At 42.6% G+C, this 128,146-nt stretch overlaps 1 protein-coding gene across 6 annotated transcripts; it reads left to right on the forward strand.

Moving 5' to 3' along the window:
- The first annotated feature begins 54,892 nt into the window (after positions 1 to 54,892).
- LOC134572879 (V-set and immunoglobulin domain-containing protein 4-like) lies at positions 54,893 to 100,678 on the forward strand. 6 transcript variants are annotated; one of them, XM_063432158.1, is made up of 10 exons: positions 54,893 to 55,015; positions 64,730 to 65,083; positions 82,774 to 82,881; positions 86,195 to 86,260; positions 88,234 to 88,299; positions 90,145 to 90,264; positions 96,613 to 96,717; positions 97,346 to 97,367; positions 98,353 to 99,221; positions 100,242 to 100,678. In XM_063432158.1, the coding sequence occupies exons 1-9, from the start codon at positions 54,970 to 54,972 to the stop codon at positions 98,543 to 98,545; spliced, it is 1,080 nt and encodes a 359-aa protein (XP_063288228.1). In that variant the 5' UTR covers positions 54,893 to 54,969; the 3' UTR covers positions 98,546 to 99,221; positions 100,242 to 100,678. The 6 variants fall into 6 exon arrangements, with proteins under 6 accessions (XP_063288228.1, XP_063288231.1, XP_063288229.1 ...); XM_063432161.1 differs by having other exon boundaries at positions 82,774 to 82,839; XM_063432159.1 differs by having other exon boundaries at positions 82,777 to 82,881.
- The last annotated feature ends 27,468 nt before the right edge of the window (positions 100,679 to 128,146 follow it).

Consider the following 128,146-nt stretch of genomic DNA (forward strand, 5'->3'; position numbering starts at 1 on the left):
CTATTTCAGTATTAATTCTTTATTTCAAACACATAATTATGCATTAAGATTCTGCATTATATTAAAAACCCTTATAGTCCACTATAAAGGGTTAAAACCCTAAAAGGATTAACACCTGGGGTTAATTCCGATTACTCTAACGTCACATCTTCCCTATTGGCTCCTTGTACTATGACGTTTTTGAACTTACCTATCAGAATGATTAACCATCCTTTAAAACTCCGGTTACTCCCCACACATCGGTTCCCCTCTGATGAGTAGTGGGCAAAACGCGCGCGTCAGGGGCACTCGGGGGTCCTGAGCTATTAGATCAATTGCCAATTGCGATCATAATTCCTCTATCTTAGTAGAGCATATCTAGCTCGGCTCCCGAGCACTTAGAAACTGAAATGGCTTATTCTAGACACTATGGGCGGTATTTACGATTTGTAGCGATTTTGTTCTTTCGACATGTTGAACAATCAGCAAGCTCATAACTGTCCCCATAGCCATTATCATTTCATTTTCTACACAGAGATTACTTTGCAGCACTTAACTGTTTATTAATGTTATACAGCGCACTTTAGATACTTTTTATAAGGGTAGTCAGTGTGTATTTTGTTGCTATAAAACTGTTGCACTGTTTTTGAACGGACATTTCACAATGCAACATTGAGACTTTTTCGATATGACTGATACATTAGCAGCTATTGAATTGTAACCACTGTGGATTGCAAAAATTTGGTTTTGCAAACTCATCTGGGAATAGGTTTCTGAAAACTTTAGAACAGAACCTCCCATGTTTGAAATACAGTTATTCTTTCTAAATCCTTATTATGGCTACTTAACCTTTGAACTCTAGCATTCATAGTACTATATTTAAAAACTTTTTGGACTTATTTAATTTTTTAAGTCCTTATTTATGGATATTTAACCACTCAGGATTCTAGCATTCATAGTACTGTATTTAAAACGTTTTGGACTTATTCAACCTTTTAAGTCCTTACTTATGGTCATTTAACCACTTAATACTTAGACTATGACTGCATAATTCATCTTTAGGACTCCCTCAGTTTTGGAAGTCCTCATTTAAGGTTATTTAACCCTTTGAGAACTGATACTATAGGATTAATACATTGGTACATTTATATATTGACGAATAATATTAGACATAATACATTCTAGTAATTTGATATTACTTTTTTATTTATCCTTTCTCATTACTAATTTTTTTAAATAATATCATTAAAAGTTAAATTTTATTAAACAGAACACTCATTCTTCGTTGTTTATCACTTGTGTGTACGGGTTAACCCCTTTAAGAGTGTTCTTTTGGCTTCTTCTCTTTCTCTGATTTGATAGATACATGATGTGCATTGTGATTATATACATCAAAGCACTATCACTTTAACTATCAATTTAATTAACCTTTTTTTTTGACAATCAATTTTTATTGATATTTTTCGTTTTTGTTATGTCGGCGCATGGTTGGGTACAGAAACAAAGAGGGGAAGTGGTGCATATAGAATTCGTTACAGGTGACAACTTATGTCTTGAGATGACAAACTGGTCAAGAGTGTGACAACCAAACATTGACATTGGAACATGAGAGCATAGTAGGGAGAGCAGCGGCATAGCTAATACATTTTATTGTGACCAAGGGTCAGGTGAGTGGTACAGCTGCCTTCTAAGAGTGCCCCTTAATTAACATTTTTAATTGTGGTTTTTATCACACTAATTTTCATTATATATATTCACAATGCTCTTACAACAGATTGATTCAATACACTTTAGTTAATTTAGCTCTAACACTATTTAATTTGATCTTTACACTGATGAGTGAGTGAGTATTTTCTCTTATAGGGAACATTCTGAATCCACACTGCTCACAAATGTCCTCAAAGCTGATGAAGTGAATAACCTTTAATGTTCAATCTCCCAAAGTTGGGTTACCCTGCTCTTCAGTTTAATAACCAAGGTGTCATCATCTCTCTCACCTCTCTGTTCAAGGTTGTTTCAAAACTTATAAAAGTATTCTTCAATCACTCAGTGAATACAATTAATTTTGGACCATGCTACTCTTGTATCTGCTGTTTTCAAATGCCTTTTATTTATGTAGTGGTTATGTCCTGTTTAGCCGAGTCCTCCCTTCCTAGTAAATCATTTGCTTTACTAATAAAACAAATGATATTTTCAATAGATTGACTGTAACTTTAAGATGACTTGTCTTGGAAGCTTATAGAGTTAATTCAGGAAATAACCACAAGGTAGTAATACAAAGTGTTATTGTGCAGTAAGAAAAGGAAAGCCACTGTATTACTTCCTAAAATGTTTGTTTTTAATACTTTCTAACAAACTACCATTCTTTTGCACTAAAATAAGAGAACGAAGTTGATTAATGAACCAGTGTATAAACATGGTGGGGATTTTTTGCCTTTATATAATAAACATTGAAAAATTCCATTGCTAAAGTCAAATCTTCCTTAAAAAATAATAATAAAAATAAACATATATTTTCAGTTTCCTGGTCGTTTCTTTATTGGTAGAAAAAAAAATTCTGTCAGAAGTTTATAGAAAGTGTATATCACACAAATCAATGTCAAACAAATGTTTTGAAAATGGGCAATGTACAAAACAGGTGACCAAATAAAGAAAATAATATTAAATCTTTACTCCAACCTTTATGACCACTTCTGCTTTTTCAAGTGATCATGATGGTAGTAGTCTAGATGTGCAGTGTGTCAGCTTGAAACATAATAAGTCTAAATTGTGTGCTCTGTTCCGGGCTGCCTAATGTCAGTTCTGTGCAATCTGTGAGATCTATAATAATTGTTTAGTGAATAAGCGAGTGCGCTGGCTTTTGTATTTTGTGTATTTTGGCCCCAGCAGCACCCTATAATGTATGCATGTTCAGGTGAATGCAGCCCTCTTGGTTTCATTTATATATTTGGGAGTCCAGCCCAACTCCTTGGTTTTGCACCCCTCTCTGTCACAGGTGCCTCATTCCAGGACCCTATTTAGCCTTGACTTGCAGAGAGTTCCAGTCTGTGGGCTAGAGTTCACTCTCACCACTGGACCACCAGGGAAGGATGGCAGCACCCTCCATGGCAGCACAACACCCTCCTCAATGGATACCTGGCTCCCCCCTCCTCCCCTCCCAGGCTAAAGGTAAGAAGGGAGGGGGGGGGATATAACATTTTATTATTATTATTAATAATAAAAAAAATTTAAATTTAAAAAAAATCACACTCAAACTAACAGCCCCCTCACACACACAGCACCCCCAGACAAACGCAGCAGCCCGAAACACACAGCACCCCCAGACACACACAGCACCCCCAGACACACACAGCACCCCCAGACAAACACAGCACCCCGAAACACACATCACCCCCAGACACACACAGCACCTCCAGGACACACACAGCACCCCCAGACACACACAGCACCCCCAGACACACACAGCACCCAGACACACACACAGCAAGCCCCAGACACACACAGCACCCCCATACACACACAGCACCCCCATACACACACAGCAACCAAACACACACAGCGCACCCAGACACACAGCGCACCCCCAGACACACACAGCACCCTCAGACACACAGCACACATCACCTTCAGACACACACAGCACCCTCACTCACACACAGCACCCTCAGACAGACAGCACCCTCGCTCACACACACAGCACACACACACACACACACACACATATATATATATATAATATATAAAATAACCCTCAGTGAGTTAACAGACAAAGAAAATTAGAAACCTAGAATGTGATAAAAACACGGCAGATAAAAACACCCTCACACACAGCACTCCTCTTACATACACACACACTGTGCCTCTCACACATACAATACGTCCATATATATATATATATATATATATATATATATATATATATATATACACATACACACACACTACAGCACCCCTCACACTGCACCACTACACACATTTCGCTCTAGATACACGCTAGATCCCTTACCCTATATGCACTCTTAATCCTCTATACACACACACACACAATCTCCTATACACACTCTGGGTCCTTTACATACTAGATCTCCTACACACACACTGCACCACCTGCACACACACACTACTTTCCTTGTCAGCAAACACATACAACATTCTCTAAACACACCCTCTCTACAACCCCTACACACATTACGTCACCTATAACACTATGCCCCCTATACACACACTCTCTACAGCCCCTAGCCACACATATTACACCACAAACACGAATGAAATTGACCTATTTACACAATACCACACCACACTCTACACACACGCAATCCCACAAGCAGGCTCCAAACACATGCACCATACACTTTCCTGGCCCTTTTGTCCTCTGGTATCCCACTTGTGGAGACACTAGAGACAATTTAAAAGCAAACACAGCGCAAGCATGTTATTAAATTTGCTTGCGCTGCGCAGAACAAATTCAGGGCCTTTTTCTAATGCCAGAGCTCTTCAGCGGGGCTCTGTGCATTAAACCAACTTGCTCACTTTGAGAGGGGGCGTGCTTGTTATTAGTGATGACAAAACACACCCTCTCTGGCCCCGCCCCCTTCTTAGGGGGCCGCTCTGATTGAAAAATGCCCGGGCCTAATTTTTTTTCCCAGTCCGGCCCTGATCTCCAGGATTGGTTAAGTAGCACTTTGTTATAGCAGATTCTTATCAGTATACGATATAGGATTTACCAAAGATGACAGAACCACATTGAGGGTCCCTCACTAACCTTTATGTCTCATCTGCAGAGATGAGAGCAGTAAGAATAAAACATAGGTAAAATAAAAGAGGATGCTTAATAAGGGGTAAAGAGGGATAAAAAAAAACTGTGAGCACTCTGACAGAAGCAGAGGTAGAACACTATAAAGCAATCAGACAATTTCTACTAAAAATGCCTCTAAATTGCAGAAATTTGTAGAGGACCTTCTAGAGAAGAGTAATACAAAACAGTACAGGATTATTCGGGGATAATGTAAATATAAAAGAAAAAAAAAATGTAATACATAAAACTCATAAAAAGACATAAAAACATATAAAAAACAAAGTGCACATACAACAACAGCAACAAGCATTATACATTTTAGTAGCCAAAAGTTTATGTAGCAGAATACAAGGATAAAAAGTCCAAATTAAGATTAAAGGTAATAGGTTTATACCCACATATGATTCAGGGAAGCAATAAGTAAAGAAACTGGGATACACCTCTTCTGTTAGGAACCTTGTGGTAGTACGGCACATCCATGATAACTATCTGTTTTAACTGCTTATAAGTCCCAATTGAAATATAAAAGAGGGAATCTTATTGAATATGAATAACATTTTGTATATGAATGAATTGTATGTGAATCACATATTACACTGTATCCTGATTTATCTAACAAAAATAAAGCCAAACTGGAGAAGCCATTTGTGAAAAAACGCTTCCATAGAAATTAGGGGGCTGGCAGGTGCTGGTAATGAAATGTCTTTGATTAATTGATCCTCAGCACGTGTGACTACCTCTATAAAAGCCACATTTTTAAGAGTTTGCTGGTCTGGAGTATTCAGATGTGTGTAAACACAATGCCAATGTCAGGGCTCCGCGGGCAGCGGTGAGGGGAGGCTGCAATCCGCTCGCAGCACTCACCCTCGGTCCGTCGCTGCCCGCGGTCCCCCCTCCTCTTACCGTTCGGCGAGCGGCGTCCTCTCCTCTTGACACGCCGCTCGCGTCCTCTCCTTCTCCTCCCCCCAGCGGCAGCATGTCTAACGCTGCACGCTGGGAGCCGGCACCCATATCAGTAGGCCGAGGGTCACTCACGTGACCCGGCGTTAAAGTGACAGTACAAAAATCACAGTGGGGGGTATAGATACCCCCCACGTGTGTTTGTTAATTCTGATTGGAAGTTATCCAATCAGAATTAAGGCTAGGATATTTATACTTACCTTTCCTGCCTCTCAGTGCCCTGTTGTGGTCTTTGCTTTATGTATTGATACTGAATGTGCGCTTTCTGGTTACGTACTCTCTGGCTTGTTATACTGACTTTGTGACTTTCTCCTACCCTTTGACCTCGGCTTGTTTCTCGTTATTCTGTTTTCTGGTTCCCCTTACTCGGCTTATCTCCTGACTATTCTGTGTGTGCTTAGCCCGGCCACTCTAAGGTCCGGTACTGCACACTTTCTGTGTGTGTGTCTGTGTGTGTGTTAGCGTGTTGGGTTCCCCGAATCGGGACAGCCAAGGAGGAAAGACATCAGCAATGATCTTAGCGAAGCAATTGTTGATCCCCACCAAACTGGTAAGAGTTATAAGATTATTTGCAAACAATTTAAAGTGAGAAAGATTATTAAAAACTGGAGCACCTTTAAGACATTTTTCAATCTTCCCAGGAGTGGACGTCCCAGCAAATTCACTCCAAAGTGAGACCACACAATTCTCAGAGAAACTTTAAAAAAAAAAAAAAAAGACTACTGGCCTCAGTTAGCATTTTTAATGTTAAAGTTCATGACGGTGCAATTATAAAAAGACTGAACAAGTATGGCTTGTTTGGAAGGGTTACCAGGAGACAGCCTCTTCTCTCTAAAAAAGGGCAGCACAGCTTAGGTTTGAAAAGTTGAATCTGAACAAACCACAACAAATGTGGAACAAGGTTCTTTGGACAGATGAGACCAAAGTGGAGATGTTTGGTCATAATGCACAGCACCACCTTTACCGAAAACCAAACACAGCAAATCAGCACAAACACTTCATATCAACTGTCAAGCATGGTAGATGAGGGGAGGAGGAGTGATGGTGTGGACTTAAGTAAATAAATGTATTATTTACACTCGGTTAGCTGGGAAAATATCATCTAGTGGCTGTAGACTGATATATGAGCTATATTAGGTTTAGGATTAAGTTTATGTTTAGAATTATATTTAGGATTAGAGTCCAGATTAGGGTTAAAGTTAGGATTGAAACCAGAAAGGGATCCCTCTGCTAAAATCAACAAGGATATTAATTTGCTGCCATTGGCAAAGGGAATGTTTTTATTAATAGGTTAAGGTGGTAGCAAGTGGATTTTAGCTATAACAGGCCTTGCATGATATTCGCTGTCTTTGGGTATAGGACCCTTTTATGGGCCTACTTATGCTATCCCCCATCACAATTCTCCGCCCATATGATCTGCCATATGAGCCAACGCCAGTGACAAAAACAATGAACAGGGGCCCCTTACACAGATCATGCTCTGGGTCCCCAGGACCTGACTGTGAGTATGCCTACAAGGCCCGCCCATAAGTTCACCTACATGGCCCACACATGTGTTTGCTCACAGGGAGAGGAGTGTATGTGTGTAGGGGATGTGTTATGTGTTATTGTAGAGGATGTAATGTGTGTGTGTGTTCTTATAGAATATAATGTATAGGGATACCAGTTTGTGTAAGGGGTGTAGTGGGTGTGTATAGGGAATGCAGTGTGTTTTTGTGTGTAAAAAATGCATTGTGTGTGTGTGTGATGCATTGTGTGAATCTGTGTTTGTATGTGTAAAAGAGGCAAGGCTTGTTTTGTCAGGGTATTTATATCGGCAGACATTTTGTGCTATGATAGAAATAAAAATATATATTGTCAGAGTCACTCTGAACAGAGCAGACTCCATTTTGTTATTTTCAGCTAACAAAAGACACAAGATTTCTATCCCTTCTGTAAAACTAACCACTTTGCCAGAGCTAAAGGAATGCTTAGTATATACAAACCTGTTGATAAGAAATGAGAACGGGGGATGGACAGACTGTCTAAATGCTAATGGAATACAATAAATTCTAAACCCAGACATTTGTGACAGAGAAGATTAAATAATTTAATTTTACTTTCGATATTGTATAATGTCCCATTGTAATTCAGAGGTCATATTAAGTTTCTAACTGTCATATTAGAAATTATAGCATAATTTGCCAGACACATAGTCTGAAGAAAGCCCAAAGAAACTCTTTGAACTGACAGAAACTTAAATTATAAATAACCATAAAGATAAGCTAAATGACGTCAAAATAGCCACCAGGAAAAGTTAACTCTTTCCTGGATAGGAATGTTTAGTGGGACGAGACTGCCCTCTATAGACCAAATACTTAAATTGCTATCTGGAAGGTAACCACACCTCCAGTTTTCTATTGGTCTATCACCTAGTGAATTTTCCCTTTAAAAAGTTAAGACAAAGGGAAGAGAAAAAAAATGCAAAGGAAGCAAAGAAGCAAAGAGGTGAGCAGTCTGGGGCAATGCAGAGAAATCCATGACAGATATCCACTCCAGGGCATTCAGAATTTCTTACACACCATCACACATCCATTCAGTTCCTGAGACTACCTACTCATATGATGAGAAAATCTACCTAACTGGTAATTATACTGGTTTCATTTAATTAATTAATTAATCTAAATTAATTACATTTTCTAATAGCATGATATATGACTGGATAAATCACGATCAGATTTCGATATTTAGAAATCTTAGTTACTAAAGAATATATAATTAAGCATTCTATTCTGCAGATGGAAAATAATAATTATGTATTTATGTGATTTATCACATGTTAGCATATCGGGATATTTATCCAGGTGTATTGATTTGCTCTAAAATAAGATAAAATATCTGTTTAGGCAAGTTAAAAATTCTGCTTATAGAGCATGGTAGATTACTCTTATTGGATGGTTCCAGGAAATTACTAATGAGCTGGTTTAAATTTTATTTATTTTAAAATTACATGAGAATACATAATTACCTAGAAGGTCTAGCCAGCATTGAAAGGGTTATTCTAACTGTTGGCTAAGTTTTATGGCCTTAAGTTGCAAGCTCTGTGTCTGTGTGTAAGTTTCACTTTAGTTTCTCTGTGAAGTACTATCATAAATCATTGTCAACCATTGATGTGTATTGCCATTAATTGCATACCATGTTATACTGAATATTCCTTGATTATTGTCATGCATGTTACTTATTATTATTTAAATTGTCACAATAAATTGTATCTATTTTTATATCAAATTGTGATTTTATTTATATGGAATACATTTCACTTACACAATAACGATCTTTGGGATCTGAGAATTGAAATAGTGGGCAATTCTCAACTGTTTACTATTATTATCCCATAAATATCCCCACAGTTTCTGTGTATGTAATGTAATGCAGTGTGTACTCCTATAAGGGGTGTATTAAGAGAAGCTGTGTGTTTGTGTGTGTGTGTGTGTGTAAGGGATGCATTGTGTGCTTCTGCGTATGTGTGCAAGGGCTGCATTGTGTGTGTGTGTTTGTGAGGTATGCATTGTGTGTGTAAGGGATGCATTGTGTGTGTGTGTGTGTGTGTGTGTGTGTGTGTGTAATGGATGTGTGGTGTTTTTCTGTGTGTGGGTAGGATAGGAGCTGAGAGGGGAGTAGCTCTTTATTTTTATTATTATATTTATTTTGTTAATATACTTTTTTTGTATATTTTTTTCTTTAAGCTTTGCATCTTACACTCCTCTTTAGTGTATCTCTTACAAACTCTGTGTGTGTCTCTTATCCCCTCACTTTGTATGTCTCCTACATCCTCCCAACCTCTTTGTGTGACTTACTCCCCCAAGCCCCTTTTTGTCTTACTCTTCCGAGCTGCTTGATGTGTCTCTTTTCCCCCCGGCCCCTCTGTGTGTCTCCCTCACAAGCGACTCTGTGTCGCTCTCTCCTGAGCCCCTCTGTGTGTCTCTCTTTCTACCTTACCAGCCTTTCTGTGCTTCTCTTTCACCCCTTCCTCAGCCTTTCTGTGTGTCATACACTCCCCTCTTCCCTTAATGATCTCTTCCACTTCCCCTGTCCCTTAGTGGTCTCAACTCCACTTCTCCCCTTGTCCCTTAGAGGTCTCCCATCCTGTCCCTAAGAACTCTCCCCTCCCCTCCTGTCCCCTAGTGTTGTCCCCTTTCCTCCTGTCCCTTAGTGCTCTCCCCTGCCCTCCAGTCCCTTAGTGATTTCCCCTCCTGTCCCTTAGTGTTGTCCCCTTCCCTCCTGTCCCTTAGTGCTTTCCCCTCCCCTGCTGTCCCTTAGTCCCTCCCATCCCCTCCTGTCCCTTAGGGCTCTCCCCTGCCCTCCTGTCCCTTAGTGCTCTCCCCTCCCCTCCTGTCCCTTAGTGCTCTCCCCTCCCCTCCTGTCCCTTAGTGCTCTCCTCTGCCCCCTGTCCCTTAGTGCTCTCCCCTGCCCCCTGTCCCTTAGTGCTCTCCTCTGCCCCCTGTCCCTTAGTGCTCTCCTCTGCCCCCTGTCCCTTAGTGCTCTCCCCTGCCCCTCCTCCCTATAGTGCTCTCCCTCCCCCTGTCCCTTAATGTTCTCCTCCCTCCCCCATCTTTCCCTTAGTGGTCTCTCCTCCCTTCCCCAAGTGTCCCTTAGTGGACAATCCTCCCCCCACACCCAGTGTCCCTTAGTAGACTCTCCTCCTCCCCCCCCCCTGTGTCCCTTAGTGGTCTCTCATCCTATCCCTCCTCCCTGTGTCTTTTAGTGGTCTCTCCCACCCCTGCCCTGTTGTGCCTCCTACCTCTGTGTAGCAGGCGGGTGGCACGGACCACGGGACAGGAGCTTTTGTTTCCTGTACCCAGCTGGATTGACTGAGAGAGCACTTCCTTTAAGTCCAGCCAGGTACAGGAAGCTCCTGTACTGTGGTCTGCGCCGCCCGACCACGCTGAGTGACTGGCAGGAGGGAGCGCTCTAGTCGCCTATAGGATGTGCCAGCCCTGGCCACAGTAGTCTAAAGAAAGCTGCTCCATTATGACATGTGTTACTGGATCTCGATTTTTGTTTTTTATGTTTAAAAAATACAACAGAGGTTCTTATATGTTGTTTGCTGGTTAAGTACGTAATGCATTTGTTTTTGTAGTGAAACAGTCTCCACTTATCTGTTTTTCCTGTTTTGAAATTAAATATTTGGGTGTTGAGTTCCTCAGTAAGCTAAGAGGCTTCAGATAAGCAATATACAGAAAACAATGTGTAATTACAATATCAGAGTGCCTTTGTCTGAATTTGCAGAAGTTGAATATTATATTTATCATGTTCTCTCACACCATTTATGTCCACACATAGGGAGTTTAAAACTAAATAGTTGGGAACTTGCAATTAAATTGAAAAACAAAATTATAAATATATACAGAAACAATGGTGGAGCTGAGTGCAAAACTTCAGCAACATACTTTCAGGGAAATATAAACAAATTATAGTTTGTTATAGTTATCTCACAAATAGTGATGTCCCGAACGGTTCGCTGGTGAATAGTTCCTGGCGAACATCGCATGTTCGCGTTCGCCAAGGATGGCGAACATATGCGATGTTCGGTCCGCCCCCTATTTGTCATCATTGAGTAAACTTTGACCCTGTACCTCACAGTCAGCAGACACATTCCAGCCAATCAGCAGCAGACCCTCCCTCCCAGATCCTCCCACCTCCTGGACAGCATCCATTTTAGATTCATTCGGAAGCTGCATACAATTTTTTTTTTTTACATTCTTTATTTTTGTAGTGCATGGAGGTATAACAAATGAGCATGTGGTACCCGAACGGCATTCCTCATGCTTTTCAAGTAACAATTGTAACAATAGGGTATATGTTAATACGTGCACATTTTATATGTTAAATTATTATGAGGTTTGTCAGTCAGATTCAACAACTTGGTAGTGTTTAGACAGGCTTAGACAATTTAAGAACATCTTTGAATTTAAAAAGTAGTGATGTACCGAACTGTCCGCCGGCGAACAGTTCCCGGCGAACTTAGCGTGTTCGCGTTCGCCGCGGCGGGTGGACACATGCGCAGTTCGATCCGCCCCCTATTCGTCATCATTGGGCAAACTTTGACCCTGTGCCTCTCGGTCAGCAGACACATTCCAGTCAATCAGCAGCACTCCCTCCCTTCCACACCCTCCAACCTCCCTCCCAGCATCCATTTTCGATTCATTCTGAAGCTGCATGCTTAGTGAGAGGAGGGAAAGTTTAGCTGCTGCTGATTAGATAGGGAAATTGATAGCTAGGCTAGGGTATTCAGTGTCCACTACAATCCTGAAGGACTCATCTGATCTCTGCTGTAAGGACAGCACCCCAAAAAGCCCTTTTTAGGACTAGAATTTCAGGCTGCTTTTTTTTTTTTTCTGTGTAATGTAATTGCAGGTGCCTGCCTGCCAGCTTCTGTGTGAGGTTCACATTGGATACTGTGCCCACTTGCCCAGTGCCACCACTCATATCTGTTTTTACAATAGGTTAAGCTTTAGATTTAAAATAAATAATTTTTTTTCACTGTAATAGAAGAGCAGTTGCCTGCCTGCCAGCTTCTGTGTCAGGTTGGATGCCTTGCCCATTTGCACAGTCAGTGCCACCACTCATATCTGCTTTTACAATAGGTTAAGCTTTAGATTTAAAATAAATAATTTGTTTTCACTGTAATAGAAGAGCAGTTGCCTGCCTGCCAGCTTCTGTGTGAGGTTCACATTGGATACTGTGCCCACTTGCCCAGTGCCACCACTCATATCTGTTTTTACAATAGCTTAAGCTTTAGATTTAAAATAAATAATTTTTTTTCACTGTAATAGAAGAGCAGTTAGTTGTCTGCAAGCGTCTGGTTGTCAGGCCTACTTCAGCGTGTGCTCTGCAGACCTGTGCCAGCGTGCTTTGACAGTTGCCAATCATATTTGGTGTCTCTTTAGCGTGCTTTTACAAAGAAAGAAGGTTTCCAGTGTAAGCTAATAGCAGCCAGTCAGTGTCCTTCAAGCGGCTCTGTCAGGCCTTCCTTCAGCATGTGCCCTGCACAACCCTGCCAGCGTACTTTGACAGTTGCCACTCATATCTGGTAGCTCTTTAGCGTGCTATTACAAAGAAAAAAGGTTTCCAGTGTAAGCTAATAGCAGCCAGTCAGTGTCCTTCAAGCGGCTCTGTCAGTCCTTCCTTCAGCGTGTGCTCTCCAGAACTGTTCCAGTGCACATTGCCAATCATATCTGGTGTCTCTATAGCGTGCTTTTAAAACCAAAATTTGTTTTTCACTGTTATAGATTGAATAGCAGTTACTTGTCTTCAAGCGGGTGTGTCAGGCCTACAGTGTGTGCTCTGCAGAGCTGTCACAGTTCACATTGCCAATCATATCTGGTCTCACAGTAGCTTGCACGCATAGTACCACTAATCCCCCAAAAAATGACAGGCAGAGGCAGGCCACCCCGCAGGGGCCGTCGTGGTCGTGGTGCTGTGATTCCCTTTTGCCCTAGAATAATGCCCAGTTTTCAGAAGCCACGTACCCTGAACTTGAAAAGTTATGAGGACATAGTTGACTGGCTAACACAGGACACCCAATCTTGTACAGCCTCCGCTCAGAACCTTGACACACCATCCTCCTCCAGCTTAGCTTCAGGCACCTCTCAAGATACCACTCACCCGCCTGCCGCCACCACCAAAACTAGCACCACAGCCGCTTTACTTGGTATGTCAGAGGAGTTATTCACACACCCGTTTGAAGAAATGAGTGATGCGCAACCATTATTGCTGGAGGATGTAGATAACAGGGATATGTCTCAGGCAGGCAGCATTAAACACATGGAGGTATGGTGTGATGATGATGATGTTGTACCCGCTGCTGCTTCCTTTTCTGAGTTGTCAGATACAAGCGAAGCGGTTGATGATGACGATGCGTCCATGGATGTCACGTGGGTGCCCGCTCGGCAAGAAGAAGAACAGGGCGAAAGTTCAGATGGGGAGACAGAGAGGAGGAGGAGACGAGTTGGAAGCAGGGGGGGGGTTGTCGCAAGGAGCTAGTGGCACAGTCAGACAGCATGCATCGGCACCCGGGGTCAGCCCGACAGCACGCCAATCAACGCATGCTGTGTCCACCACCAGAATGCCGTCATTGCAGAGCTCAGCAGTGTGGCATTTTTTTTGTGTGTCTGCCTCTGACAACAGCGATGCCATTTGCAACCTGTGCCAAAGGAAACTGAGTCGTGGGAGGTCCAACACCCACCTAGGTACAACTGCTTTGCGTAGGCACATGATCTCACATCACAAACGCCTATGGGATTGACACATGAGTACAAGCAGCATGCCTACTCTAAGCCGCCATCCTCCTCCTGGTCCAGCATCTTCAGCCACGTCAACCACTGCTGTCCTCCTTGCCCCCTCTCAACCATCCGCCACTCCGTCTCCCGCCTTGAGCAGTTCCCGCTCATCTGCCCACAGTCATGTGTCTGTTAAGGACATGTTTGAGCGTAAGAAGCCAATGTCACCAAGTCACCCCCTTGCCCAGCGTCTGACAGCTGGCTTGTCCGAACTATTAGCCCGCCAGCTTTTACCATACAATCTGGTTGAGTCTGAGGCGTTCAAAAAATTTGTAGCTATTGGGACACCGCAGTGGAAGGTACCCGGCCGGAATTTCTTTTCACAAAAGGCAATCCCCAACTTGTACTCGATTGTGCAAAAGGAAGTCATGGCATGTCTGGCACACAGTGTTGGGGCAAGGGTCCATCTGACCACTGATACCTGGTCTGCAAAGCATGGTCAGGGCAGGTATATCACCTACACTGCGCATTGGGTAAACCTGCTGACGGCTGACAATCAAGGAATGCGTGGCATTGCAGAGGAGTTGGTGACACCGCCACGAATTGCAGGCAGTCCTGCTGCCACCTCCTCTACTCCTCCTACTCCATCCTCTTCCATAACCTCCTCTTCCATAACCTCCTTCCATAAAGTCCTCTTGTGCTGCTGCGTCTTGCTCCACATTAACGGCACCCCCCAGCTCCCCAGGTACTATTCCACATCCCGGATACGGCAGTGTCACGCCTTCTTGGGTTTGACTTGCTTGAAAGCAGAGAGTCACACCGGACAAGCATTCCTGTCCGCCCTGAACGCACAGGTGGAAAAGTGGCTGACTCCGCAGCAACTGGATATCGGAAAAGTGGTGTGTGACAACGGAAAAAATTTGATAGCGGCATTGAAGTTGGGCAAGTTGACACATGTGCCGTGCATGGCACATGTGTATAATCTGATCGTACAATGCTTTGTGCATAAGTACACAGGCTTACAGGACGTCCTGAAGCAGGCCAGGAAGGTGTGTGGCCATTTCAGGCGTTCCTACACGGCCATGGCTCACTTTGCCGATATCCAGCGGCGAAACAACATGCCAGTGAGGCGCTTTATTTGCGACAGCCCTACACGTTGGAATTCAACACTCCTAATGTTCGACCGCCTGCTCCAACAAGAAAAAGCTGTTAATGAATATTTGTATGACCGGGGTGCTAGGACAGCCTCTGGGGAGCTGGGATTTTTTTTGCCACGTTACTGGACGCTCATGCGCAATGCCTGTAGGCTCATGCGTCCTTTTGAGGAGGTGACAAACCTAGTCAGTCGCAACGAAGGCACCATCAGCGACATCATACCATTTGTTTTCTTCCTGGAGCGTGCCCTGCGAAGAGTGCTGGATCAGGCTGTAGATGAGCGTGAAGAGGAAGAGGAAGAGTTGTGGTCACCATCACCACCAGAAACAGCCTTATCAGCATCGCTTGCTGGACCTGCGGCAACGCTGGAAGAGGATTGTGAGGAAGAGGAGTCAGAGGAGGAATGTAGCTTTGAGGAGGAGGAGCAAGACCAAACACAACAGGCATCCCAGGGTGCTCGTTGTCACCTATCTGGTACCCGTGGTGTTGTACGTGGCTGGGGGGAAGAACATACCTTCAATGACATCAGTGAGGAGGAGGAACGGGAAATGAGTAGCTCGGCATCCAACCTTGTGCAAATGGGGTCTTTCATGCTGTCCTGCCTGTTGAGGGACCCTCATATAAAAAGGCTGAAGGAGAACAACCTGTGCTGGGTGTCCACGCTACTAGACCCCCGGTATAAGCAGAAAGTGGCGGAAATGTTACCGAATTACAACAAGTCGGAAAGGATGCAGCATTTGCAAAATAAATTAAAAAGTATGCTTTACACAGCGTATAAGGGTGATGTCACAGCACAACGGGAATCTAACAGGGGGAGAGGTGGAAGTCATCCTCCTCCTCCCACGACCACGCCGGCAAGGACAGAACGCTTTAAAGACGTGTTGTTGATGGAGGACATGCGGACCTTTTTAAGTCCTATGCATCGCCACAGCCCTTCGGGATCCACCCTCAGAGAGCGACTCGACCGACAGGTAGCAGACTACCTCGCCTTAACTGCAGATATCGACACTCTGAGGAGCGATGAACCCCTTGACTACTGGGTGTGCAGGCTTGACCTGTGGCCTGAGCTATCCCAATTTGCGATAGAACTTCTGGCCTGCCCCGCTTCAAGTGTCCTGTCAGAAAGGACCTTCAGTGCAGCAGGAGGTATTGTCACTGAGAAGAGAAGTCGCCTAGGTCAAAAAAGTCTAGATTAGCTCACCTTTATTAAGATGAATGAGGGATGGATCCCGAAGGGACTGACACTGGGCGATACATTCGATTAAAAAAGGCCTGATGAGATGAGCTGCCTTGGGCTAAAAATGGTCCACACGCTGCTGTATTTTAGCTCTGAATGACGTTTGACTTGCGTGACTTATCCGCCACCAACTAGGGTTCAAGCCGCCATGTTTTAGGGCACTTTCTGCCTGTGAAACAAACATCAATTTTTCTGGCCGCTGCTACAGCAGCGGCTGCAACAATACCAAATTTTTCAGGCATGTGTACATGCCTAATTTTTAGGCCCACTGGTGCAGCACTGTGGCTTCAAAAACCAAACCAAAAAAAATCCTCCAAGATGGCACCAATATACCAGTGGTCTAAGCATCTTCCCGCCTTGGCCTAAAAAGGGGAGGTGATTCAACAATTAAATATCGCTGCCATTTACACGTCCACTGATAGGAGACGCGGAAGGTATTAAACTGATATGAACAATACTAAACTCACCACTCCTATCTGGTGGCACATTAGCTTGCCCGCGCAGTGCCCCAAATTTCAAGTAAGAGGACCGACCAAGCATCTTCTTCCATCTCCCTGTTACATAAATCAATGCCATATCCATAGAAATTGTACATAATATCCAGGAGAGTTTTACAGGGCCAAATCTTGTCGCCTGTTATTTATTTAATTTTTTTGTGGTGAGGCTTTACAGGACAGAGTGCTTCTCCACGGGACATGTTAACTCACGGGCAGCTGGCTCATCAAGGAACCAGAGCAGCTTGAACGAGGTGACCTTGCTCGGGTCCCAGGTGTGCGGTTCCTAAAATGGCTGCCATATACACGTCCACTGATAGGAGACGAGGAAGGTATTAAACTGATATGAACAATACTCCACTCCTATCAGTAGGTCCGTCCCATTGTGATTTATGCCCCCCACCCACCGTGCAGGGATGGGGGCCGGGGGGGAGTAAAGTAGGCCCCCCCATTGTGATTTATGGCCCCCACCCACCGCGCAGGGGTGGGGGCCGAGGGGGGGGGGACAGTAGGTCCCCCCATTGTGATTTATGGCCCCCACCCACCGCGCAGGGGTTGGGGAGGTCAGTAGCTCCCCCCAGTGTGTATCATGGGCTTTAAGGACAGGTGTCAATCCATACCTGCCAAGTGACCCTATGTAGGGGGAACAGTCCCTATTCTGCTCTGTGTCAGTGTGTATCATGGTCTCTGTGGACGGGGAACAGTTTCTATTCTGCTCTGTGTCAGTGTGTATCATGGTCTCTGTGGACAGGGAACAGTCTCTATTCTGCTCTGTGTCAGTGTGTATCAGGGGTTTTGAGGACAGGTGTCAATCCATATCTGCCAAGTGACCCTATGTAGGAGGAACAGTCCCTATTCTGCTCTGTGTCAGTGTGTATCAGGGGTTTTGAGGACAGGTGTCAATCCATATCTGCCAAGTGACCCTATGTAGGGGGAACAGTCTCTATTCTGCTCTGTGTCAGTGTGTATCAGGGGCTTTGAGGACAGGTGTCAATCCATACCTGCCAAGTGACCCTATGTAGGGGGAACAGTCTCTATTCTGGTCTGTGTCAGTGTGTATCATGGTCTCTGTGGACGGGGAACAGTCTCTATTCTGCTCTGTGTCAGTGTGTATCATGGTCCCTGTGGACAGGGAACAGTCTCTATTCTGCTCTGTGTCAGTGTGTATCAGGGGCTTTGAGGACAGGTGTCAATCCATATCTGCCAAGTGACCCTATGTAGGAGGAACAGTCCCTATTCTGCTCTGTGTCAGTGTGCATCAGGGGTTTTGAGGACAGGTGTCAATCCATATCTGCCAAGTGACCCTATGTAGGGGGAACAGTCCCTATTATGCTCTGTGTCAGTGTGTATCAGGGATCATTAGGATAGGTGTCAATCCATATCTGCCAAGTCACCCTATGTAGGGGGAACAGTCCCTATTCTGCTCTGTGTGAGGAGGAGGAACTGGAAATGAGTAGCTCGGCATCCAACCTTGTGCAAATGGGGTCTTTCATGCTGTCGTGCCTGTTGAGGGACCCTCGTATAAAAAGGCTGAAGGAGAACAACCTGTGCTGGGTGTCCACGCTACTAGACCCCCGGTCTCTATTCTGCTCTGTGTCAGTGTGTATCAGGGGTTTTGAGGACAGGTGTCAATCCATATCTGCCAAGTGACCCTATGTAGGAGGAACATTCCCTATTCTGCTCTGTGTCAGTGTGTATCAGGGGTTTTGAGGACAGGTGTCAATCCATATCTGCCAAGTGACCCTATGTAGGGGGAACAGTCCCTATTCTGCTCTGTGTCAGTGTGTATCAGGGGTTTTGAGGACAGGTGTCAATCCATATCTGCCAAGTGACCCTATGTAGGGGGAACAGTCTCTATTCTGCTCTGTGTCAGTGTGTATCAGGGATCATTAGGATAGGTGTCAATCCATATCTGCCAAGTGACCCTATGTAGGGGGAACAGTCCCTATTCTGCTCTGTGTCAGTGTGTATCAGGGATTTGACTATCTTTATTCAGATTCAAAAATTACAATTCCAGGAAAAATGTAACAAACATTTACAAGAACATGTTATGCACATCATAGAAACAACATGAACCTCTTTAAAGCCACAAACTTAAGACAAAAAATACGTACACACAATGTGTAAGGGTTTGAACAGTGGCGTACGTACCGCGGTCGCAGGGGTCGCAGCTGCGACCGGGCCCGGCACTCCAGGGGGCCCGGCCGCCCTGCAGACCCCCGCGACCGGGTAGCAGCTGCCACGCTTTGCGGCCCCGGCCCGTGCCGCAAACCGCCGGGGCCGCATGTTAAGGGGTTCATCGGGTGGCCCATGATGTCAGGGCCACCCGATGGACATGGATTGTAAGGGGGCCCGGTCTGCGCTGGGCACTTCAAGAGCGCGACCGGGCCCCCTGTGATTACATCATCACGGCTGGGAGGAAGTGACCGCACGTCACTCCTCCCAGCATACTGAGAGCCCGCGCGGGAGGAAACCGAAAGGAGGAGGGAGTCAGAGTGGGAACTCTGACTCCCATCAGGCTGAGCCACCACTGGACCCCAGGGAAAGTCACACATGGTAGGAAACATTTTGTGTCTCTGTATGTCTTTTTGTCTGTGTGTATGTGTGTCTGTGTCTCTGTATGTGTGTGTGTCTGTGTCTGTGTCTCTGTATGTGTGTATGTATGTGTGTGTCTGTGTCTCTGTATGTGTGTGTGTCTGTGTCTGTGTCTCTGTATGTGTGTATGTATGTGTGTGTCTGTGTCTCTGTATGTCTGTGTCTCTGTATGTGTGTGTGTCTGTGTCTCTGTATGTGTGTATGTATGTGTGTGTCTGTGTCTCTGTATGTGTGTATGTCTGTGTCTCTGTATGTGTGTATGTCTGTCTGTGTCTCTGTATGTATGTGTGTGTCTGTGTCTCTGTATGTGTGTATGTGTCTGTCTCTGTATGTATGTGTGTCTGTCTCTGTGTGTGTGTATCCATATGTATGTCTGTGTGTGTGTATCCGTATGTATGTCTTTGTGTGTGTCTGTCTGTGTCTCTGTGTGTATGTATGTCTGTGTCTTTGTCTCTGTGTGTGTGTGTGTGTGTGTGTGTGTATCTGTACGTATGTCTGTGTATGTATGTTTGTGTCTCTGTATGTGTGTATGTGTGTGTCTGTCTCTGTATGTGTGTATCTGTATGTATGTCTGTGTGTGTCTGTGTCTCTGTATGTGTGTGTGTCTCTGTATGTGTCTGTGTGTGTCTCTGTATGTATGTGTCTGCGTGTGTGTCTCTGTATGTATGTGTCTGCATGTGTGTATGTATGTATGTGTCTGTCGGGGGTGTGTATGTGTTTGTGTCTGTATGTATGTGTTGTGGGGGGCACAGTCAGGGGGAGTGGGTCAGGGTAGGGGGGGCCCACGGATCAGTTTCGCACCGGGGCCCCATGGAGTGTGTGTACGCCACTGGGTTTGAAAGAATATTCTGAATCCTTACATGTTTACTTTATCGTTTGTTTGATTTTTATGAACCATATATAAGCTACAAGCAGCGTGAAAACTATAAAAACTCAAGTGGCCATGCTGATCAAATTAAATAGTATGCTTTACACAGCGTATAAGGGTGATGTCACAGCACAACGGGAATCTAACAGGGGAAGAGGTGAAAGTCATCCTCCCCCTCCCACGACCCCGCCATATCTGCCAAGTGACCCTACGTAGGGGTAACAGTCTCTATTCTGCTCTGTGTCAGTGTGTATCATGGTCTCTGAGGACGGGGAACAGTCTCTATTCTGCTCTGTCAGTGTGTATCAGGGACTTTGAGGACAGGTGTCAATGTTAGGTGATTTCTGCCCTTTATGGATTAAAAGCAGACTCTGCATCAACTGTGTAATTTTCCATGGGAGTTTTGCCATGGATCCCCCTCCGGCATGCCACAGTCCAGGTGTTAGTCCCCTTGAAACAACTTTTCCATCACTTTTGTGGCCAGAAAGAGTCCCTGTTGGTTTTAAAATTCGCCTGCCCATTGAAGTCAATGGCGGTTCGCGCGGTTCGCCGGTTCGCGAACATTTGCGGAAGTTCACGTTCGCCGTTCGCGAACCGAAAATTTCGGGTTCGCGACAACACTATTAAACAGGCTTAAGCTTACGTCTTAGTGAATACGTTATATTAAGCAGTGCATGAGTATATATAGATCTACATTTAGATAATTTAAGAACATCTTTGAATTTAAAGCGGCACTGTCATGCCGAATCCCATTTTTTTTAAACCCCCCCTATCGCCTCCACTACATCCAATTGACCCCTTAGTCACCCCCAAATGCCCCTAAGCCCCCCAGATTACCTATTTATTAATCTGTTTTTTCTGCCCCGATCTATATTCAGGGCGCTGCCATCTTTGTGTGGGTAGGTGAAGTCCCTGTGGCCTTCCCCCACCCTGCAGAGCTCAGTCTGCGTGGAGCCCTCCATGGGTGAAGATGGATTAATTTTTTGAGCGTCGGGTGTTCTCTTTTTCGTCTGGAATTTTTTTTGCGCTCGGGTTTTTTATTTTCAAGTTCGACGGGTATGATGGCTTTTTATTTGGCCTTTTTTGGTGCTGAAAAATGAAGATTTTAGAAAAAAGAAGACGTTGAATTTTACTTTACAGGGTAGTAATTTTATTCCCCCCTCACTATTTTTTAGGGTGAGGGGGGTAGGTAGGGGCTTTTTTATTTGGGTGGGAGGGTGGGTGACTAGGGGCTTGGGGACCCCTAGTCTACTTTGATGGGGGGGAATGTTCATTTAGGGCCCCCCTCTTATTGTAACTTAGGGCCCCCACCCGCCACGCAGGGGTGGGGGGCGAGGGGGAGGACAGTAGGTACCCCCCCCATTATTCTTTTATAGGGCCCCCACCCGCAGCTCAGGAGCCATGTTACTCTGTATATAGAGGGAGCCATGTTTACACGGTACATATACACTGTATATAGAGGGGAGCCATGCTACTCTGTATAAAGAGGGAGCCATGTTACTTTGTATATAGAGGGGAGCCATGTTACTCTGTATATAGAGAGAGCCATGTTACTTTGTATATAGAGGGAGCAATGTTTACACTGTATAAAGAGGGGAGCCATGTTACTCTGTATATAGAGGGAGCCATGTTTACACTGTATATAGAGAGGAGCCATGTTACTCTGTATATTGTGGGAGCCATGTTTACACGGTATATAGAGAGGAGCCATGTTACTCTGTATATAGAGGGGAGCCATGTTACTCTGTATATAGAGGGAGCCATGTTACTCTGTATATAGAGGGAGCCATGTTACTATCTGAGGTGGTTAACTATGATTGGCCCTGGCATGTTTGTTAGTCTGGCCTGCATGGTTGTCTGGCATGAATAAAAGAAGCATGTTTCAACTATATTAGTAGTTAAACTAGTTTGCACTAAAACATGGAAGACATCCTAGTATGAATCGTGATCAACCGCTCTCAGAGACTATGCATTGCGACATGTATATGATGTGGAAAGGTTAACTGTTATGACTGTCGATAGACGAAGTGGCTTTAGCTGCACCTTAAGGATCACCAGTCCGTGGGTGCTGTATCTCTGCGACTGCTATTCAGGAGCCATAGATTGCCGGGTATTGTTGCCAATGCTATTCAGGAGCCATAGATTGCCAGGTATTGTTGCCAATGATATTCGGTGGGTGAGTCCTGTAGCCTCCTGGTGGGCTAGAGTCCATTAATCCCGGTGCTGGCCCTCCAAAGTCATGGTACTGCCCAGTCATCCTATGCCCATTCGGGGCCTGGGTCTGAGGCTGGTGCATGGAGCAGCACTGCAGTGCATGGTAAGGATGCCGGTCCGGTCCGGTCTCGTACCTGCAGAAGGGGCTGTAGCATCCTGTGAGGGGTTTGTAGTCCGACAGGGCTCTGGGTTGGCCCCGGTGTTTTCGGCTGCTGGGCTCGGTCAGTCCGTCTCGCGGGTCCAGCCCGGTGCCTCTCGTCTCTCCGCGTGTGCCTCAGAGGCCTTTTGACATCTGACAGCTGGCTTGTCTGAACTCTTAGCCCGCCAGCTTTTACCATACAAGCTGGTGGAGTATGAGGCATTCCGAAAATTTGTGAGAGGCAACGCAGAGAGAGGAGTCTGAAGAAGGAGTCAGAGGAGGAAGGTGGCTTTGAGGAGGTGGAAGACCAAACACAGCAGGCGTCCCAGGGGGCTTGTTGTCACCTTTCGGGGACCCTTAGTGTTGTATGTGGCTGGGTGGAGGAAGAGACCTTCAATGACATCAGTGAGGACAAGGAACGGGACATGGCTAGCTTGGTGTCCAACCTTGTGCAAATGGGGAGTTTGCGGTTGTGCAAATGGACTGTTTGCGGTTGTTTGCGGTGCGTTAAACGGGGAGTTTGGTCTGTCACTGTGAAGCGGGCGTAACCCTTACACTACCTGATCGATACACCATCATACCTGATGTTTTAAAGCATGTTATTCCAAACAATTTAGGAATGTTAGGTGATTTATGCCCTTTATGGATTAAAACCAGACTCTGCATCAACTATGTAATTTTCCATGGGAGTTTTGCCATGGATCCCCCTCCGGCATGCCACAGTCCAGGTGTTAGTCCCCTTGAAACAACTTTTCCATCACTATTGTGGCCAGAAAGAGTCCCTGTGGGTTTTAAAATTCACCTGCCTATTGAAGTCTATGGCGGTTCGCCGGGTTCGCCCGTTCGCGAACATTTGCGGAAGTTCGCGTTCGCCGTTCGCGAACGGAAAATTTCATGTTCGCGACATCACTACTCACAAATCACATGTTTTACTGTTTAAGAATGATAATAAAAACAAAATATATTTTAACCCCTTCAGGATGGAGTCAATAGTACACGTTCTGATCAAAACAAAATGTAAACAAAAACTGGAATTTGCGCTATATGTCTGTTCAACCGTAATTCACCTCTTTCATATTAAATGCACCCACACTTATTATATATAATTTTGTTCAGGAGAAACAGGGATTTCATTTCATATCAAATATTTATATATGAAACATAATTTATTATGAATGAAAAAAAAAACGGAGAAATTTTCGTTTTTTTTTTTAAATTGTAGTTCCGCCTCGCATTTTAGCTGTAAATGTCATAATACGGTTTTACTGCAAAAAAATGCACAGATTTGTAATCAGTGATGTCTCAGGAGTACAACAGTACCCCCCATTAACAGGATTTATGGTGTTTTGGAAAGTTACATGGTTAAATATACAACGTTCCATTTTCAAATTGAAATTTGCCAGATTAGTAATGTTACATTTGAGACGGTGTGGTAGCCCAGGAATGAGAATTACCCCCATAATGGCATACCATTTGAAAAAGTAGACAAGCCAAGGTATTGAAAGTGGGGTATGTTTAGTCTTTCTTAGTAGCCACTTAGTCACAAACACTGGTCAAAGTTAGCGTTCATATTTGTTTTTGTGTGAAAAAAGCAAAAAACTAATATTTGGCCAGTGTTTGTGACTAAGTGGCTACTAAGAAAGACTGGACATACCCCACTTGCAATACCTCGGTTTGTCTACTTTTGCGAATGGTATGCCATCATGGGGGTAATTCTCATTCCTGGGCTACCATACGCTCTCAAAGGCAACATAACCAATCTGGCAAATTTCAATGTCAAAAAAATTAAATGCAAGCCTTATATGTGACTCTCTAACTTTCCAAAACACCATAAAACTTGTTCATGGGGGGTACTGTTATTCTCAGGAGACTTCACTAAATACAAATATTAGTGTTTTAAAACAGTAAAACATATTACAACAATAATATAGTCCATAAAAGTGCAGTTTGTTTGTAAAAAATGCAAAAAACTTCACTTTTACTTAACATATCATCATTGTAATACAATTTACCAGTTTGAAACACTAATATTTGAGTTCAGCGAAGTCTCCAGAGTAAAACAGTACCCCCTATGTACAGGTTTTATGGTGTCTTGGAGAGTTACAGGGTCAAATATAGTGCTTGCGAATTAAATTCTTTGCACTTTCTCCCTGTGTTGTCAGGCATGTCAATCAAATTTTAATTAATAAAATCACATAATTATGTTAAAAGATTATTTAAATATACACTTAGAATTTTAATATATATGCATATATATATATATATATATATATATATATATATATATGTAAAATCCAAAGTAATCCTGCACTCACGCTTAAAGTATCCCAAAAGATCCGGGTGCTAGCATGCCATGGCTAGTGTTATATATCCATCCAAAAAGGCAGGAGCACTCACTTGTTAAAAATCCAAATTTTATTGTAACATCTTTAAAAAAAGATCAACGTTTCAGTCCTGCACAGAGGACTTTCATCAGGATCAAAGATAGACGAAATACAGACAATTATTGCTTATATACACAGAAATATCAAGATAAATGACTTACCCCCAAGTAAAGTGCAGTGTGTGATCGGCGTCCTGCCATTCCCAGTGCGCATGCGCGAATATGCTCCGCCCCCAAAATGACGTCATTACGTGTTGACATCCAAACCGTCTCCATGGTAACGCGAATAGCTATTTGTTCACCATGGAGACAACCACAATATCGGCGAAGCGGGCAATAAGTATATAAACTATTCGGATCAACACTGAGGACAGTGTGATCCAATGAACGAACTAAGTGAAATTTAGTCATAATGTAAGTGAAATACTAGTGTAAACAGTGACATTGAAGTACCATTACATTATTTCTAAAAGAGCTGGTGGTACTCATTTAAAGTGACAAGATGCATGTTGGAAAAGTGCATGATTGGAAAAAGTGCATGATTGCTGTATATAATGAGTCTCAATGATTAAATAATGTGACTAGTGCCAAAACAAAGTGCTGGTGCAAAAACCTTATGAGTAAAGATACTGAGTGCCAAAATGAAAAAATTAATCACTATTAAGTAAAGAAAAAGAACAGTGATCATACTGGAAATTCTAAAAAATTGAGAGATAATCAACTGTTACTGTGTATAAATCACTTATAACAACATTCACTGCATACACATATTAAAATTATTAAAAAGTCCAGGTCACTCGGCTGCCAGAAACAAACATTGTTGCTATTATAGACCATAAACAGGTAAGCGGATATTGGCTCCTATACAATAAATCTGTGGTCTATATTTACATATACTTTAATCAAAAAGGTATCCTATATTGACATTTTAAACGTAATGTAATAATGGCTAAAGCAAAGTATAATAAAACCGGGACTGATTAAAATCTTGCAGGGCAGAGCATTACTGATATAAACATCAGAAAGTAACTATAGGCAGACTATAGTGCATCAAAAATAGGAAAAAGAGGCAAAAAGAAAAGAGAGAAAAACACTTGATTACAAAAAAGAATGAAAAGAAATGAGGCTAATTATGCCTGAACAGACATATTGCGCAAATTAAAGTTTTTGTTTAAGTGGATTAATCTCATAAGAGCAAGCATTAGGCTGCTAGAGTAGGACCTGCCAAGAATGGGGTACTTTTATGCAGTTGGCAGGCTTATGCAATGTATGATCATATAATGTAACCAAACCCCCATTATTTTTTACCTAGGTGAGGTGTTTTTAAATAGTATTATTTAGGATTTAAAATCACTGTTTAGTTGATAAGCGAGTGCACTGGTTTGTATATTTTGTATTTTGGTCCCAGTAGCACCCTGTAATATATGCATGTTTAGGTGAGTGCAGCCCTCCTGACTTTGTTTATAATTGTGGGGGTCTAGGCCAACCCCTGGGTTTTGCACCCCTCCCTGTCACAGGTGTCTCATTCCAGGATCCTATTTAGCCTTGACTTGCAGAGAGTCCCAGTAAGGAAGCATTTCCCAAGTAAGTGGATTCATCTCATAAGAGCAAGCATTAGGCTGCTAGAGTAGGACCTGCCAAGAATGGGGTACTTTGATGCAGTTGGCAGGCTTATGAAATGTATGATCATATAATGTAACCAAACCCTCATTATTTTTTTACCTAGGTGAGGTGTTTTTAAATAGTACTATTTAGGATTTAAAATCACTGTTTAGTTGATAAGCGAGTGCACTGGTTTGTATATTTAGTATTTTGGTCCCAGTAGCACCCTGTAATATCTGCATCTTTAGGTGAGTGCAGCCCTCCTGACTTTGTTTATATATCATGATGGCTAATTATGCCTGAACAGACATATAGCGCAAATTCAAGTTTTTGTTTAAGTGGATTAATCTCATAAGAGCATGCATTAGGCTGCTAGAGTAGGACGTTCATGGTCCTTAACAAGGCATCGCTTGATATGATGTTAATCATCATAAAGGATGTGAAGGAAGATTTGGTTGATATTAATAAAAAAAAAAAATAATGGAATGTGAAACAGAACATGCCATACTGCTGTTATCATCGGAGGGACAGAAACTACAACAGAAGCTTAAAGACGATTTACTGAAGTATAAAAATGAACTTATCAAGTTTAAGAAACAGAAGTTTGAAAGGGTCCAACAGGACTATCAGGACCAGAGTCTATAGATGTCTGTCTGGTAATAGTACAAATAGACCAAGAAGACAGCGTAAAAGGATAATCAAGCCAAGAATTGTCACTATTGACACTACATCAGGTGAATCTGCTTCTGACAATGAGGTACGTGAATCCACGCCACAATCTCCTCTTTTTTTTTAGGAGCTACAGAGGTGGGCGCCTCCACCAGAAGTCAGGTAAAAGGAACCGGAGAACTAGAAGGAGCCGCAAAAATAAAAGCAATGCCGAAGGGCAAACCAGCCCAAAAGAAATAATCCCCATCTTCAATTTATCTCACAGACCATTGATTCAAGAAGAAATTGACTTGTTAAAGGGAATTTCCAGTGCCAGGAAAACAATCCGTTTTCCTGGCAATGGAGGTTCCCTCTCCCACCCACCCCCCAATCTCCAGTTACTGAAGGGGTAAAAACCCCTTCAGTCACTTACCTCAGGCAGCGACATGTCCCACGTCGCTGCCTGCTCCTCCCCCGCCGCTCCACCTTCTTCCTCCGTCAGCCGGTAGGCGAGACTGATCCCGTCCACCGGCCGAGGAGACCTAATGCGCATTAGCGCACCCCATAGGAAAGCATTGAAAATGAATTTCAATGCTTCCCTATGGGGAATAGAGCGACGCTGGAGGTCCTCACACAGCGTGAGGATGTCCAGCGACGCTCTAGAACAGATAATCTGTGCTAGAGACCAGGAAGTTCCCTCTAGTGGCTGTCTTGTAGACAGCCACTAGGGGAGGACTTAAGCCTGCAAGGTAATTATTACAGTTTATAAAAAACTGCAATAATTACACTTGCAGGGTTAAGGGTAGTGGGAGTTGGCACCCAGACCACTCCAATGGGCAGAAGTGGTCTGGGTGCCTGGAGTGTCCCTTTAAGTCGAGGGCTATCATTTGTGCCTACAACTGGCGCCAATAAACTTCAATGGGATGTAGAATGGTTTAAATTTGGCAGGAACTTGCGACTGAAAGAATTTTTCAATCTCAGAGTGATTAGGAATAACTCTAAACAGGATGTGAAAGAGAAGCAGTTGAATGAGATGACGGAAAGGTTTGTAGAACGTGGGTACCAGCGCTCTATTCTGGATAAAGCACTCATAGAGGCCAAGTTGCCTAGAGCACAGACAAAGACCGTGTAGGTCGAAACGTTGCGATGGAGTGGGTTCAATAAAATTGCCTGATTTGTACCTTGGAGTGCCTCGACTTTTCTATTTTGTTATTCAGCATTTTGGTCTCTGGTACTGAGACTGTCTGAGTTGCACCCAGCTACATACTGCTTAAAGGGATGGAGTGCAGTTCCACACCCTACCATAACTAGAGCACAGAAGGAGTCATCGGTAACCCAAAGGATGGTTTTTCCTACTAACCATCAATCATCCCCACAAATTTCTTCAGCTATCAGAAAAAACTGGAGGATATTAGCAGCAGACGACACCCTCCCAAAAGTCTTTCCGGAACCACCCTTGATCTGTTACAAAAGGAACAGAAACCTTAAAGAGTAAAAGACCCCATTTGGAGCTATACGGAGAAGAGTACTACAGTGAACCGGGGTAGTATACGCTGTTTAGGCTGCGTTACATGTGGCCATATGACCCCATCAAGAACTTTTACGCATCCTCACACTAATAAGAAGTATTCTATTAAGAGCACTATCACCTGTAAAACCACACCTGTTGAATACAAACTCACGTGCCCATGTGGTCTTGTGTACATTGGGAAGACCGAAACGGCGCTATGTGAGAGAATCAGAGGACATTGATCCAGCATTAGACTGGCATATAGGGATGGGACATCTGATCAGCACTTTCTGGAGCAGAAGCATACGTTGGAGTCACTTAAGTTCATTGCTATAGACCACGTCCCCACATCAAGAAGAGCAGGGGATCGGGGCAAGATCCTACTGAATAGGGAGATGTTTTGGATATTTGAACTTGATACGGTATCTCCAAGGGGTCTGAATGAAACCATTTCTTTTCATTCTTTTTTGTAATCAAGTGTTTTTCTCTCTTTTCTTTTTGCCTCTTTTTCCTATTTTTGATGCACTATAGTCTGCCTATAGTTACTTTCTGATGTTTATATCAGTAATGCTCTGCCCTGCAAGATTTTAATCAGTCCCGGTTTTATTATACTTTGCTTTAGCCATTATTACATTACGTTTAAAATGTCAATATAGGATACCTTTTTGATTAAAGTATATGTAAATATAGACCACAGATTTATTGTATAGGAGCCAATATCCGCTTACCTGTTTATGGTCTATAATAGCAACAATGTTTGTTTCTGGCAGCCGAGTGACCTGGACTTTTTAATAATTTTAATGTGTATGTAGTGAATGTTTGTTATAAGTGATTTATACACAGTAACAGTTGATTATCTCTCAATTTTTTAGAATTTCCAGTATGATCACTGTTCTTTTTCTTTACTTAATAGTGATTAATTTTTTCATTTTGGCACTCAGTATCTTTACTCATAAGGTTTTTGCACCAGCACTTTGTTTTGGCACTAGTCACATTATTTAATCATTGAGACTCATTATATACAGCAATCATGCACTTTTTCCAATCATGCACTTTTCCAACATGCATCTTGTCACTTTAAATGAGTACCACCAGCTCTTTTAGAAATAATGTAATGGTACTTCAATGTCACTGTTTACACTAGTATTTCACTTACATTATGACTAAATTTCACTTAGTTCGTTCATTGGATCACACTGTCCTCAGTGTTGATCCGAATAGTTTATATACTTATTGCCCGCTTCGCCGATATTGTGGTTGTCTCCATGGTGAACAAATAGCTATTCGCGTTACCATGGAGACGGTTTGGATGTCAACACGTAATGACGTCATTTTGGGGGCGGAGCATATTCGCACATGCGCACTGGGAATGGCAGGACGCCGATCACACACTGCACTTTACTTGGGGGTAAGTCATTTATCTTGATATTTCTGTGTATATAAGCAATAATTGTCTGTATTTCGTCTATCTTTGATCCTGATGAAAGTCCTCTGTGCAGGACTGAAACGTTGATCGTTTTTTAAAGATGTTACAATAAAATTTGGATTTTTAACAAGTGAGTGCTCCTGCCTTTTTGGATGGATATATATATATATATATATATTTGCGGTTATTTGTATTTTATATATAGATAGATATAGAATTTTGTTACCAATATATATATATTAATAACAAAATACAGTTAGAATGAAATTACATATGATATGAATATATAATTTATATTAAATTTTGTTTAAATATTTTATTTATTTATTATTGTAATTATACGTGTGTGTGTATATATATATATATATATATTATATATATACATATATATTATATATGTAACATCATTCTAAGTGTATTTTAATAATATATAAATATTAAAATACACTTTGTATGACATTACATATATATATATATATATATATATATATATATATATATATACTTTTAATTTAATTCTAAACATGTTTAGTTATTTTTTTTTTTTTTTACACTACCTACCAGCAGGGGGACTGTCTGATATTTCCAGCTATAGGGGGCCATGTGATCGCTCTTTGAGAGCGATCACATGGCCCCCGGGGGCCTCATTTGCCGGGGAGGGCTCCCTGGGCTGTGAGGCAGCCCTCCAGAAGAGGATCGCGGCGGAGGTGAGTACGCCGGACCTCCTGGGGGCTTAAGCCGTTAAGGCGTTATATGCCGCCACAACGGCTTTAAAGCCCTTTAAAGCCGGGACGGCATAGAACGCCGTAATGGCGTTAAGGGGTTAAGGGAGTTATTTATCTTCTCCATATAGATTATAAAATAATTACATTTCAAGAACATGCAAAAATAATTGTGGAAAGACTGAAATATCCAACATACATTTTTTTTATTTCTATACCTTTATTGAATATGTATGTATGCATGTATGTGCCCATGGAAATGGGGATGACCTAATAAGGTTATTGGAATTGCCAACAAGCATTTTGTATCTATAACATTTGTAATGCTTGCACAGCCACTTTGGTGCTATATACAGAATGTGTTATATAAGTAAAACAGGGAGAAATATTTTATTTGATTCATGAGAATGTGGTTCTAATATCAGGACTGATAATGGATTGCTATATTTTGCAAAGTCTGAACATACACATGGGTACTCCATTATTAGAGCTGAATGGACACCTGGATGTTCGGGTCAGACTGGTTCGGTCGAACTTTGAAAAAAAGTCCGGGTTCGTGATCGAACTTGACCCCAAACCCTAACCCCATTGAAGTCAATGGGGACCCGAACTTTTGGGCACAAAAATGCCTCAAAAATCTCCTGGAAAGGGCTAGAGGACTGCAAAAGGAAGTAAAATGGGGGTAAGAGTAGGACAAGTGTCCTGCAAACAACTGTGGATAGGGAAATCACTTAAAATAACATAAAAATTAAAAATACAGCTGAGCCATAAAATAGCACTAGATGGAATCTTTGATTTTAGCTTTTGAAGAACATATATCAAAATCTAAAGCGTCCTTCCTCTAATGTTTCTTCCTCTTAATACAGAGATATTGCCTGTACTGATTAGGATGAATCCTGTTTTCCAAAAATTGCCATCATGATCAGGTTCTAAATCAGTGGATAGAAGCTGATACCTTTATAGTTGGTGAGGCAATTGGGGGATTGCGTGGTTATCTGAATCGTGATGTCTCTGGACATATTTATGCCTTTGTGGTCCAGGTGTTTCCTTATATTTGTCATTTCTGTAATCAGAATGTGGGATTATTTTGTTTGCGTCCCTTTTACATTAATGGTGGAAATAATTATTTCCTTGTGATGGAGAATCTTAATAACCAAAAACACCAGGCCAGCATTATCATTATTCAATCCCAGGTCACCCTATGTCCTCCAGACACACAGCACATTTCAGCATGACAATGCTTTGCCATCGGAGCACCAGTCCAAGTAGAGCAGGAATTAAGGATCAGGATGTGTATGAGAGACATCTCACAGAGAGGTGAAATTGTGGTGCTGGCAAGTGCTGCATCCGTGCCTGACTTGAAAATGGATTTGTCTCACTACACTCACTACCTCAGTTCCTAGCACTACTCTGCAGGCAAGATCGTGGTGTCCTCCGTTTCCCCCACCCAGCCACTTTCAAGGTAGAAGTCTTTCAGTGGGTATCTCCATTCTGGGCAGAAGGTTTACATAGAAACATAGAATGTGACGGCAGATAAGAACCATTCGGCCCATCTAGTCTGCCCAATTTTCTAAATACTTTCATTAGTCCCTGGCCTTATCTTATAGTTAGGCTAGCCTTATGCCTATCCCACGCATGCTTAAACTCCTTTACTGTGTTAACCTCTACCACTTCAGCTGGAAGGCTATTCCATGCATCCACTACCCTCTCAGTAAAAAACAGATTGGGTATACCCTTTTAAATAGAAAACTTTACACACCGCTTGGTGAATAAAAACGTATAGGATAACTTTACCTATATGTATCTCCCACAGTGTAGGAAATAAAGGACTCCTCCTAGTCCTCACAAAAATACAGACAAAATAGATATCTACAGAGGGGAGAATAAAAACAACTCATAGAGTAGTATATCAAAACCAGTGAATTTTATGCTTTCAAGGTTGCACTCACATAAGTTGATTGATTGCAGGCATGTCGAAAAGTATAAAGATGGTATTGAAATGGTATGAACTCCTCAGACTCCAGAAAAGGGCATGTGGGAAACAGAAAATACACAATAATAAGTGCAGACTATAAAGACCAATGTTTGCGCTGAATTAAATGGCACTTACAAACTAGAAGTGTTGTTCAGGCATATAGAGGTCTCAGAAGATTGTTGCTCCAGACATAGAAAATGGCTTCTTGATGATATAAGCAAATTTATTGGATACAACAAAAGAATTAAAATAAACAAATAAAAATCCCACAGGGGCCCAACCCTACGCGTTTCGTCCGGTGATCCGGACTTCCTCAGGGGTATCGCAGTTAAGTCCTTAAAGTGGAGTCAGTCTGATGCCTTTTCTTTCGTCGCGTCTTTTAAACCATACTTGCCGCTTCTATTTTGGCCAGCCGGCCAAGCCGGCGTTGTAAACCGCGGCTGTAAATCATCACTCCGAGATTGGATGACGTCACGCGTTGTCTGTACGAATGAACGTGAGCGTTTCATTCTTGCGTTCCATTCGGATGAGGGCTCGTACAGCGCTTATGTGTTATGAGTTCATTCATACCTCTCCAAAATGTTTGTAGTTGGATATAATGTTGCAAAAAAATTAAACATATAAAAAATATTACAAAACAAACAAATTTAAAGATTCAATATATTCTTTTAGACATGCACTGCTTTACATTCCAAGAGAAAATGTGAGTGATATATTAATAATTTGACTCTTAAAGCTATTAAAAATTATTTCTCTTACAGGAAACTTCTAAAATAATATTAGATTACAAAAAGCATAATAAAAATAGCAATAGCAATAATATTAGTAGATGATAATACATAAAAGACCATAAATGACCAAATTCAAATGGAGAATCAATAGTAATTTAAATAAAGAACAATATTAAAAAACATTTTCAATTCATAAAATCTATATTAAAAAGCAAACTAAATTGAATTCAACGTTTAGGCCTCTAGGTTGTAAGGTTTTTAGTCTATGGATCCAGAACCCTTCTCTTTTCCTTAGTTTTAGCATAATATCCCCCCCCTCTTTCATCTAAAACAACTTGTTCTATGGCTATAAAATAAAGGTTATTAGTAAAGGATGGACAAGAATTGCAGTGTGTGGGAACTGAGTGGGTAGTAATTTGTTTACGTACATTGTTATAATGCTCCAGACATCTAACTTTCGCTTTTCTACCCGTCTTCCCCAAATACTGTGCACCGCAACCGCAAGTTATGAGATACACAACATGCGAGGAGGAACATGATAGATGGCCATAAATCTTAAAAACCTCGCCTGTTTGATTACTTTTAAATTCTTTAAATGTCTTATACGTGTGACCACACGCCTTACAGTTGCCACAGGTCTGAAATCCTATGTTAGGCCTCTTGATACAGTTCTTATTCCTAAAAGTGCTGGGTGCTAGAATATTCTTAAAATTATTCCCCCTTTTAAAAATAGTTTTAGGATAATTTGGAATCTTATGTTTAAGGAAATCATCCTCTAAAAGGAGTTTCCAATGTTTCTTTAAAATTCGTTGTATGTTAAAAGCTTTTGAGTTATATTTAGTGTTAAAAGCATAAAGAAACAAAGACAATTGTAAGGCTCTGGGTGTGTATCAGTCTATTCTCACTCCAGAAAGAGATTGAGAAACAACTTATGCACCCCAGTGTCCTATGTACCGCCAGGAGACTCCAGGGATCTCAGAACGGGGCTTAACCCCAATATAGCAAAAAACAGCAGACAAAAGAAAAAAGATCTAAATGGTCTTCAGATATAAATAATCCTCAGGCCCTTCCCATCGCCTGGAAGTCTGAGTAGTAGTGTGTTGTGGATCATAAACTGGCTACAGCAAATGGGGGAAAAAAGTGAATAGAGACCAAAACAATAGTAAAGAAAAACAACTATATACAATAATGTTCAAAGCACTAATACTCCTATGCCAACCGAAGGGATAATGTAGCCGGGGTAAATAGTAATTGTCTATAACCAATCCTAAATGACAGCTTTAATCAAACAAATAATACTAGAAGGAAGAGGTACAATTACTAGTGCAGAACCCCTGACATAAAATTAGTTCTCTTCGGTGTCTAGAGAATACCTGTGTATAGAAGCACCCTCCAAGTATATTCTATATGTCTGTACACAATAGGTGTAACAACCCTTAAGATTAGGGTTACACCAAAATTTAGGTACATCTAAGATCAAGCAACTTGGTGGGTGCTGAGCATATTCAACAGGAAACTGCCTCACATAAGAGGTCACAGAGAGAGATGGGAGCAGTACAGAGTAAAAGAGGTCAGTCTATAGCAGGCTGACAATTTAAGTTATAAAGCCTCTCTCCCTGGTAAACTAACTAGATAGGCATATAGGTATAGAAAGATAAATAAAGTTGTAGAAAACAAAAGTTACGTATTAAGAGTGCAAGACATGGTGCCGAAAGTGCCCAGTGTGCATAAAATATGCAAAAACGCCCAACGCGCGTTTCGGTGCCTTAGGAGATGCACCTTCGTCAGGGGACAACTTACAAATGATAACCGAGGTCTCTTAAATACTCTGAGTGCCAGAAAAAACCCAAGTACCTGCATCCAATAAGAAAACGGAGTGACCCGCATGTGTGGTAGATTGTCATCAGACCGATAGCGTCCATCACGTAACCACGTGGTGTGCGTGTGGGCGGGGTCAGATGACGCAAGGGGAGCCCGAGATACAAGACTCAATGGAGTGCACAGGCGTCACGTCTGAGCTCCGCCAATGATTCAACAGTGGGCGGAGACCACACCATGAGGGATAGATTATGTATCTTCAAACGTCAATCAAAGTCATGTGGGCGGATTGAGCTCGGAACGGGCTAATAGCTTAAAACCCCGAACATGTATCAAACATTAAAATGATACAGATTCTCAGGCATTGACCTCAAGCCACTTAATGAATGAATATAGTTATGATTATAGTACCTTGTGTATGAATTTTATGATACTATAAATCCAACTATTGGTCTGAAAATATACATTGATATGCCACAAGATGCAAAAAAATGTATTCAATTCTTTTACTACTCTTTATTTACTATTTTTTGCCTGTTGCACTTGTATATTTTGTATATAGTATGTGTTGTTGTGTGTATATTATTATGTTTATTGTTTATTATTTATTATTCTTTATTTCTTTATTTATCATCTTTTTTTGATACCTTACCCAACCTTTTCCTACATCCATTTGAAGATGAAATATTTACCAAACCATGGGGATACTCTGACAGATATGGACATAGGCATTAGCTGCTTCAAACACTGTACATAGCTTTATTTATGCATAAATACACTCCAACATATCATAGATCCTTTTCTCCTTTATAGACATTGTGATCCTCACTTGGAGTGGATCTTTTTTGCATCTTGTGGCATATCAATGTATATTTTCAGACCAATAGTTGGATTTATAGTATCATAAAATTCATACACAAGGTACTATAATCATAACCATATTCATTCATTCATTTATTTAGTGGCGTGAGGTCAATGCCTGAGAATCTGTATCATTTTAATGTTTGATACATGTTCGGGGTTTTAAGCTATTAGCCCGTTCCGAGCTCAATCCGCCCACATGACTTTGATTGACGTTTGAAGATACATAATCTATCCCTCATGGTGTGGTCTCCGCCCACTGTTGAATTATTGGCGGAGCTCAGACGTGACGCCTGTGCACTCCATTGAGCCGTGTATCTCGGGCTCCCCTTGCGTCATCTGACCCTGCCCACACGCACACCACGTGGTTACGTGATGGACTCTATCGGTCTGATGACAATCTACCACACATGCGGGTCACTCCCCCGTTTTCTTATTGGATGCAGGTACTTGGGTTTTTTCTGGCACTCAGAGTATTTAAGAGACTTGGTTATCATTTGTAAGTTGGCCCCTGACGAAGATGCATCTCCTAAGGCACCGAAACGCGCGTTTTTGCATATTTTATGCACACTGGGCACTTCGGCACCATGTCTTGCGCTCTTAATACGTAACTTTTTTGTTTTCTACAACTTTATTTATCTTTCTTTACCTCTATGCCTATCTAGTTAGTTTACCAGGGAGAGAGGCTTTATAACTTAAATTGTCAGCCTGCTATAGACTGACCTCTTTTACTCTGCACTGCTCCTATCTCTCCCTGTGACCCCTTATGTGGGGCAGTTTCCTGTTGAATATGCTCAGCACCCACCAAGTTGCTTGATCTTAGATGTACCTAAATTTTGGTGTAACCCTAATCTTAAGGGTTGTTACACCTATTGTGTACAGACATATAGAATATATTTGGAGGGTGCTTCTATACACAGGTATTCTCTAGACACCGAAGAGAACTAATTTTATGTCAGGGGTTCTGCACTAGTAATTGTACCTCTTCCTTCTAGTATTATTTGTTTGATTAAAGCTGTCATTTAGGATTGGTTATAGACAATTACTATTTACCACGGCTACATTATCCCTTCGGTTGGCATAGGAGTATTAGTGCTTTGAACATTATTGTATATAGTTGTTTTTCTTTACTATTGTTTTGGTCTCTATTCACTTTTTTCCCATTTGCTGTAGCCAGTTTATGATCCACAACACACTACTACTCAGACTTCCAGGCGATGGGAAGGGCCTGAGGATTATTTATATCTGAAGACCATTTATATCTTTTTTTCTTTTGTCTGCTGTTTAGTGTTAAAAGCATATTCGAAACTTGAGTTCCCTTTTTCGTGTTTACTGTATTGGAGCAAAGTATCCCTTTCTTTACTACCTACTTTTTGTAGCGTTACTCACCTTTCCCAGGGGCCGGCCGTGGTCCTCTCTTCAAGCCGCGCGCGGTCCTGCGGCTGCACGAGCCGCGCGCGGCTCATCCGACGCTTCAGGCAGGAAGGCGGGCAGTGACCGCGAGATGCGGTCACATGTCCCGCCTGAATCTAAGAGCGCGCCGCGAGTCTCGGGCGCGCTCTTAAAGAGACAGTGGGAGCCTAAATTGCCAAAAGGCTCCCATTGGCCCCTGTCATCCCACACACCCCATACACTTACCTTTTGGGGGTGTGGAAGTGACAGGAGCCAATCACATTAGTTTTGAACCTATTTATACTTACCCTTTTCCCTTAGTTCCTTGCCCTATCGTGGTTTCTGCTACAGTTCCCTTTAGTGCTTGTTGTGTTCAGTTGTGCTTCTCCGTATTTGACCTTGGCTTTGTATTCTGACTTCGTTTTCGCTTTATCCTTGTCTGTACTGTTTGCCGGCTTGCTGATTCCTGTGTACCAGACCCCGGCTAGTTCTCGTTTTCGCTGTCTCTTTGTGCCCTTGACCTCGGATCGTTCCTGACTCTGTACTTCTCCTATTACGTCGAGTCCGGCCACTCTAAGGTCCGGTAGACGTATCTCTCCTCTGTGCTGTCTTCTGTTTGGCTGGATCCTGCGTGTAGGGGTATATACTCGTTACATTACGATAGGGCCATGGACCCCGCAGATTTAGCTCAACAGATGGCGTCCCATTAGGCTAGATTTGTAGAGCAGGATCACCGTATGGATCAAATAGCTCAGGCTCTCCAGACGCTCTTAGCTAGGACCATTCCAGCAACCGCACCTAACCCTCCTACACCCCTGCTTCCTGAAGTATCGACTGTGCCTAATGCTACGGCCCATTTAACACCTCCTCCTAGGTATGGAGGGGATTCTAAGACATGCAGAGGGTTCATTAACCAAATAGAGTTTCATTTTGAGATGTATCCACGTTCATTTCCCACAGAGAGGTCTAAAGTTGGGTTCTTTATGCACCAACTTACCGACAAAGCACTTGAATGGGCAAACCCTATTTGGGAGGCTAATGGACCTATGGTGCATGACTTTCACAGTTTCCTTACAGCTTTTCGCAGAACTTTTGACACTATGAAAAGGTCTAAGAATGCCGCAAGAGCATTAATGAGGGTTAAACAGGGTTCTAGGTCTGTGGCTGATTACGCTATTCAGTTTCGTACCCTTGCCTCACAGGTAGATTGGACCAACAATGGGTTAACTACTGCCTTCATGGAAGGCTTATCAGACTCTATATTGGATGAGGTAGCAGCTAAGGAGCTTCCTGTTGCCTTAGAGGACCTTATTGACTACCTCATCGATATAGATAATAGAATTCGTGACAGGCTCTATACCAAGAACAGGAATAGACGTTTTGTTACACCTATTCACCCCAGAGTTAATACACCGGAGAGTGTAAAAGTATCTGAAGAGGAACCCATGCAATTAGGGGTTGCCAGACTCTCTGATAATGAAAAATTACATAGGAGAAGGGAGGGACTCTGCCTATATTGTGGTAAGAGAGACCATATGGTAAAGGAGTGTCCTTTGCTCCCGGAAAACTCTTGCACCTAAGACCTTATAGGGGACTGGCCTTGGGTGTGCTTTCTAAGTCTCCTACATTGCCTCCTAACCGACTGCTTCTCCCTGTTTCTTTACATATGGGAGAGAGTTGTATAGTTGAAAATATATACGCCCTGGTTGACTCTGGAGCAGCTGAGAATTTTATAGACTCTGGTTTTGTAAAGAAAAACAACATTCCCATCAAGGAAAAGGAGATACCCTTGGCCGTTGAGGCCATAGATGGTAGACCATTGATATCTCCAGTTGTTACTCATGAGACTGCACCGTTACACATGTACACAGGGGTTTTACACTATGAAACCATTCAGTTCCAGGTCATCACCTCTCCCTCTTCACAGTTAGTGTTAGGGTATCCATGGTTACATGCCCACAATCCCATTTTTGACTGGGAGACAGGGCAGATAAAATCATGGAGTGAGGCCTGCCATGAATCGTGTACTATTGAAGTTACGCCTGTGAATTCTATTAATGTTCCTACCACTCCTCCTTTGTCTACGGCTATACCCTCTCAGTATTTAACTTTAAAGACTGTCTTTGATAAAAGAGAGGCTGACAAATTACCGCCTCACAGACCCTACGATTGTGCTATTGACTTGTTGCCTGGCACTATACCTCCAAAGGGCAGGGTGTACCCCTTATCGGTTCAAGAAAACCGTGTCATGGAGGAATATATTAAAGAATCATTAGATAAGGGATTTATTAGGAGATCCTCTTCTCCGGCTGGAGCGGGGTTCTTCTTTGTATCGAAGAAAGAAGGTGATTTAAGACCTTGCATTGATTATAGAGGTCTTAATAAAATCACCATCAAAAATGCTTACCCTATACCATTAATAACAGAATTGTTTGACAGGCTCAAACATGCTACGGTATTCACCAAATTAGATCTTAGAGGAGCATACAATTTGATACGTATAAAAAAGGACCACGAATGGAAGACAGCCTTCAACACTAGGTCAGGTCATTATGAGTATACCGTCATGCAATTTGGGCTTTGCAATGCCCCAGCAGTATTCCAAGAGTTTATTAATGATGTCTTGAGAGACTTCACTCATTCGTTATTGTGTACTTAGACGACATTTTAATATATTCTACAGACTTACACACTCATCACAGACATGTTACGACCGTTCTGAAGACCCTTCTTGCTAATGGTCTTTATTGTAAATTAGAAAAATGTCTATTCGACCAATCCGAAGTCCAGTTTTTGGGCTATGTGATTTCCGCTAAGGGTTTTCGTATGGATCCCCGGAAGCTCGCTGCTGTCATAGAATGGCCTCTGCCGCAAGGTCTAAAAGCCATCCAGCGTTTTCTGGGTTTCTCTAATTATTATAGACGTTTTATCAAAGGTTTTTCGTCTATTGTAGCACCTATTACTCGTATGACAAAAAAAGATGGCAATACTCGTGTCTGGTCTACCGAGGCACTTCAAGCTTTTGACTTCCTTAAGACTACGTTCGCCTCTGCACCCATTTTACAGCATCCTGTCCCCTCATTGCCCTATATACTTGAAGTTGATGCTTCAGATATCGGGGTAGGTGCTGTTTTATCTCAAAGAGTCTCCTGAAAAGCCATTGCCTCCTTGTGGCTTCTTTTCTAAACAAATGTCCAAAGCAGAGAAGAATTATGATGTGGGTAATCGCGAACTCCTTGCTATCATTTTAGCACTCAAAGAATGGAGACATTTGTTAGAAGGCACTAAGGATCCCATCCTCATATTTACGGATCATAAGAACCTGTCCTACCTTAGCGAAGCTAAAAGATTGTCTTCCAGGCAGGCTAGGTGGTCACTGTTCTTGTCCCATTTCAATTATATAATCACCTATAGGCCAGGTGATCGGAACACTAAAGCGGACGCTCTGTCCAGACAGTTTGAAACTATTGACAAACAGGAGATTGATATTACTCCTGTCATTCCCCCAGACAGGATAATAGCTACTACTGTATTATCTATTTCCTCGTCCCTATTGCAGGCCATACAAGCGAAACAAAGCATGGCACCCAGCGAGAGGCCTAATGATAAATTGTTCGTTGACGTTCCCGAGAGACGGGATATTCTGTCACTATATCACGATACTAAGACTGCTGGACATCCTGGTATTTCCAAAACAGTGTCAGCTGTTTCTCGGTATTTTTGGTGGGATTCCTTACGAAAGGATGTCACTGACTATATAAGTGCTTGTACTACTTGTGCCTGTATGAAATCCTCTCGTAGAGTCCCTTGTGGGCTGTTGCATCCGTTACCTGTTCCCGAGAGACCTTGGTCCAACCTATCTATGGATTTTATTGTTGAATTACCCCCTTCGAATGGTAACACAGTCATCCTGATGATAGTTGACCGGTTTTCCAAAATGGCTCACTTTGTGTCTCTTCGCAAGTTGCCCACATCCAAGGAACTGGCCCTTATCTTCGCTAGAGAAGTATTTCGGTTACATGGCATTCACTTATCTATTGTGTCCGATAGGGGTAGCCAATTTATTTCCAGGTTCTGGAAGGCCTTTTGTACAGAAATGGGTATTTCTCTCTCGTTTTCTTCCGCTTACCATCCCCAGTCTAATGGAGCTGCTGAACGGGCCAACCAGTCTCTGGAGCAGTACCTCCGTTGTTTTGTGTCTCACCATCAGGACAATTGGTCTGACCTGCTTCCTTGGGCTGAATTTGCTCGGAATAACGCCACTCATGATTCTTCCGGCCAAAGCCCTTTTTACGTCGTCTATGGCCAGCATCCCGTTGTTCTTCCGGCTTCATTCTCCTCACAGGGCATGCCAGTTCTGGATGAACATTTGGCTGGTTTGCGTAATACTTGGGAGCAGGTTCAGCGTTCTTTGGTTGACTCTGCTGCTCGCCAGAAGGCTCAGGCTGACAAGCATCGCAGAGCGGCTCCTTCCTATGTTGTGGGGGACAGAGTTTTGCTTTCCACGCGGAATATTCGTCTCCGGGTGCCTTCTATGAAATTGGCTCCCCGCTTCATTGGTCCTTATCGTATTATACATAAGGTTAATCCCGTTTCTTATGCCTTGGGTCTGCCTAAGAATCTGCGCATACCTAATGTTTTTCACACCTCGTTGTTGAAGCCTTACGTGCGCAACCGCTATACCCGGCATACTCCCCCTCCTGTCTCTGTGGAGGGTCATGAGGAGTTCGAAGTGTCTGCTGTTATTGACTCTCGTTTCCTTAGGGGTCGGCTTCAGTACTTGGTACATTGGAAGGGTTATGGGCCTGAGGAGCGCAGTTGGATTTCTGCTGATGCTGTTCATGCTCCCCGCCTTGTGCGTTCTTTCCATTCACGTTTTCCTGCCCGACCTAGTCCTGCCCGCCCGGAGGGCGTGTCCTCGGGGGGGGGGGGTACTGTAGCGTTACTCACCTTTCCCAGGGGCCGGCCGCGGTCCTCTCTTCAAGCCGCGCGCGGTCCTGCGGCTGCACGAGCCGCGCGCGGCTCATCCGACGCTTCAGGCAGGAAGGCGGGCAGTGACCGCGAGATGCGGTCACATGTCCCGCCTGAATCTAAGAGCGCGCCGCGAGTCTCGGGCGCGCTCTTAAAGAGACAGTGGGAGCCTAAATTGCCAAAAGGCTCCCATTGGCCCCTGTCATCCCACACACCCCATACACTTACCTTTTGGGGGTGTGGAAGTGACAGGAGCCAATCACATTAGTTTTGAACCTATTTATACTTGCCCTTTTCCCTTAGTTCCTTGCCCTATCGTGGTTTCTGCTACAGTTCCCTTTAGTGCTTGTTGTGTTCAGTTGTGCTTCTCCGTATTTGACCTTGGCTTTGTATTCTGACTTCGTTTTCGCTTTATCCTTGTCTGTACTGTTTGCCGGCTTGCTGATTCCTGTGTACCAGACCCCGGCTAGTTCTCGTTTTCGCTGTCTCTTTGTGCCCTTGACCTCGGATCATTCCTGACTCTGTACTTCTCCTATTACGTCGAGTCCGGCCACTCTAAGGTCCGGTAGACCTATCTCTCCTCTGTGCTGTCTTCTGTTCGGCTGGATCCTGCGTGTAGGGGTATATACTCGTTACACTTTTTCAATTTCTTCATTTAGGAATTTTTCACAGTAGCCTTTCTCTAAAAATCTTTCTTTTAAAATGTCCGTTGGTTTAAAATACATATTCTTGTCTGTGCAGTTTCTCCTTATACGGGTAAATTGACTCCTTGGAACTCCAGTTAACCACTTAGGGTGGTGACTGCTGTTTTTATCTATATAGATGTTTGTGTCGGTACTTTAAAAAAAGTTTTTTTTTTAATCAGAGTCTTCAATATATAAAGTAAGATCCAAAAAATCAATGGCTTTTTTTCCAAAGTTAGGGGTGAATCTTAGGGCCATATTATTAATATTGATATAATCTATAAAATTTCTTAATAAAAGATCCGACCCCTGCCAAATAATTAAAATGTCATCAATGTACCTTCGCCATAGCACCAAGTTCGCGCCAAAAGGATTGTTATCCCATATAGTTGTTTTTTCCCAGTTATCCATGAAAATATTGGCATAACTTGGCGTGAACTTGGTGCCCATGGTGGTTCCATTGATTTGGAGATAAAACTTTTCATTAAAACTAAGAAAATTATGAGTTAAAATAAATTTGATTGATTGTAATAAAAATTCGCCAAAGTTTGGGTCGATCTCCTCATCCTGAATGAGGTTTAGTCTGACCGCTTCAATTCCCTTGGAATGCTCAATAATCGTGTAAAGCGAAGTTACATCTAAGGTTACCCACATAAAATTGTCCCGCCAGCTTATAGATCTTAATTCTTGTATAAGGTGCTTAGTATCTTTTAAATAAGACTGTGCATTTTGTTCATATTTCTGTGAAAAGAAATCGATAAATTCAGAAAGTCTTGAGGTAAGTGAATCAATTCCACTAATTATTGGTCTTCCTGGTGGGGCCTTTTTACATTTATGGATCTTTGGCAGAAAATAAAACGTGGGTACCCTAGGTGATTCCAAAAACAAAAATCTTAAAATATTCTCATCAATTAGATTGTTCTCCATTGCTATTTCTAAAATTCCCCTTAAAATCTTATTCAATTTAATGTTAGGGTTTATTGTTAATTTAACATAGGTTGATTGGTCCTTCAAGAGTCTATCAGACTCTTTCAAATAGTATTCCATTGACATAATAACGACGACTCCGCCTTTATCGGCATTTTTGATTATTATATCTTTTCTATCTTTTAACTGTTTTAGGTTTTTGGATTCATTTTTTGTCAAATTACCCCATTTTGTTTTCTTATTATTATTCTGTTTTTTACATAATATTTTGAAATCTTTATTAATCATTTTTATAAATGCCTCAATTTGGGAACCTTTGTCGTTTGGAAAGAAAGTAGATTTGGCTTTTAAATTTCTTAATCGGATCTTTTCTTAAATCATTACTTATAATGGAAGGGTCTTCAAATTCTTTTTTTTTAATGAAGAACCTCTTAAGACATAGTTTCCTAATAAATTTCTGTGTGTCTATATATAATTCAAATGAGTTAGGTGGTTCACTAGGGGCGAATTTTAGACCTTTATGTAAAAGGGAGATTTCTTCAAAAGAGAGGGAGAAATTCGATATATTAAAAATGCCCAATCCTCCCACTTATTCTCCTCCTTTTCCCTGGGGTATTGGGGCTCTCTAGTGGGGCGTATCTGTTGTTTAGACTGAGGGTTTGTGATCTCGGTTGAAAACTCCGTTATTTCCCCTCTTCTAAGGTCTCGCCCCTTCCCTAAAAAATCCCTTGAATTATTCCCACCATTGGTAGAGGGAAATGGGGTGGGTATGTTACCTGTTTGTGAGGTGTCTTGTGACTTGCGTCTCTCTCTACTTTCTCTCGGTATTCGGTGTCGGGGTGTCTCAGTGTAATTATTTTTATGCAAATGGTTTTCTCTAAGAGAATATGAATCTCTTTGACCTCTATTCTCTGGTCTTCTATTGTAATTGTGTTTGTTAGAAAATGTTCCATTCTTTTTATATGGAGGCCTATTATTCATTTTATTCCTAATGTTAAATTTTATAGATTATATCAATACTAATAATATGGCCCTAAGATTCACCCCTAACTTTTGAAAAAAAAAAAGCCATTGATTTTTTGGATCTTACTTTATATATTGAAGACTCTCTGATTAAAACGAATACAAATAGCTATATAGATAAAAACAGCAGTCACCACCCTAAGTGGTTAACTGGAGTTCCAAGGAGTCAATTTACCCGGATAAGGAGAAACTGCACAGACAAGAATATGTATTTTAAACAAACAGACATTTTAAAAAGAGTCAAATGGGTCTGGTATGCCTAGTGCAACACACAGGGATGAGGGAGTCTGACTTAAAGTGAAGAGCTCAAAAACTGGATATAGGCAGAAATTTCACCGAAAACTGTCTGAAATGTGAAGTATTGTGATTAACACTGTAAATCCCGTGTCATGGATCCAGGAGCTGGTTCACTTAAAAAAGGCTTTGTTAAAATTCAGGATGACACCCACGAAACGCGTTAGACCACAAAGAAGTAAGCGGGGTACGGACGCAGACCAGAGATCCAGCTGCAGTATTCTTCCATCCAACGTAGAGTGTTCCGAGATCTGGGGGACCCGCCGGCCAACAGCGTGCATCATCCAGAGTGAGGTCTGGGACGCACGCCAACCTCACAAACAGCCGGCAGAGAGAGCAACAAACTATCCATATCCATCCTAATCGGTCCTCACTACGAAAACGGAACAACCTACACAGATGTGCTGGTAACAATCTTGCATAACGTCCCTGACTTATATTTATTCATTTTTATGCAGTTTTTATATATTTTTATTCTACCACTTTGAATGCCCCGATATAGGCGCCTTTTTTCTAATAAATTTCGAATTATTTTTAAACTTCATCTGGAATTCATTGGACTTTATTGAATTGTATCAATTTTATGAAATACAGTCATGTACATTATATTTCTACCTTATAATATATATCCGTACTTCAAAGTACACCATTTGGTATATATTCTATTCACTCAAGGATCATAAATTTAAAGACACAGACACCCTATATATATTTTTGTGCCATCTCGCATCAGTGTTACACTGATTTTTCACATCATAGGAAACAGTCTCCTATACTTGAAGGTGATTTTAATTTCCTGTTTGCTAGAAGTATAATATTTGGCGTGTACCTAATCTTATCCTGTTCGAAACAGATTTAAAGGTATACACACCATATATACAGACATTTAAAAAAGATTTTTAGAGAAAGGCTACTGTGAAAAATTCCTAAATGAAGAAATTGAAAAAGTAGGTAGTAAAGAAAGGGATACTTTGCTCCAATACAGTAAACACGAAAAAGGGAACTCAAGTTTCGAATATGCTTTTAACACTAAATATAACTCAAAAGCTTTTTGACATACAACGAATTTTAAAGAAACATTGGAAACTCATTTTAGAGGATGATTTCCTTAAACATAAGATTCCAAATTATCCTAAAACTATTTTTAAAAGGGGGAATAATTTTAAGAATATTCTAGCACCCAGCACTTTTAGGAATAAGAACTGTATCAAGAGGCCTAACATAGGATTTCAGACCTGTGGCAACTGTAAGGCGTGTGGTCACACGTATAAGACATTTAAAGAATTTAAAAGTAATCAAACAGGCGAGGTTTTTAAGATTTATGGCCATCTATCATGTTCCTCCTCGCATGTTGTGTATCTCATAACTTGCGGTTGCGGTGCACAGTATTTGGGGAAGACGGGTAGAAAAGCGAAAGTTAGATGTCTGGAGCATTATAACAATGTACGTAAACAAATTACTACCCACTCAGTTCCCACACACTGCAATTCTTGTCCATCCTTTACTAATAACCTTTATTTTATAGCCATAGAACAAGTTGTTTTAGATGAAAGAGGGGGGTTATTATGCTAAAACTAAGGAAAAGAGAAGGGTTCTGGATCCATAGACTAAAAACCTTACAACCTAGAGGCCTAAACGTTGAATTCAATTTAGTTTGCTTTTTAATATAGATTTTATGAATTAAAAATGGTTTTTAATATTGTTCTTTATTTAAATTACTATTGATTCTCCATTTGAATTTGGTCATTTATGGTCTTTTATGTATTATCATCTACTAATGTTGCTATTGCTATTTTTATTATGCTTTTTGTAATCTAATATTATTTTAGAAGTTTCCTGTAAGAGAAATAATTTTTAATAGCTTTAAGAGTCAAATTATTAATATATCACTCACATTTTCTCTTGGCATGTAAAGCAGTGCATGTCTAAAAGAATATATTGAATCTTTAAATTTGTTTTGTAATATTTTTTATATGTTTAATTTTTTTGCAACATTGTATCCAACTACAAACATTTCGGAGAGGTATGAATGAACTCAATGACACATGAGCGCTGTATGAGCCCTCATCCGAATGGAACGCAAGAATGAAACGCTCACGTTCATTCGTACAGACAACGCGTGACGTCATCCAATCTCGGAGTGATGATTTACAGCCGCGGTTTACAACGCCGGATTGGCCGGCTGGCCAAAAAAGAAGCGGCAAGTATGGTTTAAAAGACGCAACGAAAGAAAAGGCATCGGACTGACTCCACTTTGAGGACTTAACTGCGATACCCCTGAGGAAGTCCGGATCACCGGACGAAACGCGTAGGGTTGGGCCCCTGTGGGATTTTTATTTGTTTATTTTAATTCTTTTGTTGTATCCAATAAATTTGCTTACATCATCAAGAAGCCATTTTCTATGTCTGGAGCAACAATCTTCTGAGACTTCTATATGCCTGAACAACACTTCTAGTTTGTAAGTGCCATTTAATTCAGCGCAAACATTGGTCTTTATAGTCTGCACTTATTATTGTGTATTTTCTGTTTCCCACATGCCCTTTTCTGGAGTCTGAGGAGTTCATACCATTTCAATACCATCTTTATACTTTTCGACATGCCTGCAATCAATCAACTTATGTGAGTGCAACCTTGAAAGCATAAAATTCACTGGTTTTGATATACTACTCTATGAGTTGTTTTTATTCTCCCCTCTGTAGATATCTATTTTGTTTGTACCCTCTCGGTAAAGTAATACTTCCTGATATTATTTTTAAACCTTTGTCCCTCTAATTTAAGACTATGTCCTCTTGTGGTAGTTTTTCTTCTTTTAAATATAGTATCCTCCTTTACTGTGTTGATTTCCTTTATGTATTTAAATGTTTCTATCATAGACATGTATATGTTTCTATCTTAACATGTATAGCTGTCTCGTCTTTCCTCCAAGCTATACATGTTAAGATCCTTTAACCTTTCCTGGTAAGTTTTTTATCCTGCAATCCATGAACCAGTTTAGTAGCCCTTCTTTGAACTCTCTCTAAGGTATCAATATCCTTCTGAAGATAGGGTCTCCAGTACTGCGTACAATACTCCAAGTGAGGTCTCACCAGTGTTCTGTACAATGGCATGAGCACTTCCCTCTTTCTACTGCTAATGCCTCTCCCTATACAACCAATCATGTCTTTATGGACCTTGATATGTGCACTGGAGCACAGTCATGCTGGAATATAAAAGGGTCTTCCCCCAAACTGTATCCACAAAGTTGGAAGCATAGCATAGTCCAAAATGCCTTATTATGCTGATGCATTAATATTTCCTTTCTCTGGCAGTAAGAGGCCTAGTAAAACACGTGGAAAAACAGCCCCATACCATTCTGCTTGCATTTCCTGCTGCTCTATTACATTGTATGCCTACCTTTAAGTCATCAGAAATAATCACCCCTAAATCCCTTTACTCAGATGTTGAGGTTAGGACTCTATCAAATATGCCCTTGGGTTTTTATGTCCAAGATGCATTATCTTGCACTTATCCACATTAAATGTCAGTTGCCACAACTCTGACCATTTTTCTAGTTTACCTAAATCATTTTCCATTTGGCTTATCCCTCCTGGAACAGCAACCCTGTTACATATCTTAGTATCATCAGCAAAAAAACATACCTTACCATCAAGACCTTCTGCAATATCACTAAAAAAATATTAAAGAGAATGGGTCCAAGTACAGATCCCTGAGGTACCCCACTGGTGACACGCCCAAGCTTCGAATATACTCCATTGACTACAACCCTCTGTTGCCTGTCACTCAGCCACTGCCTTACCCATTCAACAATTTTGGAATCCAAACTCAAAGATTGCAGTTTATTGATAAGCCTTCTATGTGCAACAGTGTCAAAAGCCTTACTGAAATCTAGGTAAGCAATGTCTACTGCACCACCCTGATCTATAATTTTAGTTACCCAATCAAAAAAATCAATAAGATTCGTTTGGCATGATCTCCCTGAAGTAAATCCATGTTGTCTCTGATCTTGAAACCCATGTGTTTTTAGATGTTCAACAATCCTATCCTTTAACATGGTTTCCATCACTTTCCCCACTACTGAAGTAAGGCTTACTGGCCTATAGTTGCCCGTCTCCTCCCTATTACCTTTCTTGTGAATGGGCACAACATTTGCCAACTTCCAATCTTCTGGGACTACTCCTGTTATCAATGATTGGTTAAATAAATATGTTAATGGTTTTGCTAGTACACCACTAAGCTCTTTTAATAGATTTGGGTGTATTCCATCAGGTCCCATTGACTTATTTGTCTTTACTTTTGACAGTTGAAATAGAACCTCTTCCTCTGTAAACTCACGTGTAATAAATTACTAATTTATCCTTTTTCTTAACTGAGGTCCCTTTCCTTCATTTTCATCTGTAAATACCGAACAAAAATATTCATTGAGGCAGTCGGCTAGACCTTTATCCTCATCTACATACATTCCTTCTTTTGTTTTTAATCTAACTAATCCTTGTTTTACTTTTCTTTTCTCATTTATGTATCTAAAAAAAGATTTGTCCCCCTTTTTTACTGACTGTGCTATTTTATCTTCTGTGTGTGATTTGGAAGCTCTCATAACTTGCTTAGACTCTTTCTGCCTAATCTTATAGATCATTCTGTCTTCCTCACTCTGTTTTTTTTTATAATTACTAAATGCTAACTTTTAGTTTTTTACTATTTTGGCCACATCTGCGGAGTACCACAGTGGTTTCTTGAATTTTTTGCTTTTACTGACAAGCCTAATGCAATTTTCTGTTGCCTTCAGTAGTGCAACTTTTAAATAATCCCATTTCTCTTGGACTCCATTTAAGTTGCTCCAGTCTGATAATGACTCCTTTACACATATTCTAATTTTAGAAAAGTCTGTTTTTCTAAAGTCTAAAACTTTTGTTTTTGTGTGGTGTGACTCAGTCACTGTTCTTATATTAAACCACACTGACTGATGATCACTGAATCCTAAACTATCACCTACAGTAATATCTGATACCAAATCTCCATTTGTTAACACTAAATCTAGTATGGCCTCTTTACGAGTTGGCTCCTCAATGACTTGTTTTAGAGACAATCCCAGTAGGGAGTTTAGAATATGTGTGCTCCTGGCACAAGCAGCTATTTTTGTTTTCCAATTCACATCAGGAAGATTAAAGTCACCCATGATAACTTCCCCCCTCATTGTCATTTTAGCTATTTCCTCAACTAGTAGATTATCTAACTCTTCAATTTGTCCTGGGGGCCTATAAATCACACCTACACGAGTTACTGTGTGATTACCAAATTCTAACGTAACCCAAACGGACTCTATGTTCGCCTCACTAACTTTTATTAGGCTAGATTTTATGCTATCCTTCACATACATGGCCACCCTCCCCCTTTCCTGCCTTCCCTGTCTTTTCTATATAAAGAGTATATGTCCCAGTCATTTTTCTCATTATACCATGTCTCAGTAACAGCGACTAAATCTACACTATCAGTTGCCATTATTGCCACAAGTTCATGGATCTTATTCCCTAAACTGCGAGCATTTGTAGACATGACTCTAAGCTTATCATTTTTTAACATACTTGCTACAGGCACCTTCTGTCCTTGTTTTGGGGGACAATTGGATTGATGTTTTATCACCCTTTTGCCCCCACCCCCCCTCCTAGTTTAAATACATCCTAGCAAAACCTCTGAACTGCTCAATGCAAACCATCTTTTTTGTACAGTTTATTTCCATTCCAAACAGAGCTACCATGAGAAATAAAGCCAAATCCTTGCTCCCGACACCATTTACCAATCCACAAGTTAAAGTCCCTAATACGCATTCTGAGTATTATGCACAGGCAGAACTTCAGAGAATGACAGTGTGGAAGCAACCTGCCATATATCATTGGCAAAAACACTAAAAACGTCCTTAACCTCTGAAACCTCATTGCAAGCCAAGTCATTTGTCCTAGATGGACAAGTACATCCAATTTGCCTTCCTGCTGTGCTCGCTTAACAATATTACAGATGCGTCTCCGGTCTCTGTGAGCAGTAGCTCCGGGAAGACACCTCACAAGACCACCATTGTCCATCTCCACACCTCTTATGATGGAATCCCCTAACAACAACTGCTTTCTATTAGGCCTCACCATAGTCTCCAAGCCTCTTTCCCCAACACCACTAGCCTCAGTGCCTCACTCCACAACACCACTAGCCTCAGTGCCTCACTCCACATCACCACTAGCCTCAGTGCCTCACTCCACATCACCACTAGCCTCAGTGCCTCACTCCACAACACCACTAGCCTCAGTGCCTCACTCCACAACACCACTAGCCTCAGTGCCTCACTCCACAACACCACTAGCCTCAGTGCCTCACTCCACAACACCACTAGCCTCAGTGCCTCTCTCCACAACACCACTAGCCTCAGTGCCTCTCTCCACAACACCACTAGCCTCAGTGCCTCTCTCCACAACACCACTAGCCTCAGTGCCTCTCTCCACAACACCACTAGCCTCAGTGCCTCTCTCCACAACACCACTAGCCTCAGTGCCTCTCTCCACAACACCACTAGCCTCAGTGCCTCTCTCCACAACACCACTAGCCTCAGTGCCTCTCTCCACAACACCACTAGCCTCAGTGCCTCTCTCCACAACACCACTAGCCTCAGTGCCTCTCTCCACAACACCACTAGCCTCAGTGCCTCTCTCCACAACACCACTAGCCTCAGTGCCTCTCTCCACAACACCACTAGCCTCAGTGCCTCTCTCCACAACACCACTAGCCTCAGTGCCTCTCTCCACAACACCACTAGCCTCAGTGCCTCTCTCCACAACACCACTAGCCTCAGTGCCTCTCTCCACAACACCACTAGCCTCAGTGCCTCTCTCCACAACACCACTAGCCTCAGTGCCTCTCTCCACAACACAACACCACTAGCCTCAGTGCCTCTCTCCACAACACAACACCACTAGCCTCAGTGCCTCTCTCCACAACACAACACCACTAGCCTCAGTGCCTCTCTCCACAACACAACACCACTAGCCTCAGTGCCTCTCTCCACAACACAACACCACTAGCCTCAGTGCCTCTCTCCACAACACAACACCACTAGCCTCAGTGCCTCTCTCCACAACACCACACCACTAGCCTCAGTGCCTCTCTCCACAACACCACTAGCCTCAGGGCCTGTCTCCATTTCACCATTACACTCTGAAAGTGCAGAAAATGAATTGTGTAGAGCAACAGACTGTGCAATATGCCTTTTATCCACAACTCTAAGTCTACCAGATCCTACAGTGATCCATCTGCCATTCCTAGTATGTCTCTGCGGCAGTGGCTTTGTAGCAGTTCCAGCCTGAGTTTGTTTACCAGATAAATCTCAGTCTTCAAAAATACAATCTCCTGCCGCAAGATAGAGAACTGTCTACAGATTAGACAACAACCAAACCTCCAAAAAGTGGAACGTGAAACAAATGCATAGCAACTATTACATTGAACTAAGTCTGCCATTCCAATGAGGTGAATAATTTAAATCAAACAAATCTTAACTTTTTTATTTATCCTCCTGAATACCTCAGATTACCTCCAGTTTATCTCCAGAATATCTCCAACCACACTTAGAAGCAACACTTAGATGAAGCAACCAAGCTATATTTAGTTCTCTGAGTGGTTATAGGCATGGTAGGTGCCAGTGGGACTGCCTCTGTAGCAACAAGGCAATTGGTTGATTTGGACCAGATGTCGGCAAACAGTCCATCTAATTTCTCCAGTGCAGAAGAGAGCAGGTCTGTAGCCGCAGGTCTGCACGTTCGTCCACCATTGTGCAAACAGGGGGATTAATGTTTCTGGTGATGGGCAGTTGGAACTTCGCCACCACAGCACGAATAGGAAGTACCGGGATATCCCTCACCGGCAGGGGGAAAAAGAGAATGAAGGGGAGACCTCAGAAGTATTAGGAAGTAGGATGTTAAGGGATCGGCTGCCTCCCTCTCACCAACTGTGAGTAGGCCTCTTGTAGGCTGTGGGTTTGCCCCCGGTAAGCCGCCGATCTCGGTCAGGGACACTGATAAAACAGCCACTGCGAACTTCACTAGTTCCCAGGATGTTTTAGCAGTCGCTTTTTAGGGTGTAAGTCAGCTTGTAGCGCAATTTTAGAGCATTTATTGTGCAACTGGTTAGCATGGGTGTTTGGCTCCGCCTCCAATAGTTTTTTTTTTTTTTTTTTTTTAACACTGGGGTCTATCCAGCCTTCTTCTTCTTACCTTGACAGGGAGAGCTGAAGTGAATCCTCATCCCTGGTGACCAGTGGGGAGCTGAAGAGGTCTCTCTTCCCGGACTGTCCAGCTACCTGTAGTTCTGTACTGTTGCCGGTTCTGTGATGATGTCATATCCTGGTTCTAGTAGCAGTACATAGTGTGCGATGGACTTGGAAAAGCAGTGTAGAAATTTCCCAGCAGTCGCCTTGGTGCACACCGCTCCGCAAGAATCTTCAGCAGATCGTAGGAGCAGGCATCTATCATGCAGCACTCCCGCAAGCATGGTGCCTGCAGGTAGGTGGCCATTCAGAAGGGAAGAGAAACCAGCCCTGCCACTGGAGGGAAGGGCTAAAGTGATGGGCCCCCTTCCTCAACCAGGACGAAGTGCCCGACGGCTCAGTCCGCCCCTTAATGGCACCACCCTAATGAGGGGCTCCTGGGTCGGACCACCCCTCCTCACCGCCTTCTTAGTATGCCACTGATTAGCATGCCCACCTTCTTACCAAGTGTGAGGGCAAGGGGTTATGCTAAGTCTCCATTGTTCATTTTAATTGGGGGGACTTCCCAGTAACAGTTGGCAATGTTTAGCTTTACAAAACTTTGTGATTTAATGTGTGCTTTCTTGTTAAATTGTTAACAGAAACTTTTCCAAGCAGAGGCAAAGCCATAATGTGTATAGATACTGACACTTTTAAAGCAAAGGAAATGCAAACTGGGAGGAAAGGGGGTGATTTGCCCAATCCTAATCCACTCTATGGACTCCAATGGATTCTCATGCCTGAAATTATCCATAAAGGGCAAACGAGCACATACTAAAAGAGAAGCACAATGTTCTATTTATTTCTTTGCTTACCTCATCATTACAAAGTGTGGCAATCCCACTCACACTGATTATTTTGGTATTCCTGTGCCTTCTAGTTAAAAGGGAAGTGAACAAAATAAGCAACAAACATTATTCCAAATCATATGGAAGATGACACTAAAAAGGAAGTGCATTTCTGCTTTCGTCCTGTTACAGAGTTTTCACACTCAGAGAGAAAGTGTCACTGGATAGTAGCAGGAATGGATTTTCTTATTGTTTTTGGCATATTCCTTGCGGGGAAAACTGGTAAGTAATTTTTTTTTTTCACTTTTATTAAAGAAAAATAACATAAATCACTGTCAATGAATTTAAAATTTTAGACTAAAGTAACTGAGCTATTAGAATAACTATTTTCCTCCAATTCAGCTATTTTGGCCTTAAATTAAATTGTTTTAGTGCCATTATTTTACTGTACAGTAATCATCTTGATCTTGACTTGGCTTTGCTTCACACAAAGATTATTTCCTGCTCCTATTGTTATGTATATACTTTATTCTGTTGGTCTCTCTCTCTAGAATTTAAAAAATAAATCTGATCATTGCAAGAGACCATCGACCAAGGGTGATGATAATAATTGGTTTATTTTTTACACTGGTGAAATGAGCCCTGAGTCTGATGTTGCAGCACCTTTTAATCTTTATATTTTTGGATTGCAGTCTTGGTGGACTCACAACTCACAAGGCCCTTAGCCTCCATGTGTCTCAGTGGGGTTGCGTGTGTAGGTTTGTGTAGGTTGTTTGTGATGTTGTCATGTATGTCAACATGTTGTATTTGAATTAATAGTTTGTCGTTTTTTGCCTGTTGTACAGCACTGCAGAATATGTTGGTGTTATACAAGTAATTGTAGTAATTGTGTGTGTTTAAGGAAGGTGGATGCAGTATTGCATGTGTGGGAATGCTGCTTGTGGGATTGCATGCATACAGTGACTCTCCTTGTGGGTTTGCGTAGATATGGCTGTTTGCAGTGTAGTATGTGAGTGGATAGGGGTGGTTGTGTTGCAGTGTGTGTGGATAGAGACTGTTGCTTCTAGGGCATACTGGGGCTGTAGTGTGTGTGTTTGGATAACAGAGGCTCTATTGTGTGTTGGGGATATTGAGGCTGTAGTGTGTGTTTGTGTGGAGGATAGAGGCTGGAGAATGTGCGTGGACAGATATAGGCTGCACAGAGAGAGAGACTCTACTTGGTGGATGGGGCATAGGGACTCAAGTAGGTGCACTGGGGCATGGAGATACTAGTAGGTGCATGGGCACATAGGGGCTGTGCAGGAGGGCATATTAGCTTTTTTGGGTGCAGCTGGGCACAGAGGATTAAATAGTAGCTTATAGTCATAGTGGATGAAATGGGAGTGGGGGATAGGGTCCACAGAAAGTGCAATGAGAGATAAGGGTTGTATTGGGTTCAGGGGAGGAATGGGCGCTGTAGTGGATACAGGGGAGAGATTGGTGTTGCAATGAGTGCATGGGGCATAGAGGCTGTCGTGGGTGCAGTGTGTGCATGGGGGGGGGGGGCATAGAGGTTGTGGTGGGTGCAGGATGGATAAAGGCTGTAGTGGGTGCAGGAAAGATACCCGGTGCTGGGAGATATATGGGCTATAGCAGCAGCAGGGGTGGATAGGGACAGTAACAGGCGTGGGAAAGGATGGATGCTGTAGTTGGTGCAGGGTGAAGTAACTTTAAATATATACAAACAAAATGTGTGAACACAACCCCAGTGAAAATAGTGATAATTGAAAACGAACCGGAACTTCCCTGTGTTAGGTGAAGTGTCCAGAAAAGGTCCCCGAAGACTTCCTCTTGTCTTCAGCAAATATATACAAATAGAATAGGGGATAATCTGCTAAATACAGATAAAATGGAAAAACACACTGTGTGAGAGTTAATGAAGATGTATAATTTACAATTGGCCACTCACAAATTGTAAGATGTAAAACAGCTTTGAATGAAATCCTTTTTCTTCAATATTTTCTATGTTCATCTTCATACTCCCATCAGTGGGTTAGAATATTAACTCAAAAGAGAAAATTTATGGAGAAATAAAGTGCAGTTCCAGAGTGAAGTAAAAAATAAATTTAATAACTTACATATAAGTTTAAAACAATTAGCATATCACCGCTGGATGTTTTTCCATTTTATCTGTATTTAGCAGATTATCCCCTATTCTATTTGTATGAAGTAACTTTAAGTGGGTGTTGGAAGTCACTTATAGTGTGATCGCAGGGGAAACCTATTGCTGGAATGTGTGTGGATTTCTCGCTTTCTGGCTGGGATGATTTCTGTAAGAGCATAGATGTTCAGCTGGGCACCTGACTGTCTCAGGACGGTCTACCCGAATAGTCAGTCCGCTGACAAGTAGAAATTTTAAGACAAAATAATACAAGTGGAAAACTCCAAATAAGCTGTCTTACAAACAACGTTTTACATATTTTCTCATAAAGAGAAGGGTATTTCCTAATCATTTCAACTAACAACTATACAACAAATTGAGTATTTTTATGTGTCAATCTTTTATTTATTGAGGCATATGAGAAATACATTACAGGTATGCAGGAGTTAGAACAAACATACACATATTTATAGAAACGTAGCATGAGCATAGACATGAATTCTTCCACTTACTCAGCACAAGAGAGTTAACTCTTTGCAAAGTTTGCCACTTTTTAGTTTTTACGAAATGTAAGAAACAAGTAAAATTCACAATAGGTACATCATCACAAAAACAAGAGAGGTAAATAAGCATAGACATATTTATCGAGAAAAGTTTGACTAAGTACCTTTACATCAAACTCTTAGGTTTCTATATAACATGTGTCATGGTAACTTATGTTGCCCAGGCTGGGACACACCCTTCACACGATCCCTCTCATCTCAACAGTGGTCCTGACGCCGCTGTAACTCCCCACTTTTTCACGACGTGATGGCAACGCAGTCCTCCAAAACATTTGAATTGGAACATTTTGCAGGCGTGACTATAGGCGTGATTGATCTCGGCTTCCCTTAACTATTCTCTGTTCTGTTATCCTGAGATTCGGCTTTTGTTTTTTCGCTTCCCTGATTTATGACTTCCCTGACTCTGCTTGTCCCTGACCAGTCTTTTTCTCACAATGCCTAACCTGGCCATTCTAAGAACTGGCACACGTTGTCTAATCTATTATCATATACACACACTGCATGTTGGGTCACTAGATGTTGTGATGGTGAGTAATGTAAGAAACAGTATAAAAAATAATCAGGCTAGTCTAACATGTCATCAATGAGATTTGAATTTCTGAAGGATTGATAAGACATGGAGAATTGCTGTATAACATGCTAGTCAAAGGAAATTGCTGTAAAACGTGCTAGGCAAACAAGCTGAAGTTTAAACCAACTTCTATATTGCTGTGTCACACAAGGTAAAATTAAAATTAAAATAAGCAATAATAATAATGATGCAGGCAAGACCACATCTGCCAGTATCAGAGGAACTTCTATGTCAGGTGATGGGCATTAAACTAGTTTCAGCCGACTCCCATAGATGGGGCGCAGTCAGGGAAGACCATGGGTCCATCAATGAAACAGAACCTGCATAGGGCCCACCTCCAGCCCTAGCCCTGTACAAGGGCCAGTAGCACTAGTTCACACATTCAACTAAAAAGAAAGAAGAGTGGCTGCCTCTTTTCGATTCCAAATCATGTAGGTGGCAAAGCCTCAATTCAGACACCCGGGTGGCAAGGAAACACAGGCGCGATTTCCCCCAAAATGCCATAGCCTCCACAATGTAAATATTGCTCTGCTTTGTATGGTCAGATCAGCTAGTGTACCAGGTATATCCCTGGGATTTCAGTACAAGACGCGGGAGTGCTCTGCAGTCTACTATACATGTTTCTGTATTTTATCATTTATGTTCTAAAATCAATGTCAATTGGAAAATACCTAAATTATTAATTGAAATTAACAATACAAAAGACATCTAAAGAGTTAATGTACAAATAAGGTTAGAAACAAAATGAGTGAAATAAAACGATATATATACTGTAGTTATACGTATATTCAATTTAAAAACTAGTAGAAGAAACTTCAAGTTACCATCCACAAACTCTCAATACATTCTACATTTAAGCAACAATATTTAAGAGTGAGGTAGGTAGGTTTTAATAAACTGCTGCTGAATGTCACAAGTCAGTAGTAAACATAAAGGCAGTAATGACCTCTTACCTCTGAGTCCACATCCTTATTTCAGGCCAATTATAACCCATTACTCCTTACACTTAAAGACAATATGGATACTTGGGGAAAGAAACCTATTTTTTGGCTCAGTAGAATACACTTTGTTGAAATTAAAGTATTACCAAGGCTTCTCTCCTTGTTTTAACCCCTCCAAGTCGCGGTTTCTAAACAAGACCTAAATAGCCTGAAGATGTTTATAAATCAGTTTATTTGGAATCATAAGAGGTATCTGATTGCCATGTTGCTCAGCTGGCTCAGGTTGTACAGTGGCACTCGCCTACCAGGCTACGAAGATGGGAATCTTCTTTGTTGGGGTCTGACGTTCCACACCTCTATATATTCTTATGTAGATCAAATATCAATTTTAAGGGCTCAATGTCTGGACTTTATTTCTCTATGGAATTTGATCAGGATTAAATACATTTTAAAAAGCATAGAGGATGCAGTGATCTAAAGGTACAACCATATATGGAGGGGTGACACACCTTTTAGACTTCAGGGAATGGTCCATGTGACCCCAAAAGATTATATTTGTTTTGTACAACAGCCAAATTAGAATTTTTGATGTTAGAGAAATCATCCAAAATGGGTTGATATCTGCCATACATATCACATATGCTCTAATTCTTGACTATGTGGGTACTTAACATAGATTAGAGAGTGGGAAGATGACTTGGGAGAGGTACTAGAGGAGAAGATGTCAGAAGCCATGTGGCCCCTATTTTCATATCTGTATCCTTGCAGGAACCTATGCAGAAAATGTTACATAGCTGGTATGTGACCCCAGTCAAACTATTTAAAATTGGCAAAACCCCAGCGATCCATGTTCCAGGGGGTTTGGACACAAGTGATCCTGTCCATATGTGGTGGCAGCAATGTCCTAAAGTTTGCAGGTTTTGGCAACAAATCAAATTGTTACTAGACAAAGTGTTCCAGTGACTATTGGGACTGGATCCTTGCTCCTTTTTAGACCAGTAGAGGTTCTGACTAAGTAAAAATTCTATAACAAAATCACTTTAGCTGCCAGGTGGTTGGTGCCTAGTGTCAACCAACAGGCTTAAGCAGGGCGTGCCATGGCTTAGAGAAGTTAGGTCCATGATAGCACACAATATGTTAATGGATCAGCTCCACACCTACAGTGAAGGGCAATGCGGCAACTTACCAGGAAACCTGGGCTTGGTCGGATGAGTTTGTGAATCTTCCAAAAGATAAGCTATGAGAGAGTTTACAGTTGGGCATATGCGATGCCCCTGGGATCCCCCGCCTCTCCCCCTTTCTACATATTTATTTTGTTCAATATTTTTCTATGTCCAATTGTAAGACTGGCTCCAATTTCAAGATGTCACGCAATCATGCTTGTTGTATAAAATATGCTATGGACGGGAGTTGGTGTGTGTAATCTTATCAGAGCCTGTCTTGGTTGTGTATTGCATTTTCCTTTTTGTTACATCTCGGTTTATATTTTTCAGTTATTTTCTTGTACAAAAATTCCCACCTAATTTATATATATGTCTTTTATATATTACAAGTATGTCATATGATATGTCTTTTCCTGTCACGTAAATAAAGAATACAAAAAAAACAGTAGTGACCTGAAATCTGAATTGCAACATTTAGGATAAAACAGTCAAGCTGCAACTAAGCTATTTTTGCTTACATTTCGCAATACCAATCTCAGTTCACTGCAATTCTACAGCAGATCACTGCAACTATGTTTAGACAATACATGCTTAAAGGGACTGCCTAAATAATAAATGCATAAATAAAAATCACTGTTTAAAACATATAACCCAAATGAAAACATGCACGCATTAAATGATGTATTTTTTTAAACATGGTGTATATCAATGAGAAGCCTTTGTAAGGCTCCACTGAGCTAAACAAACTAGGAACAAATGGTTCCTGATGTCTGCTTGCAAGCCAGGGGTGTAACAAGGTTATTTATAAAATTGCCAGTTTCTATTGAAATCAGCACTTTTCGTAAACTAGAAAAAGAGGACATATTCTTCGCACATAACGCATTTCAGCAAGCTAAAGTACTTTAGGGGTCCAGAGTGTCTCTTTAAAGGGCAACTTGTTCATATAGTCACAGCTGAAGAATGCACATTCAGAGTAAACCTATAATCCTTTCATTGTGGAAATGCTATGGCTGCTGAAGAGAGAAGTGCAGTGATTGTGAGCAAAGAGCCATCTTTGGCAAAGTTGTCAAGCTTACCCAGTTACTCAATACTCTGCTTAGACACTCTTTGTCTCAAGCATACAGGTCTAATGTTGAAGAAAGTTCGAACAGGTGGAGAGCGGAACAGAACTTTACAAGTGCATTTAAGAAAATATGATATAATTGCTAGCATTTCTGCTAACACAATGTACAGATGAAATTGACTACATTGTAATGTAAGACCAATTAGTGTGTACCATAGCAGCTAATAATATAATGGCTTTTTATTTGAATAGCTGCCCATCTATAGATTGCAAGAGCTTGGAAATGGAAACAATCTGTTCCCTCTGACTTTTCAACAATGTTCCCATTATTGATTACATTGTGATTACATTAAATCCACAGCTCACCTTGCTCTAAGTGCTCATTCAAAATTATCAAAATGCAATTTTCTCATAGCTTAATTCTCACAACCTATACTTTTGATCCATTTTCTTCACTTTCCTCTTGGTGCGTATTGCTGTGTATCCAGGTTATTGTTACATTATGACTACCTTGACTAAGAAAAGTTCTCGTTTGGAATTTCTTCCATTTCTTACTTCTTATAATTTTCCTATCATGTTCTTGTATTATCTCATGATGATTCCTGAATCACTCATTTTATGCATGTTTTGAAAAAAAAAAAAAAAAAAAAAACTGATACAGAAATGGCTGAATTACAATCGTTCTAATTGAAACAATTTCAAATAATAAAAAAAAAAATATCACTGCTTTTACATTCCTGAAATATGCATTTTATATTTTATGTGGATATGATTTTAGGTTATAAAAAAAATAAAATATATATTCTTCATTTCAAAATATAGTCTAATTAAATAAATACATTTAATAAAATATTGAACTAAACACTAAAATATAAATATGTTTTGGTACTTCTTGATTATGGTTCCACTATACAAGTGCTGCACCCATCAGGGTCATTTAACGGGTGAGAATTCTTAATGCTGTGTTGCACATGAAACTTCTGGATGTAACAAAGATCTCACAGGAATTGTCAGTTCAGGTCTTCCCACTTATAGTTTGCTGATGCTCAGCTTGACTCTAATATGGTGATAAAGTCATATTTCCTTATGTTAGAGGTAGGTATATTTATTTAGAAGGTGTGGGTGTGCCTGCATGCATACTTGAATGCAGCGATAGTAGAATGTGGATATGACCAGCTGTCTTTCTGTATGCACATATGCATGGAGATATGTGGGTGTGACCATGACCAAGGGCAGATTAATGTAGGGGCGTTGCAATACTCCTAAGCCGCATGGTCTTTTTTTTTTTGTGTGTGTGCTTGTTTGTTTTTTTTATTTTTATTTTGTGAACAGCTTCTGCACTGTGGGTGCTCTGTGCCACATTCACACCGTGTGATCAGAGAGGCACAGCTATCCTCCCTAAATTTACTCTATCAGTTCATGTTCATGGCAATTTAGACAACACACAAAACTGTAGCACATCATATAATCACATGGTTCTACAGACATCCATGTAATTAAACTACTGGTACTATAACTTTATGTATATGTACCTGTTTTTCACTTATGAAGGTCAAATGCAAATAAATTCCAAAGAAATACAAAAAAATACCAAAGGGCTCCTAAAAATAAGGAGACCCCTGGAGGGGAGAACAGTGGGGGAAATGAGAACCCTAACTTTTATTAATAAACTAAGGTGAAATTAAAAACTGTCTTATATGAACATATAATAATTGTGTCATAAGGAGAGCCGAATGAAACAAAGTCAAAGCAGGAACTCATCAATGTTTCAAAGGTGGTCAACCCCCCCTGTATCAAATGGGAGGAAAACCATCCACAAATGGAAACTTGATAGAATTGCTAATGAAGAATAAGCAGAAGTCAAAGGATTTTTAAAGGTATGTGTGGCAGGTAGCAACATAGATGTAGAATAGGGGATTAGGCAATATCCCCTGAAATAAGGGAACACCTAACAAAGTATATGATGGGTGACAAATGTTAAGTAAAGAGGAAAGGAAGAGGATAAGGATATACAGACTCCCTTTTGAGCACAGTCTCTACCTAGGTTTCCCCAGAATAATAGAGTCAAAAAAGTCCTCTGAAATCACAATGAAGATGATATACCCTTTAGAAAAGGAGAAAGTAGTCTGTAACTTCCTTCCCAGTAGGAAAATATTTTTTATTTATAGCATTTGAGTATTCCTTCCAACATTTAGCTATACTCCACCTTTACTTAAGAACCTAAAAAACTAAACTCATCTTTTATAAGCTCCATTCCAGTCTCTCTGCAGTATCTGTTCCACCAGCTGTGAGATCATCATTTCGATGTTCTCTGATCCAATCCAATGCTTTTACAGAGAAACACTGAGGCCCTGCTGCACATCTGTGCCAGATGCCACAGTCTGTAAGTCCCAGTGTTTTTCTATGAGTAGAGTTACTTCTTACCTGGGTTCTTCTGGTGCTTATCTCCTCCTCCCCTACTTAGGCCTAAGCTTACATTAGCTCTCCTGAGCTAAACCATACATTGTAAGGCTAGCTCATTCGCTGAGAGCATCAGATGATCTCAGCCAATCACTCTCATCCAATGAGATAAGCCCTGCAGCTTCTAGCTCTCTGTCCGAAGTAATAAAGGTAGAAATCAATGCTCAGTGGACTCCAAGTAATGTTCCAACCATTCTAGAAATGGTTTACCTAGTTATAGTTTTGGTACATGCCAAGAATAAATGAGTATGATGTGGGATTACAGTCATGTTTTATGTAGCATCCTTTGTGAATCCAAGCAGTGTGTGCTTCTTGTGACTTAATGTACATGTCCAAAATATGTTGTAATGTATACATATGTGTTATGAATGTGAGCAGTGTCCTTTGTGTTGTTTACAAGTACTTTTTGTGGCAGTATATTTTGTCCTGAATTGAAAAGTTTAAAATTAATTTTCTTAGCTGCTGTCACTGTAAGGAAATATACATTGAATGGTTACTTCTGCCCATTTGTTATGGTATTTAGACCTTGCTTTAGTATTTTTGGATACATTCTTCTAATTCTTTAATACTTTTAAATAAACCTTTAAAATTATAAAATTTATCCGTATGTATATTTTTCATATTTTAATACTTGGGGAATTTCTTTTACATTTATCTTAAAATATAAAAATATTTCAAAAGTGTATCCAAAAATATTACATCAAGGCCCAAGTTTATTAATTTACATTTTTGATTTCCCCAATAAAGTATATAATATGCATTTAAGATTACTTAGGATACTTAATTGACCATAACACAGAATAATATGCATTAAAAAAAAATACCCTCTCCAATATGGTTTCAAAGGAGGAAAACTTAATAGGCAATGTCATTAAATGGAAAGTTTAGAGTAAAATTATTTTAGTTTTTAAATAAAGATATGTCCACAAAGTCTAAATGTTTATAAGCAGATGATGTACTCAACTTTAGGAAAAAATATTTTATTGTATACGGTATTAACCTTAACTGTGTTTTTTTTTGTGTAGTATAAAATATCATCATTAAATAATATATTTGTTCCATTTACCAATAATAATACATTTCCTCTGTCCACAGCTTTATGTGACCTTTCTCTGAATGTGGAACACACAGTACAGGGTTTTAGAGGTTATTCTGTTGTCATACCCTGCACTTACGAACCGTCTAAAGAGTACACCGAACAAGAAGTATTATGGTTCAAAGGATCAACAAAACTTTTTCAGCGGATTAAATCAGAGGATCATGTTTTTCTTGGAGAATTAAGAGGCAAAATCACTGTGTCAAAGTCTCCACCTGGGGATGTCTCCCTAACTATTAATAAACTGTCAGCCTCAGACAGAGGTGACTATGAATGTCAAGTAATCAGTAAATCAATTAATCTGGGGACAAGAACCACTATGACCGCTATAAGCACTCTTACAGTGTCAAAAGGTAAGTACACCTTTCATTTTCACTATTAGCCAGTTTATGATACATCACATTATTAAAATATTAATATTTGTTTCATGATAAATTTGTCTGCAGAATTCAAAATATTTTTTTTCTCCGTTCGAACATTCACTGCAACCACTTGAGAACCTATTCCTGGTATTAATAATATTACCCAAGTAACTCTCATTAACAAGTTTACATTCTTCAGTTGGTATGGTCAACTAAATATAATGACTTTCTATAAAATTAGGGGCATGTGGCATGGTCTAGATAGACCTTGATGCATTAAGACACATCTCCCACCGGTCGGTGATCCATAGATAGATAGATAGATAGATAGATTCTCTGCATATAAATTTGCATTTCCACCACAAAGAGGGAGACCTACCTCTTGCACACATGGCACATCGAGCCACCATAAAAAAAGACTTCCACAATGCATTTCCAGATTTCCACACCTCCCGAGAGGGCCCGCGATTGCGCCGAGTCTGATGACTTAAAGGTAGGCAGACAATGTAATAGAGCAGCAGGAAATGCTAGCAGAATGCTTGGTTGTATAGGGAGAGGTATTAGCAGTAGAAAGAGGGAAGTGTTCATGCCATTGTACAGAACACTGGTGAGACCTCACTTGGAGTATTGTACGCAGGACTGGAGACTGTATCTCCAGAAGGATATTGATACTTTAGAGAGAGTTCAGAGAAGGGCTACTAAACTGGTTCATGGGTTGCAGGATAAAACTTACAAGGAAAGGTTAAAGGAACTTAACATGTGTAGCCTGGAGTAAAGACGAGACAGGGGGGATATGATGAAAACCTTTAAATACATAAAGGTAATCAACACAATAAAGGAGACTATATTTAAAAGAAGATAAACTACCACAACAAGAGGACATAATCTTAAATTATAGGGGCAAAGGTTTAAAAATAATATCCGGAAATATTACTTTACTGAGAGGGTAGTGGATGCATGGAATAGGCTTCCAGTTGAAGTGGTAGAGGTTAACACAGTAAAGGAGTTTAAGCATGCGTGGGATATGCATAAGGCTATCCTAACTATAAGACACGGCCCGGGACTAATGAAAGTATTTTAAAAAAATTGGGCAGTCTAGATGGGCCGAATGGTTCTTATCTGTTGTCACATTCTATATTTCTATGTTTCTATGAGAACAAGGTGGCTGATCGTGAGGACAGGTATAGGCTAGACAATATCCATATTAGAAGGTTCAATAAAGAAGTGAAACTCCAAGAATTGGCAGTTAATGTTATGAATATCTTTGAAGTACTTTTCCTGGAAGCCACTACTATTTACTTATAGGTTACTAAGATCTAAACATCCATCTGTCACCAGAGACACTTCACAGATTTCCATTATTAGGCCATCAAAGAACACTATGAGATTTGATATTTCAAAGTGAATTTCAAATAAAAGGACGAAGTAAATTAACTGAAATCATAGTTTAACTAGATAATCTTTCCAGTTTTTTTAAATCTATTTTGATCTTAGATTTTTTTTTCATTTATCTTCTTACTTTATTTACTTAAGTGAATAAACCTAACAGGTAATAATACTATCAAGGTAGAATAAATCACCAACACTAGATAGATAAATACATTGAGGGATACCCCTGCATTATGAATGAACACTGGGAGTTTATCGCATTGAATATCCACACATCCCAAAATGGGGATTATACTATCCAGGTGATATACCGCGGAGCTCTTAGTAGCTCTAAATATAGAGTTGACACATTGCACTGTTATTATTTTTTTGTTCTGGTTTTCTCTTTGAGGTTCTTTAAGGATTGCCATTGTTAACTACCAATCTCCAATAAGTGTATGTATGTATACACACACACACACACATATATATATATATATATATATATATATATATATATATACTGCTCAAAAAAAATAAAGGGAACACAAAAATAACACATCCTAGATCTGAATGAATTAAATATTCTTCTGAAATACAAATACTTTGTTCTTTACATAGTTGAATGTGCTGACAACAAAATCACGCAAAAATAAAAAAATAGAAATAAAATTTTTCAACCCATGGAGGTCTGGATTTGGAGTCACACTCAAAATTAAAGTGGACACACACACTACATGCTGATCCAACTCTGATGTAATGTCCTTAAAACAAGTCAAAATGAGGCTCAGTAGTGTGTGTGGGCCTCCACGTGCCTGTATGACCTCCCTACAACGCCTGTGCATGCTCCTTATGAGGTGGCGGATGGTCTCCTGAGGGATCTCCTCTCAGACCTGGACTAAAGCATCTGCCAACTCCTGGACAGTCTGTGGTGCAACGTGACATTGGTGGATGGAGCGAGACATGATGTCCCAGATGTGCTCAATTGGATGCAGGTCTGGGGAACGGGCAGGCCAGTCCATAGCATTAATGCCTTCGTCTTGCAGGAACTGCTGACACACTTCAGCCACATGAGGTCTAGCAGGGGCGGACTGAGAACCCTCAGGGCCCCCGGGCAAAATAAATCAAGGGCCCCCTTACAGGCCCCACCCATACTCCGCAGCAAGCGCCACCCATGTCCCGCCTCCATGCACCGCCTCCAGCCACACCCAACACAATCTTTAGACACAAGGAACAAAAGTGCAATAATCCCTTCAAGGCCCCAGTAGAGACTACAATTGAGGGCTAATGAGCCATGAAAGGGGGTCTTTCTAGCAGAGGCTATCTCAGTGTCCTTTAGAGAGTGTGTTAAAAAGAATACTCTCCAGGTCCCATTAGAGACTACAATGGAGTCTAATGGGGCCTGGAGGGGGGTCTCTCCAACACTCTGGTTCCTATTCACAATATAGCAACACAACATAGCTCGCTGATACCTAGGCCAAGTTGGCTCCTCTTACCTTAATTACTGTTGCTGGCTGGCAGTCTGTGGGCTTGCTGGAAGGCTGTGGGCTTACTGGCTGCGGCTGGCAGGCTGTGGGCTTGCTGGCAGGCTGTGGGCTCTCTGGCTACTGCCGGCAGGCTGTGGGCTTGCTGGCTGCGGCTGGCAGGCTGTGGCTTGCTGGCTGTGGCTTGCTGGCTGGCAGGCTGTGGGCTTGCTGGAAGGCTGTGGGCTTACTGGCTGCGGCTGGCAGGCTGTGGGCTTGCTGGCAGGCTGTGGGCTTGCTGGCTACTGCCGGCAGGCGGTGGGCTTGCTGGCTGCGGCTGGCAGGCTGTGGCTTGCTGGCTGTGGCTTGCTGGCTGGCAGGCTGTGGCTTGCTGGCTTTAAGCCTAACTGGTGGCCTGTGGGCTGGCTGGCTGGCTACTGGCCAGCCTGTGGGCTGTCTGGCTGGCCGGCCTGTGAGCTGGCTGGCTTGCTGGCTACTGGGGCACTCGTAGATTATTTAAAGAAATAATCCATGCACAATAACCACTACTGCTCTGTGTAGTCGTTATGGTGCCAGGAGGGCCGGGCCCCCCTCCTAGAGTAAGTAGTCAAACCGTTTAAGAACAGTTTGACAACTTACCTGGGGTATGCTGGGATATGAGGCTGTAGTAGGGTATAGGAGCAGTGGTGCAATGTGTAAGGGGTGCAGTGTGTGTGAGGGGGTGTAGTGTGTGAATGTGTAGGGTGTGTGGGGCAATGTGTGTACGAGGGGGCTGTGTATGTGTGTGGCAATGTTAGTATGGGGGGCTGTGTGTGTATGGGTGGGCAGTGTATGTGTGTGTGAGGCAATGTGTGTAAATGTGTATGGTCTGTGTGGGGGCAGTGTGTGTGTGTGTGTGTGTATAGGGGGCAGTGTGTGAATGTGTATGGTGTGTGGGGGCAGTGTGTTTATTGGGCTAGAGTTTACTCTCACCACTGCGACCACCAGGAATACCTGGTGGTCACAGTGTTGAGAGTGAACTCTAGCCCGTAGCTCCAGGGCTAGAGTTTACTCTCGCAAGAGCCGTAACGTTGCCGTGGTAACCGCGGCAATGATCTGTGCTCGCGCAAGAAGGACCCAGAGGAGCTGCAGGCTGAGCTCCCGGGTCCTCTCTTCCTCCCTCCCCTGCCGGCTGCCCGCACAGTGCCTGCAGACAGGGAAGGGGGCAATTGCCCTCCTCTTATTCCCCCCTCCCCCTCTTCTTACCCCCTCCCTCTCTTCTTACCTCCCTCTCTCTCTTCTTACCTCCCTCTCTCTCTTCTTACCTCCCTCTCTCTCTTCTTACCTCCCTCTCTCTTCTTACCTCCCTCTCTCTTTTAACCCCCTCTCTCTTTTAACCCCCTCTCTCACTTTTAACCCCCCCTCCCTCTCTCTTTTAACCCCCCCTCTCTCTCTTTTAACCCCCCCCCTCTCCCTTTTAACCCCCCCTCCCTCTCTCTTTTAACCCCCACCTTCCCTCTCTTTTAACCCCCACCTTCCCTCTCTTTTAACCCCCCCTCCCTCTCTCTTTTAACCCCCCCTCCCTCTCTCTTTTAACCCCCCTCCCCCTCCCCCTCCCCCTCCCCCTCTCAACCCCCCCTCCCTGTCTCTTTTAACCCCCCCTCTCTCTTTTAACCCCCACCTTCCCTCTCTCTTTTAAACCCCCCCTCTCTTTTAACCCCCCCCTATTTTAACCCCCCTTCTCTTTTAACCCCCCTCCCTTTTTTAACCCCCCCTCCCTCCCTCTCTCTTTTAACCCCCCCTCTCTCTCTCTCTTTTAACCCCCCCTCCCCCTCTCAACCCCCCCCATCCCTCTCTCTTTTTACCCCCTCCCCTGTAGCGTGGACGAGCGGCTTTCCGGTCCGCGGCCGGAGTGATAGGAAGGTGCACACTGTGCACCTTCCTGTCAGTCCGGCCGGGTACAGGAAACAGAAACTTCTGTTCCGCGCGGAACAGGAGTTTCTGTTTCCTGTACCCGGCCGGACTGACAGGAAGGTGCACACTCAGTGTGCACCTTCCTATCACTCCGGCCGGGCACCGCGGACCGGAAAGCCGCTCGTCCACGCTACAGGGGAGGTGAGAAGCTGCAGCCACCTGAGCGCTCTTAAGAGAGCGCTCAGGCGGCTGCAGCATTTAAAGGGGCGGCCGGGCCCCCTTATGGCGGGCCCCCCTCCCGGCCGGGCCCTCGGACCATGTCCGAAGTGCCCGACCGGTCAGTCCGCCCCTGAGGTCTAGCATTGTCTTGCATTAGGAGGAACCCAGGGCCAACCGCACCAGCATATGGTCTCACAAGGGGTCTGAGGATCTCATCTCGGTACCTAATGGCAGTCAGGCTACCTCTGGCGAGCACATGGAGGGCTGTGCGGCCCCCCAAAGAAATGCCACCCCACACCATTACTGACCCACTGCCAAACCGGCCATGCTGGAGGATGTTGCAGGCAGCAGAACGTTCTTCACGGCGTCTCCAGACTCTGCCACGTCTGTCACATGTGCTCAGTGTGGACCTGCTTTCATCTGTGAAGAGCACAGGGCGCCGGTGACAAATTTGCCAATCTTGGTGTTTTCTGGCAAATTCCAGACACATGCACATTTGTGGCCTGCTGGAGATCATTTTGCAGGGCTCTGGCAGTGCTCCTCCTTTTCCTCCTTGCACAAAGGCAGAGGTAGCAGTTCTGCTGCTGGGTTGTTGCCCTCCTAAGGTCTCCTCCACATCTCCTGATGTACTGGTCTGTCTCCTGGTAGCGCTTCCATGCTCTGGACACTACGCTGACAGACACAGAAAACCTTCTTGCCACAGCTTGCATTGATGTGCCATCCTGGATGAGCTGCACTACCTGCGCCACTTTTGTGGGTTGTAGACTCCGTCCCATGCTACCACTAGAGTGAAAGCACCGCCAGCATTCAAAAGTGACCAAAACATCAGCCAGGAAGCATAGGAACTGAGAAGTGGTCTGTGGTCACCACCTGCAGAACCACTCCTTTATTGGGGGTGTCTTGCTAATTGCCTATAATTTCCACCTGTTGTCTATCCCATTTGCACAACAGCATGTGAAATTGATATTGACTCAGTGTTGCTTCCTAAGTGGAATGTTTGATTTCACAGAAGTGAGATTGACTTACATTGTGTTGTTTAAGTGTTCCCTTTATTTTTTTGAGCAGTGTGTGTGTATATATATATATATATATATATATATATATATATATATATATCACTACAAGAATTAACACTGCTTCTCTGTATAAAGTTTTCATTCAGGCGCGGCCTACCCCGTTTTGCAATTTGTGCAGGGTTTGGGAATCTCTAAAACAAAAGTAATGGGCACTCACTATAGCTTAATAAGTATGCTTATGTTGGCTGCAGTACACAATGCAAGGATTCCCAAACCTTGTAAATAAACAAATAATAGAATGGATGGCGTATACCTCGCCCAAAGTTATACGTACATAAATCTTCAGATCTTATTCCTATTTTTAGGCTTTTTATTGTCTTTTATTATTTTTGTTACAATAAAGTTTGCTTTTTACAGCTACTTACCTTTTATTTATTTTTTTGCCTTCTGGTACCAATACATCCATAGGTGGGGATTATACCACCCATGCTGTTCAAATTAGAGCAAGTCCTGCTCTAGTAAATGTAGGTACATTACCTTATTTTCTTTTAATTTAAAAGTACTTACTTCACCATTGGAGTTTTCTCCTGTCTATATTTGTCTCCATATATACCAAGCACGTTATATCACATTTGGAGCACCTGTATTGCCAACATCACCATACATCCTTAGACAGGGATTGTACTGTCCATGCGCAACACAACAGAGCTCTAAGATAGCTCAATTAAATGTGAGTGGATCTCATATAGCACTATCATTTCAATTTCATTTTGTATTCTACCATACTGTATTGCATTATTACTGTATTCTCTTATGTTTTGTTATTCTGAGGTCTACAGTATTACACCATCTGAAGATTTATGTACGTATAACTTTGAGCGCGGTATACACCATCCATACTATTATCTGGGAATCTCTGCTGGTTCACTGCTGCCTGCTCTTTTGTTATAGAGTGTCTATTCTGTGTTTCTCTCTCTCTATATATAGGGATATGGTTACTTTTTTGTAACAGATTAGCACAGTATCTGAACAATCAAATTAAACAAAATAAAATGTTAGTGACTGAACAAAATGCTGTAGCTTGCCATCAGTTAATTCCCACTCAGATCTCAAACTGTCATGGCAGCTAGTGTGGTCCAGCACAGACAGAACAGAAAAGGATGGAAGGTAAACCGGTCCTTAGAATGGTCGGACAAATACGTTAAAGACGGAGAATGGTCAAGGGATAGCCAAGGTCAAAATACCGCTAATATCAAAAACAGGAAAAGAAAACGCACTCTCGGGAACCAGGAACGGAAAACACGACAGGGCAATGACCTTGGGAACTTTAGGGATTCAAATATCCCTCCTTTGCCCGTGATTGGTCATAGGGTGACCTCTGACCCCAGAACGTGCGTGTGCGTCGATGTCGTGATGTCACACGCACAAGACCCTGGGGGGCGGGGTTATATATGGTCGCGACCGCATGGTCGCAGCCATATTGAGAAAGGGCTTATTTATTTTTTTGCTTCCTGGTCTGGCGGAGTGGCTCCCGACTTGCTGCTGAGCAGGTAGGCTCAGTTCATCGGCGCAGTCATCGGGACCGTGACAAAAAACACATTTCAGCTTAAATTAAAGTAGAAGTGTAATGCAGATTTTATTAATGGATGAAGTAAAAATGCATTTTGGTTGGTTGCACACTTATGTTTTTCTAAGGACTATGTGTGGATGTAGTACACAACAGTCTATCACTGGGGGTATATACTTACTGGCTGCACAGTCACTTTTGATTAACATTTCACAATGTTAAAGAAAGTCAGTAGCCCCTGCAGACTTGCGGCTCAATTCTCTGCCATTTAGGAGTTAAAGTAGATATATACAAAAAATGAGGATACAGCTTTGGATCTACAAGAAATATAAAACAAATAATAATGTAACACTGTATAACTAGGTATAAGTGTGCTGTTTTAGATATAACTCACAGGATAGATGAATAAATGACGCCCAAGGGTGCCTCCCCTGATGAATGTAAGGGGCAAAATCACTGCTTCTATTCCAAGGAAGACAAAGTTGGACTCAGGATATGGAGTAGAAAAAAATTCCGTCTTTATTAAAAGAATATATAAAAATATATATATATATATATATATACAGGCTGTTATGGTATCAGGTCCTATGCGTTTCGTCCAAATGGACTTCCTAAGGGACCTCCCGGTATTCGAGTGTGTAACAGCAGTAAAACAAATACAAAAATGCAATAACAGTAAGCAGTAAAATCCCTCCCCTGAGTCCTTTCTTTTATACTAATGATAGGTCCTTCTCATTGGTGCTTCCCTGGACGTCAAATTCTTGATGCAGCTGTGGGTGATCAAATTTCCCAGGTTGTGTTGCTTTCTTGATGTCACTTCCGGTTTTCAGCCATTGCGGGACGTCACTTCCGGTTCGGCTATTCATTCTAATTGTATCCGTGGGCGTTTGCCTTTCACTGTAAGGAAGTTTGCGTTCCACCTGTAGCTCAATGCGACAGATATGTTACTGATGGTAGCCCTTGAGGCTCAAACAAGGAAAAAAAGTTCTGATTGTAGATAAATGTGGTAGCCCTTAAGGCTTAAACAAGGAAACAAAGTTACGATTGATTTAGGAGTTAAACAACATTGTTTATGCAGCAAAAGGCCCACCTCCCTAAACGTGACCCACATGGTCTCACAGTCTCAAAAGAAGCAATTAGTGAAACTTCAAGGGCACACATTTAGGTTTTAACCCAAAGCCCAAATTTGGTTAAAATTAGGCTTCAATTTAATATTTTTGGACACACTTTTAAAATGTTTTTTTTAATATTAAAATTAAAAATATCTATACATATATGTCAATGAATAAAAAAAAAAAATATTCAAATATTTTTCAAAATAATAAATCGTTTTAAAAGGGTATCCAAGGGGCGGTGCCTGGCCGCCAAGCTGGGTAAACGTGGAGCACTTTGCCTCCTCGACAAATCCCCAATAATAAGCCTATACTTACCCCTTTTCACTTAAAATAACCTCAAGAAGCTGCCAGTTGGCAAGGGGAACTCAAGCAGCACCCTCCTGTGCAAATGCTGGCCTGTGTCCTGCCAGCAGGCACCGATTGATGGGTCGATGAGTTTGCAGCCTGCTGTAAGGCTCTAGAAGGAGAAACGGACGATCTCCCATGCTTAGTCCAGCGGGACCTCTCTTACGCCTATCCAGGGCCCCGTTCTCCCACCCCTGTGGGTCGTGGGGGTTAGCCCGGTCCCCACCAAGGATGCAACGCTCACTCACAGTATGTGGGCAGGCTGGTCCACAGTATGTGGACCAGCCTGGGCCATCATGGAAAAAAAATGGCCACCGTGTCAAGATGAAGAGTAGAGGCTGCATTACCTGAGCAATGGCTGTGTACCTTCCTGGAGGTTGGTGTCGACCTGAATACCGCATGCTGGCAACAATCCAATAACAGACAGCGCAATCTCTCCATTCCCCCTGACCACCGGGTAACACCAGAGGGTGACAGCTCACCACTCAGGCTGAGAGACATTTCTGCTCATTAACAGGAGCACTGTCCACACAATTGGAGGTTTCACCTTTCACCATCCACAAGCCGCACTGACGAATCTGTGGGGACTTTATCGGGACTCTGACCCAGCCTTTCCTTGTGGGCAGGGCCGGTGCAAGGATTTCTGCCTCCCTAGGCAAAGATCCATTTTGCCGCCCCTTCATGTCACTCATTCACTGACAGACACACACATGCTGACAGACATACACTCACTCACTGACAGACATACACACACCCACTCACTGATACACACACACTCCCAGGGTCGGTGCAAGGATATTTGCTGCCCTAGGCAAAAAAAAATGTGCCGCCCCCCCATATGTCCTGCCCACCATGTGACATCACAATGCCCCGCTCATATGCTCTGCCATATGGGCCAATGTCAGTCTGCACAGGCACAGGCTATAGACACCAGAACCACTACATTAAGCTGTAACGCTTCTGGTAACTATAGAATCCATTTAATGTGAGGTAAATTAGAGATTAGTGCCACTAATAATATATTGGATTGCCTACTTACCACCGGATGAGGACAATAGGCTGATGATGGGCTCAGTCTGGCTCCACAGGTCTGGTGTAGAACAGGAAGCAGCACCATTTTTTGGGGCCCCTTACACAGCTCAAGGTCTGGGCCCCCAGGGCTTGACCGTGAGTATGCCTACAATGCCCACACATAAATCCACCTACATGGCCCACCCATGAGTTCTCTCACAGGTAGTGGAGTGTATGTGTGTAGGGGATTTTTTATGTGTTATTGTAGAGGATGTAATGTGTGTGTTCTTATAGAATGTAGTGTATAGGGATACCAATTTGTGTAAGGGATGTAGTGTGTGTATAGTGGATGCAGTGTGTGTTTAGTGGATGCAGTGTGTGTTTGCGTGTAAGGAACGCATTGTATGTTTCTGTGTGTGTGTGTGTGTGTGTGTAAGGGATGCAAGGTGTGTTTCTGTGTATGTAATTGAATGCAGTGTGTGTCTGTAAGGGGTGCATTGAGTGTGTAAGAGATGCATTTTGTTTCTGTGTGCAAGAGAATGGGTGTGTGAGCGTAAGGGATGCATTGTGTGTTTCGGGTGTGTCTGTGTGTAAGGATGCATTGTATGTTTCTGTGTGTGTGTGTGTGGGGGGGGATGAATTGTGTATGTGTATAGTGTAAAAGAGAGGGTTTGTGGGGTAGGATAGGGACTGAGAGGGGAGCAGCTCTTTATTTTATTTTATTTTTTTAAATGTCATAGTGCTCTCCCCTCCTGTCAATTAGTGATTTCCCCTTCCCTCCTGTCCCTCAGTGTTCTCCTTTGGCCCCCTGTCCCTCTGCAGTCCCCCCTTGGTGGTCTTCTCACTCCCCCCTCCCCCTCTTAGTGGTCCTCCCTCCCTCCCTCAGTGGTCCTCCCTCCCCCCCTTTGGTGGTCCTTCCCCTCTTTCCCCCCTTAGTGGTCCTCCCTCTGGCAAACCCCTAGTGGACCTTCCCCCCTCCTCCCTCAGTGGTCCTTACTCCCCCCCTCTTCCCCAGTGGTCCTTACTCCCCCCTCCTCCCCCAGTGTTCCTTACTCCCCCCTCCTCCCCCAGTGTACCTTAGTGTCCCCCCCTCCTCCCCAGTGTTCCTTAGTGTCCCCCCCTCCTCGCCCAGTGATCCTTAGTGTCCCCACCCCCTCCTCCCCCAGTGATCCTTAGTCCCCTCCCCCCTTAGTGGTCATTAGTGTCCCCTCTTCCCACAGTGGTCCTTAGTCCCCCCCTCCTTCTCCCCCAGTGGTCCTTAGTCACCCCCTCATCCCCCAGTGATCCTTGGTATCCCCTCCCCCTCCTCCCCCAGTGGTCCTTAGTCCCCTCCACCCCCCTTGTGGTCCTTAGTTCCCCCCTCCTCCCCCAGTTGTCCTTAGTCCCCCAGTGGTCCTTAGTCCCCCCTCCTCCTCCCCCAGTGGTCCTTAGTTCCCCCCTCTTCCCCCAGTGGTCCTTTGTCCCCCCTCCTCCTCCCCCAGTGGTCCTTAGTGTCCCTCCTCCCCCAGTGGTCCTTTGTCCCCCCCTCCTCTTCCCCCAGTGGTCCTTAGTGTCCCTCCTCCCCCATTTTTCCTTAGTGTCCACCCTCCCTCAGTGGTCCTTAGTCCCCCCCTCCTCCCCCAGTGATCCTTAGTCCCCCCCTCCTCCCCCAGTGATCCTTAGTGTCCCCTCCCCCTCCACCCCCCTTGTGGTCCTTAGTCCCCTCCACCCCCTTGTGGTCCTTAGTTCCCCCCCTCCTCCCCCAGTGGTCCTTTGTCCCTCCTCCCTCCTCCCCAAGTGGTCCTTACCCTCCTCTTCCTCTTCCCTCCTGCCAATGTAGCGTGGTGTCACGTTCACAGTAAATGATGTGGAGCACAACTGCAGATTTCTTAGGACTTTGATATTTTATTAAGACACTTAGATGGAACTGAGACTTCAGTTCCAGAATTACAGGTACTGTTTCTTTAAATAATAAACGGTTTGCTTCAGTTTGCAATGACAAGGTTCAGAATTAATTAGAGTCCGTTATTCTTGTTAACAGTTCAATTATAGAGATCGTATACTTTGGTATTCTCAGTAGCAAGACAGGTACAGCTGAACTTGAATAATACTTGATTTGAGGAAAGCTGTAACAGGCTTGCTGGACACTTGATAGCAGACTTTAGTATTAAGAAATAAAGCTTTAGCATTGTTAGCTCTTATCTCAGAGACTGTAAGATACTTAGCTTCCAGATGTAGAGGGATTGTGTCCCCAGCACTCCTCTGAGGCGGGTGCTTCAGTGAATGGTTGCATTGAGTGCAGGCACTTGTCGGTGATGAGGAGAGATGTTGGGGACTTGAATAATCCTCCAGTCCGGTCCAGTATCATGTGGTCGTCTCAGCGAGGTATGTGAGCCGGTGAGTTAGTTGCGGTACGCGTTTCAATAATCCAGCGTCTATCAGCTGGTGCGGTCGCATTAAATAGCCGACCGCGTCAATGGGGGTGTGGCTAAGCTCCGTAAAACCCGGAAGCATGAGGAGACATCGGGAGGCCTAAGGCCTGACAGTATCCCCACCTTAATGAGCAACCTCAGGGTGTTATTTCAACATGGTTTAGAAGGGTAGCGTCTGTGAATAGCGGAAATCAGTTAGTCAGCATGGATCCCAGAGGAGTTTTCCCAAGTATCTTCATCAATTCCATATCCCTTCCATCTAACGAGGTATTGTAAAGAGCCACGATGAATCCTTGAATTCAGAATTTTGTGAATCTCGTATTCTTCGATACCTTGGACTAGAACAGGATCAGGAGAAGTAGTTACAGCTCCATGGAAAGGATGAGGATGATGAGTTTGAAGTAAGGATACATGGAAAACGGGATGAATTTTCAAAGTAGATGGAAGCTTCAATTCAACAACATTACAGTTAATTATTGACTTAATTGGAAATGGACCATGAAAAAGGGAACTTAACTTCTTAGATGGCCAATTTATGAAAATGTCCTTTGAGGAAAGCCAGACAAGATCCCCAATCCCATAATCGGGGGAAGATCTTTCTTTAATATCAAAATTTTTTCTTTGAGAGGATGATGCAAATTCCAAAAGTTCATGTAAAAATTTGAATAAAGATGACATGTGAGTGATTTGATTCGAAACGGAGGAGTTATACAAAGACTTGTCGGGGGAGGAAACAAGGAGGGATGAAATCCATAGTTGGAGAAAAATTGAGTCATTTTGCTATTAGTATGATAGGAGTTGTTGTATACGAATTCTGCCATGGGCAACCAGGTTATCCAATCATCTTGTAAGTGAGAACAATAACATCGTAGATATTGCTCTAAGCATTGGTTGACTCTTTCAGTTTGTTCCTCAGTTTGGGGAAGATATGCGGATGACAGTTTACGTTGGATATGGAGAGAAGCACATAAGGCGTTCCAGAATTTGGAGGTAAACTGAGTCCCTCGGTCTGAAATGATTTCGTCAGGCAGTCCATGAAGTTTTACAATATTGTCAAGAAATAATTTTGAAAGTTCAGAGGATGAGGGTAACTTCTTTAAAGGGATAAAATGGGACATTTTCGTGAAGCGGTCCACTACAACTAGAATGGTGGTATGCTGTTGAGAAGGGGGAAGATCCACCAAGAAGTGCATAGAAATGGATTGCCAAGGTTTTCCGAGAATCGGTAGGTTCAATAATTGACTACTTAGGTGCTGATGTCCATGTTTGGATCTTTGGCAAATTGAACAAGTTTTAACATATGATTCAACAGTTTTGTCTTGATGAGGCCACCAATAATATCTCTTGGACAAGTCAATGGTCTTTTTTATACCTGGATGATCTGCCAGGGTAGAATCATGGATAAAATTGAGCACTTGATTTCTGAAAGCAGGAGGTACGTAAATTCGTTCCTTGAAATAGTAGAGACCATCTTTCTTTGATAGTTTAACTTATGTAGGAAGATTAAGAGTATCTTTACTGAGTCCTTTTATGTCGTCGAGAAGGGAAGATAGAGTCCCAACGACTGTATGAGGAGGAGGTTCCAGTTCGGTGTCCGAATAACAAGAAGGTATAGCTGGTTCTTTAGTAGTCTGAAAGCTTGGAATATGTTGTAAGCATGTTTTCTTACAATAGTCAGAGTTAAAGGTGAGAGAAAAAGGGGACCAAGAAATTTGAGGGTTGTGGTTTCTTAACCAATTGATCCCTATTATAACTGGATAAAGTGGTGATGGAAGAACATTAAATGTAAGAAATTCAGTATGAGTATGATTGGTGGTTACTTTTAGAGGGATGGTTTCATGAAGTATTGGTCCCGATGAGATGAGGGACCCATCAATCACTCTAACAGGAACAGAAGTTCTTTTACGAATACAAGGAATTTTATTCTTTGTTACAAAGGCTGAGTCGATGAACACTCCATTTGCACCGGAATCGATGACAGCCTTGGTCATAATTCTTTCATTGTCCCACTGTAATATGAGAATGATAGGGGACATTTGAGTATTTGCTGTAGAGGGGAGTGCACTTAGGATGGAAGAAGCATGAGTCTGCCTACTGCCCTTTATCCGTTTCAATAAGGGGCAATCAGAGACCAAATGAACTTGAGAGGCACAATACATGCAGAGGTTTAATATACGTCATCGATTTTTCTCTTCAGGAGTGAGGGGGCTTCTTATTACCCCTATTTCCATAGGTTCGGTTGGTAAGGATGAGTTGTCAGAAGGCTTTGGGGGATGAAATGATTTTTTCCCAATTGAAGTTGAGAGAGCCTTTTCGGCCTTTCTTTCTCTAAGCCTTCTGTCAATGCTGATCGATAGATGAATCAGAGCGTTCAAAGTAGTAGGGAGTTCTATTCTGGATAGTTCATCCTTTACAGCTTCAGATAAGCCGATCCGAAACTGATTGCGCAATGCGATGTCATTCCATTGCGTTTCTACTGCCCATCTTTTAAATTCAGCGATATAATCTTCAACGGGTCTATGTTTTTGCAGCAAGGTTCTAATTGTTAATTCAGCAGTATTTTGTTTGTATGGATCTTCATAGAGAAGAGACATGGCTTTAAAGAATTCCTCCAGTGAATCTAAGATGGGGTCATCATTGTCCAAAAAGGAGTGGGCCCAGGACATAGGTTCACCTCTCAGAAATGAGAACTGAAAAAACCTTAGATCTTTCTGTGGGATAAGATCTAGGTTTTAAGGCAATCAATAATTTGCAGGAATTAAAAAACTCCCTATATTTGGAACGATCACCATAGAATTTTTCACGGTTACATACAGCAGGATCGCTAGTTGAGTGCAGAACAGTATGAGGAGTATGTGTTTGTAAGTCTCTGACATAAGTGAGAATTCTTTCATTTGTAACCTGCAGGTCTTGCACACATTGGTTAAGTGAATCGACTCGTTGATTCAGCAACAATACTTTAGAATCGAAATCTGCTGGTTCCATTACAAAGGCTGGATTATTCTGTCACGTTCACAGTAAATGATGTGGAACACAACTGCAGATTTCTTAGGACTTTGATATTTTATTAAGACACTTAGATGGAACTGAGACTTCAGTTCCAGAATTACAGGTACTGTTTCTTTAAATAATAAACGGTTTGCTTCAGTTTGCAATGACAAGGTTCAGAATTAATTAGAGTCCGTTATTCTTGTTAACAGTTCAATTATAGAGATCGTATACTTTGGTATTCTCAGTAGCAAGACAGGTGCAGCAGAACTTAGATATTACTTGTCTTGAGGGATGCTGTAACAGGCTTGCTGGACACTTGATAGCAGACTTTAGTATGAAGAAATAAAGCTTTAGCATTGTTAGCTCTTATCTCAGAGACTGTAAGATACTTAGCTTCCAGATGTAGAGGGATTGTGTCCCCAGCACTCCTCTGAGGCGGGTGCTTCAGTGAATGGTTGCAGAGAGTGCAGGCACTTGTCGGTAATGAGGAGAGATGTTGGGGACTTGAATAATCCTCCAGTCCGGTCCAGTATCATGTGGTCGTCTCAGCGAGGTATGTGAGCCGGTGAGTTAGTTGCGGTACGCGTTTCAATAATCCAGCGTCTATCAGCTGGTGCGGTCGCATTAAATAGCCGACCGCGTCAATGGGGGTGTGGCTAAGCTCCGTCAAACCCGGAATCATGAGGAGACATCGGGAGGCCTAAGGCCTGACACGTGGCCGGGCGGCGTGGAACGCGGGACAGGAACCTCTGTTTCCTGTACCCGGCCGCCGGCGGACTGAAAGGAAGTGAGCACTTCCTGTCAGTCCGCCGGCGGTCGGGTACAGGAAACAGAAGTACCTGTCCCGCGTTCCGCGCTGCCCGGCCACGCTACATTGAGAGAACGGCAGGAGGGAGCGCTCTGCGCTTCCCTTCTGCCAGTCACTCAAATCCGGCCGCCCCCACACAGCAGTGCTGCACACCGGTGATGACCGGGTGCAGGGATCCGGCGCCCCCTGCTAAGTTGCGCCCTAGGCGGCTGCCTAGGTCGCCTTACAGGTGGCGCCAGCCACCTGAACACTCCCTGACACACACACACACACACACACACTCACTGAAAGACATACACTCACTCAATGACAGACACACACACACACACACACATTCACTGACAGACATATACTCACTCACTGACACACACACACAGAAACTCACTGACAGACATACACTCACTGACAGACACACACACACACTGACAGACATACACTCACACACACACAGGTAGACACTCACTCACTGACAAACACTCAAACACTCACCTCCCTGGGGTCCAGTGTGGAGCAGCTCCTCACTCCTCCCGCCCGCTGTTTAGTATGCTGGGGGCAGGAATGACGTCATATTCCGGCTCCAGGCATTACAGAGGTGCTCACGAGGGAGGAGTGACAAGACATCGGCTGAACCAGCGCAGCTTCGGGAGCGACTATGTTGCCGCTTGCCACACAAGTCTACAGCAGACTACTGTATATTCTTTATTTCTTTTTTTTTTTTCCTATGTTTCTTTCAGTTGATTTTAATTTCGCATTTCCTCACTGGCAGCACTTAAATTTCCTTAGTCTGCATGTTTACCTAAACCTAGCTAGCCCATTTCTCCACTGTTCCTTGGTGGTTAAACTACGCCACTTTATTGCACGTTAGCAAGTTACTACACACATTCTATGTTGGGCCCTGTCTTGCCTACCTAGTCAGTCATATATGCAGTAGGTGTCGTCACATAACACCTGATTCAGCTCACTTACCTATCTATCAGACAGAACTACCTAGCTTGTTTATTCTTTTTTCCTCTACCAAAACAAAAAAAGTGCAGCAATCTTAACATGCATAACATTATTTTTTGACACTTTGTACTGCTCTCCAATGACATGTTTACCTGTGAACTTAACAATGCACTTCTAAAATATATTTTTTTTTTTTTTAAAAAAGCTTATCCAAAAATATTAAATTGAGTCCTTCATTTTAAATCTGACAGGTTTTTTTTTTTATTGCAATAAGTAATTCCCTTTAAAAACCATATATATATATATAAAAAAAAAAAAATCGGTCCATTTTTATAGTCATACTCTGGCAATACTAAATAGCATTCTATGTAGTTAATGATATAGATTTGAATGCCACAGATACAGAAAAGTACTGTACATTTACAATATTGTAGCATTTTTACATTGTTAAACACACTCCACCATTTTTATTTAGGCATTAATAACGTTTATTCATTATAAACGTGTGCTTACTTTTATTATATCATAGAAGCTCCACCAACTGAGAAGCCAAAGGTGAACATAATTACGAACAACATTCCAGATTTGATGACCAGTAAGAAAGTAAATACCGAGAGGAAACCTGATGTTATTACAGGTAAATGTTCTATTACTTACAATGTAATTTGTTATAGTAAATGGTGAATTGTGGAGAAAAGAGAAAGTAATTATGAATTTTAGGGTCTGCAATTTCTAATTTCTTATATTTTGAGGGAATAAACCATGTAGCTTCAAAAAAAATTATGTTATACAGACAGTTGTCTGTGTAGCCTACCCAATGTGCGTTAGATGTATTTTGTGCTGCTGTTTATACATCTCTCACACTCTGTGTTCTATATAAAATGGAGCTTTTGTCTGTGTGCCAAACTAATGGCATGTGGTGGTTCCTGGAAAATATAGTAAATACATAGATAAAAGGTATTTTTGACTGTAGCCAAGTTGACATTTACCAGGGCATAATTGCCTTCTACACCCATGTTTTATGAAAAATAAAATTCTGATTATATAATAGAATCTTCAATAGTAGTACTGTAATTGTACTAACATATATGTACAATGAGTATTTTTAGGCCATGCTAGAAAAGGGTATATGTGTAAAGAATACCAGGATTATTTACTAAAGTGAGAATAGCTGGGATTTCAAAGGGAATTAAAAGTTTTAAGTAACACTATAGGGTCAGGAACACCAACATATATTACTGTCCCTATAGTGTTAAAAACACCATCTACCCCCCTTGCCCCTCTAAATATAGTAAAACCTTACCTTAATTCTAGTCTGCTGCTTCTGGCTCTGTCCCTGATCTGTCTCTTTAGCTGACATCATCAGAAGTTGTAATCGGAGCAAATCACAATGCTTTCCCATACTTACTACATTGTTCACTAAAATGTAAAACAAGGACAATCAACAAACTAAATATTTTTTGTTATTAATATTAGACCTCTGGTGTTCTTTGTTTGGGCTATAACTCTGTTTATTTTTGAGAGCATACCCACTTTGGCTTTAATCGACAGCCATTTTTTGGTTAGTCTGCCTAATGTGTGTTTAATATAGAACAAAACAAAATAATTCAAGAAATGGTCTCCAGAATATAATACATGGCGTTTTTCTTTTCTTGAACGTATTTTATAAATTGTGGCCTATGTTACAATTCAGCATTGGAAATAAATTGATCATTTTTTATGACTCTCGCTTGGAACGGAGCATGAGTTACAGTAAGGGAAAAAGTATTTGATCTCCTGCGGAATTTAAATGTTTGCCCAATGCAAAGAAATGATCAGTCTATAATGGTAGGTTCATTTTAAAAGTGAGACAGAATAACAAAAAGTAAATCCAGAAAAACACATGGCAAAAAAGTTATAAATTGATTTGCATGTCAATGAGTGAAAAACAAACTTAGTACTTGGTGGCCAAAACCCTTGTTAGCAATCACAGAGATCAGATGTTTCTTGTAGTTGGCCACCAGGTTTGCACACATTTCAGGAGGGATTTTGTCTCACTCCTCTTTGCAGATCCTCTCCAAGTCATTAAGATTAAGACAAGATTTCGAGCCTGATGTTTGGCAACTCGAACCTTCAGCTTCCTCCACAGATCTTCTATGGGGTTAAGGTCTGGAGACTGGCTGGGCCACTCCAGGACCCTAATTTGCTTCTTCTTGAACCACTCCTATGTTGCCTTGACTGTGTGTTTTGGGTCATTGTAATGCTGGATTCCACAACCCATTTTCAATGTCCTGGCTCAGGGAAGGAGGTTCTCACCGAAGATTTTATGGTACGTGGCCTCGCCCATTGTCCCTTTGATGTGGTGCAGTTGTCCTGTACCCTTAACAGAAAAACACCCCCAAAGCAAAATGTTTCTACCTCCATGTTTGATGGTGGGGATGGTGTTCTTGGGGTCATAGGCAGCATTCCTCCTCCTCCAAACACGGCGAGTTGAGTTGATGCCAAAGAGCTTGATTCTGGTCTCATCTGACCACAACACTTTCACCCAGTTCTCCTCTGAATCATTCAGATGTTCATTGGCAAACATCAGACGGGCCTGTTCATGGGCTTGCTTAAACAGGGGGACCTTGCGGGTGCTGCAGAATTTCAGTCCTTCATGGCGTAGTGTGTTATCAATTGTTTTCTTGGGGACTATGGTCCCAGCTGCCTTGAGACCATTAACAAGATCCTCCTGTGTATTTCTGGCCTGATTCCTCACCTTTCTCATGATCACTGAAACTCCACAAGGTGAGATCTTGCATAGAGCACCAGACCGAGGGAGACTGACTGTTATCTTTTGTTTCTTCTATTTGTGAATAATCGCACCAACTGTTGTCACCTTCTCACCTAGCTGTTTGGTGATGGTTTTGTAGCACATTCCAACCTTGTGTAGGTCTACAATATTGTCCCTGACATCCTTGGACAGCTCTTTGGTCTTGGCCATGGTGGAGAGTCTGGAATCTGATTGATTGCTTCTGTGGGCAGGTGTCTTTTATACAGATGCCTTTAACAGAGTGCGCCTAATCTCATCTCATTACCTGTATAAAAGACACCTGGGAGCCAGAAATATTGCTTATTGATAGGGAATCAAATACTTATTTCACTCATTGACATACAAATCAATTTATAACTTTTTTGACATGCGTTTTTCTGGATTTATTTTTTGTTATTCTGTCTCACTGTTAAAATACACCTACCATTAAATCTATAGACTGGTCATTTCTTTGCCAGTGAGCAAACGTTCGAAATCAGCAGGGGATCAAATACTTTTTTCCTTCACTGTGACTCATGCTCAGTTCCAAGCGAGAGTCATAAAAAAATTATCAGTTTATTTCCAATGCTGAATTGTAACATAGGCCACAATGTATAAAACATGTTTAAGAAAAGAAAAGCACCATATTCTATTCCCATTTCTATTGACTAGCTTTTATAACACTCAAATTGTATTCTGTCATATGTCACTAAAGCAGGTTTCAAACCAAAGATAAGGAAAGCCTGATTAAATGTAATCCATAGATAATTTAAAGTCTACATTGTTGAAACACAGTAACTCATAGGGCTCACTCCAATGTTATCTGTATGTTTTACCAGTCACCCACCATTCACTAAAATGTATCTCACTGCTGTTAGCAGGTAGTGGCTATTTCCCAACATAAACATTATTCCATTAGTAATAGACAATTACCAGCTGCATATACTGTTAATGAGCCCCCTATAGAATAATAGCAGCTGCTTAAAGGGACACTGCAGACTCCCAAAGCACCTCAGCTTGCTAAAAAGAGCCTGTTAAACATGCAGGGGCAAAGGTCTTTTACAGGGGCCATAGTCCTGAGGTAGGAGGCTGGCCAGCAGGCTCCTCCAAGAGCCCGTCGTGAGGTTACTTTGGCCACAAATATATATGACAGACACTTTTTGTTCTTAACAAATTGCAGAATTTCCACCCACAGTAAATCCAAAGGTGAAAATAACTACGGAGTCCAAAACCAACATTATGACAAGTAAGTGAGTGTATGTATTTAGAGAGAGTGAACCATGCAGGTTTGAGATATATATCAGGTTTGAGATATAAAAACTACATAGCTCTCTCTCTCCTCTCTACTCTGCCTATCTATCTATATATAGCTATGCCATTTTTTGTTCACTGGCTTATCCTAAAATCTGCATTAAGCACGATGAATGCATATAAATGTCATTTCATTGATGCAAACCTGTTTTCACAATAGCAGTGAACTTTTAAGTTGTGACTATTGAGACATTGGACATATTTACATCCCAAACCATTCATTTAAATGAATGCTCTGTGCACTACTACAATTTATTGCATTGGTCATGATGCAAGGAAGTCGTCTGAAAGCAAATCTTTCAATTCTCGGGAAGTTCTTGAGAGTGTTTTGAGTGTCCAATTAGGTAGGATTCTTTTTCCTTCCAGAAGACTATATATTTGAACGAGTCATATATTGCCATTTTCCCTATCTGTAAAAAAGAAACCTTCTTTTTAAGACTATTTGTATTTTACCTTCATTAAAACATAGTAAACCACTTGTCCATATTACTTATTTCAGCAACACTGAAATTGTATTCTATTATTCAAAAACAGCTAGTTTAAATTATAAAGAATATGTCCACATATTTCACTGTGCATTATTATAACTTCGCAATGTACAAGTTTTAAATTATGTATGTATCAATCGCAAGGCCGGACTGGCCCACTGGGATACCGGGAAATTTCCCAGTGGACCGCGGCACCTGGGGCCGGGCTGACAGCCCAAATCATCATGCTAATGTCATTGAAATTAATTTCCCATCGGACTGACATACCCTGGCACAGTCCAAAGGGAAAATAATTTCAATGACATTAGCATAAGTAAAGAGGGAGGAGTAAAGATGGAGGAGCTGGGGGCTGGTGCGGCTGCAATTAGGCTGCTGGTGGCCAGGGGGAGACCTTACAGTCTCCCTTCAAAATTTACAGCAATTTCATCCGCATGCCCCGCCTTCTGAATGGAAGCTCTGCCTCCTGCATGCAAGCTCCGCCCCCACACATGTTGATGACCTTGCAGGAAGGAAGAGGCCACAATATGGCAACTTCACCTACCAGTGCCTGGTAAGCTTGTGTGTTCCTGCTAGTGAGTGAACTTGTGTGTGTGTGTGTGTATGTGTGTGCTAGTGAGTGAGCTTGCGTGTGTGTGTGTGTGCCTGCTAGTGAGTGGCTGAGTGCATGGCCAACTTGTCTCCCCTGTCCCCTGGCTGGGTCTCCAGGGGCACTGTTAGGAGAGTGTGAGTTAGCTCTCTGTTTTCATGTAACACACTCTGTATGTATCAGTATTTCTCTGCTCACCTTGTTATCACTGGAGCTAAAAACCCAACATATTTCCATATACCTCCTTTTGTAAATGAGTATTTTTGAAGTGAAGTTTAGACGGTGATAGTCACACCCTAATGTAATGTACTGTGCACACCATGACAACTAGTCGTGTGTCACCGAACTCAGCTCTATATCGTTGTCTGAAAGTGTATTTAACCCAGCACCGTTTCATTGCCAGGTGATGCAGCCCTGCAGGAAATAATGCTGGCTTAGATTGAACAGGCCTTAGGTCGTTGGTGGATTAGTCTGATTCCGGCTTAGACTGATGCTTGCTTAGTGTGATGCTGGCTTAGACTGTGTGTGTGTGTGTATGTGTTTGTGTGTGTCTGCTAGTGATTGAACGTGTGTGTGTGTGGCTGCTAGTGAGTGAGCTTGTTTGCATGTGTGTGTGGCTGCTAGTGAGTGAGCTTGTGAGTGTGGCTGCTAGTGAGTGAGTTTTGTGTGTGTGTGTGTGTGTGTTTGCCCTGGATATATATTACACACAATACAAGGCACAATGGCTTATGGGGCTGGCATAGATTTTTGTTTCCAGGGCTGCTTTGTATCCTCAGTCCGGCCCTGATCATATAAAGTAATATTTGTGCACTTTTTGTTTCTATCAAATTCCAGAATTTCCCTCCACAGTGAAGCCAAAGGTGCAAATAATTACCGAGTCCAAACCCAAAATAATGACAGGTAGGTCAGTGTCCTTATTAAAGAGATAATATAGTGTTAGAAATACAAATCAAGTCTTTACATCCCTAGTTAGTTTTAATCCCCACCTATGTGCACTGTAATTTACCTACCTTTTCCCCAGCGGCAAGTGTCCCTCAGGTGCAGTCACCCGCTCCTTCTCATGAGACGTCATTTTGGAGTTGTTTCTCCTCACAGAAGAGCATTGGGGACTGTAGGCACATGCGTGCTGGTCACCACAACCTGCCAATGATTCTATGTTCATATAGAATCATTAAATACAATGATCTCTATGACAAGTAGTTACAGCACTGCACATGCACACATGATGTAATAATTTACCTGGGTATGAGATCTGGAAAGAAACAGTCAGAGTCCAGATAGCTTCAAGTGGTGGCAGGGACACCTGTCGCCAGTGGATGTAGATCAGGGAGGTACCCCATGTCACCTTCCCCATGAATGTTTAAAGTAGCCCCACCCAAAGCCCCCACTATATAACAGGCCCCATCCTCATGTTCAGTAGTCATGCCCCCACCTGCCAGATGGCAGATGGGGGCAAATTAAGGTTTAAAATCTCTATTATAGCAACATGGAGGTCTTATCAACCTACATAGGATTTTTATTTATTTTACTTACCTTTTTAATGTGGTGGTTGGCTAGCAAGCATTGTCCAAGAAAAACAAAAGTTATAGTGGCTCGCTGTAGTGCAATGAGTTAGTGGGGGCCGCTGTATACAATACAAGGATTCCCAAGACAATTAGACAAAAAAGGATATGGCATATACTGCGCCAATCTAAATTGCTTTTTTTTTACCTTAATTAAACTCCCCATTAAACCAAGAGTGCAAAATTCCAAATGGTTGTACCATTCTTCCATAAAATTTACGTTATCTGTGTCTGATGTGGGCATTTTAAACCTCTAGGGGTAATTTTGTTATCCACATACTTAGTTAAGGTGGCTATCTCCCACCTGAGTTTCATTTCTTTGGTTAGTGAAAATTTAAGTTCTTTGAGGAGTTCTTGGAGATGATCAAATATGATTAAGGGATCATTAATATGTACATCTCCTGAGCCTTCTAATTCATTAAAGACATCATTGATGTCTATAGTGTAGTTGTCACAATATTCAAATAGTGTCATATTTGTTATTTATAGGGTTGCCTATATGGGAATCAAAGAATACAAGAAAAACAGAAGTTATAGGCGCTCGCTATAGTGCAATGAATTAGTGGGGGCTGCTGTATACAATACAAGGATTCCCAAGACCTTGTGTAATAATTAGACAGAAAGGATATGGCATATACTGCGATATTCTTTTCTGTCTAAGCATTGTCCAGCCACCGCATAATTAACCCTTGCACCTCCAATGTTTTGTTTTTTTTTAACTATTTGCCCGCTGGCAGAACTAGCATATCCGGGCCCAGAGGTTTCAACTAAGTTACTTGGTCCCAATTTTAGTGATCCAACAGCAATTGGTCCAGAGATTTCTATCAATAATGTCTGGATTTTGCAGTCCGATTGACCCCATACAGCAGCAAATGGTTTACTGTACTTTGTTATTATTGATGCACATGACTTGATGCATAAAACATGTCTGTCATCTATTTGTTGTTATTTTTGCAAGGTTTAGACTTGTCTTTAGGTCAGCATCAAATTCAGCATGCCTTGATGAATATCTTTCTATAAAGCATACTTTTATGGAGGCCTTTACCAGGAAAAATAATGTTTGAAGGGTGCACTGTTTTAAATATCCCGAATTATATAAGTAGATAACCTATATAAATTATTTTTAACATTGCTTATGTTGTTTTGAACATATGTGTTTTTGTTTAATTTCCATAAATATTAGAAAATGCACCCACAAAAGGCAGAACTACAAAGTTCCCACACACCAATTCTCGGGAAATGAATCCACATCCCAGGACAGTCACAGCATCACTTCCGCACAACCAAATGGCAGGATTAACAGGTAATTGCCAGTAGTGGTGCATTTTGGTGACATTTTAATGGGGAATATTCACTAAACACATATTGCTATTTCAGACTAAATGTAGAAATTTGGGTTTCAATTCATTGCAATACCTGTAATAATAAATGAATTGCAGAATCTTTCTAAATTAGGTATTGTTTCTGAAATTTTGCAAATCGGTTTTGGTTCACTACAGTTCATTTTTAGTGAATTAACATGGGGAGGAACTATTGCAGATGCAGCAGGTGCAATGGGACATGAGGCCCATTAAAGTTTAGGTTACCCACTCTTGGCCACCCATCAGGGAAGGGAGAGCAGTGAGGACACCAGCAGTGGTGAGCTGAGGTTAGAGCACACCTGGCTTCTTTATTAATATCATGAGCATCATGAAGCAGAAGATTCTGAGCCAATTACAGCCTCCATCTAGATTGCCCCTTCTCACTCCAGAATACATGCTGCCTTCTTCGTGAGATGATGGAGGAAGCAACTGCTTCAGTCTACTCTGGTGTGGCCTTGGGTCTGCAGAACATGAATGAGCCATTCCCTGTGGTGGCTGAGTGAGTCAACCTGTCTGTCAAAAGAAGATGACTGGGTCTTGATGCCTGGCTGGGAAGGGTGGTAAAAGTAGTTTGAAAATTTCAAACATGTGGTCTCAATGCATACTATATGGAAGGTGTGTGTGGGAGCTGCATGGAGAGTGCCTGGGCATCATTTTACTAGTACAGTGCCAAAGCAAGATCTTGAAGTTCCTTGGCATGCTTGTCCTATTTTTGACAATTGGGGTGCGTATGTCATATTTTACTTGTGTTATTTATGGGTGCAGCATTTGCTACCAAGCGTTGTAATTGTGCGTTTGTGGGCTGCTAAAAAATATATGTTCATGAGTATATTGTGGTATTGTGTATGATACCTATGAATGTGGGTTGTGTAATTGTGTGTGTGGGTGATATGTCACATAGGGTGTTCTGTGGTGTGTGTATTTGTGGGGCTGTTTGTGGTATTGCATGGGAGCCTGCTTGTGGGGTTGTGTAAATGTATGTGGATTGTCATTGGTGTTGTTGTTTTTTTAGGGACTGTGTGTGTTTGTCTGTGGGCTGTTTGTATTATTTGTATGAGGGGGGAAGCCTCTTCTGCAGCTCTATTAAGTATCTAGCTGTGAGGGTGGCTTCCCTGGGGTCCAGTGGTAACCAGGCTGGCTGGGTGCAGGTCAAGGACAGGAGCTGATATAGCTACTGTGGACTGCTCTACTCCATTGCAAATTCACATTCACAAGTGCTGGGAGGACGTGGTCTGAGATCTATTCCTCTAAGTGCGGCAATGCATAATTGAGGATTGTCCCTCACCACCTTCAATCACCACTTGGTTTCAGCTAGCAGATATCTGGAGTCCCACTAGGACTCCTGATAGGGCATTGCCGATTTGTCTCTGGCAGCCTTGAGTGCCATGCAAAGGCACCTTGCGTGGTCTAAACTAAATTTTCTGTGTGTCTTTGCAAACTGCCAATTGCCCTACTGAGCCACCAGTTGGACCAATTCAGTCAGGGCTAGGTTAAGTCTGTTAGGCAGTGAGGTCAGAAATATGACTGGGCCTAGCACTTTAGGAGTCAGGATAGGGCCTTACTGCAGTATATGAATAGTAATTATAATGGGAATGATAAGATCTATTTGGGGGGAAGGGGTTAATTGGAAGAGTAATGTGACCACATATTTGGAGGAGGAAGTTTTTTGATTGGCAAGGGAATGTGTCTATCTAAATTAGGAAGCTGGGTTATAGGTCAGCAGGCAAAAGTGAAAAATCTAATTTGGGAAAAGAGTGGATTCATAGGCAAGGTAATGTATTAAAATCTAATTTAGGCAGAAAGATGGTTAGTTGTCAAGGAAATGTGTCAATCTAAATTGGGTAAAGTAGAGGGTAAACTGGCATGGGGATGTATAGCAATGTGACCATAGAGTAGATTTTTTGGCAGTAGCAAGTTGGGACATTTTGGGGAGATTAAGTGTTAATTGTTTGGAATGGTAGGGTGCCCAAAACAAATCTTGCACCAGAGTCATCCGTTTATTAGTTCTGCTACTGAATCATTCAAACATTCTGCTACAGAATCATTCAAAACTATAATAATGTCATGTTATAACATTACACAACATATGAACAGACAGATAAATCGTTCCATTAATTGTAAAGCAATGCAATTTGATGCTCTTTTGAAGGACCAGCCAAATATGCAATATTATAGATATTTTAGATATATTTACAAAAAGAGAAGTCCTGCGCTTAGTCCCATTACTGCTGGGCCAACAGCAAGGACTACAATACACATCAGCCCCAATATATAGTAAAAACCAAAGAAAAGAAAATGTTACCTGCGCTTTCTCCTTAATCCCTATGTATATTTAGACAAATGGAGGTCATTTAGTTGCTCCAATGGCCATTGGAGGGAATGCCCGCCTGCCAACATCAAGGCAGACCCCCCTAAGTGGGTCCTAACACTGACCCTTCAGCCTGCTTCCTTGAGCTTCTGGCAAAGATATCTCTAATGAGACAGAAAGGGGTGTTTTTTATATACACCCCTATACTTATTAACCCTTAATAGGGAACACATGGGATGGGCAGCAGCATTGTAACCAGGCTGTGTGATACAAAGTAAATACAAATACAAAAAGAGAAGTCCTGCGCTTAGTCCCATTACTGCTGGGCCAGCAGCAAGGACTACAATACACATCAGCCCCAATATATAGTAAAAACCAAAGAAAATAAATTGTTACCTGCGCTTTCTCCATAATCCCTATGTATATTTAGACAAATGGAGGTCATTTAGTTGCTCCAATGGCCATTGGAGGGAATGCCCGCCTGCCAACGTCAAGGCAGACCCCCCTAAGCGGGTCCTAACACTGACCCTTCAGCCTGCTTCCTTGAGCTTCTGGCAAAGATATCTCTAATGAGACAGAAAGGGGTGTTTTTTATATACACCCCTATACTTATTAACCCTTAATAGGGAACACATGGGATGGGCAGCAGCATTGTAACCAGGCTGTGTGATACAAAGTAAATACAAATACAAAAAGAGAAGTCCTGCGCTTAGTCCCATTACTGCTGGGCCAGCAGCAAGGACTACAATACACATCAGCCCCAATATATAGTAAAAACCAAAGAAAATAAATTGTTACCTGCGCTTTCTCCATAATCCCTATGTATATTTAGACAAATGGAGGTCATTTAGTTGCTCCAATGGCCGTTGGAGGGAATGCCCGCCTGCCAACGTCAAGGCAGACCCCCCTAAGCGGGTCCTAACACTGACCCTTCAGCCTGCTTCCTTGAGCTTCTGGCAAAGGTATCTGTAATGAGACAGAAAGGGGTATTTTTTACACCCCTATATTTTAGATATATTACATGCATATCATAAATATTTAGCAAGTTCAAATCTGACTTAGCCATATATAATGCATTGTTATTTGAAAGCCAAATTTGCTAAATTGAGGCAAAAAGAATAAAGTTAGAAATAGATCTGATTTAGATCACATTTTTTCAAACCCGCTATTATGATCAAAATTCTAAACATTCACCATACTACATTAGCCCCTTAATGATGCTTGACGGAATTTTTCTGTCAAGGCAGACTTCCCGTTAAGGGCGCATGACGGAAACTTTGCGTAATTTACTAAAGTTAACCCCAGATCATCACAATTGCGGTGATCGTGGGGTTAACACTCCTCCTGTCTGCCTTGGTATTCGAGGCAGACCGGGAGCACCCGATCACGCTGTCCCTGCAGCTGTGATCACTCTGCAGGGACTTCTGATCCACCTCTCTGTGCTTTCGCGTTCAGTGTGAAGTTCAGGCAGATGGATCAGCAGTGATCTCCCTGTGTGAAAAAAATAAAGTTAGTTTAAAATCCCACCCTCCCTTTACCCATTTTAAATAAAAATCAACCCCTTCGATGCCAATTGATCATGGACTTCAGTGATCAATTGGCAGGGATGACATTGTACTGTGATCTGAATTTTTTTTTTTAACCCCTTAAATTTATTTTATTAATTAATTTAAATATTTAAATATATTTAGCTATCTGGGGTGGGTGGAAGTTAGTGGGGAATTGGGGAATTTGGTGTTAGCTAGGGGTTAACATTAAAAGCTAAGGGTTAACATTAAAAGTTTTTTAAAAGCTTTAAAAAGTAACAAAAAAAATGTTTTTGTTACATTTGAAAAAAGTAAAAAAAAATCCCACCCCACTTTAGTCCTAATAAAAATTAACCCCTTCCCTGCCAGTTGATCACTGCCTACAGTGATCAAAATACAGATCACAGTATTATACTGTGATTTGATTTTTTTTTTGCCCTCACTGGTTCAATTTATTTCATTAATTTTAATATTTTTCAATTATATATTTTGCTAGATGGGGTGGGTGGGAGTTATGGTAAATTGGGGAATTTACTGTAAGTGCTGCGTACTGCTAGTTAGGGGTTAACGGTAAAAAAAAGTTTATACAAATTTTAAAAGTGTAAAAAAAAGTGTAAAGAAAATTTAAGGTAAAAAAAAAGGTTAACAGAGTAAAAAACAAAAAATACATTACAAATGCCTACCACTACACCTGGAACAAACTAGCGAAAAAATGATCCCACTCTAAGGTTCAAAATATGACTTTTGAAATACCCCAGGGTGTATTCGTTAAAAAATAGTATGCGTTTGTGGGAAAGTTTAAATAACCAACCAGCTAAACTACTCCGAAATAGAACACGGACACAGCATAAAACTTCAAAGTTAGAAAAAAACTGTCTGTGTCTCAAATGTGCCCCTTTAATGTTCACATATACCTAGCAGGGGTATTGCTGTACTCAGATAACATAGCTGAGCGACATATGACGTATTAAACAGTCGTAGCACACATAAGGTTTGCACAATATTCTGTGCAAACTCACTTTGTGTGTCAAAAAGGCAGATAAAATGCTTATTACCACTACACTTGATACAAGCAAGCTGAAAAATTATCCCACGCTAAGGTTCAAAATATGCCTTCTGAAATACCCTGGGATGTCTTTTTTTAATAAATGGTATGCCTTTATGATGTAGCTGGAATATGTAGCCTGCTCAACTGCTCCAAAGTGGGACACGGACGCATCAAAACCCTCCATGAAAATTCACACTTAAAAACCTGAACTTGTCACTTCTCTTTGACAGCACCATAACTTCATAAAACAGTGTCTAGGTCATATATTGGGCATATTGTTTTACTCAGAAGATGTAACTGAGCATAGTTTGGGGGATTTTATGACAGGGGCACTTATCAAGTGTAAGAAATACTCTCTAAAAATGCAACATGTATGTAAAAATTACATTTTCTTTCCACTCACCACAAACATTGACATAAATTGGTGAAAAAATGGTTACAAGTTAAGGCACAATATACACAATATAAGATACCTGAGGGTGACTGCTTTATCAAATGGAAGCCCTTTGTGGGGTTATTTGAACAGTCAAACAACTATAATACCCCAAAATGAGACATAGGCCCATCATATCCATCTATGAAAATTTAAACTATAGAAACTTAAATAACCTTGTCTTATATGGCATTGTAGCTTCACAGAATACAGAACACAATTTTACCCCAATATTTAGCAGAGATTGGTAGTGAAATGGCTACGTAAAAAGTGTCAAAGTAACCTTAGTTAAATAACCTTTGATATCTACTTTATATAAATATATACTTTTGTGTCAATTTTGTTTTCTGGGATGGCTACTAAACCTACAAGACAAGCCTACAAACTTCTTAAATTGTTTCACATTGACATTTTATTTTAGTCCTTGTATTTTGTGACCTGTAACTTTCAAAATAAGCTGAAATCCTATAAACATTATGTAGTCTAAAAAATCAAGACACAAACAAATTTATTTTGAATTACTTTTTCTAAGCTGGACATATTATGCACACGCTATTATTGCCAAAACTGTTAAAAAAAGTGTTTGTTTAGTTCATTTTTTGGCATTTGTTTTATATTTAATGAGAATTTATCTATGTATATATGACCTCAAATGAATGCCCTTTTTGCCCTCTAAAAAAACGGTATATTATATGTGTAGGCACAATAAATGACAGAGATGCAAAATGCATTTGAATACAAACAGCAAAAAATGCAAAAATGGCTTGTGTCCTTAAGGGAAAGTCCAGTATTTGAAGCTGCGTACTTAATGGGTTAAATAACTCCTATAATGTTGTGCTACAGACTATGTCAATAAAGGCTTAAAATCATGTGTCCAAAAGCAATGACCGAATGTTGAAATGTTTGATTTATTAATCCACATAATACTAAGTGGATAAGCTTGATAGTCCTTTCACTCTGTCTTGTTTAATGCAGGGTTTGGAGGCCCTCTTTATATCGTGCTAATATTTGGACTGGTCTGCTTTATATCAACAATGGTTCTAATTGTTATTGTAATCAAACAAAGGAATGCAAAAAAAGGTAAGTTGCAAGATCACAGCATATTATACTTACTATCTAGCTTCACCTCTATCCCTATCTTGTTGTATGATGTACGATTGTTTAGCCTCTCACGAAGTTACAGTAAATAGTTAGGGATGAGCATGAAGTAAAATGTACCCAAGTGCCTCACCTTTGAAGGTGAATTTACTCTGTCTACAATTATTGTGGATTCTACTTACATTTTTCCAGCCAACTTGCTTATGGAGAGTATGGCTATAAAATGAAGCCACTGTGTCTCTGTCACCAGACCCCATTTAATTGAATTCACTTGTCATGCACAATGTCATATACACCCATCCTGTTTCATACCATCGCATAGTGAGATTCATACAGACACACACTCCCATATAATCACTCACTTTACCATCCACAATTTAAATAAGGTGGATTTTTTTTTAACTTGTCCGTTTACCAGAAATTTGCACTTAAACTAATAAATGTACGCCAAAAAGATAATTTATATATTCAATTTGATTTTATGATATTCCTATAATCGCTTTGGAGCAGTTAACCATTGTGGGGAAAAGCCAAATAAAAAGTTAGTATTTTCTTATTTCTCTGTCCTTTCTATGTATGTTGATATTTTTCCTTTTATTTTTATTTTCAGATGACAATGTCGGCGTTCTCACGTAAGTTAAAATAGATCCAATTTTAGGAAAATACATTTATTAGTCTCTATTTCTCTGGATGCTATATAGCTATCGTTATCGAATGAACACATTTAGGGGTTATTTTAATTCTATCAGCAGAATGGTCAAGTAATTATTCAAGCAGCAGAACTAGCTGCAGCTATTGCCACCCAGTCCTATATTTTATCAGCATCTACCACTCATCACCCATGGGTGGGGGCTGAGGCAATAATATGTCTCCTCTTGATTATTAAATGAATAGCCTGTGCCTGCCACTCATGGCTTTGTGCTGGAGGAACATTAGATCCCTCCCATTTATTATTAAGTTAATAGCCTCCACCCAATGCCATTGAGTTGGGCTTGGGGGAGATTAGGTCCTCCTATTTATTTCAAGAAATGGCACCCACCTGCTGACCACGAGTGGGGGGACCTGTCCACCCTCCTGTCTAACCTGTCCACCCCCCATTATTAAATTTAAAGCACTCAGCAGATGCCCATAGGTGAGGGCATTTGAGAAACCTTTTCCATGTTCCCTTTGTTATTTAAAGGACCACTATGGGCACCCAGACCACTTCAGCTCAATGAAGTAGCCTGGGTCTCAGGTCCCCCTATTTGTAACCCTGCAGCTGAAAAGGGTTAATCCAGCCTCTAGTGGTTGTCTCCCTGACAGCCACTAGAGGCCGCTTCCGCGATTTACACTAAGTAAATCGCACTTATTTGGTGCTGGACGTCCTCATGGAGTCCAGCGTCAAAAAAGATCCCCATAGGAAAGCATTGAGTAAGGGGTCATTCAGACTTTAGTGAAAAACACTGTCAAACTCAAAGTCATTATGATTACCATACAATAAATTACTAAAATTATAGTGATTTTCAGTAAAGCCTTACAATAGACATAGAACATGCTGTATATGCAAGATTCATGTTCAAAGTAAAAGTTTAATAAATGTTTTTCTGCATGCAGTTTATTTTCACTTTTCTTTCCTAGTATGAGCCAACTGGCTGAAGACATAGCTAGCGCAACAACAACTACATACCAATGCCAGCCTGGTGCCAGTCAGTGTTCAATACTTTTGAATCATTATGAACCACCTACAGATAACACTGAATACCAGAACTTTAACGCTATACAGGAAAATGATTATGAATTTCTTCTAACAGAAAAACAAAATAACATCTAGACAAATTAAACACCCTGCCCTTGTGATATTTTCCAAGGATGCCACAAAATCACGTATTACAAATAAAACAAAGTATTGCCTCAAAAGACTGATAGAGTGATAACGTTAAATATCAAATATTCTGTTATCAGCAGAACAATATTGTGTTTTTTATAATATAATTTCAAGTTTCCTGGTAGACAACATAAGCAGTTATCTATATGCATTTATGCACAATGGTCACCACACATATTGTTCATAAGTCCCAGGTTAAAGTCACCTATCTATCTAGGCTCTTTAGGAGTTCGGAAGACATATATAAACATTTTGCTCATCAAGACCTTTTCTGCCTCTCCTTTTCAACTGTTGCTGTATTTCTACTTTTTTGGGTCCAAAAATACTGATGAAAATGACGTCATGATTTATACATTAGAAAGCTACCAAAGGTAACAAAATACTTCGTATAAGATAGGTTCAGCAGAACCATAGAAAGTTAAGTAAGCATCATGGTTGGTTGAGCCACTTCCTGGTTTGCAGAAACTCCAAGCAAGTAGATTTGCAGAAGGCAGGGACTTCAAATGTATATTTTTAATTAATGCTTGTTTGTATATAATTTAATGCTTTTTCAAAGTAAAAAATAATGGATACAATACAGTCTGGAGTGCCCCTTTCATACTGCTCGTTTTCTGCGGTAGGTGTATGTGGCGAAACCAACCTCGCCACTGGGCATTGGAGAAGCCTGTTTGCCCGCCTCCTACCTGCTGACTATGGCCCCTGGGTTATTTGGCCCTTCAAGTACAATATTTGGGCATATTGGATTTGTATGGTGCTGCTGCTGGCCCTTTAAAAACCATCTGGGGACATACTGTGGAGTTACTGGGTGGCCACCATTTCATGTATCAGAGGCACATGGTGAGAACAATGGATGAAGCACATGGTGATAACAATGGATGGCGGCCATTTTAACTCACAGACATTGTTGTGACTTTTCTACACGGTGCCATCTCGCCGGTATGTGGTACACAACGACATTGTGCAGTAGTTTTAAACTATACAACAGGGGACACATTATACAGTAATTATTTTTTATATAATCTGTATATGTTCTACAGAATCTGCATTAAACTTTATCTTCCAAACTACTGAATGGATCTGGGTGAATTTTGGATATGTGGTTCACCCAGATCCCCTGGTTCTGAGGATATACTTTATATGGGGTTATTGCATGTTTTGGGGTCCCTGTGATATGTTTCATAAATATGTATTCTTCTGCCTGTGATAATGAGATTACCCATTGTGTTCAGTAATCCTATTACAGGCAGAGGGGAGGATTTTGTGTGGGAGTGTCTGTGTGTATTGTACAGATTGATTGGTTGTTTTGTCCCTCCCTGTGGGCGGTCCTGTATTCTCAACAACTGTAATAAAAACCAGGCTGGGAGTGCCAGCCTCAGTTCCTGCTTAACCCTCAAAGTGAAGTGTCGTCTCATTATTGGGGGAGGATTTATTGTATGCTGTTCCAGTTTGACTGCTAGGAGTGTAAACCTATTCGTATGGTTTCCTATTCAATTGTCTACAGCATTCATATGCTTGAGGGGATTTATACGCTTCTCTAATTCGGTGGTCGTGGTGTCTGCTGCAGTGCTTGGAGTCCTCAGGAAACGCTAGGAGCATCCTTTAACGGAGGTACCCAGTCGGGGTGCCAGGTGATCCGTTACAGTGTAATTGACAATATAGTCTTTAACTCATTAAGGTCCTGGTTAGGCTGTGGGACAGTCACAACACTGGTTTCATGTTGTATAATTCAATTTAGGTTGCATACCTCATAAATATATTAAACTTTAGTCTTCAAAGAAAACATTTCAACATTCTCACTTGGCATATTCCAGTTTCAGAAAGTGTGTAATCCAAGTCAGGCAATACATTTGACATATCATGTGCCCATCTTTGTGTAGTAACCTGGACATGCAAGTGAAAAGGGAGTGTTCTGGGACCTTGTCATTTCATCCTCATAATTCCATGCAATATGTTCCTTTTTTAGCGAAAACATCTAAATAGAAGGCTATAAGAAAGATGTAATATGAGGTTTTAAATAATATATGTACTCCCTTTGCTAGTCTTTACATTGTTTATCAATAAATTAAACTTGTTTGTCAAGTTCTTGATCCTCATTGTTGTTATAGATACCACTAAAAACTTAAAACGTTAATAGATGCTTGTAATTAATTATTCCTCAGTCCTCCTGATCACCTGACAGATTGTCCCTCTTCCTCAGCTTGCTGAAGTGCTTTAAGGGTGATGAGGAGGCTCCTCTTGTGCCAATTCATTAAAGTGCCTATTTCCAGAGAAGTCATTACTTTTATGAAATGATTTAGGAATGCCAACACCTCCCCAAGTGTAAGTAATTATTGGAAAGCATTTTGAAGCAGCAGCATCTCAGCCACAAAGCAGAAGCCCACATAAACTCACAGAGTGGGGTCACCAAGTGACGAGGCACACGGTGCGTAAAAGTTGCCAGTGCTCTGCTGATTCCATAGCTGAAGAGGTCCAAACTTCCACTGGCATTAATATCAGCACAGAACCTGTGTGTCAGTAGCTTCATGTAATGTATTTCCATAGCTGATCAGCTTCATGCAAGCCTTACACCACCAAGTACAATGCCAAGCATTGGATCTAGTGGTGTAAAGCACTCTGTCACTGGACTCTGGAGCAGTGGAAACATTTTCTGTGGAGTGATGAATCACGCATCTCTATTTGACAGTCTGATGGGTTAGTCTAGGTTTGGTGGATGCATGGAGAACATTACCTGCCTGACTGCATTGTGCCAACTATAAAGTTTGGTGAAAAAGGATAATGGTATGGGGCTGTTTTTCCATGTGTTTTACTAGGCCTCTTACTGCCAGAGAAAGGAAATATTAATGCATCAGCATAATAAGGCATTTTGGACTATGCTATGCTTCCAACTTTGTGGGAACAGTTTGGGGGAAGACCCTTTTATATTCCAGCATGACTGTGCTCCAGTGCACATATCAAGGTCCATAAATACATGATTGGTTGTATAGGGAGAGGTATTAGCAGTAGAAAGAGGGAAGTGCTCATGCCATTGTAAAGAACACTGGTGAGACCTCACTTGGAGTATTGTATGCAGTACTGGAGACCATATCTTCAGAAGGATATTGATATCTTAGATAGAGTTCAGAGAAGGGCTACTAAACTGGTTCATGGATTGCAGGATAAAACTTACCAGGAAAGGTTAAAGGATCTTAACATGTATAGCTTGGAGGAAAGACGAGACAGGGGGGATATGATAGAAACATTTAAATACATAAAGGGAATCAACACAGTAAAGGAGGAGACTATATTTAAAAGAAGAAAAACTACCACAACAAGAGGACATAGTCTTAAATTAGAGGGACAAAGGTTTAAAAATAATATCAGGAAGTATTACTTTACCGAGAGGGTACAAACAAAATACATATCTACAGCACCCCAAAAAGCCCTTTTTAGGGCTAGAACATCAGTCTGCTTTTTTTTTCTGTGTAATCTAATTGCAGTTGCCTGCCTGCCAGCGTGTGTGTCAGGCTCATAGCGTATACTGTGCCCACTTGCCCAGTGCGACCACTCATATCTGGTGTCACAATAGCTTGCATTTAAAAAAACAACAACTTTTTTGACTGTAATATAATAGCAGTCAGTTTCCATCACACGTGTGTGTTTCAGGGCCTGCCAGAGCATAGTGTCACACCAGTGCAACTCATATCTGGTGTAACAGTAGTGTACATTAAAAAAAAAAACTAGAAATTTGACTGTGAAATAATAGCAGTCAGTTTCCTTCACACGTGTGTGTTTCAGGGCCTGCCTGGGCACAGTGTCACACCAGTGCAACTCATATCTGGTGTAACAGTAGTGTACATTTAAAAAAAAAAAAAATACAATTTTGACTCTAATAGATTGAATAGCAGTTAGTTGTCTGCCAGCGTGTGTGTCAGGCTCACAGCATATACTGTGCCCACTTGCCCAGTGCCACCACTCATATCTGGTGTCACAATAGCTTGCATTTAAAGAAAAAAAAACGTTTTTGACTGTAATATAATAGCAGTCAGTTTCCTTCACACGTGTGCGTTTCAGGGCCTGCCAGGGCACAGTGTCACACCAGTGCAACTCATATCTGGTGTAACAGTAGTGTACATTTAAAAAAATATATACAATTTTGACTGTAATAGATTGAATAGCAGTTAGTTGTCTGCCAGCGTGTGTGTCAAGCTCACAGCATATACTGTGCCCACTTGCCAAAAACAACTTTTTTGACTGTAATATAATAGCAGTCAGTTTCCTTCCTTTTTTGTGTAATCTAATTGCAGTTGCCTGCCTGCCTGCCAGCTTCTGTGTCAGGCTCACAGTGGATACTGTGCGCACTTGCCCAGTGCCACCACTCATATCTGGTGTCACAATAGCTTGCATTTAAAAAAAAAAAAAAAAGCTTTTTTGACTGTAATATAATAGCAGCCAGTTTCCTTCCTTTTTTTGTGTAATCTAATTGCAGTTGCCTGCCAGCTTCTGTGTCAGGCTCACAGTGGATACTGTGCCCACTTGCCCAGTGCCACCACTCATATCTGGTGTCACAATAGCTTGCATTTAAAAACAAACATTTTTTTTCACTGTAATAGATTGAATAGCAGTTAGTTGTCTGCAAGCGTCTGTGTGTCAGGCCTACAGCGTGTACTCTGCCAACCTCTGCCAGTGCACAGTGCCACTCATATCTGGTGGCACAATAGCGTGCATTTAAAAACCCCAAAACTTTTTTTTCACTGTTATAGATTGAATAGCAGTTACTTGTCTGCAAGCGGCTGTCAGGCATACAGCGTGTACTCTGCCAACCTCTGCAAGTGCACATTGCCACTCATATATGGTGTCACAATAGCGTGCATTTAAAACCCAAAAACGTTTTGCACTGTTATAGATTGAATAGCAGTTAGTTGTCTTCAAGCGGGTGTGTCAGGCCTACAGCGTGTACTCTGCCTACCTCTGCAAGTGCACATTGCCACTAATATCTGGTGTCACAATAGCGTGCATTTAAAACCAAAAAACTTTTTTCACTGTTATAGATTGAATAGCAGTTACTTGTGTTCAAGTGGGTGTGTCAGGCCTACAGCGTGTACTCTGTCAACCTCTGCAAGTGCACATTGCCACTCATATCTGGTGTCACAATAGCGTGCATTTAAAACCAAAACACTTTTTTCACTGTTATAGATTGAATAGCAGTTAGTTGTCTTCAAGCGAGTGTGTAAGGCCTACAGCGTGTACTCTGCCAACCTCTGCAAGTGCACATTGCCACTCATATCTGGTGTCACAATAGCGTGCATTTAAAACCAAAAAACTTTTTTCACTGTTATAGATTGAATAGCAGTTACTTGTCTGCAAGCGGGTGTCAGGCCTACAGCATGTACTCTGCAACCTCTGCAAGTGCACATTGCCACTCATATCTGGTGTCACAATAGTGTGCATTTAAAACCCAAAAAGTTTTCACTGTTATAGATTGAATAGCAGTTAGTTGTCTTCAGGTGGGTGTGTCAGGCCTACAGCGTGTACTCTGTCAACCTCTGCAAGTGCACATTGCCACTAATATCTGGTGTCACAATAGCGTGCATTTAAAACCAAAAAACTTTTTTCACTGTTATAGATTGAATAGCAGTTAGTTGTCTTCAAGCGGGTGTCAGGCCTACAGTGTGTACTCTGCCAACCTCTGCAAGGGCACATTGCCACTCTTATCTGGTGTCACAATAGCGTGCATTTAAAACCAAAAAAACTTTTTCACTGTTATAGATTGAATAGCAGTTACTTGTCTGCAAGCGGGTGTCAGGCCTACAGTGTGTACTCTGCCAACCTCTGCAAGTGCACAATGCCACTCATATCTGGTGTCACAATAGCGTGCATTTAAAACCTAAAAACTTTTTTCACTGTTATAGATTGAATAGCAGTTACTTGTCTGCAAGCGGGTGTGTCAGGCCTACAGCGTGTACTCTGCCAACCTCTGCAAGTGCACATTGCCACTCATATCTGGTGTCACAATAGCGTGCATTTAAAACCAAAAAACTTTTTGCACTGTTATAGATTGAATAGCAGTTACTTGTCTTCAAGCGGGTGTGTCAGGCCTACAGCGTGTACTCTGCCAACCTCTGCAAGTGCACATTGCCACTCATATCTGGTGTCACAATAGCGTGCATTTAAAACCAAAACACTTTTTTCACTGTTATAGATTGAATAGCAGTTAGTTGTCTTCAAGCGGGTGTCAGGCCTACAGCGTGTACTCTGCCAACCTCTGCAAGTGCACATTGCCACTCTTATCTGGTGTCACAATAGCGTGCATTTCAAACCAAAAAAACTTTTTCACTGTTATAGTTGAATAGCAGTTACTTGTCTGCAAGCGGGTGTGTCAGGCCTACAGCGTGTACTCTGCCAACCTCTGCAAGTGCACAATGCCACTCATATCTGGTGTCACAATAGCGTGCATTTAAAACCTAAACACTTTTTTCACTGTTATAGATTGAATAGCAGTTAGTTGTCTTCAAGCGGGTGTGTCAGGCCTACAGCGTGTACTCTGCCAACCTCTGCAAGTGCACATTGCCACTCATATCTGGTGTCACAATAGCGTGCATTTAAAACCAAAACACTTTTTTCACTGTTATAGATTGAATAGCTGGTCAGCAGACACATTCCAGCAAATTAGCAGCAGACCCTCCCTTCCAGACCCTCCCACTTCCCCCCCAGCATCCATTTTAGATTCATTCTGAAGCTGCATTCTTAGTGAGAGGAGGGAAAGTGTAGCTGCTGCTCATTAGATAGGGAAATTGATAGCTAGGCTAGGGTATTCAGTGTCCACCACAGTCCTGAAGGACTCATCTGATCTCTGCTGTAAGAACAGCACCCCAAAAAGCCCTTTTTAGGGCTAGAACATCAGTCTGCTTTTTTTTTCTTCTGTGTAATGTAATTGCAGTTGCCTGCCTGCCAGCTTCTGTGTCAGGCTCACAGTGGATACTGTGCCCACTTGCCCAGTGCCACCACTCATATCTGGTGTGACTATAGCGTGCCTTTAAAAACAAAAAAGTTTTTCACTGTAAGCTAATAGCAGTTAGTTGTCTGCCAGCTTCTGTGTCAGGCTCACAGTGGATACTGTGCCCACTTGCCCAGTGCCACCACTCATATCTGGTGTCACAATAGCTTAAGCTTGCATTTAAAAACAAACACTTTTTTTTCACTGTAATACATTGAAGAGCAGTAAGTTGTCTGCCTGCTTCTGTGTCAGGCTCACAGTGGATACTGTGCCCACTTGCCCAGTGCCACCACTCATATCTGGTGTGACTATAGCGTGCCTTTAAAAACAAAAAAAAGTGTTTCAGTGTAAGCTAATAGCAGTGAGTGTCCTTAAAGCGGGTGTCAGGCCTTCAGCGTGTGCTCTGCCAACCCCAGCAAGTGTAATTTGCCACTCATATCTGGTGTCTGTATAGCGTGCTTTTACAAAGAAAAAAAGTTCTTCAGTGTAAGCTAATAGCAGTCAGTGTCCTTAAAGCGGGTGTCAGGCCTTCAGCGTGTGCTCTGCCAACCTCAGCAAGTGTAATTTGCCACTCATATCTGGTGTCTGTATAGCGTGCTTTTACAAAGAAAAAAACTTTTTCCACTGAGATAGATTGAATAGCAGTTAGTTGTCTTCAAGCGGGTGTCAGGCCTATAGCGTGTACTCTGCAGACCTCTGCCAGTGCACATTGCCACTCATATCTGGTGTCACAATAGCGTGCATTTAAAACCCAAAAACTTTTTTCACTGTTATAGATTGAATAGCAGTTAGTTGTCTTCAAGCGGGTGTCAGGCCTACAGCGTGTACTCTGCAGACCTCTGCCAGTGCACATTGCCACTCATATCTGGTGTCACAATAGCGTGCATTTAAAACCAAAGAACTTTTTTGACTGTTATAGATTGAATAGCAGTTAGTTGTCTGCAAGCGTCAGAAACTCACCCCCTTGCCCGGCGTCTGACACCTGGCTTGTCTGAACTATTAGCCTGCCAGCTTTTACCATACAAGCTGGTGGAGTCTGAGGCGTTCAAAAAATTTGTAGCTATTGGGACTCCACAGTGGAAGGTACCCGGCCAAAATTTCTTTGCACAAAAGGAAATCCCCAACGTGTATTCGACTGTGCAAAAGGAAGTAATGGCATGTCTGGCACACAGTGTTGGGGCAAGGGTCCATCTGACCACTGATACCTGGTCTGAAAAGCATGGTCAGGGCAGGTATATCACCTACACTGCGCATTGGGTAAACCTGCTGACGGCTGCCAAGCATGGAATGCGTGGCTCTACAGAGGAGTTGGTGACACCACCACGACTTGCAGGCAGGCCTGCTGCCACATCCTGCGCATTGGGTAAACCTGCTGACGGCTGCCAAGCATGGAATGCGTGGCTCTACAGAGGAGTTGGTGACACCACCACGACTTGCAGGCAGGCCTGCTGCCACATCCTCCTCCTACTCCATCCTCTTCCATAACCTCCTCGGCTGAGTCCTCTTCTGCTGCTGCGTCTTGCTCCACATCAACGGCACCCCCCCAGCTCCCCAGGTACTATTCCACATCCCTATTCTGCTCTGTGTCAGTTTGTATCAGGGATCCTTAGGATAGGTGTAAATCCATACCTGCCAAGTGACCCCATGTAGGGGGAACAGTCCCTATGCTGCTCTGTGTCAGTGTGTATCAGGGATCCTTAGGACAGGTGTCAATCTGTGGTGGAATCTCAGTAAAAATAGATGTACTAGGACAGGGGTAGGCAACCTTTTAGCAGCACTGTGCCGATATAGGATTGTGATGTCCTGTAGCGTGCCGGTCCTATTTTTTTTATAAATCGAGGTGGGTGTGCTGCCGTATTCTGCTTGTGTTTGTACTGTAATTGCTTTGTATCATTGTATTTGTGCGTATATATGCAGGGCTGTCTTTAATAATGACTGGACCCTGGGCAAAGCATTTGCTTAGGGCCCCCTGGACCTTGTCCCCCCCCTTCCCAGGCATGCAATCACGTCCTACACCTCAACACAGTGGTGGACCTAAAGTAGAGAGGTGCAAGAATTCTTGGCGGTCTCCCTGTTGCACGGGTGATTAAAAGGTAGATCCCCATCTGTCGTGCAACTCCAGAAATGCATTGACAGCTGGGGCTCTACCATTTACTCATGTTTGCAGGTCTGTATTTAGCACTAAGCAGTTTTTGTGTGTTTTTGTGGAATATGTTTGTATGTGGTGTTGGCGTGATTGCAAGCACACACACACACAGAGACATACTGACATACACACAGACATGCTGTCATACAAACATACTGACACACACACACAGATATACTGACACAGATATACTGACACATAAATAGACATGCTGACATACAAACATATTGACACACACACAGATATACTGACACACACACAGACATACTGACACATACACATGCTGACACACAAACATACTGACACACACAGATATGACACACACACACACTGACAGACATACTGACACAGACATACACTTTAAAACTCACCCTCCAGTTTCCTACCTTTCCTGTTGGTGGCTGAAGGCGTTGGGAGTTGGGGTCTAGAGCTCTTGGCCAGCCCCCCTCCAATCTGCCTACTCTTCTTTCCTGCGCGCTCCTCTCTTTGTGGGAGGAAGTGATGCGTGGCCGTCACTTACTCCCAGCCTGCTGCCGAAAAGCAAGGGGCCCGCTCGCGCTGTTAAAGCACCTCAGCGTGTGCCGGGTCCCTGCTGACCTTTGTGCATGGGCCACCCGGTGGGCCTCCTTAGTGTGCAGATTACCAGCCAGAGGGTTAGAAATAGTTGAGGCCAGCAGGGCTCACGGTGCAGCTGCCCAGTTTGCCCCGCGTTAAAGAAGGCCCTGCGTATATGAGCTATTATATTGTTTATGTTCATGAGTAGTTTATGGTATTGTGTATGATACATATGAATGTAAGCTGTGTATGGGTGCTGCTTGTGGTATTGTGTGTGTGTGTGGATGGATATGTGAAAGTGTGCGTTTGGTAGTGTGTGGGGGCTGTTTGGGGTATTGCATGTGGGGTTGTGTGCATGTATGTGGATTGTTAGTGGTGATTTGTTTGTGCGGATTGTGTGTATGTTTGTGTGTGGGCTGTCCGTATTATTTGTATGAGGGGAGGATTATTCTGCATTTCTGTGTATATCTAGCAGTGTGGGTGGCTTCCCTGGGTTCCAGTAGGAACTAGTCCGGCCAGGTACATGTCAAGGACAGGAGCTGCAACAGCAACTGCGAGCTGCTCTACTGCAGTGTGGCTTCCTATTGACAAGTGCTGGGAGGAAGTGATCTGAGATCACTACCTCTACGTGCTGCAATGCATAAATTGAGGATTGTCCTTCACCACCTTTTCGGATTAGCAGATATCTGAAGTTTTACTGGGACTCCTGATAGGCCAGAGCCTGTTTGACTCTAGCAGCCTTGAGTGCCGTGCAAAGACACCTCGAGTGCCGTGCATGGCACTAGTGCCGTAGGTTGCCTACCCCTGTACTAGGAAAAGATTGCCACATGGTATGTGCACTTGCATATGTTGATGTACCAGTTAAGTCAGTTATACGTAGCTAAGATACAATCAGTAGTGTAAGGAGCATAAGTAGGAATACAGGATATACGAGTATTTTCCCTCCTCCATTGTGCTGGGCAAGCCATGTGGTCAAACAGGATTTTAGTCTCTATTCGGTTGATTAGATAAGAGTATGTGTAGGTTGAACTGATTATGGGAGGAGCTACATGCCTATATAAGGGACCTACACTGTATGATCAGGACTCAGACTTTGCTGTTTTTTGGTGACATTAGTCCCTCTGAGTCCCGATCGGTGAACCGAATAAAGAATCTCTTCCTTCCTGAAGAAACCTGTGTCCATCTCTCTGTGCTTGGCTTCCGTCAGTTTCTCCGGTATCATTTGGTGCATTGGCCGGGAAGCTCATCGTTCAACGGTAGCTGAGAAGCAGAGGCGTGAGACGGTCTATCTTTGCCCACGTTCTCTACGGCTGCACCCCTGAACTTCTGCGTGGACCTCCTTTCGTCTCGGCGCCACTGGTCTGTTGTCCAGGAGATCATCGGCCTCTACGTAGTAAGTGATGGGGTGTCCCCGTCGATGAGTGTGAACTCAGGTTCAGGAACGAGGAGGTAAGACGACCGCTGTTTTAGACGGCGGACCCACTAGGGGTATTGGATACCGATTGTGCGGTAGGCCCATAAGGGGTTATTTGGAATCTGCCCCCTCCAGTGGAGGGAAGGAGCGAAGGCGCACCGCTCAATTAAACGCCCTTTAGTAAGCCCGTTTAATTTTGGTTTGGAGTCAGGCGGGGTTCTGGTGTAAATAGCCCTAGCCGGACACCGGTGTCTTGTCTAGACTAGCGTTCTAGGGTGTATATTTTGTTCGCTAGGTCGTAGGGACCGGGAGACTAAGCGGCGTCTGTGTAAATTCGGTCCGCTAGATCTCAACCTATCTTGGCTAAGTGGGAAGGCGTGTAAATTTGGAACCCACTAGATTTTTGATAGAGTAAATAGACTAAAAGGGTGCTGTTGTAAATTCCGCCCTCTAGTTCGCTATATGTGGTGCTTGGGCAGTGTGGCTAACCAAAACGTATGTAGATAGTTTTAGGTAGTCCATCAAGGTACTGGCCAATAGATTAGTTGGGAATTGTAAATGTGTTAAAGATTGTTGTAGCAGCGTGTATATCTTGCTAGATAGCGTGAGCTCTGCCGTCTAGCGAGAGTGTGAATAGTGTGTAACTGTATTATAGCGCACGGTACCATAACCATGTATAATTATTGATACTGTAAATAAGTACTAATAATTGTCGTCTATGTTGCATGTTTTAACACCATAACCACTACTAATTGTACTGTGACTTTAAATTGTACTTTAACCTATGCTAACCGTACTGTAACTACTGTTTGTAAAGACGATGTTACTGGGGTATGTTATAGACGGGTAATTCAAATATAGGGAATTATAGCGTGGGTGACCGTATAGTTTCGCCAAAGGGCACAGTATTAGTTACTTAGTGACTGGTGTAACAGCTGTGTGTGTATGGGAATTCCCTGAGTGTTTTGTTGTGTGCGTTTCACTTAGTAACTGTACCACGTGGTGCTGTTGCCGAGGGAACGGGTGTGACCGTTGGTAGAGTGTTTGTATAGTTTCTGTTGGAAACGACGCTCCATTGTGAAGTATGGGCGCGTCAGATTCGACGATTTTGGATCCCTTAGGATGTATGATAAAGAATTTTAAAAAGGGATATACAGTATGTGATTTTGGGGTAAAGATGTCTCCAGCACGCTTGATTACATTGTGTAGTAGGGAATGGCCTACTTTGGTTGCTGCATGGCCGCCACGTGGCAGTTTGGATCCTAATCTGGTACAGCATGTACACGTGGCTGTATCAGGTAGGCCTGAACTTTACGGACAGTTTCCATATATTGATTGTTGGAGGCAGGCCGTAAAAGACTTGCCAAAATGGATCCGAGTATGCCACGAGGAACAATGTCGCCTCATGGTGGCCAGGACTCGCTTGTCCAATAAGGCCGTAATTACGCCCATTTTGGACACGCCTCCTGAGTCTGAGATCCCTATGCCGCCCCCTTACTTCTCCTCCACCGGAAGAGGAAGAGGAGGTGCTGCTGGAAACGCTCCTCCCCTTGCCCCGTTGTCCCCACCTACTTCCTCCTCTAGCTCAGAGCCCAGCCCTCTTGTTTTAAACCCTCCCCTCTCAGTACCTACCTCTGTCAACTCCACCTACCCAGATTTGGCGGCATTTCTAGTTCCTGGTCAGGCTCCTCCTAGCCCGGCCCGGAATATTTTACTCACCGACCTCCCCCTCAGTAAAGCGTCCCCATTCCCTTGTCTTACTACCCCTCGACCGGAACCCCTAACTGACGTTCCTAAACGAAGCCCCATACTAACCCGACAATTGACCGGTACCCAACAACCCCGACATTATCAAATGCCACTTCGACTGACACCTGGCCCGACACACATTAACGGTGACGGCCAGATACAATATGCTGATCCAGTATTCGTTTATGTTCCCTTCACAACTACTGATCTATTTAATTGGAAGTCCCATAACTCCTCATACACCGAAAAGACTCAAGCCATGACGGATTTGTTTACCTCCATAGTCCAGACACATAATCCCACTTGGGCTGATTGCCAGCAACTGCTTATGACATTGTTTAATAACGAGGAAAGGACAAGGATAAACCAAGTGGCAATTAAAGCGCTGGAAGAAGTGGCCCGTACACAAAATCAGGCCAATCCGGCAGCATGGGCCGCAGCACATTATCCAAACATTGATCCGGAATGGAATATCAATGGCGCAGATATGGCCCATTTAAAAGCATACAGGGACGCTATTATTGCTGGCATGAAAGCTGGAGGAAAGAAGGCGATTAACATGTCTAAGACGGCTGAGGTATTGCAGAAATGTGATGAATCGCCCAGTGTCTTTTATGACCGATTATTGGAGGCATACCGCTTGTATACCCCCTTTAATCCGGAGGCCCCTGAGAATTCCCGGATGGTTAACTCTGCCTTTGTCAGCCAAGCCTACGGAGATATAAAGCGCACGCTACAAAAGTTAGAAGGGTTTGTAGGGATGTCCATAACCCAACTAATGGAGGTAGCGAATAAAGTGTACATGAACAGGGAAACAGAGACAAAGAAAGAGGAAGAGTGCAAGATGCGTAGAAAAGCAGATATGCTAGCGGTAGAAATCGCAGGCATAGATAGAAGGGAAAAGGAAGTATATAGGGGAACAGATAGAGGCGATAGTAAGTGGAATAGGGAACCCCTGAGTAGAAATCAGTGCGCATACTGTAGGGAAGAAGGGCATTGGAGAAGTGAGTGTCCGCGAAGGGAACAGTATCAGAGAGACAGACCTAGGGCAGGATATGGTAATTATAGAGGCAGAGCGAGAGGTAGAGGAGGTCCTGGAGGGAATAATGGTAGCAATAGAGGAAGTGTTAGAGAAGACAGGTATTATCCAGCAGCGCAGAGATCCCGCGATAGAGAAGATAGGGACTTTGTAGGATTGGCTGACACGGGCATGGAGGACTTTTGATACCGACCGGGCTCTATCCCCCTTGGCCGAGCGGAGCCTATGGTCGATGTATCAATAGGGGGAAAAAGGAGTGCGTTCATGATCGATACTGGTGCTGAACATTCGGTGGTGACTGACCTAGTTGCTCCTCCATCCGGAAGAACTATCACCGTAATAGGAATCGAATCGAACTGAAACTTGGGGTCTATCCAGTGAGCTTAAGGCAATATCATATCCCACAAAAGGCCAAGAAGAATATACAATCGTATTTGGATAAGTTCATACGTGTCAGGGTACCTGAGGTCTCTACCTCCGAGAGAGGTAGAGACTTAGTCGTTCATCCATCCGGACGGCCTGATTTCCCTCTTCCTCGCGGTCCATCCGGTCATGCAAAGCCGGCCGCGAGGGAGTGACTCCCTTTTATAGCATGACGCCCGGAGGTCGACGTCAGGACGTCAACCCAGAACGACCTGTCACTCAATTGGTTCAGGACCAATCAGGACTCGTCGGAGGTGTGTCTACTTATCTGAACAGGGCATTTAACAGTGCTTCTTTCATTAGCTCATTGCCCTGTCGTGGTTCTAGCTTGTTCTAGTCACTCAGTGCTCGTGTTTTCTAGTTATCCCTTTTGGCTTTGACCCGGCTTGTTTGCTCTATTCTGCCTATCTCTGTTACCCTTGATTCGGCTTGTCTATCGCTTACCTGTCTTCTGTTACCCTCGACCTCGGCTTGTCTTTGACTATTCTCTACTGTACTACTTACGTTAGTCCGGCCATTCTAAGGTCCGGTATACGTATCTGGCTACTGTTTGTACTCTGCGTGTTGGATCCCTGTCCCGATCCTTGACAATACGGTATAGTATCCTAAAATTCTGTACTTCCCCCTGGAACACCCCATTGTTGCCTGTTCAAAAGCCCGGTACAGATGAGTATCGCCCTGTGCAGGACTTGAGAGCAGTCAATGATGCGGTCGTAAGTATACACCCAGTTGTGCCCAATCCATATAACCTGCTTGCTTTAATTCCGGGCGGGGCTACCTATTTCACTGTCTTAGATCTCAAAGATGCCTTCTTTTGCCTTTGAATTGCTGCGGAAAGCCAGTGTATCTTTGCATTCCAATGGGAAAATGCTGTAACGGGCTCGAAACGCCAGATGACTTGGACAAGACTGCCCCAAGGGTTTAAAAATTCACCCACCCTATTTGGATCAGCTTTAAGTCAAGACTTACTGGATTTCAAGTCCATCCCAGGAGAGTGTGTACTATTGCAATATGTAGATGATTTGTTGATAGCGGCATTACAAGAGAAATATGTCAGCAAGCAACACATGATCTACTACACATTCTCTGGAAGGCAGGATACAAGGTGTCCAGGAAGAAAGCTCAGTTGTGTCAGCCAACTGTCAAGTATCTGGGATTCCATATCTCTGAAGGTCAAAGGATAATGGGGCCAGAGAGCAAAGAAGCTGTATGCCAAATACCAATACCCAAGAATAGAAGACAAGTGCGGGAATTCTTGGGGGCAGCAGGCTTCTGTAGGATATGGATTCCCAGTTATGCGATATTGGCGAAACCTCTTTATGCAGCTATAAAAGGTACAGAACACGATCCCTTCCTGTGGACCCCTGAACAGCAAAAGGCATTTGAAGATGTGAAGAAGGCTTTGATGAGTGCCCCAGCATTAGGTCTACCTGATCATACACGTCCATTCAACTTATATGTACACGAGCAAAGAAGAATGGCTGTGGGAGTATTGACACAGTACTTGAGATCATGGCAAAGACCTGTTGCATATATGTCCAAACAACTGGATGCAGTGGCCAGTGGTCTTCCACCTTGTCTAAGAGCTGTAGCTGCCGCCGCCCTGCTGGTAGCCGAAGCTGATAAGCTCACTCTGGGTCAGGAACTCTACGTGCGAGTCCCGCACGCAGTACAAACATTGCTAGACTATAAAGGCAATCATTGGTTTAGTAATAGCCGCATGACTAAGTATCAAGCTATGTTGTGTGAAAACCCAAGAGTGCATTTAGAGACTGTTAATACCTTGAATCCAGCTACCCTTTTGCCACAACCTACTGAGAGTCAGCATGATTGCCTGGAGGTGATGGATGAAGTGTTCTCAAGTAGACCGGACCTTTGTGATTTTCCTATCCAGAACCCTGATGTCCAGTTTTATATGGACGGCAGTAGTTATGTGAAAGAAGGGATTCGCTATGCAAGATATGCAGTGACTACCATAGACAAGGTGATAGAAGCTCGGCTATTGTCAAAAGGAACATCGGCACAGAAGGCAGAACTAATTGCACTAACACGAGCGTTACAATTGGCAGAAGGTTTAAGAGTGAACATCTACACGGACTCCAAGTATGCGTTTTTAACCACTCATGCCCATGGAGCTTTGTATAAAGAAAGAGGACTATTGAATTCAGAGGGTAAAGAAATTAAGTACGCATCTGAAATATTGCAACTACTGGAAGCCGTGTGGGAACCGAAAGAAGTTGGTATTATGCATTGTCGGGCGCATCTGAAAGGAGATGGTGACGTAACCAAAGGAAATCGGATGGCAGATAACCAGGGGTGTATTTGCCGCGAGGCAAACAAGGCATTTGCCTTGGGCGGCATTTTTCAGGGGGCGGCAAAAAAAGCCGCCCCCAAATGCCCAGGGCAAATGCCTTGTTAGCCTTGCGGCTAACAAGGCATGCTGGGCGGCCGGCGGGCTGCTGGGAAGTGCGGGTAGGTGGGCGGCCGGCGAGGGAGCACTTCCTCTGAGCGGTCTGCTCAGCTCCCTCGCGCGCCGCAGAGTGAGGCTGGGAGCCGGAATATGACGTCATATTCCGGCTCCGCCTCCCAGCATCACTCTGCGGCGCGCGAGGGAGCTGAGCAGACCGCTCAGAGGAAGTGCTCCCTCGCCGGCCGCCCACCTACCCGCACTTCCCAGCAGCCACTGGACCACCAGGGAGACAGATATCCCCCCCCCCCAGCTTTCCCAAAGGTAAGGAGGCTGGGGGGGTTAAATTAAAAAAAAAAATGTATTAAATATGTGAGTGATTGAGTGTGTTTGTATGTCTGTGTATGTCTGTTAGTGTGTGTGTGTATGTCTGTTAGTGTGTGTGTGTATGTCTGTAAGTGTATGTCTGTAAGTGTGTGTATGTCTGTTAGTGGGTCTGTGTGTGTGTCTGTTAGTTTGTGTGTGTGTTTGTGTGTGTGTATGTCTGTTAGTGTGTGTATGTCTGTTAGTGTGTGTATGTCTGTTAGTGTGTCTGTGTGTGTGTCTGTTAGTGTGTGTGTGTATGTCTGTATGTGTGTGTATGTCTGTATGTGTGTGTGTGTATGTCTGTATGTGTGTGGGTCTGTGTGTGTGTGTGTGTGTATGTCAGTGTGTGTGTCTGTAAGTGTGTGTCTGTTAGACTGTGTGTGTGTCTGTTAGACTGTGTGTGTGTCTGTTAGACTGTGTGTGTGTCTGCTAGTGAGTGTGTTTCTGTTACCTAGTGTATGCGTATTTGTCAGTGAATGTGTGTGTGTGTGTGTGTATTTAGAAGGCGGGATGGGGGAAGGGTTCGGTGGGGGTGGCGCGGGTGGGGGGGGGAGGGTTGGGTGAGGGTGGCGTGGGTGGGAGGGGGGCGCCTGAGTTTTGTCCTGCCTAGGGCAGCACAAAACCAGGATACACCACTGCAGATAACGCAGCTAAGCGTGCCGCTGAATCAGGAAGACAGGAATATGAGGAACATATAGCTGCACTTATACCGACTCCACTGTCTCAATGGACTCCAGTTTATACAGCTCAAGAAGAAGAGTGGTTAAAGACTGAAGCTAGGAAGTACCTGGAGAACAAATGGTATCAGTTAGAAGATGGAAAAATAGTAATTCCAGCATCACTAGCTGTAGAAATTGTCCAGAACTATCACAACGGGACACATTCTGGGAGAGATAGTATGGAAGAATCTCTCAGAAAACATTTCTACATACCAAGATTGTTCAACTTGACTCAAGCCATTGTACGAAGATGTGTAATATGTGCTAAGAATAACGCAAAGCAAGGACCAGTGAAACCACCGGGAGTCCAGTATATGGGGGGACTCCCTATGTCCAATCTTCAAATAGACTATACAGTAATGCCTAAATCCGGTGGACATCACTACCTACTAGTAGTTGTGTGTACCTATTCAGGCTGGGTAGAAGCATGTCCTACTCGTACAGAGAAAGCAGGAGAAGTTGTACGATTCCTGTTGTGAGAAATAATACCCCGATATGGACTACCATGTTCTATAGGATCGGATAATGGTCCAGCCTTTGTTCACCAGTGCCTACAACAACTGACTCATATGCTTGGTATTAAGTGGAAGCTTCATACGGCATATAGACCTCAGAGTTCTGGGAAAGTGGAAAGGATGAACAGAACTATTAAGAACCAATTGGCAAAGATGTGTCAAGAAACTCAACTTAAGTGGAATGTTCTTTTGCCTATAGCTCTGTTACGTATTCGTAGTACACCTACCAGAAGGATGGGTCTCTCACCTTTTGAAATCATGTATGGGCGTCCACCTCCTGTACTTGGTAACTTAAGGGGGGATTTGAGTCAGTTGGGAGAAGGAATTACCCGGCAGCAGGTTGTAGAGTTAGGTAAAACTATGGAGGAGGTACAGAACCTGTGAATATTTATCCCCCTGTTCATAGCTATCATCCAGGAGATCAAGTGTGGATTAAAGAGTGGAACAGTATACCGTTAGGGCCTAAGTGGAGGGGTCCTTATGTCTACCCCTACAGCAATAAAGGTGGCTGAAGTGACTCCGTGGATTCATCACTCCAGGGTTAAACCAGCAGCAGTAGATTCTTGGCAAGCTACACCAGATCCAGAGAATCCCTGCAAGATCCGGTTAAAGCGCACGACTCAGTCGGAGTGACGAGGAGATATTGGGATTACAAGTGTGTTTAAAGAGATCAGTAAGTGAGTGTTTTGACAGCCATAATAAAGCCAGACCACTCACCCACGTGACATAGCCAGGGTGTCTCGAAGGGACCTCTGTGAAGGGAAGAGAGGACCTGCAGAACTCCATTCCTTGCAGCCCTTACATCCTGGAAGCTGAGGTGCCATCGCACGGACGAAGACTGAGGATGAAGATGTCGAAAGAAGTGTTTTTGATAATGTGTATTTTTGTGTTTTTAAATATTCAGGAAGGTAGAGGTACTGACACACCTAGCTGTGAGGTTTGCATTAAGACTACTATAACAGGTAATCATATTTCCCAGACCCTAATTTGGCATTCACAATATGAGTGTAAAGGATATGTGTCTAGGTGTAGATACTTAGGTATAGAATATAGTGTATGCCATTTAGGAGTAGGAGAACCTAAGTGCTTCAATCCAGAGTATCAACCCCGTACAATTTGGTTGACCCTCCGGAATGGAGATCCACAGGGGACCCTAATAAATAAAACAGTATTAGAAACCGTACATTCTTTGGGTGTTCTGCTATTTGATGCATGTAAAGCGATATCAAGTGGTAGAAAGCCGTGGAATGTATGTGGGGATCTTAAATGGGAGAGAACGTATGGGTCTAACGATAAGTACATTTGTCCCAGTAGTAAAAATAAGTACGTAAGTCCAAAATGCCCAGATAGGGATTATAATTATTGCCCATATTGGTCTTGTGTGGGGTGGGCAACTTGGGGACAGACAGTAGATAAGGATATGATTGTTACTAAGTTGCCTACCAAACCGTATTGTAAGTCTATGGAGTGTAACCCAGTCCATATACTTATTAATAATCCTGAACAATTTTTAGATAGGTTTGGTAACTTATTTGGGTTCCAGATATATGGGACGGGTTTAGATCCTGGGACAATATTATTTATAGGGATAGAGACCGATACCGTAGCATCCCAAACTCATCAGGTTTTCCATTCTTTTTATGAAGAGATGAGTGTAGAAAATAAGATCCCCCATAATGATAAAAACCTGTTTATAGATTTAGCTGAAAGTATTGCTGGTAGTCTTAATGTGACCAACTGCTATGTATGTGGAGGTACTAACATGGGAGACCAATGGCCCTGGGAAGCAAAGGAGGTAATGTCCGGTTCTGAGACAATTGAACAAATAATATCTTCTCAAGCTGATTATCAAATGAGTGTTAGAGGTAAATCTGAGTGGCGATTAAAGACCTCCATCATAGGTTATGTTTGCATAGCAAGAAAAGGAATAATGTTTAACACATCTGTAGGAGAACTAACTTGTGTAGGGCAAAAAGCTTATGATGATACTACAAAGAATACAACCTGGTGGTCGGCTTCAAATGTCTCAGAACCACCTAACCCGTTTGCAAGTTATGCCAATTTAAAGGACGTGTGGTTTGATCTATCTATCACATCTAGTTGGAAAGCCCCAGCAAATTTGTACTGGATCTGTGGTAAGAAGGCCTATTCGGAGTTACCACAGGACTGGGAAGGGGCATGTGTGTTAGGTATGCTCAAACCATCCTTCTTCTTGTTGCCTATTGAAACAGGAGAGACTTTGGGAGTTAAAGTATATGATGTGAATCATAGGAAGAAAAGGGGACCCCTAGAGATAGGTACCTGGGAAGATAATGAATGGCCTCCCCAGCGTATCATAGATTATTATGGGCCAGCCACTTGGGCAGAAGATGGTACTTTCGGATATAGAACCCCAATATATATGCTCAACCGCATTATAAGGTTACAGGCAGTGGTTGAGATAATTACCAATGAGACATCACAAGCGCTCAATCTCCTAGTGAAACATAATACTAGGATGAGGACAGCCGTTTACCAAAATAGATTAGCCTTGGATTACCTATTGGCAGTAGAGGGAGGTGTATGTGGGAAGTTTAAACTAAGCAATTGTTGTCTTCAAATAGATGATGAAGGGCAAGCAATAGCTGAGCTTACTAGCCATATGGTTAAACTAGCGCATGTGCCTACCCAGGTATGGAAAGGGTATAATCCAAGTAGTTGGTTTGGTAATTGGTATGAGCAGTTTGGAGGACTTAAGGCATTGGTAGGTGGAGTCATGCTAATTTTGATGCTGTGCCTTCTCCTACCATGTCTGATTCCTTTGGTAGTTAGGTCTGTGCAGGGCATTATAGAAAATATAGCAGAAAGAAAGGCTGCTGCACAGATAATGGCCATATATAGATATGAGGCTCTAAATCAGGGAGAACTAGTGCTGGAAGAGGAATGTTGAGGGATTCATGTCATTAGTCTGGTCTGGTTCATAGCAACCTGAGGTGTGAGCAAACTATGGTTAAGTGATGCATCTGGAATTGTGAAATATCAGAAGCATCAAAGGGGGGAATGTGGTGGAATCTCAGTAAAAATAAATGTACTAGGACAAGATTGCCACATGGTATGTGCACTTGCATATAGAGAAAACAATAACTATCCCTTACTGAGATAGTGAGTGATATACTAAAGTGCCTGAATAAAAGCAGCTCAACACAAAAAGTGGAATACCTTAACCCCTTAAGGACCAAACTTCTGGAATAAAAGGGAATCATGACATGTCACACATGTCATGTGTCCTTAAGGGGTTAATCCACAATAAAGTGCAAAATATAAGAATAAAAAGGTATAAACAATATACCAGCAAGTGGAGCGTGTAACGGAATGCAGTGTAATAGCATACGATATCCGTTGGTATATCCAGGAAATCCACAGTCAGAATAGAAAGCACGGCAATATTCCCAATCCTCCCAATAACCGGACGAAACACAGTTTGGGAGTCAACTAACTCGGTTTATTCACAGGCAGCATATTTATACAGTTCCCCATGCAAGGGGTTTCCATACAGTAATTCCAGGGGATTTCTCCCAACATGCACTGTGACTTTCCCAACAGGCATTGCTGCACGAGAAGGATACTCCCACTAAAATGGACGATTAAGTGGATTATCCCCTCGTGCAGCAAAACCGACAATTGACATTAAAATCTATAATTCACACAATATTCGGTACTTCGGAATAACTGAACGTTCGGTAGATAGCTGGGGTCGGAGCACACACTTTGTGAGAATACCGCTCCGATCCCAGCTGAATTGACCGAACGCCGCACATAATACAGTTAAACATTAAAGTGGGTTTAAAAGTACCGAATAAGTACGGGGCACATAATGTACCGAACGCGGAACTCCCGAACGCTCTAGAAGTCCAGCGGTGTTCGGATCATTGAGTAGCCGTTTTCAGTTCCAGGCTCTCGACGACCGAACACCGCTGCAGAGACAAAGGATCCAAGATGTCCGACCGCCGCATGGTCGGTAGTCGAACGACGGCCACCTAGGAGAGCCCTTAATTACCGATTGCAACAATGTTGCAACCGGTTAATTGGTGCCACACGACCTGTGAATGTGTGGTCTACCTGGGGAGTCCACATTCGTACGGCGAACGGCCAGGATAGCCGTGTTTCGTCGTATGAATGCTTTGTATGCTGGCAGCATACGGCTGCCAGCATGCGAACGGCCATAGGACAATACATATACATTTAACGTTACACAGTATATCTTCAGCCTACGGACAACCTGTATTGAATGTAGTTCAGAAGTGGCTAGGTTTGCCACAATGCTCCCCCAGAACCAAGCCGGCATACACAGTCTGATCCCAACGGATTGGCTTGGGGATGTCCGGGAGAGTACTCACAGATCACTTCTCGAGTTCAGTCTGTCTGGATAACCCGTCAGCGTTACCGTTTTGTTTTCCTGGCCGGTAATGGATAGTAAAGTCAAAGGGCTGCAGCGCCAAGCTCCAGCGCAGCAGCCTGGCATTGTCTCCAGACACACGGTTTAGCCACACTAACGGGTTGTGATCTGTGAGTAAGGAAAAAGGTTGTCCGTACAAATATGGCTGTAACATTTTAAGGGCCCACACCACGGCCAGGCATTCTTTCTCGATGGCGGCGTAGCTCACTTCACGAGGCAGCAACTTGCGGCTTAAATAGGCTACGGGGTGTTCTCCGCCATCGGCTCCCACTTGGCTCAGTACTGCCCCCAATCCAAACATTGAAGCGTCTGAGCCTCAGAGTGTATCGGTGTAGCCGTGGTGCGAGCCTGTTGCCGGGTGGTTACGGGGAGGGCCTCCTGGTACGGAGCCTGGGGGATAAAAGCGGAAGTCATTTGGCCCAAGTCATTCCCCAGTACAACATCGGCAGGTAAATTCTGCATCAGCCCCACTTCTACGGTCCCCTCTCCCACACCCCAATCCAAATGAACTTTGGCAGTAGGTAGCCGGTATACTGCTCCCCCGGCCACCCGTACTGCCACGGAGCCGCCAGTGTGGGTTGCGCCTGGTACCAAATGTGGGGCAACCAAAGTTAAAGTGGCTCCCGAATCCCGGAGCCCTTGTACCTCCTTCCCCTCCAGGGTTACTAACTGCCGATGATGTTGGCGGTTGTCGGTGGCTCGGACCGACATTACTTCGTGCAGCACCCCTAGAGGCTCCTCAATTTGAGCGCTCAGCAATTCTTGGGTGGCGGGTGCTACCTGGTAATGGTGTGCAGCAGCCCTGGGTGCCAAATTTTGTCGCACCTGATTCCACGCTTGTCGGCTCCGGTTTTGGGTGCACTCTCGAGAAATGTGTCCCCACTGCTTGCAGGTGTGACACTGAATGTTAGCCCGGCCGTTGTATCGGGAGGGGGGTGGTGGAGTATTCAGTGCCGGCCGGTGCAGGGGTGCGGTGGGGCCGGTAGGGATAAAATTACTGGGGGGCCCTGTGATCCGAGGGAGAGTCTTATTTTGGGCACCGTGATGCCTCCTGGCATCAAAATGCTGATCCGCCAATTTAGCGGCTTCGGGTAGGGTGAGTGGTTTACGGTCTCTCACCCATTCTTGTGCTTCTGGGGACACACCATTAAAAAACTGTTCCAGCAGCATTAACTGCCTCAACTCCTCCATGGTAGTAGCGTTGCTGGCCTGTATCCAGCCTAGTGACGCTTGGTCCAGCTTGTGCGCCCATTCTGCATGAGAATCTTTCTCAGGCTTGCGCAAGCCCCGGAATTTCCGCCGGTATGCCTCTGGGGTAATAGCATACCTCTCCAAGATCGCCCTCTTTACTTTAGGGTAATCCTTGCTGTCCTCTCGGGGTACAGCACGGTAGGCTTCAGCCGCCCTACCCGATAATTTGCCTGCCAGCAGCGGCACCCATGTTGCGGGTTCCAAATCGTGCAAATCGCACAGCCGCTCAAAGTCCTGCAAATACCCATCAATTTCGTCCTTTTCTTCACAAAACGCTTTAAATGCGTGATGTGGGACTTTGGGCTTTACCTGTCCGTAGGTGGAGGCAGTAACAGACTCTGCCCTAGGCGGTGTCGCTGGTGTGCTGGTTGCCATCAGATAATCCTGTACATCCGATACCATCACGGTCAGTATTTCCAGCGGTACTGGTTGCGGTAGGAACGCCAACCTGGTTCGTAGCTCTTTTTGGAATGGGGTCTCTTCCATGGCTGGTGGGGGTGTAGCGCTGCGGGCTCTGTCTCCCTCCATCAGTTCAGCGATCAGCACAGCCTTAGATTTGTTGCTGGCTATCTTACCCCTGGCTTCCAGTAGCTCTTTTAAAGTCTGTCGTTTTAGTATGGTATAATCAATCTCCATACGAATTGCCCTTGCTTTCCTTGTTCGGTAGTTCCAGTTTACACGAACGCTGCTTTTTCGGCTGTAAGGTTCGGATCCCGTCGCTTGCCACCAATTGTAACGGAATGCAGTGTAATAGCATACGATATCCGTTGGTATATCCAGGAAATCCACAGTCAGAATAGAAAGCACGGCAATATTCCCAATCCTCCCAATAACCGGACGAAACACAGTTTGGGAGTCAACTAACTCGGTTTATTCACAGGCAGCATATTTATACAGTTCCCCATGCAAGGGGTTTCCATACAGTAATTCCAGGGGATTTCTCCCAACATGCACTGTGACTTTCCCAACAGGCATTGCTGCACGAGAAGGATACTCCCACTAAAATGGACGATTAAGTGGATTATCCCCTCGTGCAGCAAAACCGACAATTGACATTAAAATCTATAATTCACACAATATTCGGTACTTCGGAATAACTGAACGTTCGGTAGATAGCTGGGGTCGGAGCACACACTTTGTGAGAATACCGCTCCGATCCCAGCTGAATTGACCGAACGCCGCACATAATACAGTTAAACATTAAAGTGGGTTTAAAAGTACCGAATAAGTACGGGGCACATAATGTACCGAACGCGGAACTCCCAAACGCTCTAGAAGTCCAGCGGTGTTCGGATCATTGAGTAGCCGTTTTCAGTTCCAGGCTCTCGACGACCGAACACCGCTGCAGAGACAAAGGATCCAAGATGGCCGACCGCCGCATAGTCGGTAGTCGAACGACGGCCACCTAGGAGAGCCCTTAATTACCGATTGCAACAATGTTGCAACCGGTTAATTGGTGCCACACGACCTGTGAATGTGTGGTCTACCTGGGGAGTCCACATTCGTACGGCGAACGGCCAGGATAGCCGTGTTTCGTCGTATGAATGCTTTGTATGCTGGCAGCATACGGCTGCCAGCATGCGAACGGCCATAGGACAATACATATACATTTAACGTTACACAGTATATCTTCAGCCTACGGACAACCTGTACTGAATGTAGTTCAGAAGTGGCTAGGTTTGCCACAGAGCGCTATAATGAATATTAATATAAATAATGAGGGGGTATACTCACCCCTCCAACATAGTGATACAATGTGTCCAAATGTACATACAAAGTAAAACAACAAAAAGAGAGAATATAGTGCAGATGGTTTACAAAAATAAATAATGAATAATAGTAGCAATTGGTTGAAACCACTCACGTGGGTTGGAGCCTATAAGCTATTGGCTCCGTAAGTGACTCCTTTTTGCTCTTGAGGCAGCAACACACCCCTTTATCCCAAACGATGTTCTCCCGAAGATATGGAACAAGCAGAGAGAGAGAACCTCATAGGTGGTATTGTACAGATAGTGTATACAAAATAGTGAGATAGTAATTGTTATGCTCACCTTAGACAGAGCCTTGAATTCCTGGCTCTGAGGTTTGTTGGCAATATGCTAATTTATTGGGATAGCATTCCCCACATAGTGTTCCTGGAGGCTAGAAAGGACTATATGGACTGATATAAAAAAATAACGATTTATTGTAGAGATAAAAAATAATAAAAACAATATTAAGACTTCTCAAAAGCATATAAGCTAAAAGGTAGAAAGTCCAAGTATAAAAGTCCAAAACTCCAGCTAAACGCGTTTCACTCTTGTATGAGCTTCCTCAGTAGCTAGTAGTGTTCCTGGTGCTCTTCATCTATAGCTCATGTTGGCAGCACGTAGTTGATAATTCACTGGGTGGAGCAGCCTGCGCCACTGGTGGGTGGCCTCGTTAGGTCTTGATAAAAAGATAGGTTGGAATCTTCAAAAGATAATGGGGTCTTGCCTCTCAACGCTGCCATTATATGTCCTTTATCTTGGGATGACATGCAGCGTAGTATGACATCACAAGCTGCTTGTGAGGGGGTTCTTGAGGGGCTTGAGACCCAGTATATTCCATCAATGACCATTTTTCTAGCCACAGCTGGGGGTAGTATAGTTGTCAGTAGCCTTCTCGTGTAATGTGGCAGCTCTTCTGTCATGACACTTGTTGGAATGCCGAGGATTTTAATGCTGTTGCGTCAGTGACTGTTCTCGAGGGCATTCAGGTGTAGGGTGAGATTGTGGTGTGATTTTTGGAGCTGCTTCTACAGTGTCCTGTACACTGGATAGGTTGGTGGTAAACCTCTGTCATGCCAGCTTCTGTAGCATGGACCCGGTTCCTTCGTCAGCATTTTGTGGAAATCATGCATTAATATCTGCAAGTCATGTTTGGTCGCGGGGGGGATGGGGACGATACCAGCATTGGTCATGTTTCTCCAGCTGGTCGGCGTGGGACAGCAGGGTGGTAGCTGTCTGGCTTTCCGCTGGGCCCAGTTTGGGCTGCACAGGCCGTTGAAGCATGGCCTCAATATCTCTTGCTTCTGCCTGGGTGATGGCTTTCTGGGAATGGCAGGCATTTCATCCGCCAAGCTGGGTGGAGATCCGGTGGCTGTGACAGGTGCAAGGCCTTTGTAAACCTCGCCGAGGAGCGCCTCCAAGTCATTCAGTGCTTGCTTGGAGTAGGCCCCGGGCTTAAATCTCTGTTTAGGCATCGTCGTTTTCAAAAAGAAGGGCATCTATCGATGCAGCATGAGTCCCTGAGTCGGGGTAGGGGTCTAGGGTGTTGGGATCTGGTTTGATTTTCAGGATTTAGGCGAGATAAGAAAAGTGGTGCCGGAGCTGCCTGAAATGGCGTCTGAGCAGCTTGGTAGTTAGCTCTGCTAAACTATATATGCCATAAACTGTAAAGGGAAACTATAGTCATAAACCGTAAAGGGAAACTATAGACAACCATAAAAAAAAAAAGCAGCCGCAAGTGCTGCTGGGAGGAAGTGGTTACTTCCTCCCATCTCACTCCGCGCGCGAGGAGCGTGCGCGCAAGTGAAGAGGGAGCCGCGCCGACTCCCACCATCCCCAGCCACCCTCCTGCAAAGAAAAGGTAAGAGACAGCAGGGTGGCTGGAAAATGAGCACTGTGTGTGTGTGTGTATGTCTTTGTATGTATGTATGCATGTCTGTGTATGTCTATGTATGTATGTCTGTGTATGTATGCATGGATGTCTGTCTGTGTATATCTGTGTATGTGTCTGTCTGTGTATGTTTGTCTGTATGTATGTCTGTGTATGTTTGTATGTCTATGTATGTATGTATGTCTGTGTATGTATGTCTATGTATGTCTATGCATGTATATCTGTGTATGTATATATGTCTATGTATGTATGTATGTCTATGTATTTATGTCTGTCTGTATGCATGTATGTATGTCTATGTATGTGTCTGTATGTATGTCTATGCATGTCTGTCTGTATGTATGTCTGCATGTATGTCTATGTATGTATGTATGTGTGTGTGTGTGTGTATGTATGTCTGCATGCATGCATGTCTGTATGCATGTATGTATGTCTATGGATGTATATATGTATGTCTGTATGTCATTATATATGTATGTCTGTATGTAAGTATGAATGTATGTCTGCATATCATTATGAACGTATGTCTGTGTGTATGGATGTCTGTATGCATGTATGTCTGTCAGTAGGTCTGTATATATGCATGTATGTCTGTATGCCTGCCTGTATGTGTCAGGATCGGGACAGGGATCCAACACGCAGAGTACAAACAGGTGGTAGGTACGTATACCGGACCTTAGAATGGCCGGACTTAACGTAAGGAGTAAGTAGAGAATGGTCTAGGAACAAGCCGAGGTCGAGGGAACGAGAGGACAGGTAAGCGAGAGACAAGCCGAGTCAAAGGGTAACAGAGATAAACAGGGTAGTACAAACAAGCCGGGTCAGAACCAAAGAGACAACTAGAATACAAGAGCACTGAGTGACTAGACAGGCTAGAACCACGACAGGGCAATGAGCAGATGCCGAAAGCCTTACTTTATACCTTGATTCTAGAGGGTAATCACGCCCCCGACGAGTCCTGATTAGTGCTCGGCACTTGACTGAGAGGTCGACCCGGGTTGGCGTCATGACGTCCACTACTGAGCGTCGCGTCATATAAGGAAGTGGATCCCTCGCGGTCGGCTTGTAAATGGCCGAGAGGACCGCGAGGAACGGAAGAAACAACCCCTCTGGGAGGATAAACGTCTAAGTCTCTCACCTCCTCTGAGGTAGAGACTACAGGTACCCTGACAGTATGCCTGTCTGGCTGTATGTATGTATGTATGTCTATGTATGTCTGTCTGGATGCATGCATGCATATATGTATGTCTGTCTGTCTGACTGCATGCATGTATGTCTATGTATGTATGTCTGTCTGTATGTATGTCTGTGTGTGTATGTATGTCTGTATGCAAGTATGTGTGTCTATGTATGTATATATGTATGTCTGTATGCATGTATGTATGTATGTATGTCTGTATGTCAGTATGAATGTATGTCTGCATATCATTATGAACGTATGTCTGTGTGTATGTGTGTATGGATGTCTGTATGCATGTATGTCTGTCAGTAGGTCTGTATATATATGCATGTATGTCAGTCTGTATGTATGAATGTATGTCTGTATGCCATTATGAATGTATGTGTGTATGGATGTCAGTGTCTGTATGTATGAATGTGTGTATGTATGTGTGTGTATGTATGTCGGTGTCTGTATGTATGTATGTGCCTTTATGTCCTCATGCATGTGTGTCTGTATGTATGTTAGTATGTGTCTGTCTTTTACTATGTATGCCTGTGTGTATGTCTCAGTATGTGTGTGTCAGTATGTATGCCTGTATGCGTGTATGTCTGTTTCAGTATGTGTGTCTGTTAGTATGTATCTGTGTCCTTTTGTATCAGTGTGGGTGTTTGTGTCTGTGTGTGTATTCCTGTGGGCGGTATTTGGAGGTGGACCCAGTGGGCGGTATTTGAAGGCGAGCCCCTGGGGCCCCAGA

This window comes from Pelobates fuscus, chromosome 9, assembly GCF_036172605.1.
Source record: "Pelobates fuscus isolate aPelFus1 chromosome 9, aPelFus1.pri, whole genome shotgun sequence".
NCBI classification, from domain to species: domain Eukaryota; kingdom Metazoa; phylum Chordata; class Amphibia; order Anura; family Pelobatidae; genus Pelobates; species Pelobates fuscus.

What these genes read in the sequence shown, in the direction of transcription:
- LOC134572879 (XM_063432158.1), top strand. Translation starts at nt 54,970, where the DNA reads ATGGATTTTCTTATTGTTTTTGGCATATTCCTTGCGGGGAAAACTG. An exon ending in CACTCTTACAGTGTCAAAAG is followed by an intron (nt 65,084 to 82,773) that starts GTAAGTACACCT and finishes ATTATATCATAG; the next exon opens with AAGCTCCACCAACTGAGAAG. An exon ending in GAAACCTGATGTTATTACAG is followed by an intron (nt 82,882 to 86,194) that starts GTAAATGTTCTA and finishes AACAAATTGCAG; the next exon opens with AATTTCCACCCACAGTAAAT.